This window comes from Quercus robur, chromosome 4 (genome assembly GCF_932294415.1).
Source record: "Quercus robur chromosome 4, dhQueRobu3.1, whole genome shotgun sequence".
Lineage (NCBI taxonomy): Eukaryota > Viridiplantae > Streptophyta > Magnoliopsida > Fagales > Fagaceae > Quercus > Quercus robur.
In genome coordinates this window covers 57,898,937-58,017,668 of record NC_065537.1, presented here as the reverse complement: position 1 = coordinate 58,017,668, position 118,732 = coordinate 57,898,937, and the positions used below count along the sequence as shown (strand labels likewise).

The 118,732-nt window shown below is 35.8% G+C and overlaps 4 protein-coding genes, 1 long non-coding RNA gene and 1 pseudogene across 6 annotated transcripts; all 6 read left to right on the top strand.

Moving 5' to 3' along the window:
- Nucleotides 1-4,756: 4,756 nt before the first annotated feature.
- LOC126723120 (hydroquinone glucosyltransferase-like) lies at nucleotides 4,757-15,136 on the top strand. Its single transcript, XM_050426406.1, has 2 exons — nucleotides 4,757-5,054; nucleotides 13,867-15,136. Exons 1-2 carry the CDS (start codon nucleotides 4,772-4,774, stop codon nucleotides 14,988-14,990), a joined length of 1,407 nt encoding a protein of 468 aa, XP_050282363.1. The 5' UTR covers nucleotides 4,757-4,771; the 3' UTR covers nucleotides 14,991-15,136.
- Nucleotides 15,118-16,225, top strand: LOC126723121 (hydroquinone glucosyltransferase-like; annotated as a pseudogene).
- An 11,431-nt stretch (nucleotides 16,226-27,656) lies between these two features.
- On the top strand, nucleotides 27,657-29,289 carry LOC126723117 (hydroquinone glucosyltransferase-like). The gene has a single exon (XM_050426404.1). The coding sequence runs from the start codon at nucleotides 27,734-27,736 to the stop codon at nucleotides 29,138-29,140; it is 1,407 nt and encodes a 468-aa protein (XP_050282361.1). The 5' UTR covers nucleotides 27,657-27,733; the 3' UTR covers nucleotides 29,141-29,289.
- A 4,559-nt stretch (nucleotides 29,290-33,848) lies between these two features.
- LOC126723116 (hydroquinone glucosyltransferase-like) lies at nucleotides 33,849-116,314 on the top strand. Of its 2 annotated transcripts, XM_050426403.1 has the most exons (2): nucleotides 33,849-35,502; nucleotides 115,873-116,314. In XM_050426403.1, exons 1-2 carry the CDS (start codon nucleotides 34,395-34,397, stop codon nucleotides 116,163-116,165), a joined length of 1,401 nt encoding a protein of 466 aa, XP_050282360.1. In that variant the 5' UTR covers nucleotides 33,849-34,394; the 3' UTR covers nucleotides 116,166-116,314. The 2 variants fall into 2 exon arrangements, with proteins under 2 accessions (XP_050282360.1, XP_050282359.1); XM_050426402.1 differs by lacking the exon at nucleotides 33,849-35,502 and having other exon boundaries at nucleotides 114,618-116,314.
- On the top strand, nucleotides 77,864-79,472 carry LOC126723118 (hydroquinone glucosyltransferase-like). The gene has a single exon (XM_050426405.1). It carries the CDS (start codon nucleotides 77,898-77,900, stop codon nucleotides 79,302-79,304), a length of 1,407 nt encoding a protein of 468 aa, XP_050282362.1. The 5' UTR covers nucleotides 77,864-77,897; the 3' UTR covers nucleotides 79,305-79,472.
- LOC126723119 (uncharacterized) lies at nucleotides 106,292-108,091 on the top strand. Its single transcript, XR_007654170.1, has 3 exons — nucleotides 106,292-106,438; nucleotides 107,022-107,093; nucleotides 107,627-108,091. It is a non-coding gene; the product is annotated as an uncharacterized LOC126723119 (long non-coding RNA).
- Nucleotides 116,315-118,732: the final 2,418 nt, after the last annotated feature.

Sequence of the window (118,732 nt, the reverse complement as noted above, 5' to 3'; positions counted from 1 at the left end):
TGCCATTGAGTTATGAGTTATGGAAACTGAAAACAGCCTTTGGTTGTTTTCAATTTCCATAACTCATAATTCAAAAATCAGAGAATTGAGTGATGGAAACTGAGTTATCGTTTGGTCAAACAACCTTTTTGCTATGTGTCCCACCATTTTTGAATTATGAGTTATGGAAACTAAGAATTGAGTTATCAAATTTGGTTGGCCAAACAGCCTCTTAAGTTCTTACTTTATTTTCCTTTTTATTTTTTTCTTGAAAGATACATATTGTTTAAATAAAATTTCACCTTCATTTTCTTTTCTTTTTTCCACGTCAACACTTCTATATAATAAAAATATTTATTTTTTTTGTACAAACAAATTAAATAAATGTATAACTAATTAATAGTAACTATATTTATACTCAGATTTTATTTTGAGATATTAAATATATAATTTTATTAAAATTTTCAGTCATAATTTTTTAGTATATAGATGTTTCACTTAATAGATAGTGTTTATTTTAGTTGTATAGTCATTGAGTAATACTATGAATTAGTTGTGATTCGTAATTTTGCATCTAACAAATGATTTTAAATGAAAAAAAAAAATACCAAAAGTTAAATAAATTTTTTATTACTATTTAAAATTTAAGAATAAACTCTATTTAAAGTAGTCACTTTAAGTCCCAGAATATCTTAAGCTATTCTTTGTTTCTCTTTTAGAAATACAAATCTTTTATACTACTTTTTTGTGTTTCACTTTGTGCTCCATGAATTACAAATTGCCATATAATTGATTTTTTTTTTTTTTTCATTTTAAATATTACTTATTTTATTAAAAAAGTTAATCAAATACATATTTATAAGTTGTAATCGGTTAAATACAAAAGGTTAAATAGAATATTTGTACTCCAATAGTCTATTTTATTACATATCACTTTTATCATGTATCGTTGTTGACTGTTTGACTATTTCATGTCTTTATATGGTTTTTCCAATTTCTAATTTGTAGATGGTCGGCCCAGCTACTAGCTCTGCCTCTTTTTTTAATCTTCTGTCACACAAAGCGATTCAAGCTAGCCCATACAAAAACTCAATTGGCAAGAGTATGTACAAGGTTATGTTTCTTGGGGGCCCAACCCAATTCTAAACAGTGTTAGGGGTTCAATTGAAGAAGTTATCGATTAATCATCACTGTTGCTACTCAATTATGGTTGTTGTTGAAAGATACCCTTACCGCGAAGTTTATCGCCATCGCTTCCGCACCCTCAATTGACGTTGCCCCAAATTTGAGAGCCAATTATATATATCGGTTAGCCGTAATGATTTCTCTCAATCAAAGAAACACAAGTTTTGCCATTCTTTTCAACTGCATCAAAATTATATTTAATACAATTTAGGGCTATAAATGAGCCGACCTTTTTTGAATAGTGAGCATTCAAGTTTGACTTAATAACGAATGTAAAATGTTTAAATTTGGCTCGAACTCAATCTAAGCTTATAAATGATGCTTGAGCTCGAGCTCGTCTAAAAATTTGAATTCAGCTTAATTCATTAATCAAGTCTAGCTCAAGCTAAATATCAAGTTCAAACTCATGTACAATATCAAGCTTTTGAGCTTAAGATCTAAAACAAGTATATTATCAAGTCCGATCCATATCAAACTTATTGTCAAACCTATTTAATTTTAACGAGTAATCACAACTCTTAATTACTTAAAGTCTTAGTAAGATGTGGCTTTTTAATTCTCAAGCTCATATTATGCTTATTACCAAGCCCATAAACAAATTTTAACTTAGATTGTTTTGTAACGAGTTTCGGCTTGTTTATAAACAAATAAACATTAATGAACTTTTTATCATTTCAAGCCCAAATTATTTATGAATGGCTTGATTCATTTACAGCCTTTCACTTTTGGTATCCATGTAACACAAGACAAAAGCTTTTAGCACCCCCCCCCCCCTCCCCCCCTTAGGGGCCTTTTAACTATCTTGTTCCTCAACTCATAGGCAAAGCCTTTGTTACTATTCTCCATAGAAATACCTTCAGTCTTTCATGAATGTCTTGTTTAGTAGTAAACTTCCCTGACTTATTGCACACACATGTAATCTGATATGTAGTTAACCTACTTGAAAGATGATTTTTTCTAATCTCTAACACAGATTTTTTTTGTCAAAGAAAAAATGTAGCATCGTGATGTCCCACTAACATGTTTCTTAGTAGTCTATTAAGTCACTACAAGAGGATATTGTCTCATGTCCTCTATGTGTTGCTTTCTATTGGGTAGTAGATTGACCCTAGTTAGTTAATTCAATTACACAAGTTGATTAATTATCTAAATTACATGCAATCTTGTGAAGGCACAAACAAATCTCAAATTTAAACTAGAGTGCAGCGGAAATTAAATTTTGATTTGTTGACTAATGGGGAAAACCTTTACAAGGCAAAAACCCCCTACCGAGTGAATTTTAGGTCATCACTTCCAAAAATCCACTAATCAAGAATAAAAAATTAAAAATATAAGAAATCTTACCATTACCCGAATTATCTCAAAATACCAACCTATAGTTGGACCTTTGCTCTAATCTCCAATTGGACTTGATCTTGTAGAAGACTTCTTCTTTGCATAGATCTCCAATCTATGATTAACTGCTTTGCATGAATCTCAGTACGTGACTAAATCTATTGCAACCCATTTGATTGTTATAGTTGATTTATAGCAGCATAAAATAAAATAAAACAAAAGAATAAGATCTTCAATTATTGGTGTCAAAGACTTTGCTTGGTACAAAACCAAGAGGCGTACAAGAAAATCTTTCTTCTATTTTCTGATCTCACTGGTTCAACAGTTGGAGATTAGGGTTTCAATAAGAAAATCTTATGAAGCATTAGGGTTAGGGTTTTCTTTCTCTACCACTTTATTTAAATAGGAGTTTAATGAGCCTTTTAAATAGGCTCTCATATTCCTATTAAGTTTACACAAACCCATAAACAAATAGTCAATTAGAATAAAACATTACAGGTTATATTCTGAAAACTGTCAGCTCGATAGATTGAGATAGGTATCGAGATTCATTAAATCTTGATAGATCAAAAGTGTCGATCCAAATATCGAGATCCTAGATTTCAGCTTTTCACCACTTGCTCTTTGAGCAGTTTTCATGTCTTCAATACTACCACTTGAAAAACTATTTCAAAGTACTTCATGATAACCTTGAATCCACTTAGATCTACCCAAATACAAGTGCATTTAGTTATAGGATATGCCAATCACATAAACATATGACCCTAAGCATCTTTCCCTTGGAAAATCTCTAACAAAACCACAAGAGTACATTAATGTTCTAGAATACATTCTATTCAAGATTACACAGAAAAATAAGTCTAATTTAATACTTGAACCCTTGAAAATTAATCTTAACATTGAGGAGATTTATCTCACCATATAAGAGTATGGAGCAATCATGGGTCTTCGCAACTTTGATGGCATCATTCTTTTGTCATCTCAACCTGCCTTCATTAACACGCAGGCTAACATCCTAGGAATCTCTATGAGCCTTGCACAATCTTGGAAAAATATTTCTAACTGTACTTAGGCTTTGATACTATTGAAAAAAAATCTATTTTGACCCCTACAAGATCTGAATGCTCTTATATTATTTGAAAAATATGATTTAGACCCCAAACAACTTATGCAAATAATTAGTTACTCAAATTATGATTCGGTCAAAACAGAAAACACACACAAGAATCTCAACCATAGTTATAACTTATAAGTCACCAAATCTATGGCGAGGATTTTCTAACTATTTAGGCTCGAGAAGGTTTGCTCTCAACATATATAGTTTTGATATGACAACCTCTCTCCTCTCAATATCTGCAATATGGGTTGGTTTTATAAGTTCCCTATTTTATTTTTGTTTTAATATATTCTAACGGTAATTAAAACTTCTGAGGACCTAATTATTTTTTCATATTTTTGAGTAGTCAATAATCTGACATTTGCCAATTAATTATAGGAGGAAATTCTTTCGTTATGACCTGGAAATGCTAATTAAGGGTAATTTTTTTCCTAGATTTGCTATTGAAGTTACGTCACACTAGGTTTCTCAAAAAAAGAAAAAAAAGAAAAAAAAGAAAAAAGAGTTACATCACACTAACACATTTGATGTATGTTTATATTAGGGGACGGTGTTATGTTCATCTTAGGAGTTCAAGTGAACCCCTTTGACCTGATCAATATATATAAACAAATATTTCTTTGACCCCTCTAGAATAAAAATCTGAAAACCTTCACCTTAAATTATTTTTAAACACAGCTGAAATAAGCTTAAATATGATCATTTTAGTGCTACATTTATAATATTTTTATAATAAATTCACAATAAAAGTTAAGTGTCAAGTTTTAATTGGTTTTTAACCATACAATTAATATCACTTTTTTATTTATCATTAACAACTTACTATTTCAATTTTGTTGTGAAATTTTTATGATAGTATTGTGTAAGTATCATTACTCTTAAAATATTTAATTTTACTAGAGAGAAGAGAAAAGGTTTCAAATGTTGATTTTATTATTTAAACAAAGTTCGAAGACTAACGTTTGTGATTACGTCATTCTAACGCATGCAAGTACGTTTATGCCAATGGTACATAAAATCTAATTGGTTGATTTTTTTTCTCTCTTTTCCACTCCATCGAATAATCATACACACGTATTTGACCAAAACGCCTATATTCTCTTTCTAAAGCCATCTATTCAAAGCATTATATTGTAGTCTTGTATATTTGTCCATATGGAACAAAAACCCCACAAAGCTCTTCTACCAAGTCCAGGGATGGGACATCTCATCCCTCTTGTAGAGCTTGCCAAGCTACTTCTTCTTCACCACGACTTCCACATCACATGTATCATTCCCGTACTTGGGTCTCCATCCAAAGCCATGAAAGCAGTCCTTCAAGCCCTCCCTACTAGCATAGATCACGTCTTTCTTCCTCCAGTGATATTGGAGGAGGAGGAGATCAAAGGCCTAAAACATGGAGTCCAAGCTATGCTCACCTTAACTCGTTCACTGCCACCTCTTCGTGATGTGTTAAAGTCTAATCGATTTTCCGCTTTTGTAGTGGATCCTTTTGGGATTGATGCACTAGATATTGCTAAGGAACTCAACATCTCACCCTACATTTTCTTCCCCTCAAATGCTTTCGCGTTGTCTTTGGTTCTTCATTTGCCAAAGCTGGACGAGACAGTTTCATGCGAGTATAGAGACCTACCAGAACCAGTAAAACTTCCAGGGTGCATACCTATTCACGGTCGAGATCTTTTAGAACCGGTGCAAGATCGAACAAGTGAGTTCTACAAAATGTTTCTTACCAGCACAAAACGGTACCGATTAACCGAAGGTATTATCGTTAATACCTTCATGGAATTGGAAGGAAGTGCCATAAAAGCTTTGTTAGACGAAGAAGCTAAAAATCTCCCACTTTTTCCAGTTGGACCGATCCAAAGTGGTTCAAGCAATCAGGTTGACAAGTTAGAGTCAGACTGTTTAAGTTGGTTGGACAATCAACCACATGGCTCTGTCTTGTTTGTTTGTTTTGGGAGTGGTGGAACCCTCTCATATGAACAAACCAATGAGCTAACCTTAGGATTGGAATTGAGCGGCCAAAAGTTCATATGGGTTGTAAGAGCCCCAAATAATGAATCAGCTGATGCCACATACCTTAGTGACCAAACTCTCGGCAACAACCCTCTTGCTTTCTTACCAAAAGAGTTCGTAGAGAGGACTAAAGGGCAGGGTCTAGTTGTGCCCTTTTGGGCTCCACAAGCCCAAGTGCTTAGCCATGGCTCCACGGGTGGATTCTTAACTCATTGTGGTTGGAATTCCACCCTAGAGAGTATCATGCAAGGTATACCATTAATTGTATGGCCACTTTTTGCAGAACAAAAAATGAATGCAGCATTATTAGCTGAGGATCTAAAAGTGGCACTGAGACCAAAAACTAACAAAAATGGTCTAATTGATCGAGAGGAAATTGCAAAAGTTGTAAAGGGTCTCATGGTTGGAGAAGAAGGGAAGAAAGTTCATAATCGTATAAAAGCACTACAAAACGCGGGGGCCTTGGGCCGCGTTTTTTAAGCCGCGGCCATAAAAAACGCGGCCCAAGGCCCATCCTAAAGCCCCGTTTTAAAAAACGTGGCTTAAAAGAACCTTAAAGCCCCGTTTTCCACGTGGGGCCATAGACAGGTTCTGAGGCCGCGTTTTTGATCGATAAAAATGCGGCCTAAGTCCCATACTAAAGCCCCGTTTAAAAAACGCGGCCCAAATGAACCTTAAAGCCCCGTTTTGAACGCAGCTTTAAATTTCGTCTGAAGCCGCGTTTTAGAAATGCGGCTTTAGTTTGGGATGGGGCCGCATTTTTCAAACGCAGCCCCAGGTTTTGCCTAAAGCCGCGGGTTAAAACTGCGGCTTTAGGAATGGTATAAATGCTAAACTAAAAATAATTTTCCACCCATCTGATATCGGCCTCCATCTCTGAAGCCCGATCTGAAGCCTCTCCCTTCATCTCCAATCGATCTCAAACCTCTCCCTTCATCTCCATCTCCAATCGATCTCAACCCTCACCCTCCATCTCTCTGATCTCAAGGTAGCCCTCACCCTCCACTTCCAAACCTTTCATGTTGGACCTCTTAACCGTTCAAATCTTTGGCTGATTCGCAGAGAAAGAGAGAGCGAAACCCAAAGAGCCAAAGAGAAAGAGAGGGAAGCTAAGAGAGGTAATTATGTTTTTATTTTTTGTTTTCAATTTTTGAATTTAGGGTTTTAAGTTCTGTGTTTGATTTGAATAGAAATTTAGGGCAAAGCGGGTTTAGGGTTTCGAATTTAGGGTTTTCAATTCTCTGTTTCTTATTTGTTTCCTATAGATTTTTTCTTGCAAACAAACTGGATAAGAGGGATTTTATCTTGGGTTTTCAAAATTTCAATTGGGCCCATATGAGTAATCTTGAAGATTTGAACACCCTGTTGTTGTTGGACCACGGATTTTAGGTCCCCTCATCTCTCTCTTATTGCCATTTGTTTCCACAAGCGTTGTTCTCTTCGTCATCATTTTCCACATGCATCAAGCACTTATTTGCTAATGTTGGGTCCATTTCTAAAAATATGTGAAAGAGATTTAAATTAGGATTACCAAAACATTAAAAAAAAAAAGATTTAATATTTCTGATTTTCTTTTAATTCTCCCTATTAGTTTCTCAGTTGTCTCTGTTTAGCACCAATTTATTCAGCCTTTTGCTGGAAAATGAAGCTAAAGTATACTTGTGAAATTGCAATTACAAGAAGTGAAGTTTTAAAGAATTGTATGTAAAACATGGTAGTCAAATTCCATCTTTTGCTTAGAGTCTAATTAGCAAAAACTCCCTCATTTTTTTTGAGAATGTTTAGTACTATCTTCTTATTTTTATTGTAATTGTTAAAGTTATGTGATATATGAATGGTAGTATATTGTATTAATCTTGTGATAGGTGACCTATTAATAGGAATTTTTATTTGTGTTTGCGTGGTGAGCATCTTACAATTTGTACAAAAACTGTTCAACCGAAACACAATTCAGTGTCACAAATTTGATTTTATATATCATAAATATATTTTCTAAATTACTTACATAATTTGTTAGATTTGTTAAATTTTATATACATAATTGTGTAATTTTTTTTTTTTTTTTTGAGAAAGACATAATTGTGTAATTGAGTATATCCTTTTTGACCAAGAGTATATCCTAAGTATGTAATATATATACCTTATAGGTATTTATGCTTTTTTAAAGTCTTCATTTATCATATAATTCAAAACAATATACGACATATCTCAAAAAAAAAAAAAAAAAATCATTTCACGATATGATTCACCTTTTAGGATTATGTTTTAATAAATATGAAACATATCATTCTCATTTTGATTGTAATTTGTTGAGGTGATTAAACTTTAATGATCATGAATTAACTAGAGACTTCAGCACTTTTAGTACAAATTAAAAAAGTTGGTGCTTACTAGATTCTATAAATCCAAACGCCATCAGGGACCCAAAAAATCATATCATTTCAACTTTGCATCTAAAGGGTACGTGCATGAGAATATCTTTTAATCATTATGTTTCAGGCTTTCAGCATTATGATCAATTGAAAAGAGTTTATTCAGTTTATGCTAATCTTATATATACCTCCTTAAATGATTATAGCAACCATGTTGTATTGGAATCAAATCTTTGACCCGTCCTTGAATCAAAATCGATACTATGTTCTTATGGTCGGAGGAGGCAAGAAAGTTCATAAGCATATAAGAGACTTAAAGATTGCTGCTGAGAAAGCACTAAGTGTAGATGGGTCTTCTACTAGGGCACTATCTGCATTAGCATCCCAATGGAAAAATCAACCTTCCTTTTAGGACACAATACTTTTCTTGCTCAATTTTCTAATTTGTTCCTCTTTGTTTTTCATTTTGTATTGTAATCAATTTTGTGAGGGCTGGCTCATGGTATGAGGCAGGTAGGCAACCACCTAAGACTCCTAATAAAAAAAGCTCTCAAATTTTAACCAATAGAAATATTTATGTATTAAAGGGCATATCAATTAGGCCCCAAATAGTAACCAATAAATAAAAAGTAATTTTTTTTAACAAAGAAAAACTAGAAAAAGAAAAATACTTTCATTAGATGTGGCAATGAGTGTTCGCTTTTGTCAATTTTAGAGTGTAGAACTCATTACTATCCCACACACAAATGCTGAAAAATTACTCTCTTGATCTCTCTCTTAAAAAAAAAAAAAAAAAAAAAAAAAAAAATCGCCAACCTCAATTTTACACAAATTGCTGGAAAGTGATTTTTTTTTTTTTTTTTTTCTTAAGTTTCTTAGTTGCACTTCATACTATGTTCTCCATTGAGCATTGCAATGAGTCTAGTCCGTCACTTCAGGTTTGACAGTTTTCTAAGAGCTTTAGTTCTTGCTTTATTTTCCTTTTTATTTTTTTCTTGAAAGATAGCTCTTAAGTTTTTTATAATAAAAAAAAAATTGTTTAAATAAAATTTCATCTTCACTTTCTTTTCTTTTTTCCATGTCAACACTTCTATATAATAAAAAAGAATTATTTTTTTGTACAAACAAATTAAATAAATGTATAACTAATTAATAGTAACTATATTTATACTCAGATTTTATTTTGAGATATTAAATATATAATTTCATTAAAATTTTCAATCATAATTTTTTAGTATATAGATGTTTCACTTAATAGATAGTGTTTATTTTAACTGTATAGTCATTGAGTAATACTATGAATTAGTTTTGATTCATAATTTTGCATCTAACAAATTATTTTAAATGAAAAAATAATACCAAAAGTTAAATAAATTTTTTATTACCACTTAAAATTTAAGAATAAACTCTATTTAAAGTAGTTGCTTTATGTCCCAGAATACCTTAAGCTAGTCTTTGTTTCTCTTTTAGAAATACAAATCTTTTATATTACTTTTTTGTGTTTTACTTTGTGCTCTGCCAATTACAAATTGCCATATAATTATTTTTTTTTTTCATTTTAAATATGACTTATTTTATTAAAATAGTTAATCAAATATATAGTAAGTTGTAATCGGTTAAATACAAAAAGTTAAATAGAATATTTGTACTCAATAGTCTATTTTATTACATATCACTTTCATCATGTATCGTTGTTGACTGTTTGACTATATCATGTCTTTATATGGTTTTTCCAATTTCTAATTTGTAGATGGTCGGCCCAGCTACTAGCTCTGCCTCTTTCACACAAAGCGATTCAAGCTTGCCCAAACAAAAACTCAATTGGCAAGAGTATGTACAAGGTTATGTTTCTTAAGGGCCCAACCCAATTCTAAACAGTGTTAGGGGTTCAGTTGAAGAAGTTATCGATTAATCATCTCTGTTGCTACTCAATTATGTTTGTTGTTGAAAGATACTCTTACCGCGAAGTTTATCGCCATCGCTTCCGCACCCTCAATTGACGTTGCCCCAAAATTTGAGTGCTAATTATATATATCGGTTAGCCGTAATGGTTTCTCTCAATAAAAGAAACACAAGTTTTGCCATTCTTTTCAACTGCATCAAAATTATATTTAATACAATTTAGGGCTATAAATGAGCCGACCTTTATTGAATAGTGAGCATTTAAGTTTGACTTAATAACGAATGTAAAATGTTCAAATTTAGCTCGAACTCAATCTAAACCTATAAATGATGCTTGAGCTCGAGCTCGTCTAAAAATTTGAATTCAGCTTAATTCATTAATCAAGTCTAGCTCAAGCTAAATATCAAGTTCAAACTCGTGTACAATATCAAGCTTTTGAGCTTAAGATCTAAAACAAGTATATTATCAAGTCCAATCCAAATCAAACTTATTGTCAAACCTATTTGATTTTAACGAGTAATCACAACTCTTAATTACTTAAAGTCTTAGCAAGATGTGGCTTTTTTATTCTTAAGCTCATATTATGCTTATTACCAAGCCCATAAATGAATTTTAACTTAGATTGTTTTGTATCAAGTTTTGGTTTGTTTATAAACAAATAAACATTAATGAACTTTTTATCGATTTAAGCCCAAATTATTTATGAACAACTTGATTCATTTACAGCCTTTCACTTTTGATATCCATGCAACACAAGACAAAAGCTTTCAGCAACCACCCCCCCTCCCCCCCCCCCCCCCCCCCCCCCGGGGCGAGGCCTTTTAACTATCCTGTTCCTCAACTTATAGGCAAAGCCTTTGTTACTATTCTCAATCCATAGAAATACCTTCAATCTTTCATGAATGTCTTGTTTAGTAGTAAACTTCCCTGACTTGTTGCACACACATGTAATCTGATTTGTAGTAAACCTACTTGAAAGATGATTTTTTCTAACCTCTAACACAGATTTTTTTTGTCAAAGAAAAAAATGTAGCATCGTGATGTCCCACTAACATGTTTCTTAGTAGTCTATTAAGCCACTACAAGAGGATATTGTCTCATGTCTTCTGTGTTTCTTTCTATTGGGTTGTAGATTGACCCTAGTTAGTTAATTCAATTACCTAAGTTAATTAATTATCTAAATTACATGCAATATTGTGGAGGCACAAACAAATCTCAAATTTAAACTAGAGTGCAGCGGAAATTAAATTTGGCAAAGTGATTTGTTGACTAATGAGGAAAACCTTTACAAGGCAAAAACCCCCCACCGAGTGAATTTTAGGTCATCACTTCCAAAAATCCACTAATCTAGAATAAAAGATTAAAAACATAAGAAATCTTACCACTACCCGAATTATCTCAAAATACCAACCTATAGTTGGACCTTTGCTCTAATCCCTAATTGGACTTGATCTTGTAGAAGACTTCTTCTTTGCATAGATCTCCAATCCGCGATTAACTGCTTTGCACGAATCTCAGTATGTGACTAATTGTACAGCAACTCATTAGATTGTTATAGTTGATTTGCAGTATCTTCAAATAATTAAATAAAATAAAAGAATAAGATCTTCAATTATTGGTGTTAAAGACTTTGCTTGGTACAGAACCAAGAAGCGCAGCAAGATCTCTTTCTTTTATTTTTTGATCTCATTGGTTCAACAGTTGGAGATTAGGGTTTCAATAAGAAAACATTATGAAGCATTAGTCTTAGGGTTTTCTTTCTCTAACACTTTATTTAAATAGGAGTTTAATGAGCCTTTTAAATAGGCTCTCATATTCCTATTAGGTTTACACAAGCTCATAAACAAATAGTCAATTAGAATAAAACATTACAAGCTATATTCTAAAAACTGTCGGCTCGATAGATTGAGGTAGGTATTGAGGTTTATTAAATCTTGATAGATTGAAAGTGTCGATCCAGATATCGAGATCCCAGTTTTCAACTTTTCACCACTTGCTCTTTGAGCAGTTTTCATGTCTTCAATACTATCACTTGAAAAACTATTTCAAAGTACTTCATGATAACCTTGAATCCACTTAGATCTACCCAAGTACAAGTGTATTTTGTTATAGGATATGCCAATTACATATACATATGACCCTAACAATCTTTCCCTTTGAAAATCTCTGACAAAACTACAAGAGTACATGAATGTCCTAGAATACATTCTACTCAAGATTACACAGAAAAATAAATCTAATTTAATACTTGAACCCTTGAAAATTAATCTTAACATTGAGGAGATTTATCTCACCATATAAAAGTATGGAGCAATCATGGGTCTTCACAACTTTGATGGCATCATTCTTTTGTTATCTCAACCTGCCTTCATTAACACGCAGGCTAACATCCTAGGAATCTCTATGAGCCTTGCACAATCTTGGAAAAATATTTCTAACTGTACTTAGGCTTTGATACTATTGAAGAAAATCTATTTTGACCCCTACAAGATCTGAATGCTCTTATATTAATTGAAAAATATGATTTAGACCCCAAACAACTTATACGAATAATTAGTTACTCAAATTATGATTCGGTCAAAACAGAAAACACACACAAGAATCTCAACCATAGTTATAACTTATAAGTCACCAAATCTATGGAGAGGATTTTCTAACTATTTAGGCTCAAGAAGGTTTCCTCTCAACATATATAGTTTTGATATGACAACCTCTCTCCTCTCAATATCTGCAATATGGGTTGGTTTTATAAGTTTCCTATTTTATTTTTGTTTTAATATTTTCTAACGCTAATTAAAACTTTTGAGGACCTAATTATTTTTTCATATTTTTGAGTAGTCAATAATCTCACATTTGCCAATTAATTATAGGAAGAAATTCCTTCGATATGACTTGGAAATGCTAATTTAAGGGTAATTTTTTTCCTAGATTTGCTATTGAAGTTATGTCACACTAGGTTTCTAAAAAAAAAAAATAAGTTACGTCACACTAACACATTTGATGTATGTTTATATTAGGGGACAACGTTATGTTCATCTTAGGGGTTCAAATGAACCCCCTAAACCTAACCAATATATATAAACAAATATTTCTTTGACCCCTCTACAATAAAAATCTGAAAACTTTCACCTCAAATTATTTTTAAACACAGCTGAAATAAGCTTAAATATAATCATTTTAGTGCTACATTTATAATATTTTTATAATAAATTCACAATAGAAGTTAAGTGTCAAGTTTTAATTGGTTTTAAACTATACAATTAACATCACTTTTTTAATTACCATTAACAACTTGCCATTTAAATTTTGTTGTAAAATTTGTATGAAAGTGTTCTGTAAGTATCACTACTCTTAATATATTTAATTTTACTGAAGAGAAGAGAAAAGGTTTCAAATGTTGATTTTATTATTTAAACAAAGTTCGAAGACTAACGTTTGTAATTACGTCATTCTAACGCATGCAAGTACGTTTGTGCCAATGGTACATAAAATCTAATTGGTTGATTTTTTTCTCTCATTTCCACTCCATCGAATAATCATACACACGTATTTGACCAAAACGCCTATATAAACCATCCAACCTTTACAAGTCCCAACCATAAAAATCGTTCTATATTCTCTTTCAAAAGCCATCTATTCAAAGCATTATATTGTAGTCTTGTATATTGTCCATATGGAACAAAAACCCCACATAGCTCTTCTACCAAGTCCAGGGATGGGACGTCTCATCCCTCTTGTAGAGCTTGCCAAGCTAATTCTTCTTCACCACGACTTCCACATCACATGTATCATTCCCGTACTTGGGTCTCCATCCAAAGCCATGAAAGCAGTCCTTCAAGCCCTCCCTACTAGCATAGATCACGTCTTTCTGCCTCCAGTGATATTGGAGGAGGAGGAGATCAAAGGCCTAAAGCATGGAGTCCAAGCTATGCTCACCTTAACTCGTTCACTGCCACCTCTTCGTGATGTGTTAAAGTCTAATCGATTTTCCGCTTTTGTAGTCGATCCTTTTGGGCTTGATGCGCTAGATATTGCTAAGGAACTCAACATCTCACCCTACATTTTCTTCACCTCAAATGCTTTCGCGTTGTCTTTGGTTCTTCATTTGCCAAAGCTGGACGAGACAGTTTCATGCGAGTATAGAGACCTACCAGAACCAGTAAAACTTCCAGGGTGCATACCTATTCACGGTCGAGATCTTTTAGAACCGGTGCAAGATCGAACAAGTGAGTTCTACAAAATGTTTCTTACCAGCACAAAACGGTACCGATTAGCCGAAGGTATTATCGTTAATACCTTCATGGAATTGGAAGGAAGTGCCATAAAAGCTTTGTTAGACGAAGAAGCTAAAAATCTCCCACTTTTTCCAGTTGGACCGATCCAAAGTGGTTCAAGCAATCAGGTTGACAAGTTAGAGTCAGACTGTTTAAGTTGGTTGGACAATCAACCACATGGCTCTGTCTTGTTTGTTTGTTTTGGGAGTGGTGGAACCCTCTCATATGAACAAACCAATGAGCTAGCCTTAGGATTGGAATTGAGCGGCCAAAAGTTCATATGGGTTGTAAGAGCCCCAAATAATGAATCAGCTGATGCCACATACCTTAGTGACCAAACTCTCGGCAACAACCCTCTTGCTTTCTTACCAAAAGGGTTCGTAGAGAGGACTAAAGGGCAGGGTCTAGTTGTGCCCTTTTGGGCTCCACAAGCCCAAGTTCTTAGCCATGGCTCCACGGGTGGATTCTTAACTCATTGTGGTTGGAATTCGACCCTAGAGAGTATCATGCAAGGTATACCATTAATTGTATGGCCACTTTTTGCAGAACAAAAAATGAATGCAGCATTATTAGCTGAGGATCTAAAAGTGGCACTGAGACCAAAAACTAACAAAAATGGTCTAATTGATCGAGAGGAAATTGCAAAAGTTGTAAAGGGTCTCATGGTTGGAGAAGAAGGGAAGAAAGTTCATAATCGTATGAAAGATATAAAGATCGCTGCTGAGAAAGCACTAAGTGCAGATGGCTCTTCTACAAAGGCACTCTCTAAATTAGCAACCCAATGGAAAAATCATCCTGACTTTTAGAACATGATACTTTTCTTGCTTTTCAACTCTATTCTTCAGTTGTTTTTCTTTATGTTGTCTAGTCTTAATTTCTTATTTTGTCACTTTATCTTGTATTGCATATTTATATGTGCCTTTATAAGTATAGCGTTTGCATTTTAGAGACCTATCAGAGCCATTGAAACTTCTGGGGTGCATACCTATTCACGGTAGAGATCTTATAGAACCTGCTCAAGATCGAACAAGTGAGTATTACAAAGAGATTTTCCGCATCGGAAAACAACTCCGATTAACTGAGGGTATTATGGTTAATACCTTCATGGAATTGGAAGGAAGTGCTATAAAAGCTTTCGAAGAAGAAGTAGGAAAAATCTCACTTTATCCAGTTGGACCCATCGTGCAAATTGGTTCAAGCAATCAGGTTGATAGGTCTGATTGTTTAAGATGGTTGGACAATCAGCCAAGGGAGTCTGTCCTATTTGTTTGTTTTGGTAGTGGTGGAACTCTCTCTTATAACCAAATGACTGAGCTAGCCTTAGGATTGGAATTGAGTGGCCAAAAGTTCTTATCGGTGGTAAGAAGTCCAAATGAATCAGCAAATGCTGGGTACCTTAATGACCAAAGCCATGACAAGAGCCCTCTTGCTTTCTTACCAAAAGGGTTTGTAGAGAGGGCCAAAGGGCAGGGTCTGATGGTGCCTTCTTGGGTACCACAAGCCCAAGTGCTTAGCCACAGCTCCACTGGTGGGTTCTTAATTAAGTCACTGTGGTTGGAATTTGACCCTGGAAAGTATCATGCAAGCAATACCATTTATTACATGGCCGTTTTTTGCAGAACAAAAAATGAATACAGTATTATTAGCTGAGGATCTAAAAGTGGCGTTGAGACCTAAAGCTAACGAGAAAGGTTTAGCGGACCGAGAGGAAATTGCAAAAGTCGTAAAGGATCTTATAGTCGGAGAAGGAGGCAAGAAAGTTCATAAGCATATAAAAGACTTAAAAGATTGCCGCTGAGAAAGCACTAAGTGTAGATGGGTCTTCTACTAGGGCACTCTCTGCATTAGCATCCCAATGGAAAAATCAACCTTCCTTTTAGGACACAATACATTTCTTGCTCAATTTTCTAATTTGTTCCTCTTTGTTTTTCATTTTGTATGGTAATCAATTTTGTGAGGGCTGGCTCATGGTATGAGGAAAGTAGGCAACCGCCTAAAACTCCTAATAAAAAAAGTTCTCTAATTTTAACCAATAGAAATATTTATGTACTAAAGCGAGTATCAATTAAGCCCCTAATAGTAGTCAATAAATAAAATGTAATTTTGTTTAACAAAGAAAAACTAGAAAAAGAAAAATACTTTCATTAGATGTGGCAATGAGTGTTTGCTTTTGTCAGTTTTAGTGTAGAACTCATTACTATCCCACACACAAATGCTGAAAAATTACTCTCTTGATCTCTCTCTTAAAAAAAAAAAAAAATCGCCAACCTCAATTTTACACAAAGTGCTGGAAAGTGATTTTTTTTTTTTTTTTTTTTTTTTCCTTAAGTTTCTTAGTTGCACTTCATACTATCTTCTCCATTGAGCATTGCAACGATTCTAGTCCGTCACTTCAGGTTTGACAGTTTTCTAAAAGCTTTAGTTCTTGCTTTATTTTCCTTTTTATTTTTTTCTTGAAAGATAGCTCTTAAGTTTTTTATAATAAAAAAAATATATTGTTTAAATAAAATTTCACCTTCACTTTCTTTTATTTTTCCCACGTCAACACTTCTATATAATAAAAAAAATTATTTTTTTGTACAAACAAATTAAATAAATGTATAACTAATTAATAGTAACTATATTTATACTCAGATTTTATTTTGAGATATTAAATATATAATTTTATTAAAATTTTCAATCATAATTTTTTAGTATATAGATGTTTCACTTAATAGATAGTGTTTATTTTAGTTGTATAGTCATTGAGTAATGCTATGAATTTGTTTTGATTCATAATTTTGCATCTAACAAATGATTTTAAAAGAAAAAATAATACCAAAAGTTAAATGAATTTTCTATTACTTTTTAAAATTTAAGAATAAACTCTATTTAAAATAGTCGCTTTATGTCCTAGAATGCCTTAAGCCAGTCTTTGTTTCTCTTTTAGAAATACAAATCTTTTATACTACTTTTTTGTGTTTCACTTTATGCTCTACCAATTACAAATTGTCATATAATTGATTTTTTTTTTCATTTTAAATTTTACTTATTTTATTAAAAAAGTTAATCAAATACATAGTAAGTTGTAATCGGTTAAATACAAAAAGTTAAATAGAATATTTGTACTCCAATAGTCTATTTTATTACATATCACTTTCATCATGTATCGTTGTTGACTGTTTGACTATATCATGTCTTTATATGGTTTTTCTAATTTCTAATTTGTAGATGGTCGGCCCAGCTACTAGCTCTGCCTCTTTTTTTAATCTTCTGTCACACAAAGCGATTCAAGCTAGCCCAAACAAAAACTCAATCGGCAAGAGTATGTAATGGGTTATGTTTCTTAGGGGCCCAACCCAATTCTAAACAGTGTTAGGGGTTCAATTGAAGAAGTTATCGATTAATCATCTCTGTTGCTACTTAATTATGGTTGTTGTTGAAAGATACTCTTACCGCGAAGTTTATCGCCATCGCTTCCGCACCCTCAATTGACGTTGCCCCAAAATTTGAGAGCCAATTATATATATCCGTTAGCCGTAATGGTTTCTCTCAATAAAAGAAACATAAGTTTTGCCATTCTTTTCAACTGCATCAAAATTATATTTAATACAATTTAGGGCTATAAATGAGCCAACCTTCATTGAATAGTGAGCATTTAAGTTTGACTTAATAACGAATGTAAAATGTTTAAATTTCGCTCGAACTCAATCTAAGCCTATAAATGATGCTTGAGCTCGAGCTCGTCTAAAAATTTGAATTCAGCTTAATTCATTAATCAAGTCTAGCTCAAGCTAAATATCAAGTTCAAATTCATGTACAATATCAAGCTTTTGAGCTCTGAAAGTTCAAAAACGTGTACAAAAACACTTTTGAACGTTTAGACCCCCAAAAACCAATTTAATCAACACAAGCAATATGTTAAACAACTAGTGTGCGGAAACTTAACATATGCTATAACATGGAATTGATTAAATAACTATCTAAGCCTCAACAAAATAAACCACAGCAGATAATGTACAGGCAGAGATAGAGAGGAAGGAAGATGCAAACACAGCGATAACACCAGATATGTTATCGAAGAGGAAACCGAAGACCTCGGCGAAAAACCTCTCCGCCGCCCTCCAAGCGGTAATCAATCCACTAGAAAATACAGTTGGGATACAAGGACAGCAATAGACCCTCCAAGCCTAATCTACCCAATGCACCTAAGCCCTCCAAGCTTCTTGCTCCAACGAGGTTGCGCCGAACCTTTTTCTTTTCTAGCTTTCCGGATTCCGCTACTACACCGTAGCATCAACTAATGAATATTGGTTCCTTCCTAACTGCTTCCCAGAACTCCAAACGTCTGTCTCACAGAGATGATAATGATGAGAACCAGGTTTGGTATAAAGGCCTCTCAAGGATTTGACAATGGAGAGGAAGAGAGTGAGGGAATTTGATGAGACTCTAAGGTAGAGATTGTGGGTGAAACAATCTGGTTTTTCTTTAGGGTTTTTCTCTCAAAATTCTCTCTGGAACCTCTCTTTCAATCGTGGGTTAAAAGGGTATTTATACTGAAGAGGAGTGGAATGCGAAACGTCAGGTTTTTCCAAAACAGGGGTGGCTCGCGGCTTGACCTCGCGGCTTGACTAAGTCGCGAGTTCCAGTCGCGAGTTAACCGTATGGCCAGTTGTCCTGTTTTGTCCTGTAGTGCTCCAGCTAGCATGACTGTTCATCTTCCAGCATGCTTGGCACGTGTGCAGATTCTGGCGGGTTGAAGCCGCGAGTCCAGTCGCGAGTCCCAGCCGCGACACTCTGTTTTCTTGCACATTCTTGAGCAATCTTCACACTATCTCACTCACTACCCTTACAACAATCCCACCTAAATACAGGGTTACTAAATGCTGAATTACAAGCAAATTTGGCACGGAATAAAGCCAATTAGATGGTTGAATAAATTCAACCTTACAATCTCCCCCTTTGGCTATTCCGTGACAGAACCCTAAAACAGACTCTAGACTTAACATGTGAGTTGGGAACAGTTGATCAAAACTCACTCACACCTAATTCTAGAAGCTGTGAAGCACTTGAATCATATGAACATAAACTCCTGAAACACAACAATACACCATGATCATTGTAAGCAGAAAATTATTAATGCATATGAAACAGGCAAAAAGAGATCAAGCATAAGATGGAGTTAATGAACAAACCATGGCTTGATCATCCAAGTGAACACCACAAAGTAGTGATCACAGTGTTCATTCACACTTGGAATGAACACAAAGACATACAAGTTAACAAGCACAAGGCAAGACACTTGTATGCTCAACACTCAACCAATGCATAGCACACATGGCATATGCATCTAGGAACAATCCTACAAGGGCACAAGAGTGACAGTACATAAACCACAATGCAGAACATTTAGATTAAAGTACTGATTTCAACATAGCATAAAGGCTGCACTTAAGCATGGTACATACCACAAGGCCTACAAACATATGCATAAAACATAAACCCTGAAAGCTTACATAAGCATATGGGTACAAAGCACATTATATTGAATAAAAACTTAAACAATATAAACTAAAAGTGCTTAAAGTTTCTCCCCTTCAAAATGATGAGAAGCTGTGATGCACTTGGAACATATATACTTGTAACCTGAAACACTTGCACAAAACACATTAGACCCTCAAGGTAAAGCAAGTAATAAAATGACAAGTATAATGTAACAAGCAAATTGCGATCAAGTAAACATGATGTAAAACATATGAGCAACTTGATCAAACACCAAAACAGTCATATAGAAATGACTACAATGAACACATAGCAAAGCAAATGATCATTCGAACATGCATTCAATGAAGCACAAAAACATAGGGATATATGCATGTCCAAAACACAAACACGATGCAATACAAGAAAACAAACACAATAAATTTTTATTGTTAACACAATGTCTTCTCCCCCTTGGTATATGCATCTCCCCTATGGAATATCTCTCCCCCTACAAATGTGCACGAGAAATAGAATTTCTCCCCCTAAGGATGTGCACAAGAGTCATAACAAGAGTCATATAGAAATGACAAAATACTCTGGAATACTCTCTAGAGTATACTCTCCCCCTTTTTGTCAGGAATAGACAAAGGGTCAAGGAGAAAAGAGGGCAAGAGATGAAGGTATGAACAATGCTAATGATGCATGAGGGGTGCAAGATGAATGAGAAAATGAAGCTCAAACCCATGACAAAGTAAAATGCTACAAAGCATAAGACAGACATGACATGCTAGGATGAAGAAGCAAGGTCTATACCAATGCATGACAAGGGTAGCAAATGTGTGTGCAAGAGGTGGCAAAGTGCAATGCATGACCAATGCATGAAAAATGCACATGTGGGGCAAGGTGTGTTAAATACACAACCAATGAACCAAACATGTTCCTAAAGAGGAAACATGAGAAACCCCAAAGTTTGGTACTCATCGGAGTCCAAACAAGCGAGAAAATGTCTAAGAGGCATTTTATCAAACACCTAACATGCACACTATGAACAATAATGTGAAACAATGCATGAACATCATGAAATCTACCCTTAATACATGTTCTTTCTGCCACAAGGGGCCAACATCCAATGCAAATCAACAAAAGAAACCAATCCCATGAAGAAATTTGACAAAAATTAAGTTTTTCCAACCCCTATGATAAAAATCCCAACCAAGAGCACAAAACTCTCCAAAACATAATCTAAGAATCAAAATCAATGAAAAGAGTTTATAATTACCTTAGAGATGTTAATGGATTGAAAAACCATTCAAATTGGTTGGGTTTTGATGTAAAAATATTGAAATAGGGGTTTTAGAAAGGATGGGAGAGGTTTAAAACAAGTTTCCCACAAAAAGCCCTTTAAAAAACTGTTTCTGGGCGTTTCGCGACTGGGCGAGTCGCGAGGTTCAGTCGCGAGCAAGCCGCGAGCCGCGAGTTTCAGCCGCGAGCCGCGAGTTTCAGTCGCGAAAATTTTCGCGAGTCGCGAGTGAGCCGCGAGCAAGCCGCGAGTGAGCCGCCAAAAGCCTCTGGATGAACTCGCGACTGGGGTTTCGCGACTGGCGAGTCGCCAGCTGAGCCGCGAAAAACTCTGACACCTGTTTTTCAATTCAGAACATGTTTAAACATTGAAAAACAAAGTAAGCACTAAACATAAACACAAAAAGTGATAAAAATCACTTCCAAAAACATATAAAATGATCAAAAATCTTTTTGGATTAATCCATATAAGATTGAGCACACACACATCACATTTAGACAAGTACAATCTAACAAATGAATAAGACATTTATTGAACATTAGGCATGTGTGTTGTGTGTGTGTATCAAATGTGGAATAGTCCTAAGTCTAGAGTGAAGCTTCAATGATCAATTCAATCAAGTCATACACAACTAGTGCTAAGTCAAGTGGTCTATCTCAATTATAGAAATGAGCATATATGACCTCCCACAAGAAAATGATTACATATGATGAAACTTTTCATTTGGCTTCTTTACAATTCATAACATTTGATCATTTTGAATCAAAACATCTCATTTTGAGATCGATGCTTGAAATTTGTGATATTTCAATTTGATGAACAAGCCTTTGGCTTTTTGGGCATCATACAATTTCATTTAAGTCGCTTTCCCTTTTTCCTAGTCGAATACTAGTATGTGCGACGGCTTTTGCAGCTCATTATCTCTTTTCATTTTGAGATTTACATTTATTGAGCTCTTTAAGCAATAAAAATAAAAGAGTGGGAAGAGATATAAGCACAAGTCTACGCATGTATCAAAACCAACATGACTATTGACAAATCATTCATGACAAGCTAGAAGATCGATTTACAACAATCACACAAAGATGTCAAGATTTTTCCCACAAAGATATAAGTGCAAAAACTAACAAGCTAAGCTCGTAAATGCACAAAGCCATTTGTACAAAGGTACAAGGCCAAACTCACATGTGATATGTGCTCAAACATATACGATCAAACTTTTTTAAATTTTTCACTTTTTATGTGGTTTTGGATTTTTACTCACACAAAACGAAAACATAAAAGTAAGATAAAAAACGAAACAATGCATACAAATAAATGCAAGATGCACAAAATGCATGAAGTTATGACATTTAATGCATGAAGGGTCCTACAAAGATCGAAAGAATTAGATCAAGGACCAAAAGAGCAAAGGCTCAACCATAGGAACCCTTCCTCATCCAAACGGAACGATTGTTTGGAATGAGTGTCTCAAGAGAAGTGAGACGAGGGTTGGAAGAATGAGAACCGGAGATGCACATAGTCAAGGAGTTAAGAGCATCAAACATTTTCTTTAACAACATGCTATTTTCACTCAAAACCGGTTTACTCCTTTTAGCACAACTTCCAGAAAGCTCAAGTTTTTCTTTTCTTTTGATTATTTTAAAAGCATGAAACTTAGAGCATTGAGGTCTTACATGACCAAAGACACCACAATGGTGACACACAATGTGTTTAGGTCTACTAAGCTTTTTGGGAAGAGATCTGGCAACATTATTTTGTTCTCTTTTCAACTTGGAGCATTGAGGTCTTATATGACCAATCACACCGCAATGGTGGCAAGTTGGAACAAACTTAGATCCATTCAAAACCTTAGGTTGAGACCTCAACGGAGGTTTTGACTTAACAGTCTTTCTCTCCACCTTTTGATTTCTTTTATGTGGAGGAATATACACCGATTTGTCCTTTAAGGTAGAACACACACTAGGCACAAAATCGGGTACCACAACATGATTGCAACAAATATTATCATCCTTTTTAACAATAGGTTCAGCAATCAAACACTTGGCATGCATCTTAAGAGATTCATTTTCACATTTTAACTCATCAACAAGTTTGTTAGACAAAACAAGTTTAGCATCCAAGTCCATATTCAAACATTCAAACTCTTTCAGCTTTTCATGAGAAATTTCAGCAAGTTTTTTATATTTCTCAACCAATTTGTTGGATTCATTGAGCTTAGCAATCAAATCATCCTTTTCACAAAATAACTTGCTCAAATTCTTTTGAAACTTCTTAGCATTTTTCTTTAAGAGTTTGTCAACACCATCCATAGATTCAAGTAACATGTCATCACACTTATGAGGATTAACACTCATAGAGGCAATTTCACAAACACGTGGCATGTTACATTCATTACCAACCAAATCATGCAAAGAGTCATACAAAGCACAATCCATGGCAAATAAACACAAGGGGTCAAGGATCACACTTAGGTATTTAAACCACAACAAGTGTACCCGCTCTGATACCAATTGAAAGTTCAAAAACGTGTACAAAAACACTTTTGAACGTTTAGACCCCCAAAAACCAATTTAATCAACACAAGCAATATGTTAAACAACTAGTGTGCGGAAACTTAACATATGCTATAACATGGAATTGATTAAATAACTATCTAAGACTCAACAAAATAAACCACAGCAGATAATGTACAGGCAGAGATAGAGAGGAAGGAAGATGCAAACACAGCGATAACACCAGATATGTTATCGAAGAGGAAACCGAAGACCTCGGCGAAAAACCTCTCCGCCGCCCTCCAAGCGGTAATCAATCCACTAGAAAATACAGTTGGGATACAAGGACAGCAATAGACCCTCCAAGCCTAATCTACCCAATGCACCTAAGCCCTCCAAGCTTCTTGCTCCAACGAGGTTGCGCCGAACCTTTTTCTTTTCTAACTTTCCGGATTCCGCTACTACACCGTAGCATCAACCAATGAATATTGGTTCCTTCCTAACTGCTTCCCAGAACTCCAAACGTCTGTCTCACAGAGATGATAATGGTGAGAACCAGGTTTGGTATAAAGGCCTCTCAAGGATTTGACAATGGAGAGGAAGAGAGTGAGGGAATTTGATGAGACTCTAAGGTAGAGATTGTGGGTGAAACAATCTGGTTTTTCTTTAGGGTTTCTCTCTCAAAATTCTCTCTGGAAGCTCTCTTTCAATCGTGGGTTAAAAGGGTATTTATACTGAAGAGGAGTGGAATGCGAAACGTCAGGTTTTTCCAAAACAGGGGTGGCTCGCGGCTTGACCTCGCAGCTTGACTAAGTCGCGAGTTCCAGTCGCGAGTTAACCGTATGGCCAGTTGTCCTGTTTTGTCCTGTAGTGCTCCAGCTAGCATGACTGTTCATCTTCCAGCATGCTTGGCACGTGTGCAGATTCTGGCGGGTTGAAGCCGCGAGTCCCAGCCGCGACACTTTGTTTTCTTGCACACTCTTGAGCAATCTTCACACTATCTCACTCACTACCCTTACAACAATCCCACCTAAATACAGGGTTACTAAATGCTGAATTACAAGCAAATTTGGCACGGAATAAAGCCAATTAGATGGTTGAATAAATTCAACCTTACAAGCTCAAGATCTAAAACAAGTATATTATCAAGTCAGATCCATATCAAACTTATTGGCAAACCTATTTGATTTTAACAAGTAATCACAACTCTTAATTACTTAAAGTCTTAGTAAGATGTGGCTTTTTAATTCTTAAGCTCATATTATGCTTATTACCAAGCCCATAAATGAATTTTAACTTAGATTGTTTTGTATCGAGTTTTGGCTTGTTTATAAACAAATAAACATTAATGAAATTTTTTATCGATTCAAGCCCCAATTATTTATGAACGGCTTGATTCATTTACAGTCTTTCACTTTTGGTATCCACGCAACACAAGACAAAAGCTTTCACCCCCCCCCCCCCCCCGGGGGCGAGCATTGGGGCCTTTTAACTATCATGTTCCTCAACTCATAGGCAAAGCCTTTGTTACTATTCTCCATAGAAATACCTTCAATCTTTCAGGAATGTCTTGTTTTGTAGTAAACTTCCCTGACTTGTTGCACACACATGTAATTTGATTTGTAGTTAACCTACTTGAAGGATGATTTTTTCTAATCTCTAACATAGATTTTTTTGTCAAAGAAAAAATGTAGCATTGTGATGTCCCACTAACATGTTTCTTAGTAGTCTATTAAGTCACTACAAGAGGATATTGTCTCATGTCCTCTATGTGTTGCTTTCTTTTGGGTTGTAGATTGACCCTAGTTAGTTAATTCAATTACCCAAGTTGATTAATTATCTAAATTACATGCAATATTGTGGAGGCACAAACAAATCTCAAATTTAAACTAGAGTGCAGTGGAAATTAAATTTGACAAAATGATTTGTTGACTAATTGGGAAAACTTTTACAAGGCAAAACCCCCCACCGAGTGAATTTTAGGTGACCACTTCCGAGAATCCACTAATCAAGAATAAAAGATTAAAAATATAAGAAATCTTATCACTACCTGAATTATCTCAAGATACCAACCTATAGTTAGACCTTTGATCTAATCCCCAATTGGACTTGATCTTGTAGAAGACCTCTTCTTTGCATAGATCTCCAATTTGTGATTGACTGCTTTGCACGAATCTCAGTATGTGACTAACTCTACAGCAACCCATTTGATTGTTATAATTGATTTGCAGCAACTTCAAATAAAATAAAAGAATAAGATCTTCAATTATTGGTGCCGAGGACTTTGCTTGGTACAGAACTAAGAAGTGCACAAGAGTCCCAGGCAGCAAGATCTCTTTCTTCTATTTTCTGATCTCATTGGTTCAACAATTGGAGATTAGGGTGTCAATAAGAAAATTTTATGAAGCATTAGGGTTAGGGTTTTCTTTCTCTACCACTTTATTTAAATAAGAGTTTAATGAGCCTTTTAAATAGGCTCTCATATACCTATTAGGTTTACACAAACCCATAAACAAATAGTCAATTATAATAAAACATTGCAGGCTATATTCTAAAATTGTTAGCTCGATAGATTGAGATAGGTATCAAGGTTCATTAAATCTCGATAGATCGAAAGTGTCGATCCAGATATCGAGATCCCAGTTTTCAGCTTTTCACCACTTGCTCTTTGAGCAGTTTTCATGTCTTCAATACTACCACTTGAAAATCTATTTCAAAATACTTCATGATAACCTTGAATCCACTTAGATCTACCCAAGTACAAGTGCATTTTGTTATAGGATATGCCAATTACATAAACATATGACCCTAACAATCTTTCCCTCTGAAAATTTCTAACAAAACCACAAGAGTACATGAATGTTCTAGAATACATTCTACTCAAGATTACACAGAAAAATAAGTCTAATTTAATACTTGAACCCTTGAAAATTAATCTTAACATTGAGGAGATTTATCTCACCATATAAGAGTATGGAGCAATCATGGGTCTTCGCAACTTCGATGTCATCATTCTTTTGTTATATATCTCAACCTGCCTTCATTAACACGCAGGCTAACATCCTAGGAATCTCTATGAGCCTTGCACAATCTTGGAAAAATATTTCTAACTGTACTTAGGCTTTGATACTATTGAAAAAAAATCTATTTTGACCCCTACAAGATCTGAATGCTCTTATATTAATTGAAAAATATGATTTTGACCCCAAACAACTTATGCAAATCTATGGAGAGGATTTTAAGTCACCAAATCTATGAAGAGGATTTTCTAACTATTTAGGCTCAAGAAGGTTTGCTCTTAACATATATAATTTTGATATGACAACCTCTCTCCTCTCAATATCTGCAATATGGGTTGGTTTTATAAGTTCCCTATTTTATTTTTGTTTTAATATTTTCTAACGGTAATTAAAACTTTTGAGAACCTAATTATTTTTTCATATTTTTGAGTAGTCAATAATCTCACATTTGCCAATTAATTATAGGAAGAAATTCTTTCAATATGACCTGGAAATGCTAATTAAGGGTAATTTTTTTCCTAGATTTGCTATTGAAGTTACGTCACCCTAGGTTTCTCAAAAAAAAAAAAAAAAAAAAAAAAAAGTTACATCACACTAACACATTTGATGTATGTTTATATTAAGGGACAGCGTTATGTTCATCTTAGAAATTCAAATGAACCCCCTTGACCTGACCAATATATATAAACAAATATTTCTTTGACCCCTCTAAAATAAAAATCTGAAAACCTTCGTCTTAAATTATTTTTAAACACAGCTGAAATAAGCTTAAATATAATCATTTTAGTGCTATATTTATAATATTTTTATAGTAAATTCTCAATAAAAGTTAAGTGTCAAGTTTTAAATGGTTTTTAACTATACAATTAACATCACTTTTTTATTTACCATTAATAACTTACTATTTAAATTTTCTTGTGAAATTTTTATGACAGTATTATATCATTACTCTTAAAATATTTAATTTTACTTGAGAGAAAAGAAAAGGTTTCAAATGTTGATTTTATTATTTAAATTTTGTTCGAAGACTAACGTTTGTAATTACGTCATTCTAACGCATGCAAGTACGTTTGTGCCAATGGTACATAAAATCTAATTGGTTGATTTTCTCTCATTTCCACTCCATCGAATAATCATACACACATATTTGACCAAAACGCCTATATAAACCATCCAACCTTTACAAGTCCCAACCATAAAAATCGTTCTATATTCTCTTTCAAAAGCCATCTATTCAAAGCATTATATTGTAGTCTTGTATATTTGTCCATATGGAACAAAAACCCCACATAGCTCTTCTACCAAGTCCGGGGATGGGACATCTCATCCCTCTTGTAGAGCTTGCCAAGCTACTTCTTCTTCACCACGACTTCCAGATCACATGTATCATTCCCGTACTTGGGTCTCCATCCAAAGCTATGAAAGCAGTCCTTCAAGCCCTCCCTACTAGCATAGATAACGTCTTTCTTCCTCCAGTGATATTGGAGGAGGAGGAGATCAAAGGCCTAAAGCTTGAAGTCCAAGCTATGCTCACCTTAACTCGTTCACTGCCACCTCTTCGTGATGTGTTAAAGTCTACTCGATTTTCTGCTTTTGTAGTCGATCCTTTTGGGATTGATGCACTAGATATTGCTAAGGAACTCAACATCTCACCCTACATTTTTTTCTCCTCAAATGCTTTTGCGCTGTCTTTGGTTCTTCATTTGCCAAAGCTGGACGAGACAGTTCCATGCGAGTATAGAGACCTACCAGAACCAGTAAAACTTCCAGGGTGCATACCTATTCACGGTCGAGATCTTATAGAACCGGTGCAAGATCGAACAAGTGAGTTGTACAAAATGTTTCTTACCAACGCAAAACGGTACCGATTAGCTGAAGGTATTATCGTTAATACCTTCATGGAATTGGAAGGAAGTGCTATAAAAGCAATGTTAGAGGAAGAAGCTAAAAATCTCCCACTTTTTCCAGTTGGACCGATCCAAAGTGGTTCAAGCAATCAGGTTGACAAGTTAGAGTCAGACTGTTTAAGTTGGTTGGACAATCAACCACATGGCTCTGTCTTGTTTGTTTGTTTTGGGAGTGGTGGAACCCTCTCATATGAACAAACCAATGAGCTAGCCTTAGGATTGGAATTGAGCGGCCAAAAGTTCATATGGGTTGTAAGAACCCCAAATAATGAATCAGCTGATGCCACATACCTTAGTGACCAAACTCTCGGCGACAACCCTCTTGCTTTCTTACCAAAAGGGTTCGTAGAGAGGACTAAAGGGCAGGGTCTAGTTGTGCCCTTGTGGGCTCCACAAGCCCAAGTGCTTAGCCATGGCTCCACGGGTGGATTCTTAACTCATTGTGGTTGGAATTCGACCCTAGAGAGTATCATGCAAGGCATACCATTAATTGTATGGCCACTTTTTGCAGAACAAAAAATGAATGCAGCATTGTTAGCTGAGGATCTAAAAGTTGCACTGAGACCAAAAACTAACAAAAATGGTCTAATTGATCGAGAGGAAATTGCAAAAGTTGTAAAGGGTCTCATGGTTGGAGAAGAAGGGAAGAAAGTTCATAATCGTATGGAAGATATAAAGATCGCTGCTGAGAAAGCACTAAGTGCAGATGGCTCTTCTACAAAGGCACTCTCTAAATTAGCAACCCAATGGAAAAATCATCCTGACTTTTAGAACATGATACTTTTCTTGCTTTTCAATTATATTCTTCAGTTGTTTTTCTTTATGTTGTCTAGTCTTAATTTCTTATTTTGTCACTTTATCATGTATTGCATATTTATATGTGCCTTTATAAGTATAGCGTTTGCTTTTTAGAGGTGGTATTAGATTTCTCATTCGCTCTAATTTATATGTGAAATGACAAAATTTGACGTACTTACGGGAATGTGGGACTTGTGACTTGTCTGGCTAGCTCTAGTGGAAAAGACGAACTCGTACTGTGGTACATAAGCATCAACCTAACGTTCTTCGAAATGACAAAATTTGACGTACGTACGGGAATGTGGGACTTTTGACTTGTCTGGCTAGCTCTAGTGGAAAAGACGAACTCGTACTGTGGTACATAAGCATCAACCTAACGTTCTTCTTTTTTCACCCAAAAAAAAAAAAAAAAAACAATTACGTAACATGATTAATCATTTAGGCACTAGAAGATTGATGTGTTGATGTGTACCAAAACGAAATTCTTTGACCAAACGTGTGTAATTTATATTAATAAGCATTAAAGCACATACAACCTTCTTTCTTCAAAGGCAAATATGCTTGAAGGACAAGATGCCTGGGGATACAACCAAAACAAGGATATCTAAAAGCCGATTTGCCTAAGGTATGGTGTGGACTGCAACAATATTAGAATTTGGAAATACAATTTAACGTATATATTTGACAAGATCTGCTATTTTGTAGCTATCATTGTGGATTCTAGTTAGTTCAATTAGTACAATCTCAGGTTGTTGAATAAGAGATTTAAGATTCAATCTCCATCTAAATAAAAAATTAATTGATTCCTTAGTCTAATGATAAAAAACTATTATCAAAAGCAGACGCTATAAGTTGAAACTATTTAAAAAAAAAAAAAAAATTATAGCTACATTTAACCTAAAATTAATAACAAAGATATTGAAGACAGACAGCCCATTATTCTTTTCTTAATTAAAAATGGTGGCTCAACTAAACTAGAGAGGCTTATTAGGGCATCTCTAACAACTTCTCCATATTTTTGTACTGTTTTGACAATAAACAGTGACATTTAACTTTTACCTATTTACTTTTTCAAATACATCTTCTAACAGATTCTTTATCCTTTCTCTATCTCATTTAAATATTATTTCTTCTTTCATTATTTATTCTGTTTTTAACAACTATATTTTTCAATGAGAAGTGTTATGTCCACAACATTTTTTATAATACTTTCACAACAAAATTTATGTGGATAGTTGTTACTAATTTTAATTTGAACCTATCACTGAAATTATTTTTTTACTCATCAATATTAACTAATAGCAATCTGTTATGTAAAACCTATTATGAAAATATTGTTGTAGAATTTCTCAATTAGGATTTTTTATTCTTTATACTATTTTTCCTTTCTTTCATTTCATTTTCATCCATACGTTTCATTTCTTTTTTTCTTTTCTTTTCTTTTTTCCTGTTTTTCTCCTCCACACACGTGTCCAGTGTCCTATCTCTATCCCCCCCCCCCCCCTCTTTTATTTTCTTTTTCTCCCTCATTCAAGAACATTCCAGCGAATCTAGCTCTCATTCTCTCTTTCTTTCTCCAGCTCTCTCTCTTTTTTCTTTTTTCTTTTTACTTGATTCCAGAACATTCACTAGCTCTCTCTACGATAAGAAAAGATAGAAAAGAGGTATAGAGAGAAAGAACAAGAGAGATGGGTCACTGTGCCATCGCTCATCTTCGTCCCCAACGCAATCCAAATGGGTTAGATGGCTTATGTCTTTTATCTTCTTCTTTTTTTCTTCTTCTTTTTGCTTTTATTGTTATTATTTGATTAATTTTAAAATTGTGTTTTTGAGTTTATATTTTGATAATCTGATTATGCTTAAGTTTAGAGATGTTTGAGAAAAAGATTGTTGTGTTTGTAGCTGTGAGAGGAGAGAAAGAATTATTTTTTTATTGAGATGTATGAATTTTTTAAGTAGAAAAATTCATTTGGAGTTGCTACAGTGTTCTCTATATCAAGAGGTTGTAGCAACTTCAAAAAAAATTTGGAAAAGTTTTGCATATAGAGAATCGGTTGGAGCTAGGTTTTTGGGCTTACTCTCCAAAACATAGATTTAGCTAATCTATTGGAGATGCTCTTAAGCCTTAACTGCTCAAACAGAACAAAAACCCATGAGCCCAAAAACTAGGCCATTTGTCCAAACAAATGATAGTAATCTGAGCAAGTCCAATGCTCAGTTCATCAAGGTGGCCCATCTAAGGATTCCTAAGAAGAACCATGAAAACCTAAATCGAGTTCTCTTCCTAGCTTTGGTCAAGTCTGGTGTGAAAGCTTCCTGAATTGGGTTTAGTTTGTTAAAAGAGGCTAACAATAATGTTCAGTCTTTCATGAATTTTGTTCCACCACAGGAACTTCCATAACTTCTCATGATTATCCTTCCGTTTGGTTCATCCAAATGTCTCATTTAGTAGTAAACTTCCCTAACTTGTTGCACGCCCATATAATCTGGTCTATAGTTGACCTACTTGAAAGATGAATTTTTCTAATCTCTGACATAGATTTTTTGTCAAAGAAGAAATGTAGCATCATGATGTCCCATTGACATGTTTCTTAGTAGTCTATTAGGTCACTACAAGTGGATATTGTCTCATGTCCTCTATGTGTTGGTTCCCACCCCCTTCCAAACCCATGAGTCATTTTTATCACTTCACCCTCTCGCCCCAACAGATAATGTTCTATTCGTTGTATTCTTTATACATGTGCAAAATGCAATGCATATAGTTAGAGAATATTGTAGACAAGTGCTAGCATTGCTTGTAGCTTTGAAAGTGTACATAGCGAAAAAGTAGATAAGCCTTTTATTAGACATTTGTCTCTTCATGAATGGTAAAATTTGCAGAAGAATATTTTGTAAGAATGACACATATAGTCTTTTTAGAGTCCTTTTGATTGGAATAGTAGAAAAGTAGAAGGATAGAAAATGAGAAGAAAATAGAAAAAAATTTAGTTTTCCCATGTAATGTTTAATTTAGGGGTGAAAAAGTGAAGAGATAGAAAATGTAGTTTATATAAACTTACTTTAATGTCCTATTGGATAAAAATAAAAAAAAAAGTAACAAGTTAGAAGAAAAAAATGGATAAAGCAAAACAAATTAAACAAACATAAGATAAATTAATCATTTAGACACTATATGATTAATATGTGCCAAAAGCTTACTAGGTTTAGAACCTAGGCACGGTCAAAGTTGGAACTAGAGCCTAACCATTCAGCTAAGCTTGCAAGTTGATGCTCAATAATAACCCAAAAATAAAAATAAAAATAAAAAATACTTGAAGTAAACTTAACAAAAATTTTTTTATTTTTTATTTTTGTAAAAATAACTTAACACAATTCTATTCTACTTAATTAAATTATCCATCTCTTACAAGGAATATAAAAAAAATATATATATATATATATATAATTAAAATCCTTCAAAGAAATTCAACTTTACTTCAAAAATAAATCTTAAATTTTAATGTTTTCATGATTATTATTTTATTAACTTTCTTATTTAATTATTAAATATATACTTGAAAATCATTAAATTTCCCTCATATATATAGATCTATTAGTCAATTTTGCTAGTTTTATAAATTTAATATCTATATTTAGGCTTTAATTAATTATTAAAGTAATTATGACATCATCGTGGTTCAACCTTGGTCGAATCTCAATCGACCTTAAAAACCTTGAACCTCTCCCTTTACCGATTCTTTGAATGGTCCAAGTCTGAAATTCATAATAATAAGTATTAAAGCACATACACCCTTCTTTCTTCAAAGGCAACTAAGCTTGAAGGACAAGATGCCGATTTGCCTAAGGTGTGGATTGCAACAATATTAGAGTTGGAAACACAATTCAATCGTACGTGTTGGAAAAGATCTGCTAATTCTAGCCACTTCATTTTGTAGTCATCCTTTAACCTAAAATTAATAACAAAGATATTGGAGAAGGTCAGCCCATTATTCTTTTCTTATAAAAAAGGGTGGCCCAACTAAACTAGAGAGGCCCTATTATACCTTTACCACTCAAATAGAAGCCCATGAGCCCGAAAACTAGGCCATTTGTCCAAGATGTAAGCCCACAACCAAACAAATTATAGTAATCTGAGCAAGTCCAAAGCTCAGGTCATCATGGTGGCCCATCTAAGGATTCCTTAGAAGAACTATGAAAACCCAAATCAAGCTGTCTTCCTTTTTGGTCAAGTCTATTTATGAATGGTAAAATTAGCAGATGACCATTTCGTAAGAAATGACATGTATAGTCTTTTTAGGATCCGTTTAGTTGGAGAAATAAAAAAGTGAGAGGACAAAAAATAAGGAGAAAATAAAAAGGTTTTTAGTTTTCTCTCATGGTGTATGGTTTTGGGGCGAAAATGTAGAAGGATAAAAAATGTAATTTATATAAATTTACTTTTTATTCCCCTATTAGATAAAAAAAAAAAAAAAATAGAAAACAAATTAGAAGATAATAAAAAGGATAAACAAACCAGATGAAACACAACCAAAAAATAATAAATAAATATAAAAAACCAACCGAATGAAAAGTATAGAATTGAAATGGACAAAAAACTAAAGAATGAAATTTAAAATTATAAAAGAAAAAGAAAAAAGGAACAGCTGAGTAACAAAAACGTACATGAAAAAAAAAAAAAAAAAAAAAAACACCATTTTGGTTCCTACATTTTAGGGTCACAGTCAATTTAGTCCCTACATTTTGATAGCAATCTATTTGGTCCTTATTATTTTTAACTTTTAATCAATTTGGTTCCTACCGTTAACTCACTAAGGAAAAGTGCCTACATGGCAAACAGAGTGCTTAGTTGGCACAATTAAAGTTGACATGGCTCCTAAAATACTACTAAAAAAAATGTCATGTCAGCATCTGAATAAAAAAATTAATTTAAAAAAAAAAAAAAAAAAAAACCAAAAAAAAACCAAATGATCTTGAACACGAACCCAGATCTAGGAACCCATGCCGGTAGGTAATTAGGTTGATTCAGGTTAGCTTTTGCGGGTTAGTAGATTAGCTACACACCCCTACATGTGGGGTTTTCATAATTAAACTCGTAATAATCTAATACTAATCATAAGTTCTAACACTATATAAACCATCTAACCTTTCAAGCCTCCACCATAAAAACCATTGAATTCTCTTTCAAAAGCCATCTCTTCAAAACATTGTTGACTTGTACATTGTCCAAATGGAACAAAAACCCCACATAGCTATTCTAGCAAGTCCAGGGATGGGACATCTCATCCCTCTTGTTGAGTTTGCGAAGCTACTTGTTCATCACCACGACTTACACGTCACTTGTATCATTCCAGTACTTGGGTCTCCATCCAAAGCCATGAAAGCAGTTCTTCAAGCCCTTCCCACCACCATAGATCACGTCTTTCTTCCTCCTATGATATTGGAGGAGGAGGAGATCAAAGGCCTAAAGTTTGAAATCCAAACTATTCTCACCTTAACTCGCTCACTGCCACCTCTCCGAGACGTGTTAAAGTCTACTCGATTTTCTGCTTTTGTAGTCGATCCTTTTGGAATTGATGCACTAGATATTGCCAAAGAACTCAACATTTCACCCTACATTTTCTTCCATGCAAATGCTTTCACTTTGTCTTTGGTTTTTCATTTGACAAAGCTGGACAAGACAGTTTCATGTGAGTATAGAGACCTACCAGAACCATTGAAACTTCCGGGGTGCATACCTATTCACGGTCGAGATCTTATGGAACCGGTTCAAGATCGAACCAGTGAGTCGCACAAAATGATTCTTCACAGCGCAAAACAGTTTCGATTAGCTGAAGGTATTATCATTAATACCTACATGGAATTGGAAGGAAGTGCCATAAAAGCTTTGTTAGATGAAGAAGCTAAAAACCTTCCACTTTATCCAGTTGGACCAATCCAAAGTGGTTCAAGCAATCAGGTTGAAGAGTCAGACTGTTTAAGATGGTTGGACAATCAACCACATTGTTCTGTCTTGTTTGTCTGTTTTGGGAGTGGTGGGACTCTCTCATATGAACAAACAAATGAGCTAGCCTTGGGATTGGAATTGAGTGGCCAAAAGTTCTTATGGGTTGTAAGAACCCCAAACAATGAATCCGCTGATGCCACATACCATAGTGACCAAACTCTCGACAATAACCCTCTTGCTTTCTTACCAAAAGGGTTCGTAGAGAGGACTAAATGGCAGGGTCTAGTGGTTCCCTCTTGGGCACCACAAGCCCAAGCGCTTAGCCATGGCTCCACGGGTGGGTTCTTAACTCATTGTGGTTGGAATTCGACCCTAGAGAGTATTATGCAAGGTATACCATTGATTGCTTGGCCGCTTTACGCAGAACAAAAAATGAATGCAGTATTATTAGCTGAGGATGTAAAAGTGGCACTGAGACCAAAAACTAACAAAAATGATCTAATTGATCGAGAGGAAATTGCAAAAGTTGTAAAGGGTCTCCTGGTTGGAGAAGAAGGGAAGAAAGTTCGTAATCGTATGAAAGATATAAAGATCGCTGCTGAGAAAGCATTAACTGCAGAGGGATCTTCTACAAAGGCACTCTCTGAATTAGCATCCCAATGGACAAACCATCCGGGCTTTTAGTACATGATACTTTTCTTGCATTTCAACTTTATTATTCAATTGTTTTTCTTTTAAGTTGTTTGTTCTTAATTTCTTATTTTGTAACTTTATCATGTATTGCATATTTGACCGTACCATGCCTTTATAATTATATCGTTTGTTTGTTTAGAGGTGGTATTAAATTTCTCTTTGGTTCTAAATCTTTATATAAAAAGCGGCTCGCTACAGTGCTTGGGCACTGTGCAAGCACTGTAGCGGTGTTAGGATCCTCACTAAGGTGCATTTGAGACATTGTGGCCAGTTAGTGCAGACTGCAGGGCAGTGTGTTGTACAGTGCGGGGCAGTGTGTTGGGTAGTGCAAGGCAGAGTGTAGAGGTGTGCTGTTATGACAGAGTGTCAAGGGAGGCTAGTACAGAGACAGTTATCAGTGGCCTTAAAGTGATGTATAGTAGCTTTAAAGTGTTGTCCTGTTGCAGTTTGGTTGTATTGCATTAAAGTGTTGTATTTAGTTTGTTGAGTTTAGTTAGATTAGCTGTGAGGTGTTGTACCTAGTTAGTTTGAACAGGATATAAACTACAATTTAGATTGTGAAGGATTCATTGAAGAAATAACAAATTGAATAGCTGGTATATATATTGTTATACTGACATAATAAATTTCACAATATTTTCATAATTGTTGACATATCAATTTCTTATAAGTCGAAATAAAATATGAGACTATGACTAATCACAATTAAAGATAAATGTTTTGAGAAAATGTTACAAGACTTATTGTGTAGTGCTTTTACTTTATCACGAATTCGCATATGTACGGTAGCTACAGTGCTTTTGATTTAGTTAACTAGCACTTTAGTTTTTTTTTTTTTTTTTCTTCTTCTTCAGTGATCGGTTTATGTTTTTTTTTTTTTTAGAAAAATATTTATATAAGCTAGTATATATATTTTTATACTGACACAACAAATTTCACAATATTTTTACTGTTATTGACGTATCAATTTTTTACAAGTCGAAATAAGATAATAAAATATGAGATTATAACCAACCACAACTAAAAATAAATATTTTGAGAAAATGTTACAACACTTATTGTGCAGTGCTTTTGCTTTATTCACAAAAAAAAAAAAAAAAAAAAAAAAATTTAGGCACTTAGAGACAGTGCCTAAAGTTTTTTTTTTTATTTTTAATATTTATGTAAGCTAATACAGTGCCTAAAGTTTTTTATTTTTTAGTAATCGGTTTATGTTTTTCTTTTTTTCCTTTTAAATATTTATGTAAGTTGATATATATATATATATATATATATTGTTATACTAAAACACAACAAATTTCACAATATTTTCATAATTATTGACTTGTCAATTTCTTACAAGTCAAAATAAAATAATAAATTATGAGACTGTGACGAACCACAACTAAAAATAAATATTTTAAGAATATGTTAAACACTTATTGTGCATTGCTTTTGGTTTATTCAACTGACACAATAAATACAGTGCCTAAAGTTTTTTTTTTTAAAAAATATTTATGTAAGCTAGTATATATATTGTTATATTGACACAACAAATTTTACAATATTTTTCAATTATTGACGTGTCAATTTCTTACAAGTCGAAATAAAATAATAAAATATGAGACTATGACCAATCACAACTAAAAATAAATGTTTCGAGAAAATGTTACAACACTTACTGTTATCACAATATTTTCACAATTGTTGAGATCTCAGTTTTTTATAGATCAAATAAAAAATGTTAAGTCTATAATATTTTAACATTAATTTCTCCAGTGCCTAGAGTTTTTTTTTTCTTTTTTCTTTTTAAATATTTGTGTAAGTTGACATATCTGTTAACTATATAAAAGGAGCCAAAGACTCATGAATAGTGTTTTATTGGTTTATTCAATTAGTGAGGTGCACTTTTTGTTTTTTTTTTTTTTTTTTCTTCTTCAAGTATGCCAGTTGGTTTGAGCTTTGTTTTTGTTTTTTTTTTTTTTTAAGATCTTTATATGTTTACTTTGTACTTGCAATGCAAGTTTACATTGTAAATACACAAAAGTGGTTAATATTATACACATTTGCACAAAAAATGGTAAATGTGTACAAAATTTGACAATTTTTTTGTGTCTACAATATAATTTATATTATAATTAAGTACAATGTATACATAGAGATATTGTGAAAATATTGTGACGCATGTGTTAATTCCTTATGAGTCAAAATAAATTAAAATAAAATAATAACATATCATACCGAGATCTAGCACAACTAAAAATGTTGTAACATATTGTTGTTATTATAATATATTCACAACTAATGAGGTATAAGTTATAAGTCAAAATAAAATAATAAAATATTAAACTGGGATCCGTCACGGTTTTATACTAATGAAATTAATTTTTTATGACATAATTATCAAAATTCTTAAAATTAATGTCTCTTTTGATTAATATAAATCTCTAAATATTTTAAAAATCAAATGATTTATATCTTTATTTTATGATATAAATAAAATTTAAAATAAATCATATCACTACTTTTTTTTTCTATGACTAACACATGACTTGCACATGCTACCCTAACTAGTTCATACATGAAATGACAAAATTTGACCGGAAGGTGAGACTTATGATGACTTGTCTAACTAGCTCCAATCCAATAGAAATGATGAAATCGTACACTGGTACTTAAGCTGTTAAACATTAAGCACCTCCTCTCTCTCTCTCTCTCTCTCTCTGACATTCTCAGCCACAAGTTAATCCTTACATAAGTTAATCTCAGCCACAACTTTACAAGATGTCTTTGGTGAAAGAGATATTTTTACTATTAGTCAAAGACAAAAGAATGTGCTAGAGAATTCAGAGTCGGTGAGTTAACCGACTGTAAAGCATGTATAAATATGTAGAAATATTGGTGCTCACTTTTTGGTGTGTCGTAAAGCACCAAGTGAGACGTGTAAGGTGCAGTGTGTGACGTGAAGTGAAACAGGTGAAGTGAGGAGAATAAAGCCATCAGCTAGTGTGTGAAGTGTGTAGAGTCAAAAGTGAAGTAAGAAAATCCGAGTGTCGGTAGTGTCAAAGAATTGGTGCGTATCTTGTAAAAGTTTAGTGTGTCGGGACTGCATAAGAAGCTCTGCCGCGTGGTGTTATTTGAGTCTAGTATTTGCGTCGTACGTGGGAGCCGACACAAGGCTTTCATTAGTCAAAGCATTGTAATTTATGAGTCCAATTTTTTATCAAAATAATATTATGGTCACTAATTATTTTATAATATTTTTATAAATGGATGATGCGATAAATTTTTATTAGTTCTAATTTGGATCAATTACTATTATTACATTCATATTTATTAATGATTATTTGAAAATTACTAAAGTCATATGATCAGCAGTTTGTAAAAATATTGTAAAATAATTTGTGTTTGTAGTATTACTCTTTTTAATGATGATCTTTGGGTAATGGTTAATCATTCATTTTAAGAAATTTTTTATACCACTTTTATGAAAAATGGAAAAAAACTATTAAAATATTAATTTTTTTTCCTTTCCTTATAAAAACTTTCTTTAAATAAATTGTTAACCATTATCAAGAGTATCCCTTTGCATTTTCTTTTTAATAAAAGCTTTTTTGTTCGGTCTTTTATTCAACAAAAGCATCATCGTAACATTATTCTTCTTCTTTTTTTCACAAAAAACTATTTACGTAACTTTATTAATCATTTAGAAACTAAAAGATTGATAACAAAGATATTGGAGAAGGTCAGCCCATTGTTCTTTTCTTTATAAAAAATGGTGGCCCAACTAAACTAGAGATGCTTATTAAGCCTTAACCGCTCAAACAGAAGCCCGTGAGCCCCAAAACAAGGCAATTTGTCTAAGATGTAAGCCCACGACTAAACAAATGACAGTAATCAGAGCAAGTCCAATGCTCACGACATCAAGGTGGCCCATTTAAGGATTCCTACGAAGAACCACGAAAACCCAAGTTTATCAAGTCTGGTGTGAAAGCTTCCTGAATTCCGTTTAGCTTTTTAAAAGAGGCTAACAATAATTCTCCAAATTAATCTTCTTACAATCTATCAACCACCTCACACTAAAAAAGAAATCTATATATATATATATATATATATATAGAGAGAGAGAGAGAGGGGTAAAGATAGTAGATACCTTTGATATGATAACTATATATAATTGTTCAATATCATACGATTAGCAATATGTATAGTGTACAAAAAGTTTCATATTATTAAGATATATTGGAGGTGCTCATGAATAGTACGATACATAAGTGTGTATCATATAATTCATATCATATCGTAAAATCATATGATACATAAACATATGGGTTTAAAATAAAAAAAATAAAAATTTGGAACTTTTTTTAGAGTTTAACAAGTTGTTAGACTTGTTTTAACAAAAAATTAATTGGCTACTTGATTGAGCCCAATAAATAACATGTTTAGGAGTTTTTTTCAACAAAATTTGTATTGCACACTTGACACTTCATTTTTGTATTTGCAAATTTCTTTTATGTACTATGATTAAGGTATTAAATGACAATATAATTTGTTATATATAATATTTTTGTAAGTCTAATGAGCTAGAATGCCAAGACGAAATATAAAGATAAAAATTATTAAAATAAAAGGAATGATAAGAGGCAATTAATGTTGATCACAACGAAGAAAATGTTAAAGAAAAAATTATTTTGCAAGATGATAAACATTTTGATAACACTAACTTAGATAGAGTTGATTAGGAAATATGGTAAATATATGATGAAAATAAATTATTATTTTGCCTCATATGTTATATATTATCACTTTTAAATTTAATCAATTTGAATGTGTATGTTATAAACATATGTTATTTATTTATTAATCTTGTTAAATATTATTAAATAAATTATTCATTAAATTATTCATAAATTGAATATATTTCGAATTTATAATGAATATATATTTTTCATATATATATATATATATATATATATTCTATTAGGTATTCATGTATTTTACAATACATGTTATGATAAATGATATAGATATCAAAAATCAATTCATGATATGATTAAAGATTTAACAACTATGATGACCACCTTTCTCCTCTTAATATCTGCAATATGGGTTAGTTTTATATTAGAAAATATAAGCTTTTGTTTTATTTTTTTTTTCTAATGTCATCCAAAAATTTTCAAGGAATTAATTATTGAAAGTTCAAATAGCGTATATGATCGGTGCAAAACTGCAAGTGCACAGTATCGTAATTTTATAGCAAAGTGATGAGAAGAGTATCCTCCTCAGGGATTGGTAACTTACTTTTGACAAATACCAAAATTATGCTAATCTCGATTTTATGTAGAGAAGTCACTAAGGTTTTTTGTAAATGGAATTCAAAATAAAATAAATTTAAATAAAAGATACGCAGCGGAAAAGAAAGATGTTGCTTGAAAATCAACTTAATGAGAGAGAAACTTCTAGGAAATCGATTTCACCTAATCCCTCACTATGCTTTACTCATCTAGCTAATTGAATTTAATTCTCTCTGTTTGTTAGCAATCTTCAAACTCATCCAAAAGCCTCTTTCGATAGTCAATTGGAAACAATCTTGTTCATTATTTTACACAAGAGTATGAAATTTAATAAAGCAAGAAAGCATTAAGACCAATGATTTTAATACTACATAGGTTCATACAAATCTTTCGATCTCTATATTTACCTATGCTGAAATATTCAAGATCTATTCTATAATCCCCTCTTTTGACAACAAATCACAAGATTAAAATCATCTAATTAATGGCCAGTTAATTAGAAGTAATAAGCTTAGAATAAATCAGACAAACATGAAGAGAATTTGTTCAAATTAACATAGAAAAACAAGCATAGTTCGAAACTAGATTACATCGTTTTCCTAGAATAAAGAAAGTTTAGTTCATGCTAAAAATTAAATCCAACACAAACGAGTTCACCATAATTTTTTCTGAGAAGATTGGAAAGAAAATAAATGCTGAAAAATTCTCTGTTCCAGCCCTCTCTTTCTTTCAGCTTCAGCGCCGCACCTTCTTGTTTTTTTGTTTCAGCCCTCTTTGTTTTGTTTTCTGTTTCAGCCCTCTTTCTTTCTTTTATGTTTCTCTGTTTCAGTGCTCTTTCTTTCTTTTCTGTTTCTCTGTTTCAGTGCCACTATTTCTTGTCTTCTCTAGACATGTTGCCCTATTTTTTCAGCCCAATACACTTTTTCAGCCCAAATACTTTTTCAGCCCAAATACTTTTTCAGCCCAAAACGTTTTTTCAGTTCAGCCCTTCTATTTTTCTTCTGTTTCAGCGCCACTTCTTTTCTTTTCTGTTCAGCCCTTCTTTTTTTCTTAAGTGCCTCATTCTCTTTTTCTTGCCAACTTCCAAGGCCAAAAATATTCTCTCTAGCTGTTCAAATCTCTTTTATTTGAGTAAATATTTATTTTCTTCAAATCAGGATTAAAATTTAAATAACAAAAATCAAGTTTAAAATCAACAAAATAAATAAAATTAGACTAAAGTTTAAAGTTGAGAAGTGATAAATTACACTAAATTATGCAAGTCATCAGTATAAAACACCAATGAACGTTTAGACCCCCAAATACAAAATTACCAACACAAGCTTATAATCAAACAATATATGTGCGAAATATAAAATATAAGCTATATCCAAATTGGTAACACACTCTAAACCATAATTAATTACAAACATGGTAGCAATGAAAAGGTAAAGAGAAAGGAAAGATAGATGCAAACACAAAGATAACACGGCGGTGTGTTATCGAAGAGGAAATTGAAATACTCGGTGAAAAACCTTTCCGCTGCCCTCCAAGCGGTCAATAATCCACTAGAAAATGAAGTTGGGATACATGAATAGTAAAAAACCCTCCAAGCCTAATCCACCTAGTGCACCTAAGCCCTCCAAGCTTCTTGCTCCAATAGGATTACGCCGAACCTTGTCTTCTCTAGCTCACCAAATCCCGCAATAAGCCCATTGCATCAACCAAATGAATTGGTCCCCTCTGAATTGCTTCCCAAGCACTAAAATACCTCCTCACTAATATGGGTATGGTGAGATAAGGATTTGGCAAATGTATTTCTCAAGGATATGTTAATGGAGAGGGTGAGAGAAGATGAATTTGGAGAATCAAGCGATGAAAATTGTGGATGAGTCAATCTTGTTTTTCTCTAAGGTTTCTCTCTCAAAATTCTCTCTAGAAGCTTTTTACATTTCATGGGTATAAGAGTATTTATAGTAGTGTGTTGAGGAATGCGAAAAGTCAGTTTTCATCAAACAGGGCATTCTGGCGACTCAACCTTGCAACTGGAATGAGTCACGAGTCTGAGTTGCGAGCTAACTGCTTGGCCAGACTGGAATTTTTGTCCTGTAGTGCTTCAACTGTTGTGACCCTTCAGCTCCCCTGTATGCTTCATACATGTGCCATTCTGGCAACTTCCCAGTCGCGAGACTTCTTTGAATTGCACACATCTTGAGTTTTATTTACACTCTCTCACTCACTACCCTTACATAAATCCCACCTAAATACAGGGTACCTAATTACTAAATTATAAGAAAATTTGGCACGGAATAAAGCCAACTCATGATTGAGTAAATTCAACCTTACAATTATTATTTTTTAGATGTGAGTAGTCACTAATCTCAAATGTATGAAATAATTACAAGATGCAACCCCATGAGAACAATGACCCCAAAATGTTGATCAAGAGTAATTTTTTCCCTAGACTTACTATTGAAGTTACATTACACTAAAACATTGGTGTACATTTATATGCCATTATTTAAACAATTTTTTGGAGTTTTAAGTTTGTAGTTACCTCACACTAGCATATGCAAGTATTTTAAGGCCATTATTTAATTTAAATAATTTATAATAATAAAATAAACAAAGACTTGTTGATATTATTATTACACTAGTTAGGGTTGCATGTGCAGCCCTTTGAGTGAGAAAATTTAAGATAGATAATTTTTTTGAAATAGTATGAAATTATGTGCTTAAATTTAGAATAGTTATTTAACATATGACTCTCTATTTATTATGATAATTTCTTAGAACCTATTTACTAAAAGCAGTATCTACTCATGAAAAAAATTATACTAAGAATGATAACAAATGTTGTCATCTTCCAATAAATGATGACATATACTACAATTGAAACTCTTCATTAAATTAAATACTTATAACCATTTGCAATGAATATTTTGTTATTCATACTTCCTTATTTATCATCTTAATTATTTTATGAGCTTAACTACGATATTTAGCTTACTTAATTTTTAATTAATACATTTTTAAGAAAAAAGAAGAAGATGTCACTGAAGTTTCTATTAAATAAAATTATAGCAACCTTTCACGCAGCTCAAGCTTACTTTCTAAGCAAACCTAGGCTTGGGCTCGAAAGCAACAATAAATCTAGAAGATTTAAACCTCTAATAAATTAGTATTCTTTAGGTAGCAAATAGAATACCATACATCACCGTTTTTACTTTTTAAGTATGACTGCCACATAAAACTCAAAATACATGAAGAAAATTTTTGGAGCATTAAAATTACTGAAGCATTTTAGATATTGCACAATTAAATATTCTAAAAATCATAAGATTTTGTTAAAGTTTAACTAAGAGAGTGACAGCAAAAACTATATGCTTGTTTATAAAATATAAATGAGGAAATTATTCAACTTTAAAGTTTACCGGGGGGGGGGGGGGGGGGGAATGAAACTACCCCAAACCTAATGGGGGAAGTACTTTTTCCATAATTTTGTTTGGTAAAATATATATATATATATATATATTTACTTTAAAAAATGTGTAAAAAAAAAAGTCAACCCAAGAAAACTGTCCGTAAAATTATGAATTTTGGCTCAACAAATTGACTAAACCAAAAAAAAAAAAAATCAAGAACACAATAAATGTCATGATATTTTCACAAAACCTTTATTTTAGCTATCGTGAGCCCTGGTATGATATTTTATTATTTTATTTTAGAATAATGCTATGATCACAACAAATACTATGTAGTAAATTGTTATTAGTTTTTAGGCGTAAATGCACTTTTAGTCCCTATATTTTGATGTTTTTCCATTTTAGTCCCTACATTTTAGTTTTTCCATTTTAGTCCCTACATTTTATTTTTTCCACTTTTAGTCCCTAAAACCAATTTACGCTTTCCGTTTTAGTCCTTGAAGCACTATTCCGTCACCAAACTAACGGGGAAACTGGACGTGGCTGACGTGAGTATTAAAATATTATTAAAAAAATTATTTGACATTTTTTAAATCCCAAAATTTAAAAAAAAAAATTTTAATTACTCAATTTTCTTTTCATTATTTGTGTTCTTCCCTTGTTCTTCCCTATAATCAATCTCTAGCAAAATACAAACCCTAAACCCAGATCCTAACCAAACCCCAAACCCATATCCCAGTAAAGCAAACCTTAGCCTTCAAACCCATAAATTTTCTTGGCAAACAAACAAAAAAAAAAAACCCACTGGAAAAAAAAAATATCTCATATCTCTCTCTCGGTGTGTGCACAAAGAAGGGAGATGCAGGGCCGAGTGCGAGTGGTGGTGGTGGTGGTGGTGAGAAACCTCGCCGTGAGCGTAGTCACTGAGGGCGGCGTCGGTGTTCTTGAGATACGTGGCGTAAGAAGAGTGCGCGGCGGCGAAGGCGTTGCGCGCAGAAACTGCCTCTTTCATGTAGAGCTTTCGATCTTTGCATCGAGACACGACTTCTACATTCTTGATCTTGGACTGACTACCTTCTGGTTTTTTTTTTCTCTCTTTCTTCTCTGAATTTCAGACACGCAGAGAGCAGAGAGAGAGCAAAAACCCAAATTCGATTGGGTTTAGAAATGGGGATTGGGATGAAAACTTGGAAGAATCGAAGACGTAAAAGACAGATTAGTAGAAGTAAACACATATACACACACCGAGAGAGAGAGAAAGAATCATAGATCAGAAAAGAAAGAAAGAAAGGAAACAGGTACACGCATACACAGTGCACACACCGAGAGAGAGATATGAGATATTCTTTCTTTCTTTCTTTCTTTCTTTTTCTTTTTTTAATGCCGTGGGTTTCTATTCTTTTGCTTGGGTATGATCTTCATGTTCTTTGATTCGGTGGTGGTGATTTGGGGTTTTTTTTTCCAGCGGGTTTTTTTTGTGTTTGTTTGCCAAGAAAATTTATGGGTTTGAAGGCTAAGGTTTGCTTTACTGGGATATGGGTTTGGGGTTTGGTTAGGATCTGGGTTTAGGGTTTGTATTTTGCTGGAGATTGATTATAGGGAAGAACAAGGGAATAACACAAATAATGAAAAGAAAATTGAGTAATTAATTTTTTTTTTAAATTTTGGCATTTAAAAAATGTCAAATAATTTTTTTAATAATATTTTAATACTCACGTCAGCCACGTCCAGTTTCCCCGTTAGTTTGGTGACGGAATAGTGCTTCAAGGACTAAAACGGAAAGCGTAAATTGGTTTTAGGGACTAAAAGTGGAAAAAATAAAATGTAGGGACTAAAATGGAAAAACTTCAAAATATAGGGACTAAAAGTGCATTTACGTCTAGTTTTTAATTGGGACAACCACTTTAAACTATGCATTAACAAAAAAAAAAAAAAAAAAACAAAAAACAAAAAACAACAGAAGAAAATTGTGCATGAAATTGTGAATTTCGGCTCACCAAAATTTCTCTAAAAAAAAAAAGTCTAGGAACACAACAAAATGTCATAATATTTTCACAAATCTTTTATTTCCAGTTGTGGTAAGTTTCGGTTTGATATTTTATTATTTATTTTATAGAAATGTTATCTCCATAATATTTTTATAACAAATTCTAGATTATAAGTTGTTACTGATTTTAAAATGGACCCACGACTGATATCACTTTTTTAATCCATCAATAGTAGCTTACTGCCTATAATTTGTTGTGAAATTAATATGAAAATGTTGTGGATTTAGCATTTTTTGTTTGATCTATAAGAAATTGAGATCTCAACAATTCTGAAAATATTATTAGTTACAATATTTTCAGAAAGCATTTATTTTCAGTTATGGTTAGTCACAGTCTCATATTTTATTATATTATTTCAACCTATAAAAAATTGACTCCTCAATAATTATGAAAATATTGTGAAATTTGTTGAGTCAGTATAACAATACCATGCCAACTTATATAAATATTTAAAAGAAAAAAAAAAGAAAAAAAGAAAAAGAAAAAGGAGAACAAACCGAAATGGCATGATTGGAAAAAGAAAAAAGGCAAAATACAAAATGGTGAGCTTTGCTCACCAATTGACTAAACCAAAATTTTGCTTCTACTGGGTTGGTTTTAAAGGTGCATTTTGGTAGTTAAAGTTATCAATTCCATATTATTAAACATTTCTATAATAGTTTTACAACAAATTTTCAGTAGTAAATTATTAATGATTCTACTTTGAACCCACTATTGAAATTATTATTTTTTCGTTAATATTAGTAATAATAACTTGCTATTTAAAATTTATTGTAAAAATATTGTGGACATAACATTTTTTAACATTTAACATCAAAAATATTTCTTTCTCACCCAAAGTCACCTTTTGGCTTGTTATACAAAAGACAAAAGTTTGAATAAACCAAAAGCGGTGTAGCTAGAGTCATTACCTACAAAAGACAAAAGTCTGAAGAATTTGTTTTGATAGTCACTAAGAAACTTAAATTATACAAAATTTAATAAATAGACAACTTGAATATATCAACGTCATAAAAAATAAACACACAAATACATGAAATATTAAATTTTTGTACTAGAAAAAAAAAAAAAAAGAAGACTAATAAGAGATAAAGTGGAAATTAAAAATGCTGATATGAGAATAATAAAGTGACCACAACAATTTCATAAAAAAAATCTTATGCAATAAGATGTTATTGGTGGGTAAAACATGTCAATATTGAGCCCAATTTAGAATTAGTAATAGCTTACCACATAAAATTTAGACGAAACTACAATATTGGTCCCTCAAGCCCTATGTGCGCAATTGGTCTCTTAAATTTGAAGCGAGCACAATTAGTCCCTCAAGTTTTAAAACTGAGTGATATTGGTCCATTTACTAACTGTTGTTAATGGTGGTATTTACGTGGCTAATGGAACAATGATTTGACATTTTTTTTTAATGATGTGGCATGTTTTTAATTAAAAAATTACAAACTAAATTTACACATGAGAAAAAATATTCATTGGTACCAAATTAAAAAAATTATTTTCTACCTATTGTAAAAACCCACAACGAGAGAGAAGGGGAGAGAGGGAAGAAACCAAGCCCTAGCCATCGGTGACAGTACAAGCCCTAGAAGCCGTTGGCAACAGCCATTGACCCGCCTCCCTCCTCCTCTCGCATAACCACTGACCCGCCCATCTCAGGTATTACACTTTTTTCTATGGTATCTCACCTCAATTTAGGTCCATGTAAGATTTTTTTCCCCTGTGTTTGTATCTCAGGTATTACACTTTTTCTTATGGTATCTCAGGTATTACACATTTTTTACTTGTTGGTTCCATTTTAAGTGTCTACTAAAATTTTATAGGGCATGTTTGCAGTTATTCTTGACGTTTTTATTTATTTATTTCTGTTTTGGCTAAGACTATGTTTATGATCCAAGTACTTCTATGTGTTTCCCATAATAATTTGTGGTTGTACATTGGATTTTGGTTATGATGGAGAATGCATAAATTTAATTGCAAATTGTAGGCAATTCGTAGTGAACAATATCTAAAAGGAGACCTACATATGAAGTTGTTGATTAAGCAAATTGTAGACGTGATTTTTAATATGGATACATCAAGTGATCTAATGAAATGAGATTTTTTTTTTAAAATTTTTTTTTTCTAATGCTAAATATTATGTTAAACAAATGAATGAAGATTTAGGAAATCATTCCATTTGTTTTTAGCTTGGATCACTTCCTTATATTTTTTTAGTTATCTGTACATATTGATCACATGTTGGCACGATAGATTTCTATCAATATGTTGATAACTTCTTGGTTTTGAAATTATGTATCACATTCTATGTTTTCCTCTTCAGTTTTGGAAAATTCTTAGCTGGTGTTCTGGAAAATAATTCCATATTTGATCTTTTTTTATTGTTATTAGTTTCTCCCATTTATCAAAAACTTCTTAGCTGGTGTTCTGGATTTTGGTAGCTGGTTGTGTTTATGTAAATTCAGAAGTCATGGCTTTGATCTAAAGAGAAAACATGGCTTCAGAACATGCCATCTATTATAGGAAGACATTGTTTCAGTGGATGACTTATACTGCATTAATTGGATGCCACACACATAAAGGGTTAATAGCAAAGCTCATTAATGATGCCAAAAATCGTCTATTAGCCACACGGTCCTCACGTGCCCTAGACAAAATCTGCAAAACAGAAATAAAGAAGACCTAGTAGAAAGTATTGGTGTGGTACCGGCCAAATACCCTTCAAAGGTTAAATTAGAGAACTTTCACAACTCTTGAGTGCTAGAGCTGGGGTAAATTATGCGTACCTTGGTTTGTGAGGGTTTTGGGGGGTTTTTATAGCAACGTAGAGCTGACATTCATTTCTTGGTGGAGAGGGTCTTTCCTTTTAGAGAAGATCCTCTTAGGGAAGATCCTCATAAATACATGTATCTTGCAAGATCCTTTCCTTATAGGGATTCCCTTTATTAGGGTTAATCGTGGGGTAAAAGATATTTCCATGTATAGATATTCGTGGAGGTTAAGCAAGGCCATGTTGGGCTGGTCATGCTCTTTATTCTGTTGGCCTCTTTTTCTCCCATCGGCCTCTCTATACCTGTTGGCTTGGGGATTCCTGTCATCTCATGTGGATGCCGTCGAGTATTGAGGTGATGTCATCAATCTATAGCGTCGTCAATTTCGTTCTACTTCACACGAATATGAAGCTGACGAGCTCAATGGAGTTGTCAGCTTCTTTGTATGTAACGAGTTTACTTCTTCCTAAAAACACCCTTGTTAGCTGCCCCTTACTCCATGGCTCTGTCAATTTTAGTTGATGGGTCATGGAGTGTAGCTTTTCTTTTATTATTTATCCATTGGAAAAAGGTGTTCATTAATGGCTCTTTGAGCAGCTTTTATTAAATATTAGGACATGTGGCATAGGCTGGCTGGCTTCGTTTCCCACGTTCTTTCGCCTTATAAATAGCTCATTGCCTCCTCTCATTTTTCCTTATTTCATCTTTGCAAATCTTAAGAGGTAGAGCTGTTGTTCCATCACCTTTGTTGTCGTTAACTTTGCAGATCTCATCATCTTCATTGCCGTCAACTTGCAGATCTTTTCACTACTACAGATTTGTCTATTAATCCTATAAGTCCTCTTCTCCTTTTATTTCTTTTTTACTTCCATTTCTTCAGTCAGTCGTCACTTCTATAGAGAGACCCATCAAATAGGCTCTTAGAATACCTCTATCGCTTGTAGGTGAATAGATGTTAGGTGATAGAGAAGCGACAAGTGAGCAATTGTCGTCAGTTTGTGAGGAGCAAGCTACGACAAAGTCTACTTGTCAGGTCATAGGCTTGATGAGGGCTTATCTTGGTCATTAGAGAGGGAACCGTCTTCCCGTTCTCCTTATGACGAAGAGGAAGATTATGACAGAGAGGAAGTAGAGGAACGAGAGGATAAGGACGAATATGGCAAGGGAGAAGGGGACAGAGTGGAAGGGGAGAACGAGGAGGAGTGCGAGGGAGAAGAGGACGAGGGTAAGGGTGATGAAAGAGCTTTTGAAGGAGGAAATTCAAGAAGCCCAGGGGATGGTTATACCCATCCCTTCATCCTTCTCGTGATATGGACCATAAATGACTTCAAGCTGATGACGACGACTAACATCTTCAAGATATTATGGGATTGATACCAAATTCGTGATAATTTCCCAATCCGTTTGCCTAGGAAGTTTGAAAAGTGCTACTCTGGGAAGACCGCTAACGTTGACATGTATAACACCATGTTCGTGGCGGGATTGAGATTGCCATTGACGGAACTACACTGTCAGTTAGCCAATTTCCTAGGTTTTTTCGTTAGCTAAATAGCTCCCAATGATTGGAGAATCTTCATAAGAGCTGAAGTCATCTAAGGTTGTCTTAGTGGTGGAAACCGTCGGCTTACTCTCGACAAGTTCTTTTGGTGCTACAGACCCCAAAATATCTCCTCGTCTAAAGGGATATATCACTTTGCAGTGAGGAAGAAGTCACTTAGGTTGGTGTCGAAGATGCCTGACTCCAATAGAAATTGGAAAAGTAGGTACTTTTTCATCCAAGGGACAGACTGGGTATGCTATTGGGAGGAGTGGGTTACTATGCCTCATGGCTTCGACAATACTTGGGGTATTGTCAAGGATTCAAGTTTAGTACCGTTTGCTTCCTCACTTTTTCTTTGTTTATTTGTTGTGTTTGATGTTGTCTGCTTCTTTCTTTTTCAGCTAGTGTTCGTTCGTGGATAATTGACGAGCAAGAGGCTTTATCTGTCGAGTGCTTGACATCCCTTTCAATGAATGGAGGTGTAAGGAACTCATTACCCTCGACACGCTGCACACCTACTGTGGTGGTCCCGAGCCGACACCTATAGCTCGTAGACTGCATGCTTATTCCTGTCGGCATAAGTTCTTACTTCTTGGCTTTTTCCTTCTGTATACTTTATACTTATGCTTGCTTATCTAACGTTTGTGTTTTACCCTTTGCAGAAAGGGAGGTAGCAAGACAAAGAGTTTTGGTAAGGGCATCAGCCGCGGTGCGTAAGTAAAAGGAGAAGGAGAGGGCCTCAATGTCAGCTCCCAAGGTCGTCGGCAAAGGAATGTCCAAGTGAAACAGCGAAGGGAAGGATGACCGTCCGCTCAAGAAAGGACCGGGCACTCCTGCTGGTGACAAATAGTCAAAGCAGCCATCGCCTCCCAAACCCAACCATGGAGCTGGTAAAGGTTTAATAACGGTGACTGGTCCCATCTCCTAGGAAAACATTTGTCATCTTCTGATGCATAAGGAATATGTCGTTGAGATGGTTGAGTCAATCATCAAGGAGACGGACTTGGACCCTTGTGCCGAGTAGATGACAAAAGACTTAGGGGCGTTGGGTCTCTTTGATCTTTCTAGGGTACACTCTTTTCCCAAACTTTTTTCCATTCTTTTATTCATTCATTTGCTGAGGGTTGTCTTGATTTTAGGCGTTGGTGCGCTTGAAAGTGCTTCAAGATAGGTGCATTGCCCAAGAAAGGTTGATCCGTCAGTTTTAGAAGTGTCAAGAAATCGAGAACAAGGAACGGGACCAGTACAAGGAAGCAGTCCGTACCCTCAACAAGGAGGTGATGGCTGTCACTAAGAAACTGAAGGAAGAATCCCGCCTCCGAGAGAAGACGCAAAAAGCCAATGAAAGCCTGAAGACGGAGCTGACGACCCTTCGTGAGCAGACGAAGAAGGCCAAAGCCGACACCGTGGTGGAGTTTAGGGCCTCGCAGTCTTTCATTGATGCGTGCACTGTCTACTATGGTGAAGGTTTTGATGATTGCCTGAAGCAAGTTGGGTTCGTTTATCTAGACCTTGACTTATCCAAGATCTCCATAGATGACCCGGTGCCGACGACTGCAGGTGGTGACATCGTTAGTGAGGAGACTGATAACTCTACTCATACAGAGTAGGATCCGAAAGATGACAATGTGGTTCTTGCTTAACCTGCTCTTGAAGGACCCATCGCTCCCTTGGTCCCGTCTACTAAAGATCCTCTTAACGAAGATGCTAAGAACCCCTCTGCCTAGGATGCCCAGAATCCTTCATCCTAGTTTTAACTATTTAAATTTTTATGTATCCCATCTTATTTTCAGATAATATTAAGTGCCCTTTTGTTTTTGGGCCGTGTTGTAAACACTTCCTTTTATTTATGGCGTCTGTTTCATATTTTTACACCCTTCGCTTTTAGTATGCTTTTGTTATGCGTTGATTCTTATTTTGAGATATGCGTATGTCCATCCACCTTAGGAGTAGTATACATATTGGGATGTACCTGTCCCCTAAAGGACTTGGCGAATAATTAGGATGAACCCATCCACTTGTAGACTTAATAATAAGCTTGTCCACTTGTGGACTTGATAATTTCAAGGCATCCCCATGGGATGAACTCGTCCACTTGTGGACTTAATAATTTCAAGGCATCCCTTTAGGATGAACTCGTCCACTTGTGGACTTAATAATTTCAAGGCATCCCCATGGGATGAGCTCATCCACTTTTGGACCTAATAATGAATTCGTCCACTTGTGGACTTAATAATTTCAAGGCATCCCTATGGGATGAACTCGTTCGCCTGTGGACTTAATAATGAACTCGTTCACTTGTGGACTTAATAATTTCAAGGCACCCCTATTGGTTGAACTCGTCCACCTGTGGACTTAATAATGAACTCGTCCACTTGTGGACTTGATGATTTGGTGGAACCCCTTAGGACGGACCCGTCCACTTATGGACTTAATCATAGATGTAGTTTCGTAGAGACATACATACACAGGTCATATCTGAATAACTCCTCTTATTGTGTTGAATGCACGCATAAGTAAAAAATTGTTCTTGAAAGAATAAAAAGCTGCCATTTGGGCTTAAAAATTATTGTAGATAGTAAAAATTAACAAAAAGGAAGTAAACTGGAAATGAGGAATGTTGTTCTTTGTGCCATCATCTACTGGTAGTATCTTTTCAAGTGCTCCATGTTCCATGGGTGGTACAACTTCTGCCTGTCTAGCGTCTGCAGTGGTAAGTACCTTTCATTTGCCATGAAGTGATTATGTAGGGTCCTTCCCAATTAGGTCCTAGCTTTCCCTAGGAGGGATCTCTCGTGGCGCCCATGACCTTCCTTAGGATGAGGTCTCCGACTTGGAAATCTCTGCGTTTGACTCTGGAGTTGTAATGCTTGGCCATGAGATCTTGGTACCACGCTAACCTTTGTTTGACTGTTGCTCTTACTTCATCTACTAGGTCAAGCTGTAGGCACATGGCTTCATCGTTCCTATTTTCATCATGGTTCTCCACTTTGTAGCTTGTGAGTCCGACCTCAATTGGGATGGCGGCCTCTTTCCCACAGGTATCTCTCCTAGTCGAAATGGTGTCTATCCTATTGGTGTCCTAGCCGTCATCTTGTACGCCCATAGTACGCTTGGAAACTCTTCTGGCCATATACCCTTTGCACCCTTAAGAGTCTTGATGATCTTGAGCAAGGATCGGTTCGTGACCTCAACTTGTCCGTTGGCTTGAGGGTGGGTGGGTGAGGAGTAGTGATTCTTAATTCCCAGTTGTGAGCAAAAATCTCTAAATGAGTCATTATCGAATTACTTTCCGTTATCTGAGACCAAGACTCTAGGGATCCCGTACTCGTAGATGATGTTTCTCAAGAAGGAGTTTCGTACATTTTTCTCTTTAATGGTGGCCAGGGCTTCAGCTTCCATCCATTTGGTAGAGTAGTCTATGCTGACCAATAGAAACTTCAGTTGTCTTATCACTATTGGGAATGGGCCCATGATGTCTAATCCCCATTGAGCAAAAGGCCATGGAGCCGTCAATGGAGTGAGCTATTCTGGCTAATGACATTGTTAAACCTTTGACATTTGTCGCAGGCTTTGCCGTAGGCTTGGGCTTCCTTTTGCATGGTAAGCCAATAGTATCTAGCCCGGATTAGCTTGTGCACCAGTGACTGTGACCCTGAATGGTTCCTGTATTTCCCTTCATGGACTTCTCTCATAACATAATCTGCTTTCTCGGGGCTTTATCATCTTAGGTACGGGTGGGAGAAGCCTCTTTTATACAAGACATCTTTTATCAAGATGAATCATGCTGCTTGAACCTTTAGCTTTCTTGAGACCTCCTTACTATTAGGTAGTATTCCGTCTTTTAAATAAGAAATTATCGGTGTGGTCCAATTGCTTCCCAAGTCTATTTCCTGCACACCGACACCGTTTATCAAATGTGAGAGCTGAACAAAAGAAAGTACCTATTGTGAAATTTTAAAATACTCGCAAGTGTACAAACTGTATCGAAGTATAGTTGGACAAGAACGAGGTCGAACCCACAGGGACTTGTATGAACGTAGGAAAATTAATTAAACCTTAACCAAATTAATCCTAATCTAGTTTAATAAAAATTGACTTTTTTTTTTTGCAATTAAATATACTAAACGAATAATAAAATTAAGCAAATAATTAAACTAAGCAAAAGATATAAAGCAATAAAAAGATGTAAAAAATCAAGAGAAAGGAATTAAGGTTTTGGAATCCACCTTGTAAGTCATATCAACATATATTTATGATCATTAATTTTTCCCAACTCACTACATGATAATCTAGAAATCAATCTTGCTATCATGGAAAAATATCATCATTAAAACTTATGTTTAAAAATCTAAAGCATGTTCTTCTTCACTTCTTAAGTATAAAACCAAATCATCAATTGTATCTGTAGCCAAACAAATCACAAGATATATCCAATTCTAAAAATCAAATCATAAATTGTATCCATTGACAGACAAATCACAAACGGTATCCAATTTTATAGTCAAGAATTAATAAACCAAGCATTCAATTAATTAAGATAAATCCTAAATCATGAGAAAAACATGATTGAACTCATATCTAGAATTCCATCTTAGTCAATTGATATGAAGCAAGAACAATTTAAATCCTTAAAGAACAACTATTGTGGGAAAAATCAAATCACATAAATATTACTGATAATCCTTAACAAGGTTTCATCCTTAGCCCTAATTATAAATTTAGCTACTCATAGTAATTGAAAGAAAACACAAAAATAAAATACTAAACATTAAACTAGACAAATAAAATAAAACTAACTGTCATGGAAGAAAACTGAAAGTTCAAAAACGTGTACAAAAACACTTTTGAACGTTTAGACCCCCAAAAACCAACTTAACCAACACAAACAATATGTCAAACAACAAGTGTGCGGAAACTTAACATATGCTATAATATGAAATTGGTTAAACAACTATCTAAGCCATAACAAAATAAACCACAGCAGATAATATAAAGGCAGAGATAGAGAGGAAGGAAGATGCAAACACAGAGATAACACCCGATGTGTTATCGAAGAGGAAACCGAAGACCTCGGCGAAAAACCTCTCCGCCGCCCTCCAAGCGGTAATCAATCCACTAGAAAATACAGTTGGGATACAAGGACAGCAATAGACCCTCCAAGCCTAATCTACCCAGTGCACCTAAGCCCTCCAAGCTTCTTGCTCCAACGAGGTTGCGTCGAACCTTTTTCTTTTCTAGCTTTCCGGATTCCGCTACTACACCGTAGCATCAACCAATGAAGATTGGCTCCTTCCTAACTGCTTCCCAGAACTCCAAACGACTGTCTCACAGAGATGATAATGGTGAGAACCAGGTTTGGTATAATGCCTCTCAAGGATTTAACAATGGAGAGGAAGAGAGTGAGGGATTTTGATGAGACTCTAAGGTATAGATTGTGGGTGAAACAATCTGGTTTTTCTTTAGGGTTTCTCTCTCAAAATTCTCTCTGGAAGCTCTCTTTCAATCGTGGGTTAAAAGGGTATTTATACTGGAGTGAAGAGGAATGTGAAACGTCAGGTTTTTCCAAAACAGGGGTGGCTCGCGGCTTGACCTCGCGGCTTGACCAAGTCGCGAGTTCCAGTCGCGAGTTAACCGTATGGCCAGTTGTCCTGTTTTGTCCTGTAGTGCTCCAGCTAGCATGACTGTTCATCTTCCAGCATGCTTGGCACGTGTGCAGCTTCTGGCGACTTGCAGCCGCGAGTCCACCCGCGAGTCCCAGCCGCGACACTCTGTTTTCTTGCACACTCTTGAGCAATCTTCACTCTATCTCACTCACTACCCTTACAATCAATCCCACCTAAATACAGGGTTACTAAATGCTGAATTACAAGCAAATTTGGCACGGAATAAAGCCAATTAGATGGTTGAATAAATTCAACCTTACAATCTCCCCCTTTGGCTATTCCGTGACAAAACCCTAAAACAGACTCTAGACTTAACATGTGAGTTGGGAACAGTTGAACAAAACTCACTCACACCTAACTCTAGAAGCTGTGAAGCACTTGAATCATATGAACATAAACTCCTGAAACACAACAATACACCATGATCATTGTAAGCAGAAAATTATAAATGCATATGAAACAGGCAATATGAGATCAAGCAAAGATGGAGTTAATAAACAAACCATGGCTTGATCAACCAAGTGAACACCACAAGGTAGTGATCACAGTGCTCATTCACACTTGGAATGAACACAAGGACATACAAGTTAACAAGCACAAGGCAAGACACTTGTATGCTCAACACTCAACCAATGCATAGCACACAAGGCATATGCATCTAGGAACAATCCTACAAGGGCACAAGAGTGACAGTACATAAACCAAAATGCAGAACATTTAGATTAAAGTACTAATATCAACATAGCATAAAGGCTGCACTTAAGCAAGGTACATACCATAAAGCCTACAAACTATGCATAAAACAATAACCCTAAAAGCTTACAAAAGCACATGGGTACAAACCAACAACTTCCTGAAAAACATCAACAACATATAATAAAGTTTAAACCAAGAGTCTATGAAATGAGTTAGAAACAGCAATACACCAAAACACAGTGTATCAAAACCATAAGAACCATAAGTTTAGAAGATAAGACTAAAAACAAAAGTATGACAAAAGTATGTGTGTACTCCCCCTATCACTATGCACACTTCCCTTTGACCTTTTCTCCCTCTTACTGAATGCTCTCCCCCTTTTTGTCACGAATAGCTAAAGACTCTCGTCCAACTTTCGTTGAATCTCATCTAGCTGATTCTCCATAGTCTCGAGGCGCATTTGGACATGGTTGTTTGTGGAGTAGAGAAGTGCCACAAGCTCATCAACGCGTTTCTGAATATGCTCAAGTACACTGTCAACTCTGTCAGTATGAGAAGCAGTTTGTGCTTGCGGAATACCAGCCGGTGAAGCTTCAGGAACAGCACGAGATGCAGATGTGGTATGTGCAGGAGTCTCTGAGTCAGGGGCAAATGAAGTAACCGGAGAGATGTGAGCACTTCTTGGTGATTTGGAGGAGTGACTTCTGCTCGCTTGAAGAGTGAATAATGAAATGGGACGTTGACGAGTCAACATTTTACCATCTGCAGGAGGAGTAATGCCTGCACTAAGAATGAGTTTCATGACGAGACTGCAAAATGGAATGATTCCTCGAGCTGTAGATCGACACGCGGTCTTCCTCAAGTTGTAGTAGATGTGAGCACATATATCAATGGGGGCTCCGGTAATGAGATCACACAGAAATATAGCTCTCCCAAGATTGATGAATGTAGTGTTGGACAGTGGGTAGAGATTGGTGAACATGATCAATTTCAGTGTGGTCAGCTCAGGTGCAAATTTTGCGGTGCTGATGGAAGTTCCTGCACTGGATACCTCATGATCGTGTCCTAGGATTTGTAAAATTTCTCCAACCTCTGGATTTCGTTCATCATAGGGAGTTAAATTCACATTCTGAGGTCTGGTGATGCCGAGAAGATTTGCGATGGAGTCTGGGGTAACACTAAACTCTGTTCCTCTGACCTAGAAAACGAGGATAGGTCCAAGATCAGATGCATTGGTGAAGCATTCTTTGACTAGCTCATCCATTGGATCATCAAAGTTTCCGAACAAGTTTGCCCAGTCTCGTTTCTCAAAGATTCGAGGGATGAAAGTAGTCCCTAAGGTGTTGAACTCTACTACCCGCTCCACTATAGTTGTTGACTTGTCAAACACATTTGAGTAGGCGTGTGAGTTAAGGGGAACTCTGAATCTATCCTCATTGGGATCTTGAGATGCTTGAGATGATAGACGAGTCCTTTTAGCAACTGGGGTTGCTGGTTCGTCAGCAACAATGTCTTTACCCCTGGTAGATCGACGAGACATCTGCAAGAGAACAGGCCAACAGAAAAGAACCAAGCAACAATACCCCACAAAAGATTGTCAACAAGATTCAGTGTAAATAATATTTCAATATATAAACCCAGACTGAAGATAGTGCAGACCCAACCAAAACTACCAACAACAATATTCAGGCAAGTGTAACGAGTAAGTCACATAGACACCAAACCCATTTCAGAAAAGATTCTCAGATTCAATAATAAGCAAAAATCAGAACAATGAAAAACACATTGTGACTGCTCAGCATGAAAACAGGTGAGTACAAAAGCAAACACGACACTCCATACCCATTACACAAAGAGATAAGTATAACGAATACAATACCAGACCAAACAGTAACAGAAATATGCAGGAAAAAGAAAATGAGATTGAGAAAGCAAAACCCATACCTTTTCTTGATGATTTGGATAAGAAACGAAGCACCAAAGGGGTTTGAAAAAATGGATTCACGAAGTGTTTGGAATGGAAAAGCAGTTTAAAGAGAAGATGAACAGTTTACAAAAGTTCGAGGGAAAACTGAAAGAGGTTTAAAAACTGCTCCTGTTTCTGCAAAACACGCGATTTTCGCGACTGGATTAAGTCGCCACACAGTCGCCAGCTCAAGCCGCCAAAGCACTCAAGAACAAAATTTTGAAAAATTTTTCTAAGTGTTTTTCGCGACTGGAAGGTCTACCCGCGAGTGAGTCGCGAGTTGAGCCGCGAAAATCTCTGAGTGATCCTCGCGACTGGACCTTCCACTCGCGAACAAGTCGCCAAACATGACCAGCGAAGATGCGACTGAGGCTCGCGACTTGACATACCCGCGACTGAGCCGCCAAAACAGGGCAAAACTGTATTTTTGAAATTTTCAGATTTTTCCAACAAAACACTTTCCAAAAACACCTAAAACACTCAAAAATCTTTTTGTGCTTGAATTAACAAAGATTGAGCATGTGAAAACACATTTTATCAAGTACAATCACACAAATGAATATGGCATTTATTGAACATAAACTTGTGTGTTGTGTGTGGATATCAACAATGAGATAGTCCTTTATCTAATGTGAAGTTTCAATGATCAATTCAACCAAGGCATACACAATTAGCACTAGATCATGTGACCAATCTCAATTATAGAAATATGAATATATGACCTCCCACACATCTTGATAACATAACTTGGAGCTTTTCATTTGACTCCACTAACAATCATAACATTTGATCTTTTTGATCTATTGAGGCAATCATCTCTCATTGTGAAAGGGATAGACAACATTTTTCTTTGAAGAACAGGCCTTTGGCCCTTTTTGAATGAAATTTCACTTTTAATATAAGGTCGCTTACCCTTTTTCCTAGTCAAATACTAGAATGTGCGACAGGCTTTTGCAGCTCAATATCTCTTTTCATTTGGAGATTTACATTTGGTGAGCTCTTTTTAGCAAAAAAATAAAAAGTGGGAAGATATATAGACACAAGTCTATGCATGTTTCAAGATCAACATAACCATTCACTAATCATTCATGACAAGTTTGAAGATCTATTTACAACAATCACATAGATTTCAAGATTTTTCCATAGTGATATGAGTGCATGAAAACAAGCAATGCTCGAAAATGCACAAAGCCATTAGCACAAAGGTACAAGGCAAAACGAGTTTTAAGACAAAACTCAACAAAGTCAATCAAACTTTTTGATTTTCAAATTTTTATGTAATTTTTGGATTTTTGACTCAAGAAACAAAAAGATTGATAAAACACAATTAAGAAATATTCACAAGAAGACAAGCAAACAACCAAAATAAAAAACAACAAGCATACCAGACACACATAGTCACAAAGCATAGGAAGTATTAATGCATGGACATGTTGTAATGCTTATGCATGAGTACCCCTTTTCACCCACACGTCACTTGCGTTTGGGGTGATTTCCTTAAAGGATTGGGTACGGGAGTTAGGGCTTTCAAACCTTCGTGAGAAGCTTTCCAAGCAGTTGGTGAATGCACCAATCACCTTCATCATTCCGGGATCTCCATTTTGCTCTCTAGGTTGATCACCTGCCCAAGTTCTCCTATCAACTCTTGGTCCTCCTGACCTTTGAGGAGTTGCACTGTTCTTTGCTCTCAGCTTTTGGCAATTTGGTTGAGTGTGCCCTTGAAGTCCGCAATAATGGCACACATACGTTCCTCTAGGACCTCTTTGTGGTCGTGGACGTGACTTGGCATGAGATTCAGACCTGCCCACAGACTGATTACGATAATTCAGCATCCGTTGGTCCACCACATTCTTCTTCTCCTCCACCTCGAGCTTCACACCAGTAGGGTCAGCTACAACTGGATCTTTGGCCTTTACAAACTTCACTTCTTTAGTGACATTTCCAGTTGAACTACTTCCTCCGGTATATCCCAGTCCGGATTTGTCTGAAAAGCTCTTTTGAGAAGATATAACATCATCTAGCTTCTTGGTGGTGACCCTCTCTATTTTTGCATTTGCCTGCACAACCTCATTCTCAAGAAATCTCACTTTAGTGTAAGTTTCGGACAGCTCACCATTCAGTGTTTCAATCTCGCATTTGGCCCCCCTATATCGGATTAGGAGACTTTTGTAGTCCTCCTCAGTCTTCTTCATTTTTCTTACAGCAGCCTTGGCTACCCTTGTGTATTCACCCGACTTCTCCAAGAGTGAGTTGTAATTTTCTTGAAGAGTTGCTGTGCTTTCTTCTTCTTCAGCTTCCGATTCTTCAACAATTCCTAGTGAGTCATCATCACTATGTTCTCCAAGGTCTTGAACAAGCAAACTCAACTCATCCGAAGACTCAACATGAGCAATAGTCATGAAAGCTGAATAGTTCCCTTCTCCATCACAGCTCTCTTCAGATTCTGAGTCAGACGAATCTGAGTCACTCAAGGTTGTGGCATACACTTTGCCTTTCGATTTCAAATAATTCGGACATTCCTTCTTAAAGTGTCCATGCCCGTTGCATTCAAAACAAGTGACACCTTGTGTGGATTGGGATTCTTTTCCATCTTTCCTTTTGAAATCCCTCTTCTCCCTTCCAGAATTTTGGAATTTTCTCTTATCATCAAATTTTCCATTGTTTTTAAATTTCAAAAACTTTCTGAAATTTTTAACAAGATAGGCTACATCTTTGTCAACCATATCTTCTCCCGATGAGCCTTGATCTTCCACCTTCTCATTAATGGTCTTTAGAGCAAGGGATTTGCTCTTCCGTTGATTGGGCAGCGACATCTCATAAGTCTGAAGAGAACTAACCAGCTCCTGTACTCTAATGTCGTCAAGATCCTTGCTCTCTTCAATGGTTGTCACTTTAGCACGAAAACTTTCCGGCAATGATCGAAGGATCTTCCTTACAATCTTTGAGTCCTCCATTTTCTCCCCCAAGTTAAACTTACTGACAACCACCTCATTTAGCTTCCCATAGAAAGAGTCAAAAGACTCATCCTCACTCATTTTGAGCTCCTCAAACCGAGTGGTCAGCATTTGTAACTTGGTATCTTTCACTTTTTTCGTGCCTTCATAAGTTGTTTCCAGAATCTCCCATGCATCTTTGGCAATGGTAATGTGAGAAATCCTGTGAAATTCATCTGGAGACACACCACAGAAAATAGCATTTAGTGCTTTACTGTTAGCATTAGATGCAGCAAGTGCTGCCTTATCCCATGTGGATTTGGCTGCCTCAGGTTTGGTCCAACCAATCTCAACAGCATCCCACACGGATTCATCAATAGAGCATAGAAAAGCTCTCATACGAACCTTCCAAAACGTATAATTACTTCCATCAAAATATGGAGGTGCATTAAGGGATTGAGACCTATCCATCTCAAAAAGGGAGTCAAGGATCACACAAATGGTAATGAAACCAAACAGCAGTGTACCCGCTCTGATACCAATTGAAAGTTCAAAAACGTGTACAAAAACACTTTTGAACGTTTAGACCCCCAAAAACCAACTTAACCAACACAAACAATATGTCAAACAACAAGTGTGCGGAAACTTAACATATGCTATAATATGAAATTGGTTAAACAACTATCTAAGCCATAACAAAATAAACCACAGCAGATAATGTAAAGGCAGAGATAGAGAGGAAGGAAGATGCAAACACAGAGATAACACCCGATGTGTTATCGAAGAGGAAACCGAAGACCTCGGCGAAAAACCTCTCCGCCGCCCTCCAAGCGGTAATCAATCCACTAGAAAATACAGTTGGGATACAAGGACAGCAATAGACCCTCCAAGCCTAATCTACCCAGTGCACCTAAGCCCTCCAAGCTTCTTGCTCCAACGAGGTTGCGCCGAACCTTTTTCTTTTCTAGCTTTCCGGATTCCGCTACTACACCGTAGCATCAACCAATGAAGATTGGCTCCTTCCTAACTGCTTCCCAGAACTCCAAACGACTGTCTCACAGAGATGATAATGGTGAGAACCAGGTTTGGTATAATGCCTCTCAAGGATTTAACAATGGAGAGGAAGAGAGTGAGGGATTTTGATGAGACTCTAAGGTATAGATTGTGGGTGAAACAATCTGGTTTTTCTTTAGGGTTTCTCTCTCAAAATTCTCTCTGGAAGCTCTCTTTCAATCGTGGGTTAAAAGGGTATTTATACTGGAGTGAAGAGGAATGTGAAACGTCAGGTTTTTCCAAAACAGGGGTGGCTCGCGGCTTGACCTCGCGGCTTGACCAAGTCGCGAGTTCCAGTCGCGAGTTAACCGTATGGCCAGTTGTCCTGTTTTGTCCTGTAGTGCTCCAGCTAGCATGACTGTTCATCTTCCAGCATGCTTGGCACGTGTGCAGCTTCTGGCGACTTGCAGCCGCGAGTCCACCCGCGAGTCCCAGCCGCGACACTCTGTTTTCTTGCACACTCTTGAGCAATCTTCACTCTATCTCACTCACTACCCTTACAATCAATCCCACCTAAATACAGGGTTACTAAATGCTGAATTACAAGCAAATTTGGCACGGAATAAAGCCAATTAGATGGTTGAATAAATTCAACCTTACAAAAACCAAAGAAGTAGCCGCACTCTCTATACATTCAGCCCTCAGCCCTAACACTAGCCTGAGCCCCCCTGAATTTTTCCCGAAAGAGCCTTTAAATAGATCAAGGAATCCTATTACAAGTTGAATTCCCGTTTGGAGAAAATCCCAGATTTTTAGGCTTCATTTAACCGACGATTTTGGCCCATTTAACTTCAGAATTTGGACTTTTGGTAACTGCAAAGTTGTAGCCCTTTAAGTTAACGTTCCAGCCTAACTTGAATCATCTTGATTGGACATCTGAGTCGAAAGTTATGCCAAAAATACTAACTGATGTGAAGTCTGGAATCCTAATCCGAATTGGACTTGGATTTGGTGCAAATTTCCTTTGATTCCTTGCTCCAATTGGACTTAAATTTAATTGGGTTGGTCTTTCCTTGAATTCATGCCTGGCTGGATGTAAGTTGGCTTGATTCAATTGGCCTAGCCCCACTTTGAATGTAAAGTCCTTGTTACCTACAACATAAAGATATTATATAATCAATCACAAAATAACATAAAAGTAAAGCTAAATATGTAGATATGTGAGTACTCTATTGTATATATTTCATGTACATCAGTACCTTACTGGGGATGAGCATGTGTTCTGCTGATGCGGCTTTGGCAAGACGGTCGGCTTGCTTGTTCTCTTCCCTGAGGATTTGAACAAACTTGGCTTGAAACTTGCCCACCTGTACTTGCTCTAGGTATTTCTTATTCTTTCCCCTTTGCATCCGTAGTCACCGTTCACCTGACTCATGACCACCTGAGAATCGCAGTACACAACCACACTCGTGGCCCCTACAGCTTTGGCGAGATCTAGTCCTACCACTAGAGTCTCGTACCCCGCTTCATTATTGGTTGTAGGGAGGTCGAGATGAACCATACACTCAATCTCGCCCCCTTCTGGATAATGAAGCACTATACCTACTCCACCAGCCTACCTGTTAGACGATCCGTCCATGTGAATACGCCAATGGGGATGCTCTTTTGGCCCTTGGCCTTCCATGTTGGTGAATTCCGCAATGAAGTCAGCGACCACTTGTCCCTTTATGGCAGTATGTGGGTGGTATTGTATGTCGAACTCGCTCAATTCTATTGCCATAGCACCATCTGTCCAGCCGCTTTCAGGTTACTCATTGCCTGCCGTAGAGGCTTATCTATTAGAACGACCACAATGTAGGTCTGGAAGTATGGCTTGAGCTTACGAGCTACGATAACTAAAGCAAAGGCGAGCTTCTCCATTGGTGGGTACCTCTCCTCTGCACCATGGAGTGCTCGGCTAATGTAGTACATGAGCTTTTACACCATGTCTTCTTCTCTGACTAAGGCCACACTGATGGCAGTCGGGGAGACGACCAAGTAGAGAAATAGGTCTTCCCTTGACTAGGAAGGAATTAGAAATGGTGGGGAGGAGAGGTATGCTTTTAGATCATCAAAAGCTTGTTGGTATTCATCTGTCCACTCGAAGGACTTCTTCACCGTGTGAAAAATAGGTAGACACTTGTTCGTCGCCCTCGAAACAAACCTACTCAGCACAGCTACCTTGACGTTGAGGCATTGCACTTCTTTTGTGTTCCTTGGTGGTGCCATCTTCATCATGGCCCTGATCTTGTCTAGGTTGATTTCAATACCTCTCTGAGACACCATGAACCCTAAGAATTTTCTAGCCGTCACCCCAAATGCGCACTTTCTTGGATTGAGATTCATGCTATAAGAGCGGAGGGTGTCAAAGGTCTCCTTGAGGTCGTCTAAATGATTGTCCTCCCTTCGGCTTTTCACCAGCATGTCGTTCACGTAAACTTGAACATTTATTCCAATCTGATGTGCAAACATTTTGTTCATGAGCCTCTGATACGTTACGCCGGCGTTCTTGAGACCGAACGACATCACCTTATAATAGAAGAGGCCTTGGTTGGTAATGAACGAAGTTTTCTCTTGCTCAGCTTCATCCAATTTGATCTGGTTGTAACTAGAGTATGCATCCATGAAGCTCAATAACTGATGTCTTGCTGTGGAGTCTACCAGGATGTCAACCCACGGGAGGGGGTAGTCATCCTTGGGGCATGCCTTGTTCAAGTCCGTGAAGTCTACATACATCCTTCATTTTTCGTTGGCATTTTTAACCATCACTACATTGGCCAGCTAGTCGGGGTAGTACACCTTCCTGATGAATTCTACATCTTGCAGTTTACGGACTTTTTCTGCTATAGCCCGATCTCGTTCTTGGACAAACATTCGATTCTTTTGGCGGATAGGGGGAAAAGAGGGTGACACATTCAACCTGTGCACCATGACTGAAGGGTCGATCTCAGGCATGTCTTCATGACTTTATGCAAAGATGTCCTGGTTTTCTCTTAGATATGCCGTGAGTGCTTGTTGAACTGGCGGACTGGTGAAGGTGTCGATCCTAGTTGTTCGCTTGTCCCTAGAGTTATTAAGAAGTATCTCCTCTAATCCTTCAACAGGCTTTGTGACCGCCTTCTATTCTTCAATGCTTATGGTCTGCAAGTGGTCGTCTGTCTCCAACATTGCTATGTAACACTCATGTGTTGCCATTTGGTCCCCATGTACCTCTCCAACTCCATACTCGGTGGGGAATATGATCATTAGGTGATAGGTTGAAGTCACGGCCTTCCATGAGTTGAGGGTAGGTCGGCCTAGTTTGGCATTGTAGGCAGATGAGCAGTCGACAACAACGAATGTAACATCCTTAGTAATTTGCTAAGGGTAGTCACCGACCGTCATGGGTAATATGATCGCGTTGAGGGGCTATACCCTCGTTCCTCCAAACTAAACGAGTGGCGCATTGGCTAGTACGAGTCGCTCTTTCTCGATTCTCATTTGTTGGAATGTCGGGTAGTAGAGGATATCAGCAGAGCTTCCACTATCAACTAGGACCCGGTGAGTGTTGTAGTCCCCTACCCGAATACTAGCAACAAGTGCATTGTCGTGTAGGTGGTGGAGATGTCGAGCATCTTCTTCTGAGAATCCAATTATAGGGTTGTCGACTTGTGCCATCTTTGAGATGAAACCTATCAGCTAGATGTTCTAAACCATCCTAACGTAAGTCTTACAGGCCTTCTTGGATGAACTAGAAGTCGTGGTGCCCCCTACAATCATCCTTATGTCCCCTATGGGTGGCCTGGGGTGCTCATTATCCCTTCTAACAACTTGCTCTTATGGTGGATCTACCATTTCTTTGCTAACAAATCATTGTAGTTTCCCTTGTCTAATAAAGGCTTCAATCTGCTGCTTCAAGTCATAGCATTCAGACATGTCGTGATCGTGGTCCTGATGAAAACAACAATACTTGTCTCTGGACCTCTTACTGGATCTCCCTTCAACTTGCCGAGCCACATCAAGGCTGCATCATCCTTGATCTGCATCAAGACTTGATCGATAGGGGCAATTAACGGGGTGAAGTTTGCGAATCTTCCAACTGGGGGTTTAGAGCACCTATCCTCCCGTCGATCTCTGGCTCTGGTTGTCTTCCGTCCCCTATCCTATCATGTATCTTCTTGCCTTTCCCTCTTCTTGGGTTTCTCCTCCTGTGCTAGTAATGCGTCTTCGGCGTTCATGTACTTAGTAGCTCGATAAAGCACGTCTGACATGGTCTTCGAGTCATTTTTATATAAAGAGAATAGAAACTTCCCCTTCCGTAATTCATTGGTGAATGCAACAATAAGTATCTTGTCATCAGCTTTGTCTATCAAAAGGGCTTCCTTATTAAAGTGGGTTATGTAGGATCTCAGCGTCTCATCCTCTCGTTGCTTGATGCTTACCAGGCACGCAGTGGACTTCTTATACCTGTGCCCCCTAATAAAGTGCAAGGAAAATTGCGCGCTCAGCTTCTTAAAGGTACTGATGGAGTTGGGTGTCGACCTTTTGAATCATACCCTTGCAGGACCTTTCAGCATAGTTAGGAAGGCTCGACACATGATCTCGTCTGCCATGCCTTACAAGTGCATAAGGGTTTTGAATAACTCTAGGTGATCTAAGGGATCCTTTGACCCGTCGTAGGCTTCTACCTGCAACATATGGAACTTTGGTGGAAGGGAGAATGAAGTGACGAGTGTAGTAAAAGGCGATTTTGTCCAGTGGACTAGCTCGTCAAGGTCGCTTGACACCCGTCCTCTGAGGGCGTTCATCATGAAGTCCATCCGCTCCTTCATCATCTGCATCTTTGTGACTATGTGTGGTGGTGCTATTTCAGTAATGGATGGATGGCTGGTATCTAGTCTCTCTTGTTTGCTTGGAGCATTGCTGCCTTTTGGTCCTTCTCGGTCCCTTCTTTTGGCACTGGTGCCCTCTTGCTCTTATCCGTGACTGTTGGGCCCAGCATTCCTTTGATGTAGTTGTTCCTTCAGGTCATGGTTTTGCTTAGTAAGGTGTTCCACAGACGCATGTAAGGTCTGTACCTGTCTTTCAAGGGTACTAGTGCATGGTTCTTCTCTGGTATGGTTATTGGTTGCCATCGAGCAAATGAGTACCACACAACTCTTTGTTTGGGAAGTGGTAATATGGCTTTACTTTTCCATAGAAGGTGCTAACTGATGATGCCAAAAATCGTTAGTGAGCCACACAGTTTTCACATGCCCTACACAGAACCTGAGAAACAGAAACAAATAAGACTTTGCATAGAGTACCGGTGTGGTACCGGTCAAATACCCTTCGAAGGTTAAGTTAGAGAACTTTCACAACTTTAGAGTGCCAGAGCTGGGGTAAATTATGCGTACCTTGGTTTGTAAGGGTTTTGGGGGGTTTTTCTAGTAGCGTAGAGTTGACATTCGTTTCTTGGCGAAGAAGGTCTTTCCTTGTAGGGAAGATCCTCATAAATACATGTATCTTGCAGGATCCTTTCCTTATAGGGATTCCCTTGATTAGGATTAATCATGGGGTACAAGATATTTCCATGTATAGATATTTGTGGAGGTCAAGCTAGGCCATGTTGGGCTCGTCATGCTTTTTATTCCCATTGGCCTCTTTTACTCCTGTCGGCCACTCTCTTCCCATCGGCCTGGGGATTCCCGTCGTCTCATGTGGATGCTGTCGGGTATTGAGGTGATGTCGTCGGCCTATGGCGTCATCAATTTTGTACTATTTCACACGCATATGAAACTGATAGGCTCAATGGAGTCGTTGACTTCTTTTTATGTAATGAGTTTACTTCTTCCTAAAAACACCCTTGTCACTCATCAATACACTCTCTGAGCATATGCTACTGCAGATATGCATAGATGTAGTTGTTCAAAGACTTGGAGATGCTACTGCTGTAGGGATGTACAAGCTACTTTCTAGCACTCTTGATGGGAGAACATCAACTGTCTCAATATATGCCTTACCTTTATGTGTATAAAAATCAGCTTTCAAAGCTACAGACTTCCTCCACTTCCTAAAATGTTGCAAATATTTAATGTACATTAATTGTGGGATATAGGGTGCAAATATAAAATTTATAGTTTTGGATTGTTCTACAAGCAGATTCATAGATGTACTCTTCTTTTCTTTAAATTCTTTTCACTGGAAATAATGATGGTTCATTAATTCATCATCGATCTGGTACGTAATTGTGATTTGTTTTGATAGATAGATATATAATTGTGATTTGTCAGTATTAATAAATTATTAATGTTGATGTTCCAAAGCAAGGTGACAAAATTTTATGAAGTCCAAAAAAGCTTAAACGTCTTTGGCTTCTATAGATTATATAGATAATACTGGTAACATGACCAAATGACAAAAGCTGCTACAACTGCTAAACCCCCAGCACCATCTTAGCAGCTCAATTTTATTTGCTTCTTAGATATATTATTTAAATCATACATACACAATTGAGGATAGATTCTAATTCTTTACAAGAGAGGCTGGTAAAGTATACTTGAAAAGCTCCAGCTTTGAGTGCAGCCATGAATTTGCCCCTGCACCCACTCTGTGCTTCATAATCTTGCTATTTATCATTGTTAAGATGTCGGGAATTTCCAATGGCATGGAAACCTGTAAGCATAAACATTGTATCAAAAATATCAATATGGTGTGAAACTTAGGCCAAGCACGCGACTAATTTTTTTGGATGAAAATAACAACTTCATTTGGTTTGGCTCCTGTAAAATGATGACTTAGCTAATTCAAATGAGTTAAGAGAAGTAGAAAAACATTTCAATCATCCATGCAAAGAATACTACAACTAAGAGACAATACTGCATTGTTTACTATACTTGTGACAGCCAAGATAACTTGTTGTTAGCATATATATATGAAAGTTCAATTAGCGTGTAAAACATCAATGAACGTTTAGACCCCCAATCTCAAAATCACCAACACAAGCTTATATTCAAATAATATATGTACGGAATATGAAATATAAGCAATACCCAATTTGGCAAACTACTTTAACACATAATTAATCACAAATACAACAGTAATTAATGGTTAAAGAGTAAGGGAAGAGAGGTGCAAACACAAAGATAACATCGGCATGTGTTATTGAAGAGGAACTGAAGACCTCAGCGAAAAACCTCTCCGCCGCTCTCCAAGTGGTAAAATGATCCACTAAAGAATAAAGTTGGGATACATGAATAGCAGAAGACCCTCCAAGCCTAATCTACCCAATGCACCTAAGCCCTCCAAGCTTCTTGCTCCAATAGGGTTAAGCCTAATCGTGTCTTCTTTAGCTTCTCGGATCCTGCAATAAGCCCATTGCATCAACCAAGAAAATTGGTCGTCTCTGAATTGCTTCCTTAGCACCAAAATACCTACTCACTGATATGGATATGGTGAGATAAGGATTTGTCAAATGTACCTTTCAAGGATGTGTCAATGGAGAGGGTGAGAGTAGAGGAATTTGGAGAATCAAATATCAAATATTGTGGATGAGTCAATCTTGGTTTTCTCTAGGGTTTCTCTCTAAAAGCTTTCTACATTTTGTGGGTATAAGGGTATTTATAGTAGGGAATGTGAGGAATGTGAAAAGTCAGGTTTCATCTAAACCGGGCATTCTAGTGACTCAGTCTCGCGAATGGGATGAATCGCGAGTTTGAGTTGTGAGCTAATTGCTTGGCCATACTATACATTTTGTCTTGTAGTGCTCCAGCTATCGTGACCCTTCAGTTCCCTGCATGCTTCACACGTGTACCATTTTGGCCACTTACCAGTCATGAGTCAGTCGCGAGATCCAGTTGCGAGACTCCTTGGTATGCACACATCTTGAGTTTTCTTCACACTCTCTCACACAAAACCCTTACATAATTCCCACCTAAATACAAGGTATCTAATTGCTAAAATACAAGCAAATTTGGCACAGAATAAAGCCAACACATGATTGAATAAATTCAACCTTACAATATATATATATATATATATATGTATGTATGTATCAAATCAGTTTCATGTAACTTTCTAAACTTCAACTCAGCCTCAAAAGAGTCAAAACTAAGTTGCTATAAATGTAGAAAGTGTTGTATTTTCCAGAGCATGTGAAGGAAAGAACATAGAGATTATGCACAAATCTTTCAAGAAAAAGGTATGACAATGTACAAAAGAGTTAAAGACTCACATTCATCCCATAAAACCAGAACATGTAAGAGTAATGCAATTACTCAAAATCTCTTGCCTACAATTCATAGACATATACAATAACGCAATTACTCAAAACACCATAGGTCTCTCAGATCTCAATGTGAATGAGTAATCAATTTATTTATGATTACTAAAGGAAAAACTTAACAAATCATTCATCCCAAAGAATTTCCAGTTTTGAGCACAATCTTTCTCCAAATTTCTAATTCTATAATCCATACTAAAATCTCCATAATTTGACAAGGTTTCCAATAAATGACCACAAAAAATCTTGTTCATCTGCCCATTTATCCACAAAAAATCTTGTTCACTTCTGCAATTGTGCATTCATATAAAACTTTGTAATTCTTCTGGATGTCTCACTTGTAGTAGCCATTGTCTCCGTTGACACTCCAAAATTGTAACTTCTTTGTGTCTAACTTGAGGAAGTGCAAAAGGATATTAATCTAGTAGAAACAACATAGGCAATTTGGTTGTAACATATAAATGTAAGGATCATAACCTGAGATGCTGGTTGAATTCGATGCACTCCTTCACATTGGGGTGCTGGCTGACTTTGTGTTGTGGCTTTTCCTTTCCTAATTTAAAATATGTAATAACTTTGTGTTGTATTAAATTCCATAGAAATATGTGGTTTCTTGTTTTCATATGAGACTAACTAATATGAATATGTACTTGTTTTCATTTGAGGCAGTAACTCACAGGTAGTTTTTCATTATGTTGATTTGCATGTGCTTCATGGCTTGCTTGTGATGGATGTGCTGCCTCATTAGTAGGTTCTACATGGCTTGAAGATGCAACATGATCTTGGTCTTCCAAACTCTGAGTTGTTACATTTGGCTCTCCTACCTGTAAATGTTATATCACAACTAAGTAGTGCATTATCAACAAGGGAAAAAAAAATTCTAACTATTACAAGCCTTACTCTTTGTTATTTGCTAGCTTGAGTTGCTGATTTATTCATAGCGAGATTGCACCTCGTCTTGTTATGACCTACTTTCCCATATTGGTTGCATTTAACATGGCCAATTCTCCTCTTCATCTTAAACAGATTGTTTAGCTCACCAAGTTCCTTCTTTCTCTTCTTTTTAGGCCTACCCCCTTGTCTTATTTTTTTAGGAGTGAGTATGGTTTCTCTACTACTTTGTGGCCACAACTTGGGACCATTAAAAGGGTATACACATGACCTGTATGTCTGGGCTAAGGACTCCATACTATAGCAATGATTCATATAATCTTTAATAGTGTGACCCACATATTCCAATGCAGCTATAGAATGTGTACAAGGAATCCTAGTTAGGTCCCATGATCCACATGAGCATGTATGCTGCTTTATGTCAACTACATACTTGTCAAGCAATTTTGATACTTCAAACTTTGACTCATTGCTATACCCACACCAAATTGGAACCCAATTTGTATTATTAATTTTTTTAGTCTCTAACTTGTTCGGGATTCTAGGACATATAGGACCATGATACCTTGCCATTTTCTCCTTCTTCTTAATATAATAAGCCATTAGATGCAATCTAATCTCCTCCAACATAGTGATTATTGGTTTATCCCTATACTCCAATATTTGAGAATTAAAATTTTCACATCCATTGTTGGTTAGTGCATCACACCTGGGATACCTTCTAAAAGCTGCTCTTGTCCAAAACCTAGGTTCCTTTCCTACCAACCAATCCCATACCTTTGTGTTTAACTTCTTGATCTTCCCCATTTCAAACTAAAACTCAGATGTTAATGGCCTTAGCAACTGCCCATATGCAATCCATTAGTAGCTTACCTTTATAATCCTTACTAAAGTTATTATATAGATGTCGAACACAAAATTGATGGTCCACACCTGGCATGAGCTCATCAAACATTTATGTTAATCCCTACAACAAAGACATAAAATACAAAATTATTGGATGTATTAGAATACAATTAATTTGGTGTGAATTTATAGCAAGGTACATCATCCAAATTTAAAGAATAAAATAAAATGAAAGTTCAACTCAACTTTTGCTGGTCAGACATGAAGGTCCACCCTTCATCCCTTAAACTTCCAATATCATCAAGCAACCTTTTCATGAACCATGTCCATGAGTCCTTTGTTTCTGCCTCAACCACGGCAAATGCAATTGGGTAAACACCATTATTGCCATCCTTGCCAACTACTGTCAAGATTTTTCCAAGATACTCACCCTTCAAATGACATCCATCAACACCAATGAAAGGCCTACAAGCAGCTAAAAAGCCTATCTTATAATTTTGGTTGCAAGTGTGGTTAAGGTCTATTGGTAGAGATTAGTATAATAGACCTAGGGTTGCTTCTCAACAATTCTTCACAGCAATCCCCCAACTGGGCATATTGTTTTGTAAAAGTTCTGTGCACTAATTCTTTAGCCCTACCTTTTACTCTAAATGCTTGATACCTACTAATATGAACCTTAAACTTATTTACAATTCGGTCTTTGATAATGGACATCTTCACATTTGGGTCACTACTCACATCATCCATCAAATGCTTCCCAAGCCAATTTGAGGATGCAAATCTATTCCTAAATCACCTCCCACAATTATGTTCTGGATTCAATTTCGTCACTATCCAAGTATCTTCATCTTTCATCTTTCCACAATACAACTCAAAAGGACATCTATTTGTGCATTGAGAAAGAGTTTGGTGGAATTTTTTAACTAAGAGAGGTAAAAAGAACAACTTTTGATTGGGTTCATGTTTGATTGTTTTAAATCATTGGTTTTTTACTGTATTTTTAAATTTTTGATATTGTTCTCATGTTGGACTTTCAGTTGGTAAAGTTTTTGATATACCATCATAAAACCAACTATGATTATGATTGTTGGGTTCAATTCAGGTGGCACGATGTATCACTTGGTAAGATAAGAGATTTATAATGTTATTATCATGTTGGGTACCATTTTTTGTTGGAGCTTCTTAATGATAGATTTAGTATGTAGAAGTTGTTACCTTTTGTATAAAAATATTAAAGTGTGGAGTAGAGCTTTTGTCAGTGTATGGTATAAATATGTTAGGGGAAATTACACTTTACCACCCTAAACTATAACCTGGATTACACTTTGCACCCTAAACTATTCGATTGCACGCTTTGCACCCTAAACTATGACCTTTGTTACACTTTGCACCTCAAAGTTAGTTTTACTGTTAAATTAGATGGAAATTTGTAACACATGACTTGCACATGATTTTTGCTTAAGTGACACACAATTTAAAGACAAAAACACCCTTTTTCCAATCAATTAAAAACAAAATACCTCTTTCTCATTTGCATAGCATCTCCTACTCCCCAAATCAAAATCTGTCTGAATTCCCAATAGCTCTCATGCGTTAACTCCTCTCCTTTCTCTCATTGTTCAGTTGCTCCACTAAGTAAAATAATACTAAGCTGCAAAAAAATGGAAATCTACATCAAGTTTTTTTTTTTTTAAATAGAAAACTATCTAAAACATGAAGTCCAGAGACAGTTTGGGGAATAATATAAGGTAAACAAGACTAATATGAACTTTTAAAGAAGTATGTCAAGATTGAATCCATTCAAATTTTTATTTTAATATTGATTATTATAGATTTTTACTGTGTTATACGTGTGCTTTGACCACTCACCAGGTGTTGTAAAGAAAGCCATATATATATCTCATATGGTAGGCACGGACTGGGTTTTTTTTTTCAGATGTTGGTTGTATGTGTTTGTATTAATTATCTCTCGAATTTTATCATAATTATCTGTATTCTAAACAAACAAAAATATGTCAAGATGATGACCATCATGTTTTAGAGGAGCAACTGAAGAATTTTTCAAAAGAAGAGAAGAGTTGTTGGCGGAGAGAGAGCGAAAAAGCTGCTGCTAGGCACACGTGAGAACTATTGGGGATTTAGGGTTAGACAAAATTTGATTTGGGGAGAAGAAAATGCTAGCACGTGAGAGAGAGCTTTTGTTTTTAATTGATTGGAAAGAGGGTGTTTTCGTCTTTAAACTATGTGCCACCTAAGTAAAAATCAGATGCAAGTCATGTGCTATAAATTTTCATCTAACTTAACAGTAAAACTAACTTTGGGGTGCAAAGTGTAACAAAGATTATAGTTTAGGGTGCAAAGCGTGCAATCGAATAGTTTAGGGTGCAAAGTGTAATCTAGGGTATAGTTTAGGGTGGTTAAGTGTAATTTCCCCAAATATGTTAATAGGGAGGCTGTTGGATGGAGTTTATGGGTTTCCTTGGGAATAAACTACAATATTAATGTATTTTGAAATGGTTCTTACTAAACTTATTTTGTATCTATGCTTATTATTTTTTTTATTTTTTTTAAAAGACAATAAAGGAAAGGCTAGATATCATAGTTTCTTATTCATGGGTAAACCTTAAAGTCATAAGTTGGGATTTAAACAAGTGAATTGTCTTATGTTGCTATTGCATTAATCAGTTGGGAGTTTTTTTTTTCGGTGTGCAGTTGAGTCATTTCATTCCTCAGGAGTTGGTCAAGCTCTTGCAATATAATGGGTTCGGAAGGCTGTACACGACTGGCAATAATAGAAATATATTGAATATATATATCAGCAAAAGTATATTACTTTTCATTATCCTCAAAGAATGAAATATACATTTTGAAATGGTTCAAAACATACTTCATCCAAATGCATTGTGCTCAACTTTGAAACACTTAGTTTCGTCAAAAAAAAAAAAAAAAAAAAAAAAAAAAAAATTTAAAAAACTTTGAAACACATTTAAGCAACATTGGGTGTAATTATATCAAACCCTTTTTCTCTTTTCTTTTTCTTTTTTTTTTTTTTTTTTTTTTTTTGTGTGTGAACAATTTATCAATATTTCTTTAAACATGTTGAATGGTTTGACTAATATGGCATATCACAAGTTGTTAGGATATGTTAGTAATTGTAATTAACAAAATGATTTAAGAACTTTGGAGTATAATAATTTTTAATAAAAACTTTGATAACATGTGCTTTAAAAAAAAAAAATAGATTCATTAGAAATTAAGCTAAATGAGTATCTCAGTCAAACTTACAAGTTACAAGGTAAAGGCATTATAAAAAAAAATCATAATTTATAACAAAATTTTCATTCTGTATAATTTTAAGTATTTAAAGAAGAAATTTCAACCAAAACATAGCACAATGTTTTTTGTGAATTTAATTATTGTTTTCTAATACAGAGTCAAATTATGGTTTCTGTTATAACTTTTGGAAGTTTTTAGAGAGTGATTAGGTTATACCTTTACATTGTATAGCTCTAAAAAGATAACTTAATTGTATGGATATTCATATCTTACGTAGTTATTTATTAAGATTAATAAATTAGTATTATCTATGCATACAGATCTTTTAGTGCAAAATTTAGTAGTTTTGTGTTATTTAATGAAAAATATAATTTTTTTTAGTAAAACAAAAGAGCAGCACGTGCCTTGTGCTGCCCTAACTAGTTCTTTTAAAAAGTACGGGTATCTGATACATGGTCCTTGACAACTCTTTTCCCAATCAATTTTTGACTTTTAAAGATATTCTAGAGCAATCTTTTAGAGCATTTGTATTGGGTCTGTGAAATGTCAAATGTAAGGAAAACTTGGCATTTAGGCCCAAAAGAGCTCGGCATCTAGAAATGGGAATTTTTAAAAATTCAAATCTTTTTGCCATACTGTTACAGTACCATCCTAAATGTATACCATCCTAAATATATGATGATACCATACCTAAATGGTATGTATGGAAATAATTTTTTAATACATTCCCTCTCATTTTTAATTCCCAAAATTTCTCTCTCCTCTCTCATTATTTCTCTTCTCTTCTCTCTCTTCTCTCTTTCTCATCTGCTCTCTCCTCTCTTTAGACCCAAACACCATCCTCCTCCCAAATCTAACATCACACATCAATGATCAAACTTAACAAAACCACATCAGAGACAAAACACTAGATAGCAACACAACCTAGTTTTTTTTTTTTTTTTTGGTTGTGATGCTGTGATTCTCGCCAATCTGGGTTGATATGGATGATGGGCTGATCTGGGTTGATCAACAATGGGGGAAACATTAGACGAAAGAAAGAAAACGTTAGACAAAATGGAGGAGTCTGGAAGAACCAGTGAGAACAAAAGAGAAGCACAAAGAAAGAAAAAAGAAATGGAGGAGTCTGGAAGAAGGTGAAAAGTAAAGGTGTGGAGGAGTCTGGAAGGTACACGTGTGGAGGAGAAATAATCACACACATATTTAACCAAACCCCTATTAACAAATGAGTTTTAATAAACAATAAATAAATGTCCAAAATTTTAAATTAGAGAGAAGAATCTATACTCCAGTTGGGTTTAGCCAACTACATGTGGGGTTGTCTATATATGCCGTCCCCCATGTAGTTTGCGGACACACTAAATAATCTAAATGCATGCAAATCCTAAGTTCAAACGCTATATAAACCATCCAACTTTCCAAGTCTCAACCATAAAAATCATACTACTCTCTCACAAAACCCACCTCTTCAAAACATTATTGACTTCTACATTTGTCCAAATGGAACAAAAACCACACATAGCTATTCTACCAAGTCCAGGGATGGGACATCTGATCCCTCTTGTCGAGTTTGCCAAGCTACTTGTTCATCACCACGACTTCAACATCACATGTATCATTCCCGTACTTGGGTCTCCACCCAAAGCCATGAAAGCAGTTCTTCAAGCCCTTCCCACCACTATAGATCATGTCTTTCTTCCTCCTGTGATATTGGAGGAGGAGGAGATCAGAGGCCTAAAGTTTGAAGTCCAAACTATTCTCACCTTAACTCGTTCACTGCCACCTCTTCGTGATGTGTTAAAGTCTACTCAATTTTCTGCTTTTGTAGTCGATCCTTTTGGGATTGATGCACTAGATATTGCTAAAGAACTCAACATCTCACCCTACATTTTCTTCCATACAAATGCTTTGACGTTGTCATTGGTTTTTCATTTGCCAAAGCTGGACGATACAGTTTCATGCCAGTATAGAGACCTACCAGAACCATTGAAACTTCCGGGGTGCATACCGATTCACGGTCGAGATCTTATGGAACCGGTACAAGATCGAACAAGTGAGTTGTACAAAATGATTCTTCACAGCGCCAAACAGTTCCGATTAGCTGAAGGTATTATCATTAATACCTTCGTGGAATTGGAAGGAAGTGCCATAAAAGCTTTGTTAGACGAAGAAGCTAAAAGTCTTCCGCTTTATCCAATTGGACCAATCCAAAGTGGTTCAAGCAATCAGTTTGACAAGTCAGAGTCAGACTGTTTAAGATGGTTGGACAATCAACCACATGGTTCTGTCTTATTTGTTTGTTTTGGGAGTGGTGGGACTCTCTCATATGATCAAACAAATGAGCTAGCCTTGGGATTGGAATTGAGTGGCCAAAAGTTCTTATGGGTTGTAAGAACCCCAAATAATGAATCAGCTGATGCCACATACCTTAGTGACCAAACTCTCGACAACAACACTCTTTCTTTCTTACCAAAAGGGTTCGTAGAGAGGACTAAATGGCAGGGTCTAGTGGTTCCCTCTTGGGCATCACAAGCCCAAGTGCTTAGCCATGGCTCTACGGGTGGGTTCTTAAGTCATTGTGGTTGGAATTCGATCCTAGAGAGTATCATGCAATGCATTCCATTGATTGCTTGGCCGCTTTACGCAGAACAAAAAATGAATGCAGTATTATTAGCTGAGGATGTAAAAGTGGCACTGAGACCAAAAACTAACAAAAATGGTCTAATTGATCGAGAGGAAATTGCAAAAGTTGTAAAGGGTCTCATGGTTGGAGAAGAAGGGAAGAAAGTTCGTAATCGTATGAAAGATATAAAGATCGCTGCTGACAAAGCATTAAGTGCAGATGGATCTTCTACAAAGGCACTCTCTGAATTAGCATCCCAATGGACAAACCATCCGTGCTTTTAGTACATGATACTTTTCTTGCATTTCAACTTTATTCTTCCATTGTTTTTCTTTTAAGTTGTTTGTTCTCAATTTCTTATTTTGTAACTTTATCATGTATTGTATATTTGACTATACCATGCAAGGTTGTCAAAATCGGGATCTTATGTAGGATCGTGGGAGGTAGGTAAAATCATGTATCGTAAGATCCTACCTATTTTCAGGTTTTAAGTGAAAAACCTATTGATAGTGACTTTGTATGTTATATAATCACTTAAAATATGAATCCATCCATTAAAAAAAAAATTGCATCATAAAATGTAATTTACATATACTACATCGTTCTTATGTTATTCTAACGAAATAAAATATATTTAACTTTTGACATAATATATCTAAAAAGTTTAGTACATGTTTAATTAGCAACTAAGTACCAAAAAGTTTAATACATGTTTAGTTCAGAAAATGTTTTCCAAATTCTAAGTTCCAAATCCAAAATAAGTTAGGCTAGTTAGCATATAAAAACTAGCTAATTACAAATTTACAATATGTAATCCAAAACAAATTTCTCAATCTAAGGTAAATTAGCTAATTACAAATATGAAATCTAAAAGAGAATTCTCATTCTAAGGTTCTTCTAATCTAATCACTATCATTGCCATATCTCATTTCATCATCTATATTCTTCCTAGTATCAACACCCATGGTGTAATCATTGAAATCCCTAACTCTCTCAAATCTAGGTGGGAGCCCATCACTATCATCATCATTAGAACCATCATCATTCTCATGATATTAATCACTAACATCTTGAACTAGCACACTTTTTCCTTTGGTAGCAACTCTTGAAACCTCATAATCACCTAACATTGATAACCAAAATATACAAATTTTTTTGATAAGTATACAAATATAAATTAGTGATTAGTGGTCACACATTCAAACTATACATAGGTAGCTTGTATAAATATTAGCTATAAAGAAAGGCTTTAAAGTTATAGATTAATACCTTGATTGTCTTCATCAAAATTTGCACTATCATCTTCTAAATCTACACAATCTGCTACTAACCACTCATCATCAGAAGACAAATTCTCCAAACCAATTTCTTCTTTTGTACTCAATGGTTTAGCTCTTTTCTCTTTTATCTTCAAGTTTTACATAACGAAGACCAAGTCATTCATTTTTTTTTTTTTTTGGTGTAAGCAATTTCTCCTTTTTTAATTGAGAATTCTCAAATAGAGGGGAGAGGGGAAGAAACAAACTTTTAACTAAGAAAGAAAATGGAAAATCATCTTGTCATAATATACCAAAGTCATTTGGTATTACCATTTCAAACACACTCCAATTTCTTTCACAACCAGATGAGCTACATGTTAAGCTCAATATTCTTATAGCAAATTTTTTCAATTCAGGACAGTCATCTCCATATGAGTCCCACCACTCAACTGATACATATATGAATTATAATATCTTAGTCTTAAGAATATAATCTACAACTAATAAAGATGAATTTGAATATAAAACAAAAAACGAAAAACAAAATTGTTACCTGGCTGTTTAGTATTTCTGGCTAGTATGGCAGCTTCAATACCAAAGAGTCCCTTTGCTTGTTTGAATTTTTCAAGTTGGACATCTATCTTTTTCCTATCACTAACTTCTGGAACCATTCGTTGAAGACACATATACAGTCCTAATTTAATATCTGAATCCGGATGAAAAGAAGGATCATAATGAATAGAAGAGTTCAAATAGTATCTCGCAACATGCAAAGGCCTATGAAGTTGCATTTTCCATCAATCATCAATAATATACCATATCACTTTGTAACTACAATTTAAAACAGTGGATATTATATTAAAAAAAAACAATTACTATATATTTAATAAGCTAATGAATTAAAAACAAATGTGAATTTAAGGAAGATATAAATAAAATGGTTACCTCTTTTGAACATTATTGAAATTTTTCTATATTTCTTCTTTTACTTTTTCCATTTCTAGATAAATGAATCCCATTGGAGGTGTATCAGAGTTAACCATGTGAAGTACATTTAAAAGGGGTATTGCAGCCTTTAAGCATTTGACAACAAGTCGCCAAAAGCCATTGTTATCCATAACTATGGCATGAATTCTTTTCCCTTCTTTTGTTTTTGCAAATTTACTACACCTCCATTGTTCTGAAGAAAACATTGTCATCAATTCTCCTTTGAACTCATTAAGGCATGACAATGTCAAATATGATGTTGCAAATCTAGTGGCAGCAGGTCTAATCAATTCCCTCCCTTTAGTGAAATCCTTAACCAATTTAAAAGCATAACTCTAGAATATATGTACGTTGTAATCTTCTTCCCCTTTGCAATTGTGTACTTATGGTCCTTAATCTTTTTTTCAAAATCCTCAAGCATCAAACCCAAGCAATGGGTAGCACATGAAGTCCAAAATAAGCACTTTCTCTTCTGCATCAACATCTCTCCAGCTAGTTTGTAGTTTGTAGCATTGTCAGTCACCAATTGCACAACATTCTCCTCTCCAACCCTATCCACAACTTCATCTAACATTTGACAAACTTTTTATGCTGTTGTACATATGTTAGATGTGTCTATAGAGTATAGGAAAATGGTTCCGTTGGGACTATTCACCAAAAAATTATAGATGGATCTCCTTTTCTTATCAGACCAGCCATCAGACATAATTGAACAACTTGTTTTTTTCCATTCAACCTTATATTCTTCAAGCACTTGTTGTGTAAAATCTACTTCTTTCTTCAAGCATGTCTCCCTAATCTCACGATAGGAAGGAGGCTTGAGGCCAATTCCAAATCTTGAAATCATATTAATCATTTGCAAAAACTCTGGATTTTTGACACAATTAAAAGGATGGCACTAGTGTAGAAGAATCTAGCAATTTGTTGGATCACTATATCACGTTCTCCTTTTTTAAATGTACAATTCATTGTTACTTGCTTTTTTTTTTTTTTTTTTTTTTGTAACAAACTTATCCATGGAGCCTATGTGTCTGCCCCTCCCTTTTGATGAATGTAGTTGTTGTACTTCAATTAATTCATCATCACTGCCATCATCCTCTTCTTCTATAGTATACCACCTTTTCTTTTTTATAGATGCTTCAGCTTGGGCATTCAAAAGAGCCACAAATTTTTCCCTCACCTTTTCTGGCACACTAGGACAAGCTGAAACATTTTTCCTAGTCCTAGCTAAATGATGCTTCAGCCGATATATACCCCCACTATGAATTTCTTTGAAATAATTACATTGAACTTGCCTTGAACCTACTTCAACACCATGATCCCATCCCAGGTCAAACCTATTTCCTGGTGCATTTTTCGCTTAATTTTCTTTCTAGCCAAAGTAGATATTGTATATTTGTACTAGAGTTGTAAAAAAAGATACCAAGATACAGAGCATGCTAAAAAAATCACACACAAAATTCATCAAACAGGTTGTGTGCAATTCTAAACTACTAATTGTGTTTACTAATATTTATCAAAGAATCAAATACTGAAGATCCTGTTTCATAATTTTTCGAATTTTACTTAATTTAGTTAACAAAATAGAAAAATAAAAACCTTAAAAGCTTTGTCAAAATCATATACACAACATAACAATCTAGAATCAAGCTATCAAAGTACAAATAAATGATAAACTACTAACTACCAAAACAAATTACCAAAAAGCTTAAAGACAGCGATGGCTCACAGCAACATCATTGAGAGGGCTGAAAGGTGCTGGGTTTTTTATAGAGGACTGAGGAGGCGCAGGATTGAGGTGCTGGAGCTGAATGTTTCTAAATATTTTAGGTTTTGTTTTTTAAAATGTTAAACTTAAGAAAGCTTAAAGGAAGCAATGTCTCACCATTGAGATTTGAGACGGCTGAGAGGTGCTGGGTTTTTGACAGAGGACTGAGGAGGCACAAGACAGAGGTGCTGGGTTTTTGACAAAGGACTGAGGAGGCACGAGACAGAGGTGCTGGAGCTTAGTGTTTTTAAGTATTTTAGGTTTTTTTTTTTGAAAACGTTAAACTTAGGTACTATAGGTTTTTTTGAAATTTTATGTTGACATAGGGGTAAATTTTGGACTTCAATTCATTATTGGGCTTCTGATAACCCGTTGGACTTATGGGTTTAGGTGGATTATCTTACCCAAATGAATCCCACTTACAAAAAAGAAAAAGAAAAAAAAGGCCAAATGGTAGGATCCCATACGATCCTACACAATCCTACATACGATCTTACCATTTTTGCGATCCTGCTACAATTTAAAACTTTTTGGTGAGGTGGGATCGTAAAATCGTACGATTTTATGATTTGGATCGTGATTTTAACAACAATGGTACCATGTCTTTATAATTATATCATTTTTTTTTAGAGGTGGTATTAAATTTCTCTTTGTTTCTTAATTTATATATGAAATGACAAAATTTAACCAGAAGGTGAGACTTATGATGACTTGTCTAACTAGCTTCAATCCAATAGAAATGATGAAATCGTACACTGGTACTTAAGCTGTTAAACATCAAGCGACTCCTCTCTCTCTCTTTCTCTATAAATTTCTACAATTTCTCATGCAATCTCTTTCTGTCCAGATTTCTCTAGAGCTTCCTTGCTTAAGTGAATCTCAGCCACAAATTTACAAGATGTTTAGAAGGTTGGTGAAAGAGATATTTTACAATTAGTCAAAGACAATAAAAGAATGTGCTAGAGAATTCAAAGTCAGTAAGTTAACTGACTTTTAGCATGTATAAATATGTAGAATTGGTGCTCGTCATAAAGCACCAACTGAGACGTATAAGGTGAAGTGTGTGATGTGATGTGAGGTGAAGAAAATAAAGTCAGCAGCTAGTGTGTAAGTGTGTAGAGTGAAAAGTGAAGTGAAGAAAATTTTTTATGGAAAATTGAAAAAACTGTTAAAATAATTATTTATTTTTTATTTTTTTATTAAAAGTTTTTTGAAATGGTTTATTAATGTATTCTTTAAGGGCACACGTTAGTAAATCTCATATATATATATATATATATATGTATGTATGTATGTATGTATGTATATTACTTTAAACTAAGGTTTAGAGAAAATTCAATTAGAATCAAAATCAAAATTTTCTTTTGTTAGCTTTTCATACAAATTAAATTGTTTAGATTTTTACTATTATTTTTTCTTTGAATTAATGAGCATATTTTCAATACTGTTTCTATTTAGATATTTTGTATGCGAAGATATTGAATGTAACAAAATGTGATTGTAAATTGATATCGTATATGTATAGTATTCAATAGTGAATTCCAAAATTATATACCTAATAGCAATGGAATGAGAAATTTGGTGTAACTAATATTATATAAATTGTAAAGAAAATCTATTTTACTATCTCCAAATGTCTTGATCTAACTATGTCCTATATGTTTACATACTATTTTCAATTAATTATTGAAGCTTATAAGAAAGCGAAAGTCTCTAACCCCTCCCCTCAAGCCTCAGTCGCTTAGTAAGGGGTTAAATTGGTGTTAGGTTGCCAACCCTACCATTTCCAGGCAGTAGCACTTGAACTCACCACCCTTATAAATAGTTAAATACCCACACATATACAGTAATAAAGCACCCACATGTTTAGAAGAACTTAGAGAACCAGCATTTCAAGAAGCCCCCCATTGAAACCTTTGATCGCTTATATAACTGAAGAGAAAAGTAAATATTGTATTTTGCTAAATAACAAGTTTGTTTGATCCTTCTCTTTTGAGATTCATTGGACTTAATCTATAGTCTCGCTAGCGGTCCTCTTATTTAGATAAATTGTACTTCTACCCACTCCAAGTGAAAAGACCATTTGACCGTTGGATGAATGAAAACATAATTCCAAAGAAAATTGAAACTTTGAACGATATTTAGGGTTCATTTTGTTGGAGGGGTGGAAAAATGGGAGGATAGAAAATTGTGGGAGGATAGAAAAGATTTTATTTTCTCTCCTTTTTGTTTAGTTAGGAGTGGAAAAGTGGAGTGATGGAAAAAATGAGTTTGAATAAATTTACTCATATACCCTTGTTAAAGAATGATGAAAAATTAAAAAAAAAAAAAAAAAAGTGACAAATAACCACACAAAAGAGAGCAATCACCCAAAATTTTTATAAAAATAAAAAACATGTTCTAAAAAAATCACATCCAATAAAAATAAAAATAAAATATCACGTCCAAGCCCTAAAATATCAAAAGAAAAAAAAATAGAAAAAAAAGAGGCAATGTTAATGCCCAATAAAAAAAATAAAAAATAAAAAAAGTGGCAACTAGCAACGTGTTTGTCCAGAAAAAGAAAAAAAAAAGGGGGGGGGGCATTACTGGCAACAAACCAAAAAAAAAAAACGAAAGGAGGGGCAACGTTGCTACCTAAGGAAGGAGAAATTATAAGATTCACATGGTGGACAAGTGATATGGTCCACCATTTCACTAAAAGACTTCCACCTGTTTAAATTGTTAGTTAGAAAAAATTTTTTAATAGAAATTAATTACTTACTCAACAATTTTAAACAAGTGGAAGTTTTTTAGTGGAATAGTGGATAAGTGACATGGTCCACCAGAGTACTCTATAATTTCTTCCAAGGAAGAGAGAAGAAAGAAAAAAAAAATGCAACTTAAAGTAAGGGTATTTGTGTAAATTATATCATTCAGCACTTTTTACTCCCTATTTTCTGTTTCTCTTGTTTTTTCTTCTTAACCAAATAGTGAAAAATGTTATTTCTCACCCTATTTTCCTCTTTCTATTTTCCATCCTCTCTGTTTTTACCCAAACCAAATATTAAATGATGCCTTGAGCATGAAAAATGAATCTCAGACATCAAGATTCAATTCACAAAATGCATGCATTCTTAAACTTTGAGTTATTAATTATGATTGGTTCTTAAAATTAATTAATTACATATCAAAATCTCATTGATTTAAGTTTAATGACAATAATGCACAATGTACAAGATAATTCTACTAGATAATTATTTTTTTAGATAATTAGTTAATTATTTCCGAAAGATAAATGATTAATTAAAATTTAAGAATCCTTATAATTTTTTGGCATACTTTGTTCATTTAATTGCCGAAAATTAGGTTAAAACTCATATTTGTCCTAAAACAAAGTGCCGATTGGCACACAATTTAGTCATATTGGCACTTCACCCCTCTAGCATGAATTTTTAAATTCTAATTCAATTTTTCTACTATGCACTCTTATCCTATCACTTTTTTGAGATAAATTTTAGATCAAATAACTTTGAAAATGACGAAAGTCTAATACATTGATCGAGCTCCAACCTCTATAAATAGAAGGGGAGAACCAAAAAAAGAAAATAAAGGATTTCGTAGCTTCATTTGGTACTTAACAACACTCGTATAGAACTATAACAAAGTAGGGCTGTAACTTCAACTTTGGACTCCTATTTTCTGAATAGGCAGAATATCTATCACAAAACCATGAGATTCCGAGGTCTAACCGTTTAAGATCCTCAAGTTTATAAGATTTCAAATTGTCAACAAAACAAGCAACATAGTCAAAACATCCTCTCTATCATGTATTGCATGTTTGACTGTATCATATCATTATAATAAGATCCTATGTTTCATAGTAGCTGTTATGTGATTTCTAATTAAGTTGCTCTATTTCCTACCCAAAATAAAATTAAAAAAAAAAAAAATAGTGGCCTTAATTTATACTCCTTTTTCATATAATTGTTAGGCATGTTAAAAAAATCCAACTTTTTAAGTGAATATCATTTAATGTATTGACTTTTACATTAAAAAGATACAAATTTTCAAAATTACTCTCTTTATATTAAACTTAAACAAAATAGGGATATCGATTTTTTTTAAATAAAGTATGTTGGGTTATAGATTGACCCTAGTTGATAAATTAGGTCAAATTATATGCAAATCGTGAGGGCACAAAAAAATTACCAAATAAACTAAAGTGCAACAAAAAATAAATTTGACTGATTTGTTGATTAATGGAGAAAAACTTTCATAAGACAAAAACCCCACTGGATGATTTTTAGGTTATCACTCCCAAGAATCACTAATAAAAAATCAAGCAATTACAAGAAATATTACTACTACCCTGGACTATCCCAAAATACAATCTTACAGTTGAACCTTTACACCAATTGGACTCGATCTTGTAGAGACTTCTTCCTTTGCATGGATCCCAGTACATGACTATCTCCTAATAACAGATGTTTGTTGATGGATATGGAGTTATTCACTTCAGTACACCTTGAATATTTGGAAGCACTTTGTTACAAAATCCTAAGGCCCATAAGAATGTAGTAGCTACACCAATGATGTATGAGTTCTCTAATTGAGTCTTTGTATCTTGTGATGAATTTAAAATAAAGCTTTTATATCCCCTAGAGGCTTAGTGAATGAAACCCTAATAATGCAAGTCATTATGGGCTAAAAAACAGATCTGAGATTTTTCGATCTACGAAACTCAATAGATCGAGAGGTGTCGAGACTAGTATCGAAAATTTTCATTTATTCTCGATAGATGCTAGTATCAAGCTAGTGTAGAAGCTAGTGTTGATGTTCACTTTTTCTACTTTCTTCACTTGTTTCTTGATGCAGTCTTCATGTCTTCAATAATACCACTTGTCTTATTTGTTCAACATACTTCATGATATCTACATTCCACTTAGAACTACCCAATTATAAGTAAAATGCGTTTTGTCAAAAGATATGCCAACACATGAAAAATATGACCCTAACAAAATAAATAATAGAAAATTTATTGGTTAAAAAGGCCTCAAAAATAAAATTTTGATACAAAATACCCCAAAAAAAAAAAAAAAAAAAGCATTTGCATCTACCCCATTCCTTGGCCAATAGTTCCTCCAAATGCAAACAATAAAAAAATTATTCTAAAAAATTTCCAATATCACAAAAATAAAAAATAATAAAACAAAAATGAATCTCTTCAAAATCATGACTCCCCAAAAAACCCAGCATCTTAAATTAAAAAAAAAAAAAAAAAAATTGCCCTCGTGACATTGGCTTCAATTGTACAAGTCTGATCCTACCTCGTTATACCCAAATTTGTTTCTTGAAGACACAATGAATTTCACTCCAGTGAACAAGTGAAACCTGCTTTCATTGAACCTAAATTCCCCCCTACAGTCCAACTTCCAATAAACAATCAGAACATGCAACGAACTCTACTCCCGACACCGACACTATCACGCCAATTCATTCCAATCTTCATTGTTCTCTCTCTCTCTCTCTCTCTCTCTCTCTCTCTCTCTCTCTCTCATTTTAGTGAGTGGGTGTGATTAGATATTTTTTCTTTGATAATTAGAAACTTTTATTGAGAAAGAAACAAACTACAACAAGCCACTGGACTCTCTCAACACAACAAAGAAGAAACAGTCTGGGCTAAAGCTAACATCAAAAGAGCCATAAAAATTGCAAAAAAAAAAAAAAAAAAGACCACTTGGCAAAAATGTGGGCAGCCTCATTACAGATCCCAGGCACCCATCTAATAGCTACATTACTATAACTAGACAAAAAGGACCTCAAATCAGAGCATAAAAACTTGATTCTCCAAGGGGGAGGCATTGATGAGTTCGAGAGGAGTTTGGCCACAACTTGAGAGTCTGTTTCCACATAGACAAAATCACACCTCAAGTCCAAAACTAAAGAGAGCGCCCATCTCACTGCTTCTGCTTCAACTTGAAGAGGGATGGTGGTGTTCACTTTCCTTGAACCAGCAAATACCACTTTCCCTCTCCAATCTCTTGTGACCGTAGCAATGACAGAGAATCTTGGACCTACCGTAGCATCTACATTTATTTTTAAGCCATGCCTCGGTGGAGAACTCCAACCCAAGGCTGATGCAAAAACTTGAGGTCTCACAAGGGAGGGTCTAGCACTTTTATGCTCAACAAAAAGGCTGAAAATTCTAGCTCTCAAATATGGAATGGTTTCTCTACTTCCAAACAACATCACAAAGGATGGCACCAAATAACAAAAAGTCCTCTCTTTGGCTAGGCAACAGATTATTCGCAAAATTTGAAGATAAAAGGAGATTGACAAACTCCAAAGGGGATTCAAAAATCAAAACTTCCATTCTTAACCCCCACTGGCTTTGGTACCACAATGATTTAGAAAAGGGACATACCGTGAATAGATGCAAGGTTGTCTCCATTGCTGAACTGCAGAGAGGGTAGCATAAATCCATACTCCCATCAAATATGCTAATTATCTCTTTAGATGGCAGTAAGTTAGCAGTAATTCTCCAAAGAAGCATCTTGAAACGTTCATGTAATTTTGTCTTCCAAATCTGACCCTTAATAGCATCAATATTAGAGGGAGGAGATTCCACTCTCGAGAGACAATAAGCAGATTTAACAGAGAACAATCCGGATTTTGAAGCTGTCTAAGCCCAGCAATCTTCCTTTTGGAAAATAGGGATGGGAATGCTTAGGATTAGCTCAACCACTGGTTCTTCAAAAAAATAATTTAATTTGGCTATGTCCCAATTTCTTTGCTTTCGCGTTAATAGTTGCGAAACCACTAAGGCCAAATCTGACTTGGTGCCCTCTTTAGGAGAAGAGATAAAGCCTAGGAGGTTGGGAATCCAAGGATCAGATCAGATTTGAATTGAAGCACCATTCCCAACTTGAAAGCAAGCAGCCTTAACTACAGGGTGTTTGATGCCCATTAAACTTTTCCAAAAAGGAGAAGCTTTATCCAAAAAGGAGAGGGAAAGCCAATTATTTCAAACCTTGTATTTTGCTTTCAACACCTGAACACAGAGGCAATCCTTTCCTGAAACAATCCACCAGCCAAATTTGGAGAGGATAGCTTGGTTAAAGTCCCAGAAGTTTCTAAAACCCAAGCCTCCCTCCTTTTGGGGCCAACATAAAGACGACCATGACATCGGAGTCCAGTACGGACCTGATTTTACATTTGGAATCCACCAAAATCTAGGAATTGAAGAATCAAGTTGGTCACACAAGCCTTTAGGGAGCAAAATAGCGAACATGGCATAGATTGGAATTGCTTGAGCAACCGATTTGATGAGAGTAGCTCTACCTGACCAAGACAAATTTTTGCTTTTCCAACCACATAATTTGTTGTCTAGCTTCTCTTTAATAAATCTGAAATCTTTATTTTTGCTCTTGGAAAGAAAGAGGGGGACCCCAAGATAGGTGGAGTTTTGAGGCAACGTATTGAGTCCCCAAGTATGCTTAACCTAACTAATGAATAGGGAACTTACCCCTTTAGAAGGGAAACAACCAAATTTCTCCACACTAATAAGCTAACCCAACCAAGAGCAAAATTTCTCCAGGAAGGATTTGAGGATGGAAATCTTGGTAGATTTAGCTTTACAAAACAAAATAATGTCATCCGCGTAGCATAGCTTGGAGATGGGCGGAGCAGTGTTAGAAACTTTAACCCCCCAAAAGCTTTTTTTGTGATACTTCCCTGTTTAAGAGCCTTAAAACCACCTTACTTCCTAGGTTGAAGAGATAAGGTGATAAAGGATCACCTTGTCTAAGATCCTGAGAAGGGAAAAAGCTTGGACATTGGCCCCCATTTAACAGCAAGGAAAACTCTACTGATGATAAGCATTGGTTGATGAGCTTGGTAAAATTGCTGCTAAACCCAAAGGCTTTAAGAACCGCTATCAAGAAACTCCATTCCATCCTATCGTAGGCTTTTTGGAAGTCTAATTTGATACCAAGGTAACCTTTTTTCTTCCCCGTATGTTTGAAAGTATACACAATCTCATGGGCTAGTACCACATTCTCATTTATCCACCTATTCGACACAAAGGCCACTTGAGCTGGATCTATCATTTTGTTTAGCAAAGGTCTTAGCCTATTCACAATCATTTTTGATATCACTTTATAGCACACAATACAAAGACTGATAGGGCAAAAATAGTTAAAATTGTGCACACCTTTCTTTTTAGGAATAAGGGAAATAAAGGTCTTGTTGAATTCCTTCAACAGCCAGCCATTACAAAAAAATCCCTAGACAGCAAGCGTTAGTTGATGACCAACTATATCCCAGTAGTGCTTAAAGAAGAGCACTGGGAAGCCATTTGGCCCCGGGGCTTTAAGAGTCTTCATTCCAAACACTACCTTTTTAATTTCATCTCTAAAGGGTACTCTACAAAGCTCCAAATTATCTTGGTCAGTTACACAAGGTTGTATGAGACTCTCAAGATTCTCAGGAAACTAAGGATGGCTTGTATTGTATGAGGATGAAAAATTATCCAAAAAATATCTTTGAAAATCCTCCTGGTCTTTGATCCAAGACCCGTTTTCCAACTTAATTTCCGAAATGTACTTCATTCTCCTTCTAATTATGGTTAACACAAGCGATCAAACTTTTAAGAGATTTTTCAATTTTTATTGGTTTCTGAATTTTTCAACACACTAAAAAACAGAACATGTAAAGTAAGATCAACAAAAAAAAAAAAAAAAATGCATATAAAAAGATGCATGATGCACAAATGCATGACAATGAAGCATCTAATGCATAAAGAATCCTACAAAGATCGAAAGAATTAAATCAATGACCAAAAAAGCATAAGCTCAACCATAGGAACCGTTCCTCATCCAAATGGAACGATTGTTTGGAATGAGTGTCTCATGAGAAGTGAGACTAGGGTTGGAAGAATGAGAACCGAAGATGCACATAAACAAGGAGTTAAGAGCATTAAACACTTTCTTTAACAACATTCTATTTTCACTCAAGTCCTATTTACCCTTTTTAGCACAACTTCCAAGAAGCTCAAGTTTCTCTTTTCTTTTAATTCTTTTAAGAGCTTGAAACTTAGAGCAATGAGGTCCAAGATGATCAAAGGCACCACAATGGTGACAAACAATGTGTTTAAGTCCACTAGGCTTTTTAGGGAAGGATCTAGCAACATGGTTTTGTTCTCTCTTCAACATGGAGCATTGAGATCTTATGTGACCGATCACACCACAATGGTGACAAGTGGGAACATACTTAGATCCATTCAAATCCCTAGGATGAGACTTAAACAAAGGCTTAGGCTTAAGAGCCTTTCTCTCCACTTTTTGATTTCTTTTGTGTGGAGGAATGTACACTGATTTGTCCTTTGAGGTAGAACACACAATAGGCACACAATCGAGTACCACAATATGATTGCAACAAATATTTTCATCCCTTTTAGCAATAGGTTCAGCAATCAAACACTTAGCATGCATTTTAAGAGATTCATTTTCACATTTTAACTCATCAACAAGTTAGTTAGACAATGAAAGTTCAAAAAACGTGTACAAAAACACTTTTGAACGTTTAGACCCCCAAAAACCAATTTAATCAACACAAGCAATATGTTAAACAACTAGTGTGCGGAAACTTAACATATGCTATAACATGGAATTGATTAAATAACTATCTAAGCCACAACAAAATAAACCACAGCAGATAATGTAAAGGCAGAGATAGAGAGGAAGGAAGATGCAAACACAGCGATAACACCAGATATGTTATCGAAGAGGAAACCGAAGACCTCGGCGAAAAACCTCTCCGCCGCCCTCCAAGCGGTAATCAATCCACTAGAAAATACAGTTGGGATACAAGGACAGCAATAGACCCTCCAAGCCTAATCTACCCAATGCACCTAAGCCCTCCAAGCTTCTTGCTCCAACGAGGTTGCGCCGAACCTTTTTCTTTTCTAGCTTTCCGGATTCCGCTACTACACCGTAGCATCAACCAATAAATATTGGCTCCTTCCTAACTGCTTCCCAGAACTCCAAACGTCTGTCTCACAGAGATGATAATGGTGAGAATCAGGTTTGGTATAAAGGCCTCTCAAGGATTTGACAATGGAGAGGAAGAGAGTGAGGGAATTTGATGAGACTCTAAGGTAGAGATTGTGGGTGAAACAATCTGGTTTTTCTTTAGGGTTTCTCTCTCAAAAATCTCTCTGGAAGCACTCTTTCAATCGTGGGTTAAAAGGGTATTTATACTGAAGTGGAGTGGAATGCGAAACGTCAGGTTTTTCCAAAACAGGGGTGGCTCGCGGCTTGACCTCGCGGCTTGACTAAGTCGCGAGTTCCAGTCGCGAGTTAACCGTATGGCCAGTTGTCCTGTTTTGTCCTGTAGTGCTCCAGCTAGCATGACTGTTCATCTTCCAGCATGCTTGGCACGTGTGCATCTTCTGGCGGGTTGAAGCCGCGAGTCCAGCCGCGAGTCCCAGCCGCGACACTCTGTTTTCTTGCACACTCTTGAGCAATCTTCACACTATCTCACTCACTACCCTTACAACAATCCCACCTAAATACAGGGTTACTAAATGCTGAATTACAAGCAAATTTGGCACGGAATAAAGCCAATTAGATGGTTGAATAAATTCAACCTTACAATCTCCCCCTTTGGCTATTCCGTGACAAAACCCTAAAACAGACTCTAGACTTAACATGTGAGTTGGGAACAGTTGAACAAAACTCACTCACACCTAACTCTAGAAGCTGTGAAGCACTTGAATCATATGAACATAAACTCCTGAAACACAACAATACACCATGATCATTGTAAGCAGAAAATTATTAATGCATATGAAACAGGCAATATGAGATCAAGCATAAGATGGAGTTAATGAACAAACCATGGCTTGATCAACCAAGTGAACACCACAAGGTAGTGATCACAGTGTTCATTCACACTTGGAATGAACACAAGGACATACAAGTTAACAAGCACAAGGCAAGACACTTGTATGTTCAACACTCAACCAATGCATAGCACACTAGGCATATGCATCTAGGAACAATCCTACAAGGGCACAAGAGTGACAGTACAACAATCACAATGCAGAACATTTAGATTAAAGTACTGATTTCAACATAGCATAAAGGCTGCACTTAAGCATGGTACATACCACAAGGCCTACAAACTATGCATACAACATAAACCCTCAAAGCTTACAAAAGCATATGGGTACAAACTAACCAATACCTGAATAACATCATCCAAATATATTTAAAGAATAAACCAAGAGTATATGAAAAGAGTTAGAAACAGTTATACACCAAAACCCAGTGTATTAAAACCATAAAAAACATAAAAACACTAATTACTCCCCCTCAACAAATTACTCCCCCTCAAGAGCTGCTTTTCTGCTTCAATTATCAATGAACTTTCTCCCCCTTTTTGACATGGAATGGCCAAAGGGTCACTTGTCATGCTGAGTTGTGAAGCTGTCAAGTGTAGCAGCCAAGACATCAATCTGGTCTTGCATGGCTCTCATCCTGTCAGAATGCTCAGTCTGGACTGCCCTGATCCCATCAAGCCTTTCCAGAATGATCTGGAAAGCATCTGGAGGTATGTCTGCAGAGGTTGAAGCTCTGTGTCTTTTGCCACTTCTCCTAGGTGTTGAAGTTGATGCAAGTCCAGTTGCTTCTGCTTCAGTCTCCATTGGAGCAGCCTCTCCTTCATCACCTTCATCTTCTTCTCCTGGAAGCCTAACACTTATCCTTTTGCAGGTAAGCTTGTTGATTGCAGAGGGTGTAGACATGGGACTGATGTCTTGAGGGATTGGAACTCCTTTACTCCTAAAAATCCTCATAAGCAAACTTGGAAAGATCAATTTAGGCCTAGAGGTTGTTCTGGTCTCATCCACAATGGTGTCATAAATGTGGGAACTTATGTCTATGAAGTTCTTTTCCTTGAGATCCATCAGAAAGACTGCTCTAGCACAGTTGATTGTAGTCAATTTCCTAATGGGATAGAGATTAAACATCATGATTATGGTAAGGCACCTCATGTCCACTGGAAAGGCAGTGGTATTCAAACATTTTCCTTCTCTCTGCCCACCTATCCTTTGTTGAATTGTTTCAATAGACACACTCCTATCCTTGTAATTGATGAATTCTTCATCATCTAATCCTTCAAGTCCTAAAGCATCATCTATGACATGAGCATCTAAGACAAACTCTTTACCCCTCACCCAGCAGCTCAATTCATTGTCCTTTATCACAGCATTTGAGTAGAATTCCCTAATTAAGGGTTCACACACAACAGGGAAACCACCCAAAAGCTTTTCCCATCCTCTTCCTTCAAAACAACTGGGAATAAAAGTTTGCCTTAAATCTTCCAAATCCACAAATCTCTCTTGAATGATTCCTGCATTCAAGAAGTTATCCTTGTATCTCTCAAAATGATGAACTGACCTAAACAATCTAGGATCCATCTTAAGTCTTTTGTCAGCCCTTTTAGCAGTAGATTTCTTCTTCTGGGGTGAAGGAGCCATCTGTGAACAATCAGAAAAGGCCACAACAACATATAACAATATATGTGCATAACCAGTCAGTACCATGTAGTTAACAGAGAGAGATATCAACCAAACAAGTGAACTTCAAACACTTAAACAGCAAGCAATTTAGTTCAAACATATGGATAAACCAAGCCTAGGATAGGAAACACATGAACAACATGGTGAAGCTATCCTGAAGGCAAATAAATGACATTGAGGCAGATTATGGAAAAATGATATGACATTCACACAATATATTGAGCCTAACAGAATCTTCCCACAGATTAACAATCTAAGACATGCAAATCTAGCAAAGGAAAACTCACAACCTCAAACAGAACCAAGAGTAACATCAACAGCTCAAAGTTCAGATTGAAATGAAAGGAATACTTAGCTAAGCACAAGAGCAATAGGAATAAGACTATCATTAACACAACCTATATCAACAACATCCACAAGCTAAGCAAGAACAAAGAGCAGAGACCGAACCACAAACCCATTTCAAAAACACAATCAAATGCGAAAAATCAAGGGTAAAAGCACAGAATCAAGTAGAAAAGAGTGAAAATCAGAAAACCCATACCTGTATCTTGACGATTTTGGGCTGTAAGAGTGCAACACAAGAGATTGGAAAAAAGGGAGCACGGAGTGTTTTGGAGGAAGAGTGTTAAGAGAGAAGATGAACAGTCACAAAAATTCGAGGGAAAAACTGAAAAAGTTTAAAAACTGCTCCTGTTTCTGCAAAACACGCGATTTTCGCGACTGGTTCAAGTCGCCACACAGTCGCCAGCTCAAGCCGCCAAAGCACACAAGAGGAAAATTTTGAAAAATTTTTCTAAGTGTTTTTCGCGACTGGAAGGTCTACCCGCGAGTGAGTCGCGAGCTGAGCCGCGAAAATCTCTGAGTGAATCTCGCGACTGGACCTTCCACTCGCGAACAAGTCGCCAAAACTGACCAGCGAAGATGCGACTTAGGCTCGCGACTTGACATACCCGCGACTGAGCCGCCAAAACAGGGTAAAACTGTATTTTTGAAAATTTCAGATTTTTCCAGCAAAACACTTTCCAAAAACACCTAAAACACTCAAAAATCTTATTGTGCTTGAATTAACAAAGATTGAGCATGTGAAAACACATTTTATCAAGTACAATCACACAAATGAATATGGCATTTATCAAACATAAACTTGTGTGTTGTGTGTGGATATCAACAATGAAATAGTCTTTTGTCTAATGTGAAGCTTCAATGATCAATTCAACCAAGGCATACACAATTAGCACTAGATCATGTGACCAATCTCAATTATAGAAATATGAATATATGACTTCCCACACAACTTGATAACATAACTTGGAGCCTTTCATTTGACTCCACTTTCAGCCTTAACATTTGATCTTTTGAGGCAATCATCTCTCATTGTGAGAGGGATATATAACATTTCTCTATGAAGAACAGGCCTTTGGCCCTTTTTGAAAGAAATTTCTCTTTTAATATAAGGTCGCTTACCCTTTTTCCTAGTCAAATACTAGAATGTGCGACAGGCTTTTGCAGCTCAATATCTCTTTTCATTTGGAGATTTACATTTGGTGAGCTCTTTTTAGCAAAAAAAAATAAAAAATGGGAAGAGATATAGACACAAGTCTATGCATGTTTCAAGATCAACATAACCATTCACTAATCATTCATGACAAGTTTGAAGATCTATTTACAACAATCACATAGATTTCAAGATTTTTCCCATAGTGATATGAGTGCATGAAAACAAGCAATGCTCGAAAATGCACAAAGCCATTAGCACAAAGGTACACGGCAAAACGAGTTTTAAGACAAAACTCAACAAAGTCAATCAAGCCTTTTTGATTTTCAGATTTTTATGTAATTTTTGGATTTTTGACTCAAGAAACAAAAAGATTGATAAAACACAATTAAGAAATATTCACAAACAAACAAACAAAATCAAAAACAACAAGCATACCGAACAAACATAGTCACAAAGCATAGGAAGTATTAATGCATGGACATGTTGTAATGCTTATGCATGAGTACCCCTTTTCACCCACACGGCACTTGCGTTTGGGGTGATTTCCTTAAAGGATTGGGTACGGGAGTTAGGGCTTTCAAACCTTCGTGAGAAGCTTTCCAAGCAGTTGGTGAATGCACCAATCATCTTCATCACGTCCATCATTCCGGGATCTCCATTTTGCTCTCTAGGTTGATCCCCTGCCCAAGTTCTCCTATCAGTTCTTGGTCCTCCTGACCTTTGAGGAGTAGCACTGTTCTTTGCTCTCAGCTTTTGGCAATTCGGTCGAGTGTGCCCTTGAAGTCCGCAATAATGGCACACATACATTCCTCTAGGACCTCTTTGTGGTCGAGGACGTGACTTGGCACGAGACTCAGACCTGCCCACATACTGATTACGATGATTCAGCATCCGTTGGTCCACCACATTCTTCTTCTCCTCCACCTTGAGCTTCACACCAGTAGAGTCAGCTACAACTGGATTTTTGGCTTTGACAAACTTCACTTCTTTGGTGACATTTCCAGTTGAACTACTTCCTCCGCTATATCCCAGTCCGGATTTGTCTGAGAAGCTCTTTTGAGAAGATATAACATCGTCTAGCTTCTTGGTGGTGACCCTTTCTATTTTTGCATTTGCTTGAACAACCTCATTTTCAAGAAATCTCACTTTAGTGTAAGCTTCGGAGAGCTCACCATTCAAGGTTTCAATCTCGCATTTGGCCTCCCTATACCGGATTAGGAGACTTTTGTAGTCTTCCTCAGCCTTCTTCATCTTTCTCACAGCAGCCTTGGCCACCCTTGTGTATTCACCAGATTTCTCCAAAAGTGAGTTGTAATTTTCTTGAAGTGTTGCAGTGCTTTCTTCTTCTGCTTCCGATTCTTCAACAATTCCTAGTGAGTCATCCTCACTATGTTCTCCAAGGTCTTGAACAAGCAAATTCAATTCATCCGAAGACTCAACATGAGCAATAGTCATGAAAGCTGAATAGTTCCCTTCTCCATCACAGCTCTCTTCAGATTCTGAGTCGGATGAGTCTGAATCACTCAAGGTCGTGGCATACACCTTGCCTTTTGATTTCAAATAATTAGGACATTCCCTCTTGAAGTGTCCATGCCCGTTGCATTCAAAACAAGTAACACCTTGTGTGGATTGGGATTCTTTTCCATCTTTCCTTTGGAAATCCCTCTTCTCCCTTCCAGAATTTTGGAATTTTCTCTTATCATCAAATTTTCCATTGTTTTTGAATTTCAAAAACTTCTTGAAATTTTTAACAAGATAGGCTACATCCTTGTCAACCATATCTTCTCCTGACGAGCCTTGATCTTCCACCTTCTCATTAACGGTCTTTAGTGCAATGGATTTACCCTTCCGTTGATTTGGCAGCGACATTTCATAGGTCTGTAGAGAACCAACCAGCTCCTGCACCTTGATGTCGTCAAGATCCTTGCTCTCTTCAATAGCTGTCACTTTGGCACGGAAGCTTTCCGGCAATGATCGAAGGATCTTCCTTACAATTTTAGAGTCCTCCATCTTCTCCCCCAAGTTAAACTTACTGACAACCACTTCATTTAACTTCCCATAGAACGAGTCGAAAGACTCATCCTCACTCATCTTGAGCTCCTCAAACCGAGTGGTCAGCATTTGTAACTTGGTATCTTTCACCTTCTTCGTGCCTTCATAAGTTGTTTCCAGAATCTCCCATGCATCTTTGGCAATAGTAATGTGAGAAATCCTGTGAAATTCATCTGGAGACACACCACAGAAGATAGCATTTAGTGCTTTACTGTTAGCATTAGATGCAGCAAGTGCTGCCTTATCCCATGTGGATTTGGCTGCCTCAGGTTTGGCCCAACCAATCTCAACAGCATCCCACACGGATTCATCAATAGAGCATAAAAAGGCTCTCATACGAACCTTCCAAAATGCATAATTACTTCCATCAAAATATGGAGGTGCATTAAGGGATTGAGACCTATCCATCTCAAAAAGAAAGGGAGTCAAGGATCACACAATGGTAATGAAACCAAACAGATGTGTACCCGCTCTGATACCAATTGAAAGTTCAAAAAACGTGTACAAAAACACTTTTGAACGTTTAGACCCCCAAAAACCAATTTAATCAACACAAGCAATATGTTAAACAACTAGTGTGCGGAAACTTAACATATGCTATAACATGGAATTGATTAAATAACTATCTAAGCCACAACAAAATAAACCACAGCAGATAATGTAAAGGCAGAGATAGAGAGGAAGGAAGATGCAAACACAGCGATAACACCAGATATGTTATCGAAGAGGAAACCGAAGACCTCGGCGAAAAACCTCTCCGCCGCCCTCCAAGCGGTAATCAATCCACTAGAAAATACAGTTGGGATACAAGGACAGCAATAGACCCTCCAAGCCTAATCTACCCAATGCACCTAAGCCCTCCAAGCTTCTTGCTCCAACGAGGTTGCGCCGAACCTTTTTCTTTTCTAGCTTTCCGGATTCCGCTACTACACCGTAGCATCAACCAATAAATATTGGCTCCTTCCTAACTGCTTCCCAGAACTCCAAACGTCTGTCTCACAGAGATGATAATGGTGAGAATCAGGTTTGGTATAAAGGCCTCTCAAGGATTTGACAATGGAGAGGAAGAGAGTGAGGGAATTTGATGAGACTCTAAGGTAGAGATTGTGGGTGAAACAATCTGGTTTTTCTTTAGGGTTTCTCTCTCAAAAATCTCTCTAGAAGCACTCTTTCAATCGTGGGTTAAAAGGGTATTTATACTGAAGTGGAGTGGAATGCGAAACGTCAGGCTTTTCCAAAACAGGGGTGGCTCGCGGCTTGACCTCGCGGCTTGACTAAGTCGCGAGTTCCAGTCGCGAGTTAACCGTATGGCCAGTTGTCCTGTTTTGTCCTGTAGTGCTCCAGCTAGCATGACTGTTCATCTTCCAGCATGCTTGGCACGTGTGCATCTTCTGGCGGGTTGAAGCCGCGAGTCCAGCCGCGAGTCCCAGCCGCGACACTCTGTTTTCTTGCACACTCTGTTTTCTTGCACACTCTTGAGCAATCTTCACACTATCTCACTCACTACCCTTACAACAATCCCACCTAAATACAGGGTTACTAAATGCTGAATTACAAGCAAATTTGGCACGGAATAAAGCCAATTAGATGGTTGAATAAATTCAACCTTACAGACAAAACAAGTTTAGCATCCAATTCCATATTCAAACATTCAAACTCTTTCAGCTTTTCAAGAGAATTTTCAGCAAGTTTCTTATGCTTTTCAACCAATTTATTAGATTCATTGAACTTAGCAATCAAATCATCCTTTTCATAACGAAACTTGCTCAAATTTTTACAAAACTTCTTAGCATCTTTCTTCAAGAGTTTGATGTTAGGAATATCAACAACACCCAAAGATTCATGTAATGTGTCATCACAATTATGAGGATTAATACTCATAGAGGCATTTTCACAAACACATGGCATGTTACAATCAACAACATCCATAGAAGCATACAAAGCACTATCCATGGCAAAACACACAAGGGGTCAAGGATCACACTTTGGTAATGAAACCGAAACAAGTTTACCCACTCTGATACCAATTGAAAGCTCGAAAATGTATGAAAACACAAGAGCTATTTAGACCCACAAATTAAAAATTACAGCTCGGTTGATTTTACTTTAACTTAAACTAAGTGCGGAATAGAGTAAATTTGAGCGGATAAACAATATAACTACTCTAAACCATTTTCATCAAATCCCAGTAGTAAAATGAAAGCTAAAAGAGTAGGGAAAAAGAATGCAAACACAAGAGAACACGCCGATATGTTATCAAAGAGGAAACCGAAGTACTCGGCAAAAACCCTCTCCGCCACCCTTCAAGCGGTAAATCAATCCACTAGAGAATAAATTGGAGTACATGAATAACAAAAGACCCTCCAAGCCTAGTCTACCCCATGTACTTGAGCCCTCCAAGCTCCTGCTACCAACTGACTTCACCAAGCCTTGTCTTCTCTAGCTTTTCGGATCATGCAATTCAGCTCGATTGCATCCACCAAACAAATGGCTTCTTCCAATACTTTCCAACAGCACCAAAACCTCACTTTACACTCAGGATAGGTGTGGTAAGTGTTTGGACTATCAATCTCTCAAGAATTTGGAAATTGAGAGGTAAGAGTTGAGGAAAACCACAATGGATTGGGTAGAGGATTGTGGGTATAACAATCTCTAACTCTAAAGGGTTGTGGCTAGGGTTTTCTCTCTGAAAGTACTCATCAACATATCTGGGTAATGTGGGTATATATAGTGTGGGTAGGGACATGGTGTATTAGATATGACAAATTGGCAAAAAAAAATGTTTTGTGGGTATCTCGTGAGAAGGTCTTACCCGCGAGACACTCGCGAAAACCAGCTGTCACTATCTGTCATGACTCTTCGCATTCCAATTATGTGCTGAGCACGTACTTCACTTCGCAGGAAGGCTATTCACGAGCTACCCACAAAAACTTCTTTGGTCTTCAATTACCTTGAGTCTTCACACTCTCTCTCACACACAACCCTTATATAAAATCCCACATAAAATACAAGGTACAAAAGATTGACCATTACAATCAAATTTGGCACAGAATTAAAGCCAACACAAAATAGTTGTAAATCACAACTTTAAACTTATGAAAAACGTTAATTTAAAAAAAAAAATGATCAAGTTTTGTAACTTTTTGCCATAATCCATCACAAAAAAACCTCCAGTCTGCCAACATCAGAATTCCATATCAGAAAAAAGAAATTAAAAAAAAAAAAAAAAAAAGACAATCTTACAACTTACAAGAGCATATGTGATGTGTCCGTTTGGCAAAGATTATTTTTGTCAGTTTATTTTACTATTCAGTTTATTTTTGCTACTATTCATAGGTCCCACTGTACTATTTTAACTAACTATTACATTTATCTACAGTACTTTCAACAATTTTTTTTTCAATTTCAGCAAAATAAGAAGATCCCAAACGGATCCGATATAGACTATTTAACAGCTATCGAAACCTTAAAACATAAACAACCATTATCGGAAGAAAAGTGGATTTCTGGTAAAATAGTCAGTCACATGGGACTTGTTGTTCACTACCCTGATAACTTGACCCGAAACTTTTAATACAAACTATATAAAGATCATGATGATGATGATGAATCGTTGAACAATTGCAGTTGGCATGTATGTTATCAAAGATTTTGGTGCTGCAATCTTCTTTCTCTCTCTTTCTCCCTCAGCGATCTCTCTTTCCCCCTCTCGATCTCTCACTCTCTCTTTCTCCCTCTTTCTCATTCTTGGTTTCTCAGATCTATTGGGTGGGGTAGGGCTGAGGCTTCAGTTTTGCTTTCTGTTTTTATATTTTTATTTTAATTAACGTTTTTCCTAAGATTAGGAAATAAATATAAAAAAATAATGAAATATTAATTAAGGTCCAAAACGACGTTGTTTTGGTATGTTAATGGTAGAAACTAACAACATATTAACGGAAGACTTAATTGGGAAGGAATGAAATTTAAAGGACTAAAATGAAAAAACTCAAACTTAAAGGATTGAATTGAAAAATTGTCAAACTTAGAGGGTGTGTTTTGCATTTTAGCCTAAATTTTATTTAATTTAAACTTCTTATCATCCCCTAAAAAAAAAATTAATAATAATCTGGGAACGGCCACAGTTTGCATAGAGTTTAGTATTTACGAAATATGCATTTTTAGCATTGAATTTTCAAAACAAAGTTTCTTAACAAGATGGAAATGAATTTTTTAGTGATTATTTAAATAGGTATATTGAAAATATAAAATGATTATTGAAAATTTTAGTTCATAGTCAACTATAAATAACTTTTACAAGAGATTGTTCCACTATAAATTACGAGGAAAAATCCCTTTGGAAATGGTTCCATGATGTTAGTCATCTCTATATAATATAAAACCGAAACCTTTGACTACTAATTGATCTTTTAAAATTTTGACACATCAGTTTTGCAAGCCTCATAAATTTACACCTCATTATAATTTATTTTATAAGTGTATATATATGATATAATATAATATATATATATATATATATAATTAATGAGATATGTACGCTTGTAGATCTTTAATTTTTGGGTAAAGATTCTTACGAAATTATTGTAAATTCGTCACAGTAGTAGCATAAGTAATGCAAGTATGTTTATGTATTATTTAAACATTAAATTTATTGATTTAACAACTGTTAATGTGTATAGGCTATGGGCTTTAGGCCTATCTTATTTACTTGTATAGTACACATATTACTTTGTCTCTTATACAAAGACACTCATATATATTTTATTACTTATGAAATACAATACTATTCATTTAGTATTTCTAACATGGTATTAGAGCCATTGCTCTAACCTTTTCTAGTGTCTCGCAGTATTGTCTTTGTTAGTATTCTCCGCTGCCTCAATTTCTCCAGTTAGCCAGCCTTCTGCATCCTCTCCCTACTACTTTGCTGCCGTTAGAGGTCCTCAGGGTTGAATCTCCACCGCCAAAAGATCTCTTTTTGTAACCAAGAGCATTACCTTCATTGGATCTATCACTTTTGATCTCCGATTACGACACCAAATATACCATTGTGTAGATCGTCAACCGATCTACTCATCCCCACCAAAATCAACCCAATTCGACCATCCATGCATTGCCATGCATCGGTCAAAGCTTTGGCAAGAATGTTTCATGTGCCTCACATGCCAGTAAGGATCCCGTTGATGTCATCTGTGATGTCATTATTGCCATGACAACTGCTTATGTTAGCCATAGCTGACATCATCTGCCACATCAGCCGTGTATGTCATCATGTCTACATCAGCCACTTATGTCAGCACTCTACGTCAGCCGCTTACATCATCAGGCCTACATTAGCCGCTTATGTTTGCCGCTAGTTGACCGTTGACTTTGACTAGGCATTGACCGTTGTCTTTTTCTAGCGTTGACTTTTTGCAATCCAGGTTCTCCTTAACCAGTTTTTTGAGTAGATTTCATTTTTGCAATCTATTTTTGCATATTGTGTGTCTCTATACGGATAAAAAAGATATTTTCCTTCCTTGTCCCATCAATGCTATATTGGAGTGGAATAAGAACTAATTATCTAGGTCTCAAGCTATGCATTGTTTTCTTAAGGGTGGCATGCTCTGACAATATTGTGTTGGTACAATCACTATTCCTATCGAGGGGGAAACTAAAGAAGATACTGCCTTCATCACTCACATGGTTGAATGGGATAGTCACAACCACATGATTCTCACTTGGCTTTGAAACACTTCCAGTTCTTCCATCTTCAATATGTTGGGTAGTTTTAATGATGCAAAATCTACATAGGATATGTTGGCCAAAAGATACTCCACTTCTCACGGATCCATGAAATATTAGTTAATGATTGAGTTGCATCAGCTCAGGCAAGAACAAGGGTAATCTATTAATGACAACTATTATCAGCTTCACTGCATTTAGGACCAAATTGACCTTTCTGATCCAACTTGGGCTTGCTCAAAGGGTGCCCAGAAATATGCTATTGTTTGAGATGAATTTCATCTCTATGTATTCTTGATGTCACTTCACGATGCCTATGAGCCCATCCGAGGTCAACTTCTTAATCGTAATCCTCATTCCTCTTTTTATTCTGTTGTAAATGAGTTGGTTGGAGAAGAAGCTCATCTTGCAACCCTTCAAGCCCTAAATAAGCTTAATGTTTTGGCTATTGCTCCTTCTGCTCCTCCCGCAGAGCAACCACTGCAATTAGGGTTTGATGCATCTAGCTCTAGCAATCATCGCAAACAATCTAACAAAAAGTTCTGCAACTATTGCAAGCGTTTTGGCCACATTATTGAGATTTGTTACCATCTCAACAAATCTACTACCATTGTTATTAATATTGAGTCTACCAAGCCAATGTCTTCCGTCTCAACTGAGTCCTAGTCTTCTAGATCCATTGTCAACCTATCCTTAACTGAACTACAGAACATAATAACTTAGGCTATTTGTATGGCTGGTAATGCATCTCTTTTCATTACTCTCTCAATTTTACCTAGTAAGTCTCACTCTTGGCTTTTTCATTCTGCCTATTGCAATCACATGACATCTCACTCGTCTTTATTTTCTAAACTTAAACCTGCACCACATCCTCTTAATATTCGTATAGCTGATGGTTCCACCATGCATGGCAATAGTCTAGGTTTTGTTTCAACCACCAACATTCTGGTTCCTAGGGTCTTCCATATACTTGACATATCCTATAATTTATTCTCTGTGGGCCAATTAGCTGAATTGGGTTATCGCCTTATTTTTTACTATTATGGTTATACTGTGCAGGATTCAAGGATGGGGTAGAAGCTTAGGATCAATCCTAGGGTTGGGCGTAAGTTTCCTGTGGACAACTTTCATTTCCACTTGTTGCTCCTGTTTCTATTACTATTGCAACTGCTGCGATTTCTTCTTTACCTTCTCTCACACTTTGGCATTCTCATCTTAGTCATGCACCCTTTTTCTCGGGTACAATTGTAACGTCCCAATCAAACAAAAAAAGGGAGGGGGGGGGGGGGCAAATTTCTTTTAGTTCCCACATGCCTCCCAACTATCCCACCTAACACTCTTCCCCACCACTCATTTTGCACTTATCCCCTTATCTCTTTGACCGACTCCTCACTTCTCATTTCTTTATTTTTCTTCTTTTTCATTTCTGGTCTAACACTTCTCTTCACTTCCTCAAACTCTCTCGACAGTACCTCCATACCACCATTTCCACCATCATTTTATTGTAAGGTCACCGGAAAATTCTTGAGAACCCATAAGCACCTTCACATCCTTTTTTTGAGGTAAAAATTTATAATCTTTTTTATGGGTTTCACACTTTTGCTTGAGGTTATTGTTTATCTAAGCTTTAATAATGATACTCATGTGATTTATGAGCATTGGAAGTGATATTTATGTGTTTGTATGTATGGGTTTTGTATTGGTAGAATTATTTAATGAGTGGGTATATGGTTTGTGCTAATGATGACTACCTAAGGTTTATTTATGGTGGAAAATTTAGGGGTTTTGAGTTATAACATGTGATGGTTGGTAAATCTAATTTTCCATTGCCATTGGGTTTATTTGGACTTAGTCGAAGTTCTAAATTTCTTATCTTGGAGGATATTTTGACTTTGCTTTCATGGGTCTCTTATTGATGTAGAGTAAATTTTATGGAAGCTAGTCATGATGTTGGAGATGATTTTAAATGGGTTAACTTTATAAATTGGAGTTTATGCCTTGTGAATCAATTTGTTGAGAAACTTTGGAAGTGGAATTAATTATTATTGATGAGGTTAAATACTAGGCTTGCCTAATTAAGTGCTCTTTTGGCAATTCCTAAATTGTGGCTAGATGCAATTTCAAGCTCTATGCTTATTGTGATAGGTTTACTTGATATTGTTTAGGTTCTAGCTAATCTCCTTGGAGCTTGGAGAATTAGGATTTTGCGGTTGCAAGGTAAGTAGCTTTTTAATGGGATTTTTGAAAAATAAACATTTTTCATAAATGTTATTTTTCGGTTAGACACGCTTTTGGAAACTACTTATGGAAACTATGCTTTCCTAAAAACTATTTTGTTGTAACCTTAAAATATATATATGATTATATATGGAAATGCATCATATTTGGTATTGCATTTGGGGAAATGCATGAATTGTTGATATGGAAAAATGAGCATCTTTTATTTAATCTTTGATAAGGAAATCTTAGATTTTATGGTATATTAGAAAATTTAAAGATGCTTATTTTGTCTGGTTATGTGGGAAATTGTTAGAAAATCTTTTGACAAGAATGAAGTTGAAAACTTTAAAAACTTTGTGGAAGTTAGATTATTTAAGATTTTTCTGAAACTACCTAGTTATAAACTATGTATTTGAAAGGAAAGGTATACTTGTGAGCTTTATAGGGTTTTAACACCATGCCATGTGTGATTTCCCGGTGATCACCCGATTTGGTTTCTGTAGTCTTTGTGACAATGAAATCAAATCCAGGTCAGTGCCCTTTCACTTTGGATGACGCGTTCTTCCCTGTTGCCCATGGGGAGAAGAGGTTTCTTGATTATGTGTGGGTGAGGTTGCTGCCCATGGTGCCAAGAGACCACATGCAAGAGAGGTCCTATTTGACGTGCTCTCTTGCTGCCCATGGGGGGAGAGAAAAACCTTAAGGGTATGGGTAAGGCTGCTGTCCATGGGGCCAAGAGTCTGCATACTAAAAAGGACAATATTATGCCAGTTGTGAATGGGTGGATCCCTTGACCAACTTATGTGGTATGTGGTATATTTGTAATAATTTATCTTATGTTAGATATTATGGCTTCAACAATTATATTGTTGGTGTTCATAGATTATAGTATATAGTTTCAAGGTATCTACTTTGAGAAACTTTGTGTTTCAATATTCAATCATTCTTGTCATATCATATTATTATTATTGAAAATGAAACTTGCATTTCCCCCACCCCCATTAATTATGCTACTTACTGGGCGTTAGCTCATCCCACCCTCTAACAGTTTTTTAGATTTACTAGCTATACCTTGGGTATGGAGCTTACTTCTTTTGTGATGATTAGAGTGCTATGTTAAATTTGGAGACTTTTGTTGTAAATGGTTGGTGACTCGATCTTGCTATGTTCAACGAGACCTTAATTAATTCTATTGGAGGTGGGTCACTTGAGGTTTGTTAGCCTTTGGTGTGATAGGCCTAGACTTGATGTTAAGATCCTTAATCTTGATAAGATTGTGACTTTTGTGTAATTTAATGAGTTTTATAATATATTCATGTATTATGTAGAGGTACATGATTTTTAGTTATTGTTTAATGTGTTATAGAGCTCTGACTTGTAATGTGGAGATTTTAGTATGATTATATATTCTTATCCCGTGAAAAAGAAAGGAAAATAAAGATCTCCTATAGTTTGATTTGCCAAAAAGGAAAAATCTACAGGTACCCTTGGGATGTTTTTCTCATGTTTTAGACCTTTTTGGGTTTGGGGTGTGACAACAATAGTTAGCTTCTAAGGGTCTATTAAGTTCTATGTCCAAAGACAATTTTGATTGTACTTTATGCCAATTAGGAAAACAACTAGCTTTTCCTTTCGATAATAGTGAATTGCTATCTACTGGTATTTTTGACTTAATTCATCCTGATGTTTGGGGACCTTCCCTTGTTACTAGTATTGGTGGATTTCGATATTTTGTTGTCTTTATTGATGATCACTCTTGTTATAGTTGGATTTTTTTATAAAATCTCATTTTGAATTACTACAAATCTATTGTAACTTTACAAAAATGGTTGAAACATAATTTTCCAAACGTATCAAGATTTTTCGATCTGATAATACTCTTGAATATATTCAATATGCTTTTCAAGCAATTTTTCATTCCTTTGGCACTGTACATCACATAACTTGTCCATATACCTTTCAGCAAAATGGTTGAGCCAAATGAAAACTTCATCATATTCTTGACACTGTTCGTGCTCTCCTTCTCTTTGCCAAAGTTCTTGCCCCATTTTGCGGTGAAGCCGCTTTTCATATTGTTCATACTGTTAATCACATTCCAAGCTCATCCATAATCAGACTCCCTATGAGCTCTTTTTTGGGTCACCTCCTGACTGTCAACACCTGTGCTCCTTCGGTTTTTTCTATTTCGTTCTTCTTTGGCCTTATGAGAACAACAAACTTAAGCCTCGATCCAGACTTTGTTATTTCCTTGGCTATGGCGAAACTCAAAAAGGGGTATCAGTGTTATGATCATGTCTCTCATCGTATTTGTGTTTCTTGAAATGTTGTCTTTTGGGAATATTGCTTCTTTGTTGTGCTCTCTCACTTCCGTTCCTCCTTATCTACATCCTCTGTCTTCGAAATCTTTCCAAACAAGTCACATATTCCTTCTATAATTGCTCCCAATCCTCCTTTAGACTTTTCTACCCAACCACCAGATATTTTGATGCCTCTTATAGATCACCCTTAAATGAACAGGTGGAAGATGAACAGGTCGAATACGAGCTACCCAACTTTTAGCCTGGGTCTCCTGCTCTTGCTTTGCTTGAAGATCTTGCACAAAAAATTCCACCTTGTCTCTTAACTCAGGTAAGATCCATTCCTGCACATTTACTTGACTATTATTATTACACTGCCCTTACTACACTACACGAGCTTCACACATATCATAAGGCCACCACTAACTATTTATGGCATATTGTAATGAAAAAGAAACTTGATGCATTATCTAAAAACCATTGTGAGAGACCGCGCCCCCGACCTGTTTTTGGATGTTGGGCCAAACTCACATGAATGGGCGGAGTCATGCTATTTTGCCTCTCAAAATGGAGGTTCGACTGATTATATTTTTCCCCTTTAGATTAAGGGTTTTACAATGGAATCACTACTTATTTAATTATTGGAATAAATAAGAAAACCAAAATTGAAAAATTCATCATTTTATTAATTTGAAATTGAATTTACATTGATCATAGGAAATTACATGGCTTTGGTCTTAAATACAATCTAAGATAAAGTACATGGCTTTGTTTCCTAGTTACAATCTAGAAATTGAAAATTACATAGATAAGCATTTGATCTACTAACCCTTGATCTAAACTCGGATGCTATGTTACAAGGTGGGAAGGTGTTAGGCACCCACCTTACCCGATGAAATCGGTTTTTTAGACTATGGTGGCCAACATTTATATCACATCATCTAATATGTTATCAATTAATTTGCATGTTGAATTTAATGTGTGTACATGTGATAAACCTTAATTCAATTTATTAAGCATTTCATTTTGATTGAAAAATAAATTATAGTGAATGTGTGTGGATGGTGAAATTCTAGATTCAAGGATTTGAAAGAATTATTAAACAAACATTTTTTTCAAGTTTTTGATGTGGATTTAAAATCAAAACTAGTGTTATGCATGAACATATGATGAATAACCAAGAACATGTAAAAAACACATAGTAACATTTAAGAACATTCAAACATATTCAAGGGAATTTAAATAATTATTGTCATGCTTTAATCTTAAATTCTCATCATGGCAACATAAAAAATAAGTTAGGAAAATGGATTATACCTTCATGCAAGATCCATACGGTAGAGGAGGAGACTCTTGGTAGAGGAAAAGAAGAGCTAGGAAAGGGTGAGTGAGTCTCACTCAATACCTTGAGTCTTAAGAAGACTAAGATATAACAAAACTACTCTACTTCACTAGAACTCAAGAGAGGAGAAGAGAGGAGATTTTTGTGTGCTTTGGAATAGAGGAGGGGGGTTTATATAATAGTGGTGGAGAAAATATTAATGGAAGGTCATTTAATGAGGGTTGACAAAGAATCATGAACTTAAGCCTTATTTTAGCCTTTGGGAAAATTGGGTGCATTAAGGCTGCGTTTGAATCGACTTCAAACCAATTTCGGAAATCAATTTCCGGAAAATTCTGCGTTTGGCTGTCACGGAAAACGTTATTTTCCAGAAATTGATTTCCTGTTGACCGAAATTTTCACCCTTGACCACGGAAATCCATTTCAGTTCCTATTTTCACTTCAAATGATTTCCGGAACTGGGGACGCACAAGGGAGAACGAGAGAGCTCACAGACACGCCGTCAATCGTGAAGCTCCGATCGCGCCATCGATCCGAAGCACCGGTCCGATCGACAGCGCAATCGATGGTGCGCGAAGCACCGTTCGCGAGATCGCGCGATCTCGCGATCGACGGTGCGCGAATCACCCTTCGTGAGATCGCGATCGACGCGAACGGTGCTTCGCGAGATCGCACCGTCGATCGCGATCTCGCGAAGCGTCGAGCGACGCTTCGCGATCGACGCGAACGGTGGCGCGATCTCGCGGAGCATCAAGCGACGCTTCGCGATCGACGCGAACGGTGCTTCGCAAGATCGCGAACGGTGCTTCGCTCACCGTCGATCTCGCGAACGGTGCTTCGGCGCCGTCGATCTCGCGAACGGTGCTTCGCCGCCGTCGATCGCGCCGGTTCTTTTGGGTTTTGTAAGTGTTTTTCTGGGTTTTGTCTTTTCCTTCTTCTTTTCCAAACACCAGAAAATATTTTTCGGAAAATTTTTTGAAATGCAACCAAACACACAGAAATATTTTCCTTTTTCGGAAATTAGCATTTCCGGAAAATATGTATTTTCCGGAAAACGTTTTACGACAACCAAACACAGCCTAAATTCAGAGATTAGTGGGAGTGAGGAGCAAGCAAAATTCAATTTTCCTGTAGCTACTGTAACAGCTTGTAGAGCCAAATTAAAAAAAAAAACAAAAAAACAAAAACAAAAATCATGTCCTCCTCAATTCGGATCGGAATTGTCCCGTTCTTGTGCTCAATTTGAAGCCCTGGATGTCTAGTTTTTGGAAAAATTAACATCATTCATAGATTAAAAATATTCTGAGAGATATCAACGAAATGTAGAGCAGAGGTCATTTATTACAAAATAATTTCAGCACAATTAACATTAATAGATCCTAAATTAGTTTCCAATTAACATTAATAAGCTCCAATCGCTCCCATTTAAGACTTAATTAGTTCCAAATTTATCCTAATTAAAAGATAATTGCACAAATTACTCATTGAATAATTAATGTTTGACTATCTAATTAATTAAGTGTGTGCAACCTTACCATAAAATGTAATCCTAGCTAATCAAATTATGACACGTCATTAATCTCAAATTGATTATAATTATAACCAATTGGAATCAATGGTTTATAATCACATATAGTTGGACTCAATTTGTGATAGTGCATCTCGGCCATTAAAACTTGATTTGATGATAATTTTCAATCTGATGGTCTGATTAGAGTTTATGACTAGTCAATTTGATCGTTACAACATTAAGATCATTTTGGTGAAATGAGATTAATGATCTAATGACCAAAATCAAGTTGCATATTTTCAAGGTAAAATTACCCTTTTACCCTTAATGTGAAGTTAAATGCGGGTTGCAAAATGGGGTGTCAACAACCATACTTGGGATTTGGTGGCTCTCCCCCCTAGGAAGTCTATGGTTGATTGTAAGTGGATCTACATGATCAAGACTCACTTTAATGGGTACATTGAGCACTATAATGTTCGTCTTGTTGCAAAAGGTTTTACATAAGAGTATGAAATTGATAATGAAGAAACCTTTACTCCGGTTGCTCAAACCTCATTTGTTTGTGCTCTCTTAGCTTTGAGATGAAAAATCTTGGACATCTCAGCTACTTCTTGGGTCTTGAAATCACTCATTCTATTGATGGACTGTATATTATATTACTCAAGCCAAGTATGCTTCCGAACTTTTGTCTCGAGCTGGACTTACTAATAGTAAGATTGTTGACACTCTAATTAAACTTAATGCACATCTGACTCCTTCAGTTAGGAAACCACTATTTAATCCCTCTCTTTACAGATGATTAGTTAGTGGCCCGATTTATCTCATTGCCACTCGTCTAGAAATTTCTTATGCTGTTCACTAGTTGAGCTAGTTTTTGTCTGTTCCACGATCGATTCACTATGTTGTCGTCCTGCGCATTCTTCGATACCTGAAAGACACTCTCTTTTGTGGCCTTTCTTACTTTGCCTTGTCTCCTCTTGTTCTATGTGCATTCTATGAGACTAATTGGGCAGGAGATCCCACTGATCAAAGGTCTACACTGGTTATTGTTTTCTTCTTGGTTCTTCTATGATCCTTAAAAAAGCAAGAAACAAACTATTGTGGCCCGCTCTAGCACTAAAGCGGAATATCGTGCCCTTACTGATCCCACATATGAACTCTTGTGGCTTTGATGGCTTTTTAAGGATTTATGTGTGCCTACATCCTATGCTACTCCTCTTTATTGTGATAACCAGAATGTCATTCATATTTCTCATAATGATGTCTTCCATGAACGAACTAAACACATCGAGATTGATTGTCATTTTATCCACTATCATCTTGTCCATGGAGCTCTCAAGCTATTCTCAGTCTCCTCTAAAGATCAACTTGCAAATATTTTCACCAAGTCACATCCTAAGGGACGCTTTCGTGCTTTGGTTGACAACCTCAAATTGGTCTCACACCTACCTTGAGTTTAAGGTGAGCTGTTAACGTGTATAGGTTATGGGCTTTAGGCTCACATTATTTACTTGTATAGCACACATATTTGTACTACACACTCATCTATATTTCATTACTTATAAAATACAATACTATTTATTCAGTATTTCTAACAACAACTATGATGACAACCTCTCTTCTCTCAATATTTGTAGTATGGGTTAGTTTTATATTAAAAAATATAAGCTTTTTTTTTTTTTTTTTTAATGTTATCCAAAAATTTTCAGAGGCCCTAATTATTTTTTTCAGATGTGAGTAGTCACTAAAATCAATTGCACCAAATAATTACAAGACGAAACCCCTTGAGATGAATGACCCCAAATTGTTAATTAAAGGTAATTTTTTTTCCCTAGATTTACTTTTGAAGTTACATCACACTAGCTAACACACTGACGTACGTTTATTTGCTATTATTTAAACAATTTTTGGAGTTTTACGTTTGTAGTTACGTCACTAGTATATGCAAGTATGTCAAGGCCATTATTTAATTTAAAATTTTTTATAATATTAGAAAAATATTTAAATAGATACTTGTTGATTTATTTTTTTTATTTTTTGAACTAACGTTTGTAGTTACGTCACACTAACGCAAGCAAGCACGCTTATGCCAATTATCCCTCCTTCGAACATTATTCCAATTATTCTATCTTCATAGTCAAGTCAAACTATGGAATATAAATTTAATTTATTGATTTTCTCTCAGTTCCACTACATCCAATAATCACACACATATATTTAACCAAAACCATATTAACAAATGAGTTTAAATAAACAATAAATAACTGTCTATTATTTTAAATTAGATAGAAAAAGAACCTATAATCAGCCGGGTTTAGTGGGTGTATGTGGGGTTCTGTCTATATATGCCGTCCCACATGTAGTTTTCAGATACTCGAAATAATCAAATACAAATCCTAAGTTCTAACACTATATAAAACCATCTAACCTTCGAAGTCTCAACCATAAAAACCATTGTATTCTCTTTCAAAAACAATCTCTTCAAATTATTTGTTGACTTGTATATTGTCCAAATGGAACAAAAACCACACATAGCTCTTCTACCAAGTCCAGGGATGGGACATCTCATCCCTCTTGTCGAGTTTGCCAAACAATTTGTTCTTCACCATGACTTCCACATCACATGTATCATTCCCGTACTTGGGTCTCCATCCAAAGCCATGAAAGCAGTTCTTCAAGCCCTTCCCACCACCATAGATCATGTCTTTCTTCCTCCTGTGATATTGGAGGAGGAGGAGATCAAAGGCCTAAAGTTTGAAGTCCAAACTATCCTCACCTTAACTCGTTCACTTCCACCTCTTCGTGAGGTGCTGAAGTCTACTCGATTTGCAGCTTTTGTAGTCGATCCTTTTGGGATTGATGCACTAGATATTGCTAAAGAACTCAACATCTCACCCTACATTTTCTTCCCCACAAATGCTTTCGCGTTGTCTTTGATTCTTCATTTGCCAAAGCTGGACGAGACAGTTTCATGCGAGTATAGAGACCTACCAGAGCCATTGAAGCTTCCGGGGTGCATACCTATTCACGGTCGAGATCTTTTAGAACCGGTTCAAGATCGAACGAGTGAGTTGTACAAAATGTTTCTTCGCAACACAAAACGGTTCCGATTAGCTGAAGGAATTATCGTTAATACCTTCATGGAATTGGAAGGAAGTGCCATAAAAGCTTTGTTAGATGAAGAAGCTAAAAATCTCCCACTTTATCCAATTGGACCAATCCAAAGTGGTTCAAGCAATCAGGTTGACAAATCAGAGTCAGACTGTTTAAGATGGTTGGAAAATCAACCACATGGTTCTGTCTTATTTGTTTGTTTTGGGAGTGGTGGGACTCTCTCATATGATCAAACAAATGAGCTAGCCTTGGGATTGGAACTGAGTGGCCAAAAGTTCTTATGGGTTGTAAGAACCCCAAATAATGAATCAGCTGATGCTGCATACCTTAGTGATCAAACTCTCGGTAACAACCCTCTTGCTTTCTTACCAAAAGGGTTCGTAGAGAGGACTGAAGGGCAGGGTCTAGCGGTGCCCTCTTGGGCACCACAAGCCCAAGTTCTTAGCCATGGCTCCACGGGTGGGTTCTTAACTCATTGTGGTTGGAATTCGACCCTAGAGAGTATCATGCAAGGCATACCATTGATTGCTTGGCCGCTTTACGCAGAACAAAAAATGAATGCACCATTATTAGCTGAGGATCTAAAAGTGGCACTGAGGCCAAAAACTAACAAAAATGGTCTAATTGATCGAGAGGAAATTGCAAAAGTTGTAAAGGATCTCATGGTTGGAGAAGAAGGGAAGAAAGTTCGTAATCGTATGAAAGATATAAAGATCGCTGCTGAGAAAGCATTAACTGCAGATGGATCTTCTACAAAGGCACTCTCTGAATTAGCATCCCAATGGAAAAATCATCCTGGCTTTTAGTACATGATACTTTTCTTGCATTTCGACTTTATTCTTCAATTGTTTTTCTTTTAGGTTGTCTGTTCTTAATTTCTTATTTTGTAACTTTATCGTGTATTGCATATTTGACTGTACCATGCCTTTATAATTATATCGTTTGGTTCTTTTTAGAGGTGGTATTAAATATCTCTCTGGTTCTTAATTTATAAATGAAATGACAAAATTTGACCGGAAGGCGCATGAGACTTGTGATGACTTGTATAACTAGCTCCAATCCAATAGAAATGATGAAATCGTACACCGGTACTTAAGCTGTTAAACATCAAGCACCGCCTCTCTCTCTCTATTTCTCTAGAAATTTCTAGAATTTCTCTCGTAATCTCTCTCTCTGGGGAATTCTCTAGAGCTTCCTTGCATAAGTTAATCTCAGCCACAACTTTACAAGATGTCTAGAAGGTCGGTGAAAGAGAGATTTTTACCATTATTCAAAGACAATAAAAGAATGTGCTAGAGAATTCAAAGTCGGTGAGTTAATTAACCGACTTTAAGCATGTTAAATATGTAGAATTGGTACTCAGTTTTTGGTGTCATAAAGCACCAAGTGAGACGTGTAAGGTGCAGTGTGCGACGTGAAGTGAAGCAGGTGAAGTGAAGAAAATAAAGTCAACAGCTAGTGTGTGAAGTGTGGAGTGTAAAGTGAAGGTAAAGTAAGAAAATCCTAGTGTCATTAGTGTCAAAGTTTGTAAAAACCTCTGCCGCGTGGTGTTATTTGAGTCTAGGACTTGTGTCATACGTGGGAGCTGACACAAGGCTTTCTCTTAGTCAAAGTTTTGTAATTCAAGAGTCCAGTTATTTAATTAGAGTCATTTTAACGGTGATTTTAGGTAATGGTTAATCATTTATTTTAAGAAATTTTTTACATTATTTTTATGAAAATATATATATATATATATATATTTACTGTTTTTTTCTTTTTTTTTTTATAAAAGATTTCTTTAAATAAATTATTAATCATTACTTTAAGTATATCTATTAACATTTTTTTAATAAAAATTCTTTTGTTCAGTCTTTTGTTTAGCAAAAGCATTAAAGTAACATTCTTCTTCTTTTTTTCACAAAAAATTTATTTACGTAACTTTATTAATCATTTAGACACTAAAAGATTGATAACAAAGATATTAGAGAAGGTCAGTTCATTATTCTTTTCTTTATAAAAAATGGTGGCCCAACTAAACTAGAGATGTTTATTAAGCCGAATTTTTTTTCTAAATAACAATAAATATTAAAAAATTTAGTTAATTGTCAAGTTTCAAAACAATGTTGAAAACTAGCATCTCGAGTGTCTAAAACTCGAGTTCCAAGATAAAAATCGAGTTTTTAAGTCTCGATTTGTATGTGGATTACGCTAAAGTGGGAAAAAATCAAGCTGAAAATCGAGTTTTAAAAACTCGATTTCCACAAATTGAATAAAAACGCCGCTATAGGTCTATAAAACGTCACTATAGGGCTTAAAAACGCCACTATAGGACTCCCTAAACCTATACTTACAAAAAAAAATTGATCTGCTGTCTTTTGGGGTAGCTGCAAATTGATTCCATGCACTAATCTTTTACCGGATAGATAGTGAAGTAAGTCTGCACAAAACTTAAAACAACAACAGCAATAGTAGCAAATAAACCAAGAGCAGACCATGGGTTTCTAAAATATTTGTAAATATTTTAGAAACCCAGGTCCTTATCTTGCTCCTACAGTGCTCTTCAATCTCGTCTAACTTTTTTGTAAATTGAGGCATCTTGAATTGAGCCTGTGGATATCTCTTTGAAAAATTTAAAAATCTCTTCATCATTGCCTACATCATTGAGAAGTATACGCTTTGAGCGCAGCTCTCTGACATCGTTAGGATTGGCAATGAGTGCATTTAGGAAATTGATGTAAGATGTAATAACAATCTCTACCTCAAGTGGAAGACTCAATTCAAAGGCTACCAAGTTGTTCCACAATATTGTTGTATCATAATCAAGGATCAAAGGGGGAAGCTTAAGCTGTGCATAGAAAAAGCCAGGTATGAATTCAACATCATTAAAAGAAAACAATTTTCTAGAAATCAGCATAGCCCTTTTGCATAAATCAACACATAATGAAACAAACAACAATTAAACTTCCTTAACTCTAGGGTTCACTGTTTCAAACCTAAATTGCTCAATTTTGTTCCAGATAATAGAAAATAAATAAAAAATTATTGTAATTCTGTCAAATTTATCATTGCTCTCCATATGCAGAATCCCACTAAGACCTAGCATCAAACACCTCACAAGCACTATTATAAAGACTCTTTTTATCATTTTGTCAAATAAAGCAAAAACTGAGATAAGTACCATTCAAAATTTGAGAGATAAGTAGGATAATTAATCGATATTTAGTTATAATAAAAAAAGAAGACAAAGCAGAAGAAGAGTTTGAAGAAATTACCCATGACTGGATTAGACTATAACTGAATCAAGCGAAGAATGAACTTTGCCCATACACAGATATCATCTTTCACCGTTGTCATCCAAAAATCTCTACTTAAATCTCAAATCATGAACCTA

Coding starts and splice junctions, on each gene's coding strand:
- LOC126723120 (XM_050426406.1), top strand. CDS start 4,772: ATGGAACAAAAACCCCACAAAGCTCTTCTACCAAGTCCAGGGATGGGA. Junction 5,055..13,866: donor CTTAACTCGTTCACTGCCAC/CTCTTCGTGATG, acceptor GTTCACTGCCAC/CTCTTCGTGATGTGTTAAAG.
- LOC126723117 (XM_050426404.1), top strand. CDS start 27,734: ATGGAACAAAAACCCCACATAGCTCTTCTACCAAGTCCGGGGATGGGA.
- LOC126723118 (XM_050426405.1), top strand. CDS start 77,898: ATGGAACAAAAACCACACATAGCTATTCTACCAAGTCCAGGGATGGGA.
- LOC126723116 (XM_050426402.1), top strand. CDS start 114,759: ATGGAACAAAAACCACACATAGCTCTTCTACCAAGTCCAGGGATGGGA.